This window comes from Mercenaria mercenaria, chromosome 5 (assembly GCF_021730395.1).
Source record: "Mercenaria mercenaria strain notata chromosome 5, MADL_Memer_1, whole genome shotgun sequence".
NCBI lineage: Eukaryota > Metazoa > Mollusca > Bivalvia > Venerida > Veneridae > Mercenaria > Mercenaria mercenaria.
Window position 1 is genome coordinate 38,321,075 of NC_069365.1, and position 144,179 is coordinate 38,465,253.

At 34.2% G+C, this 144,179-nt stretch overlaps 1 protein-coding gene across 1 annotated transcript; it reads left to right on the top strand.

Annotated features, from left to right (window-relative positions):
* Positions 1 to 131,533: 131,533 nt before the first annotated feature.
* LOC123558310 (toll-like receptor 2) lies at positions 131,534 to 132,781 on the top strand. Its single transcript, XM_045350189.2, has one exon. The coding sequence runs from the start codon at positions 131,534 to 131,536 to the stop codon at positions 132,779 to 132,781; it is 1,248 nt and encodes a 415-aa protein (XP_045206124.2).
* The last annotated feature ends 11,398 nt before the right edge of the window (positions 132,782 to 144,179 follow it).

The following is a 144,179-nucleotide window of genomic DNA, read 5'->3' on the forward strand; positions in this document are numbered from 1 at the left end:
CTCATCTACGGTAATTTACTTCAAAAGAATAAACTATTTCACTCCAGGAGGGCAATGACAGCAGAGACTTTTATCCATTTCATGAATATAAACATTTAAGCAAACAAAAGTCTCAAGCAGATAACTATAGCCGTTAAAAGATGAAATACGATCGATCCAATAAAGTCATTTGGTTTATTTGAGATTAGCGAAAAGCATACTTCTGCATTAATAACCGTCGAGATATGACTGTTATATTAATGAAAGCGACATAAAACACCAAAACAACCATACCAAAGCATGTTTCCTATTTCCTCTGAAACAAACTATTAAGTTTTATCGCTTAAAGAAAAGAGTTATTACTCCAGTGTTATTGAATGAAAGTAGTAATTACTCGAGTGTTACTCGGTGAAAAAAGTAATTTCTCTAGTGTTACTCATTAAAGAGCAACTACTACTGTAACAATGTTACAATGAAACTATAAAATCTATACTTTTCAATCCCGAAGAAAAACGAAAATATAAATATCAATGAAATTCAAGTAACACGTTCGTTTTAATATCTTATTTAGAGTATAAAATATATTATACATTAAACTGTTATTCAAATAAACATTTGTTTTATTTGGTTTTTATTTTGTTATTTTTTTTCATCTTCTAAATGCGTGTAAAACGCATACAATGTCACGATTTAATTAAACTGTCAGTAATGTATACACGTTTGCATTATATTTGTAAAATTGTCACTCTTTTGTAATCTCTGGCGGGTTATAACCATCCAGAAGTTCTTCAAAGAGGAACTTTCTTTTGTTTGTGGCATATCTTCACGCTTCTTCTCTGTCAAAATCATTCGATTGCATAACGCAATATACAGTCTTCTCGACCGCTTGAAACAGGGGACTGTCTTTGAGTGAACTAAACCATAGAATATTGTCGGTAAAGACCTCAGTGAGCGACTTTCGATAAACGCCTTTCATTGATGTGCACGTCCCAGCTTCGAGCTTCTTCTTCTTCTGAAATGTGTTCTCGATTCATTAAAGCCAGAATACCTTTTTCATATTTAGGTTGGTCCTGTTCGAACACTTCATCAACAAGTCGATCCGTCGCTTTCCGATGTCTCTGACATATTGCTATTTTCATCCATATTTTCAGTACCAAAGTTCTCTTTATGATGTTTAGCCTGTTTATGTCTCATCATATTATATTTTCTATCGAACATTTTATCACACATGTCACAGTAGAACATTATTATCTGCAGTTTTACAAATTTTTAGGCAATATTTCATCCAAATATGTCGTCAAATTCGACTGAGTTTCTTGTTGATTTATTCTCCTTGTTTGCGGGCGGTTTTGTTTCCTAGTTTTTTAAAATGCCCTCTACTGATATGCTTTTTCGTTCTTCTGTGGATCTTTTTCTTGGAAAGACATTTAACCTTTTTCTCTTAAGTGTCGCCTGTGGTTATGACTGGTTTCGAAGGTTCCTGCTTATTTATACATGTACGTTCCAACTCCGATTTTGCTCTCTCCACCACTTACAAAATGTAGTGTCAGCAACACCGGATCTTGTAAGAATGGTTTCTTATAAATTTCCTTTCGCTTTCTTTTAAATTCTTTATATAGACATCAAATTCTAGCAACACGTTTTCTTTTACTCGAAGATATATCGGTATATCAAAACATGCATTCCAACGGTTTCCTTTGCCCGGTGTAATGCGCCGTAAAAGTAGTGTTTTCTCGCCATTTACAATTCTTTCGTCACAGATATTAGTATGTATGAACACAGTTTCATTTGCACGATATAAAGTATCGTCTTGGAAGCAAATGCTTGAAATTCTAATAACGCAGTGGAATAATTTCCATCCAATATGAGTGGTGTTTTAAGATGTATTTTAAATCGGTATGGTTTATTGTCAGGAAAATAGTCTTTACTTTCGTTGCTTTGTAGATACATGATCATGTTTCGTTAACGTTCTCGCCCGATATCCGGGAGTTGAATGATAAGAGAAAGCCGTCCCACGGTACAAAGTACTCTGTTTTTCCACCATTCTTCCGCTTTTCAAAATTTTGTCAATTAACCACAGAGTTTTGTCTTTAATTATGCACTGTAAAATAAGACGACTAACATAGCTAGGTTATTTAAATCTTCGGACTCGACATGCAGGCGATAATCCAAACAGAAGAACTATAAACAAAGAGTAGGTTTGGGTGCACTTTTTCAAATCTACTTGTATTAGGTTTTAAATAAAAAGATTAAATAAAATTGTCAATATTTTTCTAGGTAAACACATTCTGCGGCCTTGGTTTCCCCGAACAAAATTCAGTTGCTTCTTTGGTGGCGGATGCATCGCGTAAATTTCTTTGAACGAAAGTGTTCACTTTCTGATTGTTCTTTCCACTACCTTGGTCATCAGTTTTCTTGATCCGTGCATGGACTTTGTCCATAGAAATACTGGTATCCAGTATTCTCCATTACCACAAAAATGTTGTTACGGTCACTAACTATCTAAATCAGCTGTTTAAGGTTAATTAACTCAGGTCGTACCGATAAATAATGCTTGAAGATGACCATTTACTGTTTAGTACATTTGAAAGATAACACAATAGACAGACAAAATTTTGGTTCTAGCGGGAGACATGTATTGATCATATTGTGCTTCAATAAAAATTTCAAGTGGCTATGATATTACCGGCAAAATAAACACAACGCAACTTTGTTAAGACACGAAACAGACCTAAAACATATTCTGCTTGCTGTAACTTTTCCATAACTTTGAATATCGGACGTTTTAATACTTCGCCTCTACCATTTGCACTCTATTAAAACGAGATGACTGCCTCTTCTGAAACCTGAAACGGTGTTCAAATTGAAGCAAGCATGCATGTTATTGTAAAAAGTTCTTCGCTTTGGCGTCAATTTCGACTACATAAAACGTGTCTAGCTCAAAGAAAACAAAGTAGTCTGAAAATTTTAAGGTATTGCATAATCGATTAACTAATACTCAGTTGATATACTAGTACAACGGTGTCAAAGTTGTTAATTAAAGTATCTATTTGAGTTGAAGACAAAGGTTCTTACGCGCTATAAAATGAGTGCATTTTAGTCTAGTGGGGCAATATGTGTATCTTTCATTTTTGTTATATTACACATGCAAGATGTTTCTAGAGTTGATGTTGCAGGAACTGAATGGGACATGTCACATAACTTCTATTGATGTTGCTAAGAAAATTAATGAAACAAGAGGCCATGATGATCCTACATCGCTCACCTGGGTTTAGGTGATTGCTTGAACAGTTTAATGTTTCTACTGAGTAAATGTAAAAATCATTTGAACAAACTTCATAAAGATCCATGCCAGGATACTACTGACCAAGGTTGGTGTAATTCTAACCAGAGTATTCGAGATAAGTATTGAAATCTGCATGACAAATTATACATGTGGCTCAAATTTATATGCTAAAGCTTAAAAACAAAAATGTAGGTAACTCACGGTAAAGATAATTCAAAATAATTACTGAACTCCGTATGAAAAATTATACAGGTGCTCCAAATCTCTTTGCTGTAGCTTCAAAAACAAGAAAGTAGATCAATAGGTCAGGGTTAAGAATATTAAAGATGAGTATCGTATTGAAATATACACGTGGTCCAAATTTCTACGCAGTAACAAGAAAGTAGATCAGTAGGTCATAAGCAAGACTATTCAAGATGAGTTTTGATATTAGTATCAAAAAGTACACACGTGGTCCCAATAACTTTGCTGTAACTTCAAAAACAAAAAAGTAGGTCATATTAAGGTCAGGGTTAAGACTATTAAAGAGTGTTATTAAAAGTTACACACGTGGTCCAAATTTCATGTTGTACCTTCAATAAGACCAACAATCTGATAAAATTTCATGAATATCTAGTGTAAAATGCTGGCCCTATCACTACTTACACAAGGTTTTACTTTGATTTTAGATAGTTGCCTAGTTTTTTACGCTAATAGACCAATAATCGAACTTGACGTAAACTTCATCGGGGCAATTATATTGATTAATTTTCATGAATATCGAATGAAAAATGCAGTCCCGTCCTGCGAGGAACATTGTGTTTCAATTACCCTTAAATATTCCCTTACAGTATGCTTTGTTGTCCAACTTCTCAATCAAAATGAATTTGAATTATTTTAAATTTTTACAAATGACCGATTATGATTGACATTTTGTCGTAAAGGTAGCGCTTTTCACCTTGATTGTTTTTTATTGTTGTTCACCATTAATTTTAAGTGAAGTTAATTTAGTACATAAATACATAGGCTACATTCTTTTTTCGATTTTTTTTAATATTCGCGTAGACAAAAAATGAAAGTTTGTGACAAAAATGCATTTATGAATAATTTATTATTGATAAAAGTTTCTTCATTCTTGAATGTAAAATCAAGCATTATAACCTGAAAAGATTGCGCTCGAGCTCCTTGGTGTCACTGTGTTGATTGTAACTGATTAAATATCAACCTGATTATGATTAAAATCATTGTTACAAAAATGTTAGTTTGTTGCTAGGCAAGTTTGATTTTTCTTTCGACAATATTTTTGGTAAAAATATAACTTACACAGCCCACAGAATATTTTTACTGAGCCTGTAAATGTCTTAATCCGTTTAAGAGAAGAATTGGTCTGGTCTGCGAAATACGCTTGAAGTCGATTCTCATGTTTTTGAAGATCGAAAAGGAATAATATTGGCAGGCTTTAATTCTTTTTCTATGCTATTTGCTTTGCAACAACCATTCTCAGAGGTTGCTTTATGAAGCACAGCAAAAATAAGAACGGTTTACATTTTAATAATAAAGGAATGAGAGTTACAGAAAATAATATAATATTGATATCGAAAGTTGAACCGAACAAGCTACTTACGCCAGTGAGGTATAAACACACTTACTATTATGTCGGCACTCAGCTATGTTTCCTTTTATTTGAACAGGTCGGTTAAAAGCTATTTAAGAAAATGCTTCCTTTGCTTTGAATCCGCCATGCTTTTTGGCACCTCTGACTAGCAAAACTGGCACGTCATACATGCACCCTGTTGACGGTAGCATGCATTCCCACTACCGTCCATATGAACAGGCTCAATCAAACCGAGCCTGCAACACTTTCATTTTGTCGTGTTGAGCGACCTGTGATGCTTTTAGAAACTTGAGCTGTCTTGTGCGATTATACAGAACAGTGTATTGCAAATTTCAAGAGCGCTGTGACACATCCATCTTGTTTAATACAACAATCTGAATATAAAAGACTGTGATTGTGTTTAGTTCCAAATTGAAAACTTTGTTAAAGATTCAAAGTATTTGAAATAATGCAAGGAGTTTTCTGAAGGTAACGACCGACTGGATAGTCTGCTCCTTGTTGTAAATATGAAAAGGTGTGGTTCGTACCCGTTAGCTGTTGTCACAGGTACTGATGTACTGATCAGAGTGGAAAAGAGATTTTCTGTGAATAATGAAGTCTGTGAGTACAATTTACCAGAACATAATCTGGTATCAAAGAGAGAGTGACAACAGTTCATGCAAATCATGTTGTGGCATTTAAGGTTATGTGATTACTCAGGAAATTCTGCAGTTATCACAGTGTGCCAGACAGAAATATCAAAACATTTTTGGATGAACAAAAGATTGAGAGAGCTAAGAAGAGATATGAAACAGGAGATGTAGATGAATTAAAAATAATTGAATATAGAATGATTCGGCAAATTAGAAAGATTAAAAATGCGGAAATCTGTAATGAAGGTACTGTAGTAAATGTTCCATTGAAAGTTGAGGAAAGATCTTCTTCATGGTGAACTTATTTTTGAGTAGCCAAGACTTAAACGATAAAGTGAAAAATGTTTTATAAGTGGTCAAGATAAAGCAAAAAGGACTGAGAATTTTATAAACTGAATATCTTGTGTACAATCTCGTATTTTAGAAGGTTATTGTTGATAGTCACATTCCAAACAAAAAATATTTCAGTAAATCATACACCTGAATTGTTGACAATTCTTTTCTATACATGCAAAGAATTTTTAGCTTTGGTTTTTTTAATCATCCGTTGGATTTGGTGCTTGCTTAATAATTTTGTATTCTGACGGTTTCTTTGGAATAGAGGCTCCAAAAGCTCAGATCACCTTTCTTAGTTCCAGTTTTTAGCAATATCCCACCTCCTAAAATGACTTTACTCCTCATCTTCCTGTTGCGACCGATCAAAACAAACACTGGCAGGACGAATGTAAAAAAATGTTTTTAGATTAATTATTTCGCTTAACACGGTGTGTGTTTTAAGTTCTACGATAAGTTGAACATAGAATATGTCTATATGGTGGTACAGCAAATGAAACAGACAAATATTGTGCACAAAATGATAACAAAATGTTTATTGATTACACTCATTACGTGGAAATTCACTCGACCAAGTCACGAAATTGGTGTATAACATGTCAAAATGATTTACAATCCAATAATCCATGTTGTTTTCTGAAATGAGCATGCATAGTGTATAGATATATGTAAATAAGATGCTGCAAAGGTGTTGCGTTTTTAAAATAAATTCCTTTTTATCTAGACGGTAAGAAGATTCACTGTATGCTGTTTAATGTACGCCGACTTGCCAATTTTGACATTTGACCTGAACTCTCACTTGCGACTGACTCTGTATTCCATTTTGCGTCTTAAGTATGAGATATATGTCCTTTATGGGCGTAAATGAAACAAAAACACATACTGAAGTGATCAGTCCTCATGTATATACTGCCATTTCATGTCGAACACCTCGCGCGCTATGCATGTACTAATACAATGGGATGGAGGTCTGTGACACGCTATCCTACGTAACAAATTGGAGGCTTTAGGAATGATTTTATTTAAATTTACCAGTCTTATATTGTTTATTAATCCACAAAACAGTGGGATTCATATTTAGATCAATCTTCAAACAAGAAAACATGAACTTTAGACGCCGACAGTGTGCAATTCCTGGACAAAATCAGTGATCAATCGAGTGTTCTGCTATAATTTTACCTATAATCGGTCTAACACCTTATGTAAAGAAAACAATCATGTTCAGGTTCCAGTAAAATATAGATTATATTTGATGTATAAAAAGCACAATTACCACTTAAGAATAGTTTCTTTTTCAACTTTTAGCGGTCAGCTTATTGTTTGTTTTGAACGATCGCAACAGTAAAAAGGGAGTACTTTCGTCTGTCATAATGTTTTATAAATAAAATTAAATTATGGATTCGATTCTACATTTCTTATATAATGTTCAGGTTCCAATAAAATATAGATTATAAATTTAAATATATAAAAAGCACAATTATCACTTAAGAATAATTTTTTTCCAACTTTTAGCGGTCAGCTTATTGTTTTGATCGGTCGCAACAGTAAAAGGGCAGTACAGTCGTCTGTCATAATGTTTTATAACAAATTAAATTATGGATTCTACATTCATTTTATTATGGTCAGGTTCCAATAAAAAAACAAATTATATATAAATATATAAAAAGCACAATTATCACTTAACAATTATAGTTATTTTTTTCAACTTTTAGCGGTCAGCTGCTTATTGTTTTGATCGGTCGCAACAGTAAGAGGGGAGTCGTCTGTCATAACGTTTTATAACAAATTTAAATTATGAATTCTACATTTATTATATTGCGGATGCCATATTCAGTACTTGACACATGTATTTATTTCCTAATTTGAACTGCCTCGGTAGCCTAGTGGTAGAGCGTCCGCGTCGAGTGCGGGAGGTCGTGGGTTCGATCTCCGGCCGCGTCATACCAAAGACGTAAAAAAATGGTACTTAGTCTAGCAGCTTTCGTCGCTTGACGCTCAGCATTAAGGGGATAGTGCTAGGACTGGTCAGCCCGGTGTCAGTATAATGTGACTGGGTGGGGTATCATGCCACGTGTCTAGGGCGTGATATTACAGTGAGGCAGCACTATAAAGTTGGGCATTGTGCTCACTGCTACAAAAAGACACCGTCGTTTATATGACTGAAAAATTGTTGAAAAAAAACGTTAAACCCGAACACACACACACACACACACATTTCCTAATTTGCTGAAACTGAACTTTATTTTGTGTTTGACACAATCGTTTGAATTCTGGTCAGGTCTGAGAAGTCTCCATATTTCTGAGTGTTGACTTTCCATAATTCATTTGCTTACACTTTTGACATTGACATGTCAAAACCAAATATATATCCCCATCGCATAATAAGGCATTTCGTTATACGCATGTTTTTCCTACCAAATATGATATAATCAAATTATGTTGAGATCAGCCGCTTAAAAATCAATCGTCCTTGAGTTGCATTCTACTTCGTCTAAAGTTGCAACTGTTATAATTTGTCAAGCATGAATATAAAAATCATTTGTCGAACGTAACCATAAGGGAATATATTTGCCTCTCTTCTTAACATAATGTGGTGATATCGTCTATTATAATTATTTCTATAAGATATGCATTGTAAAGGTAATATACAAATTAATATACATACTGTAATACTTACCTTTATGAGAATTTATATTTTAAGAATAATGTCAGGTTATCCACTTGTCCAGAAACGAAACTCGCATAATGTACGACAGTTTGTTCGATTTCAGTTAAATTTTTGACCAGAAGTTATTTAAGGCCTAAAAGGTTTGTTTCCGGTATCCCGACCAACCCTAAAACTTTGATCTGACCTAAAACTATTTTGTGGCTTTAGAGAATTTGTTTTTTATTTTTTAACAGAAAGTTGCAAAAACTGCACTTTTTATGCTTTAAACATGGTCAGTGATTTTAGAAGTCAACCCAATGATGCTCTAAAGGCATAACCCCCTTATTTGTCCTTCAAGAACTTTTAGAATTAACAAGGGCAAATTTATTGTAATTTCAATTAAAGTTTAAAATATAAATATTAGTACACTTAAAATCGAATTAACTTAAAAATAACAAATGTGCGGTACATATTAAATGCAAATAATTGCAGCAACAAGGAAATTATCATTTATCATGCTGGACATGACTGATTCTGCCTTAGCGGCTAGTGTAGATTATAATCAGCCTGTACATCCGTGCAGTCGGATCAAGAGCTGAACTGTTTGCCATTCAGTCAGTATTGGTACTGTCAAAATCGAAAGATGGATAATTTCATTACAGAAATTTAGCAGGATAAGGGTAAACCATATATATCTAATATATATGTTCTAAAACACTTTGAACACTTTGGGAAAAAAAACTGTACATCATAATATATATCGTTTGCTGTAAAAGTTGATATGTATATACTGCAGTGAAGTAGCAATAAAAGATAAATGGAACATGCAAACCGCCTACAGGATATGGTGATTTAACATCAGTACGTATTAATGACATTATTTCCGTAATATCTCAATAAGTATCAAATTGCTGTTGTGATACTTGATAAGAAAGGAGTATAGGTTTATAAAGTGTTGAAGATTTTATACGGCGATGACTGTCAATATGTGTGTAAGGTATGCTACTGGAATTGATTTAGTATGTAAAAATATATTGTGCTGTTACCATAACTCATTTTCCAAAATGGGGGTTTCAATATATTTTTTAGTTCGCACATTTTCATAATACGTGAAATGAAATTTTGGCGGAAAAGATTTTTCTATAGAGTATACTTGATTGCGCTTCGGATTGTCTTCTTTTTTGCAGATGCTTTGAATATTGCGCAACCGTAATCGGGTATAAATAAGGACATCATAAATAATTCGATTCGCTCACGACACATGGGATTACTGTTATATATCATTATTATAACAAGACTTACTCAAATGCATACTGCTACTTTTTTGATCAATTGAAAAGTCATTCCTACATTTCATTTACTTGATATAGAGTACGCCCTATGTAAAAATGATCAAATTGGTTGAAATTTAGAAAAAAAAAATAAAAAAATATATAAATATTTCTGCTTCTTCCTGATCTGAAAGAGGAAGCGTCAACATTGAATAAGAACATATGTGAAATCAATATTGATCTAAAATGTCAAATAACAAAGATCGCCACGTACAATCGATGACAAATTCTTTCAAAAACTACCTCCTAAAAAGATTTTTTGTACCTGTAGATTTAATAATCATACTCAAAATAATCTGTAAATATATAAGCGCTTTTGTTCGGGCAGACGGGTATTGTATGTATCAATTAAAGCAATTATCAAGCATTTAGAGTAAATACAGACGATCAATTAATATAGACTCAGGTATAATTTATATTTATAAACATGTAATTTAAATGAATTATTAAAAGTTTCTAGCTTCCAACTCACCTTTTCGTAGGGAGCGGTCTACCCATTACCCATCCATAGAAACTGCCTCCCTTGCACAGCGAAGATTTAACCATATGTTACATAGCCATAGATCGTAGTGTAGATCTCAGCAAATCTTATTGATTTTTGTTGTTCCTTACAACCTTCTACTTGTCCGCATGAAGTCTTACGTTCATATAATTATTATATTAAAATATCAGCCCTGACTAACCAAAGTTTATATTTTCGAAACACATGTATACATAAACAACAAAAATGGCGGATGACAGTTTCTCCAAAAACGGAAGTAAACTTGAGCCTTGATAAAAAGTATTTGTTCAGTTATTGACATGCAGAAGGCACAACAAGGTGTCTAAGTTTTGACAAGGGGCTATTCCAGGAATGATTTTTGTTATATATCAGACCCCCACGGAACGCATAGCCATAGTCTATTATACTCTATTTAATATAAGCCCTGGGAGAGAAAAGACCAAGGTCCCTGCCCGAACTGGAACACCTGTCCCAATGATACGTAGACGGAGACTCTAACCACGTCACTTTATTGTTAACCCAACAGCAAGGCTGTTGGAAATGGCCTATAACCCTACTATCACTACACTTCTCCCCCTTTACTTTTCTGCACTTACCAGGTCTCCAGAATAACACTCCATGCACACCGCATAAATCCGTCAAACATTTCCGACACCATTCAAGTAAACCCTCGGAGAGAAAATACCAAGGTCCCTTCTGGGGCTGGAACCCTGGACCTCGTGATCAGAAAACGGACACGCTAACCACATCGCTAAAGAGTTAATACAACAGCAAGGCTGTTGGAGGTGGCCTATAAACCTACAATCACTGCATATTTTGGTCAAATTCAAAGGGTGGGGATATCTGTTGTCCAGGGAGAAGGGTCTGCCCTAGGTGAATTCTTGAAACAGTTTGTCCGAGGGTTCTTTTCTGGCAAAAAAGCCCTTAAATCGTGTATAAAGTTTTCTTTTAAAATAAAACACTTGGTTAAAAAATGTCTTAAAACAATTTTTAACCTGGTAATAGAAAATATGATGAACAGAAGCATCATTAGGGAATAGGAAGTTGTTGTATGAACTATGACTGAGTGGGTGGATGAGTGAAAGACATTTTGCTGGTTATATTTTAGATTATATAGCTGCGTGACTGAATTAAGCAGTCTGCTTTAATGCTTACCGACAAATCTAAAAACCAAAAAATTGTCATGAAAACTAGAAGTATGGGAATCTCTTACATTCATATAAAAAGATATAAAATTAAGAGGCAGCTGCAATACTCATAAAAATTTTAGATTAATAGGATCTTTTAAAAAAACAAACAAAATGATAAAAATGTATGAAAGCAGGTTTGGCAGAATTTTTTACATAGTTTATCACTGAAAATTATTTCATTTTCTCATCATCAGACAATACATTATATTATATATATTATATATATAGTGCTTACCCTGGGACTGCTGGTCCTTGATTTATAAATGTTACGAATTGCTCCAAAATTTTTTAGCGGGGGTTAACCAAATTTTTGCCCACACCCTAGCCTACAGAAACCGGATCATATCCTTCCTATAAGGTTTCCTGGCGTTTGTGTAATAAGTCAATTTTTTTTATGAACCTCAACGTTAACCATTTTTTTTTTTATTTTTTTTGACCCAAAGATGCAGTATTTAAACGTTTACAAAAAAAATTTTAAAACTGAAACTCAACAGATAAATCAAAAATTTTTGACAAAAAAAATTGCATTTTAAAAATGAATTTTCACCTGTACTGTTAGTGAATATCTTAAAATTATGACTAACTTTTAAAAAGGTACAAGAAATTTCTTTAACTAATATTTAGACGAAATACAGAAAAAAGAAGCCCCATAATACTTGTCTTCGTAGAAAGGCCATGACCTTGATAAAGAATTTATTTTCAGTCAGACCTTTTTGGGTTTGAAGTGCGGTCATTTTTTTTTAAGCGACCGATATTTTTAAATCATTAAATATATTTGCTTATTTTTTCAATGTATTGTGCCCCCCAAATTTTTGTGGTCAGTTTTCAAAAATTTTTACAAAAAAATTTTTTTAATCTCTGTCTGCTGGGAAAAGTGACATTACATGCTGTAACACAAAGTTAATTTAGAAAAAAAACGTTTTTTAGTATTTGTTTTGTTTTTAAATTTACCTAGGAAAATAACTGCATTCTTTTAGATTAAATCCTTTTGTTTTTTTTTGTTTTTTCCCTATCAACAGTCTAAAAAGAAATTTAAACAAACAGGAATCAACTATTCACAAAAAACAGTAAAAAAAATATGTAACACATACCTAAGAATTGGAACTTTTTTAAATTATTACAGGTAAAATGCGCAATACATAAATGTTTGTTTATTGGGATTAAATTTTCAAATTTAAAAGAATTTTGTTAACGGAAAGTTATATATCAGAAGGTCAATTTTTACTGTAATGTTTAATAATGTTGGGGATTTAAGGGGTTTTCCAAAATATTGCAAATCTATATGATTTTAAAAGACTCCTAGTTTGCTTGGAAATTGAAAATTTCCCAAAATTGTTTCCAATATGGACATCTGTGTCAGGTAGCTAATTGGTTAGACCCCCCCAAACTGAAAGTAAATTTATGGGGAGGTTTTTCAGGTTCAAACCCTGCAGCACGGCCCACATTTATAAATCCATTTTTGTCAAAAGAGATTGAAAAAATATTCAAAAAATTAGTGCTCCTTCAATTTATATTTTAAAGGGAGCAGAGTTTAAAAAGTGTTTCAAGTCCCTTTAAGAGCTAAAAGGAGCAATTTTTATCGGGGGAGGCTTATTACACATGAAAAGCCAGTGATAACAAAAGACCCCTTCATTTTTTGCCCAAAAATCTTTATTCGGTTTTTTTTATTATTATTTTGATATTTTGCCCCTATTAATTTTTAATTCTTTAATAGTAAAGTGTCGTCAAAACAGCTTTTGTGATAAATTCTTTTTAATAATTTTAAAAGGAAATTTTGTTTTTTAAAAACTGAAAAATTTAAAAAATCTTGAAAGGGTAAAACTCATAATGAAAAGTTTAGAAAACCCGTAAACGGAGATGGTGGGTTGGGGTTTTTTTTAATGAAAACAAACACATCAAACTGTTGCCAATCAATGACAAAAGAAAGAGCAATTGAAAAAAAAATCCCTCTTCAAGACAAAATATACCTATTACATTCTGGGGTTACATTCATGTTTAAAGATTTTAAGTTTATTTATCCACCTCAATTTTCTCCTGAAGGGAAAATAATTTCCCCGAATAAGTTGCTGGTCATGCATCTGCAGCATTTGGCAGGTTTTCAAAAACAATAACTTTTTCTGTCTGGTTTTTAGGTTACCTAAATGATCTAATCATGTTAGACTAATAAACCCAGCCTAACAAAGATAAATTAAAATTTCTCTTTTTAAACAAATGTGAAACCTTTAATATATCCTTTAAATACTGTTCAGCGAATGGTTAATCCAGCATGTAAAAAAAAATTCAATAACTTTAGTAGATTTCGATGATTTTCTACATCTCCTCTTTTTCAATCACTGTTTCAAAAAAGAAATAAAATGAACGGAAACATTGCGCTTAGCAAGTTTAAATTTTAAATTTTCAATAAAAATTTGGTTATTTCATGGGGGGCTGCCCTTTTAAAGTCATTTGAGAATGTAGTCCTATGGCCCCTTTCTATGTCAAAATCTATTGCGGATAAAGGGCCCAGGGATCAATTGCATCACAAAGTCCTGTATTTTTAAAATTTTGGTTTCAGTAAATAACCAGAAAAGAAAATTCGCAGCGGAATCTGGGGTCGGTGGTCTCTTTTGAGCTAATCTTTGTTTTATTACTATTGACCAAAATTTTGATAACAATGTATACCATGGTATGCAGATAACAACTTTTTAATGTAATGATTGAATAAAAACCCGTTTAAGTATTCCATAGTCAGAACAGACAAGGAGTTTTTTCATACATTTCATATTTCCCATTTTTCAAGCTGCTTTGTGAAAACTGATCTGTTTATAGACAAAATTAAATCAATAAATCGTAGCGTGGAAAACCGCTTCTCGCAAGTTGAGACAGTCCCTGAATCATGATCTACGGTCGAATTACCCTACCAGTCGCTCTTCCTGGTTACAATACTGGGAATTTTCATTCTTTCTTTGGATTTTATTTAAATTAGTCGGGAATGTGTTTTTTCTAAAGTTTTGTTAATTTAAACCCTATACACAAAAAATATACATATTTATGGATAGCTTATAAAGAGAACTTATTAGAAATGATTACTGGCGACCTGTTCGTGTTAATCGTCATTGTTCGTGCTGTCTATCCAACGTATGTAAAGGTTTTTGTACAAGCCCAAAGTGAAGTTCGAGTAACCGAAAGGGTTTGTAAACATGGAGATATACCTACGAAAATACCACATGAAATAAGGGAAATATTTATTGAACAGTTTAATTTCAAGCAATACAAGAAAAGTCAACTTGAAAATGTGACAAACGTAATCAAACGTGATGTCCAAGCAGACCAAGGATACTTTGTTCCTTCGGAGTGTTTCAGCCAGTTTACAATTTAAAGTTCTTGGGTTAATGAAAAGAAATACAAGAATACCCCAGATACTTCCTTTGGGCTTCAAAAAATTATTGACGTTAAATTTTCGACTAATCCTATGTTTTTCTATTCTGAAAACGTGCCGCTTTAAAACAGTACAAAAAATATTGCCGAAGTTGTTTTTATTAAGTGTACAAAGAAAACGGGGCTACACCACCCAAAAATCTGATTATGAATTCTTCAAACAGTTGAATGGTAGAAAGCTAAAAACTTAGACATTTCAGACCTTAATATAGGTAGATTTTAAATTATATTAGGCCTGGGTATCTCTTTAGTTTGTTTATGTCAAAATCATAATTGGGAAAAGGCATTTTCCCGGTTACTGCACCGTATGAAAAGTCTTTGAATGATATAGTGGCATTTCATACCTTTTTGGGTCAAAATTTTTTCCAAACCTTTCGTCCATTTTACACCTTTTGCGAGTTTTTCAAATTCTACACCTACGTGAAAATATTCTGGCGAACAATGTAATTACGGAGCACAATTTAGATATCACTAACTATTCTCTTGATATATCTCTATGCCAATTTCATTGGAAAAAATTTTCGCTTGTGGGAAATAAATTAAGATGGATCAATATGTCCGTTAAGTTACATGAAACCACAAAGAAGAGTATCACTGAAATTAACTTTTCTTATAACGGAATGGATCACATCTCTCCATCCGTTTTGTTACCGTCAGAAAACATCCAAATTCTCGACCTGTCAAATAACAAACTTTATATTATGCAAGAAAAATACACTAAGGATTTTGAAAAATTGTTTCGTGCTCAAACAAAACTTCACTACCTGAACCTCTCTTATAACAGTTTAAGTCACATACCGCGTGAAACTTTCTTAAACAACAAAATGTTGAAAGTTTTAGATATTTCGTACAATAATATAAAAAGTTTAAATTTCTCAATGAGCCAGCTAGTAAGCATAGAAAAAGTTATTGCTAGTCATAACATGATACACACAATTGATCATCATATCAGAATGGAATTAGAGCTGGTATTGCGAAGTTCTCCCAACTACGGTGTCGACGGTAATGACTCATTCCATTTGTATCTTGAGGGAAATCAGTTTCAATGCACGTGCGACGAAACAGGTATGACATTTATTGAATGGCTTCATTCTGTTGAAGTTATAGATGAAAATGAAACATTAACACGCAGTCTAGAGAGGAACCTCGTGGACGTAAGAGGCACAGGTCTAACAGAAACCAAACATATCTGCAGAATGGAAATTATTAAGAAAATCGCTTGGATTTCCACGCCAATTGTATTCACAACAGTAATGCTAAGTATTATCTTTGCTGTTTCTATTCAGAGACATCGTAAAAGAAAGTTAAGGATACGTACAGTTATTAACCAAATCGAGACGAGCACTTTTTCCCTACCGCACCTAGTTTTCTTGTCGCACTGCAGTGAAGATAGCGACCTAGTAATGAACAGAATTTTTCCAGAACTATGTAAACATTTGTCTAAAATGACTCGTTCAAACAAGCCGTTGGTGTACTTAGGTGACAAACATTTCAGGCCTGGATATCCTCTTCGTGATGAAGTTATGCGTTGCATAGAAGAATCGTCGGTTTTTCTGGCAGTTATTTCTAGGAATTTCTGCAGGAGAATTTGGTGTAACTTGGAAATTGGAGAAGCATACGATCAGAAGAAGCCTATAATAATGTTAATGGTTGAGCATGTTGAAAAGGAATTGATGGATGATTTTCTACAGAAAATATTTAACCGATACGCTCATGCCTCTTGGAAACCAGATGACAAAGGCGGCCATATTGAACCAGAGTGGAAAATTTTCTGCAAGTCAATCATACAATTAGCAGGAAAGTCGACTGCGACTGCACATCCTGTTGATACGCCAGAGGAGATTATAGTCTAATAAAATACCCTTCTAACATTCTGAAATAGAGATATTTTGCCTGTCATTCAGTTCATTTCGTGTCTACAAACTTTTATCGCTTTGACAAAAGGATATAAATGTGTAGGTTATAAATTTTAAGAAGAAGCTAGAAACAAATGGGAACTTGATATGTTGGCTGTTTGAGGGCAGTTTAAAAAGTGCTGGTCGTGTACTTGATGGCATGATATCAAAAATCCATAAACCTGAAACATTGTGGATATAATACTTTTCAGAAACTCAATCTCTCACGTGTGACATTGAACTGTTTTCAATTTAGAGATTTATCCGATGCAAATCAACCGAAACCATTCATAATCGTGCGATGCGTAACTTTCTTGGGGAAAACACTGACGATGGCTAATAATGGAACGGTATTGAAATTAATTAGTTCAACCTGACAAAAAAAGATTATGCAAGCGTGCATTCATGGCAGATAAGAGGAAAGACAACGCAAATAACTGGTGTTCAGAAATAAAACTTGTATACACCAGTTTCAGTTTAACGTCCAATTACGATTATCACTCGATGGTCAATATTACTTTAGCGCATGATAAAAAAAACCTCCTCCATAACTTTTCCTCCATTTGAGTACAAAGCAGAGAGAATTTTTCGATATAAGAACATATAGAACTAATAAGACTGAATTAACGAAATATCTACATTAGCACAGTTCAGCTGTGAAATTCTTCTGCTAAGAGTAGAGACTGGCCGATATGTTGAAAAAACATAAATAAAAGACTGTATGCATTATGTATTTTTGGTTATATTATGTCCGTTATATAATGCTACTATAAATGTTTTGTTTATCTATATTCTAACAAGAGTAGAATACATTGACCATGATGACATAACAAATAAGGGTATTTGATAAATAAGTTCCCCTAAAAAGCGCAAATATTGTTGTAAGAGCCTTCATGTTAATGGAAAGTGTACAATATAAGTAGATCTTCAGATACATTGTTTGTTGTTTTGTTTATTTGCATATATGCAAATTTTAATTATTTCTTTTTTGTTGCTGTTGCTTTCTTTTTGTTTTGTTTGTTGTTTTTTTCTTGTGTGTGTTTTCCTTTTTGCTTTTTTTTTTTTTTTTCTATTTGATTTTTGCTTTATTTTTTTTTTTTCATTTATTTTTTTTTTTTTTTTTTGCTTTTTTTTATTCTTTTTGGTTTGTTTTGTTTTGTTTTTTAGCAAAATAAGGTTTATCCTGTAATCTTTGTACAACGCATATATTTTGTACATTTTGGTTAGATCTTTACCTATTCTTGTTTAGTTTATGTTGCCTTGTTTTTATGTATATTAAGATGTTTTAAATGAAGACTATATTGAGCTGACACCTAAGATATTCAAACTTATTTTATAGATTTTTTTAAGATGAAACGATAGCTATAAGTGCACCAATATACTTAATATAATCATGGTATTTCTCCTTACAATGTATAATAGATATAGCTGATATTTGAAAATGATGACTTTCTGAAAATATCTGCAGCAAAATGCATAACTCTTAACTGAGAGGTTTTCATTGATTTTGGAATTTCCCCAATAATAGTCTATATCAAAAAGCTCCGATGCTATAGAAATTCAGTTGAGTATAGTGTAAGTTTAGTCTAAAAACTAGCCAAGAAACTAAAACAAATGAAAGGAAATCTGAATGAAAGAGATGACATGCTCATTATAATCAAGTTGAATTACCAAACATATACCAAAAATTGACCTGAAAAGAAGTTTATAACGTAAACAACCCCCTACAACATTTTACCATCAATATTTTCCACTCATGAATGCGCTCAATTCAGGTGATAATCGTCGATAAAGTTGATAATGAGAGACCCTAGTAAAATATTTCTTTTCAAGTTTTGCAAACAATTTAAGATGTAAATTGATCTGAATATATTATTATATAAAATAGTTACCCATTTACATTGTTCACAGCATTAAATCTGTTTAAGGTAGTGCACCTCTTAAACAAGTAGTCAACATTTTCTCGTGTTTTCTTTCTCTTTCTCCTTTGCGGAAAGTAATACTCGTGTTCAGCTATAGTTACGTATTGCTTAAAATACATAATAATATAGAAATGTAATTACATTTGATGACTTTTTGTGTTTACAATAAACTGCTCCCGAACAGTCAGAGAAATGTCTCAACATGAGAAAAAAACATAAAAGACACTTTTAAAATGATAAATTGAAATGATGAATATAACAACATTCTATTTAAAGTCTGTTAAAAATTAACGTAGACTTTTGCTGTCAAACCCTGCCTTTTGTGTATACTGCAATTTGAGATATATGATAATAATTCGCAGTTAAATTAGTTATACATTTTTGTAACAATTATTACCGTACTTTGGGATATTTTCGTATCGGCAATTTTTCGCCCTTTTAACCCAAAATGTAGTGTTTTTATTTTGGCGTGTGTATTTTTCGCCATCTTACATAGGTAGCGAAAATTTGCCCAAAAAAATTCATCTCGAGTATCCAAGTTACTTTTCTGCGATTATCCAACAACACAAACTGCGTACATGTGACTTTATGATATCTGGTATATATACATACTGAAATTTAGTACAAATTGTATTAAAACATAAAAGCAATAAAATTCGGTAAAATGTTTTGTTGAAAATATTTGAGAATAGACATGTTTGTTTTCACACTGTGACAACCATGTACAGTAAGTGTATCGTAATTCTAACCGCCCATTAATTATCAACTACACGTATTCAATAGATTTAATAAAAACTGATAAAGGTGAGAAAAACTCGGGTTTCTTGTTTTAGTAACAATACAGGTAAAACAAAAGCAATTATCCTTTTATACCCGATGTCAGGTATTTGCAATCGATAGTCCATGTAGATAAGCAGGTATTGTAGTGTTAACGTTTATATGGTGTCAAATTTTGGACATAGGTATATTTTTGAGCGTTATATTTTCGCCACTTCATATGGGTGGCGAAATATTAACCATGACGAAAATATCCCAAAGTACGGTATATCATACGAAGCGAGTCGAGCGTTTCAATTACAATAGTAGGCAAAACCGACGCGGTTGCTTTTTCCTGTGTCATATTTTCAATTCGATTGCCAATGTTTGAACTGATAGTTCTCTTATATAATTATGTCTCCCACCACACAGTGGTGTGGGAGACAGACTGTTTTACCCTAGTATGTGTGTCTGTCAGTCTGTGTGTCTGTCACAAAGCTTGTCCGCACTCTAAGTCAAACATTTCTCATCCGATCTTCACCAAACTTGAAATAAATGTGTTTGACCATAAGACCTCAGCCAAGTTCGATAACTAGCCAAGTCGGCCAAGGCACTTTTGAATTATGGCCCTTGAATTACTGATTGGATCCAATTATCAAGACCATCTGATTAAATCCATTCATCAACAACATCCAGAAACTAATCATTATTCATAGAGGCAGTTGTGGGAGATATGCGCTTTTCTAAAAAGCATTGCTAGTTTATCTGAAAATTAGCCAAAATGCAGTACCATAATGTGTTTTATATTCCGTCCCTTTATCTATTATTATTATTCTTATTATTATTATTACTATCAAGTGAGGAAATCTGTATTCTGTTTGTTTTTGCTTGTTTTTCTATGCGAAAACTGCAACTTTGTGAACTTTACACATTTTTAAATGGAGCATTAAAACGTGATTAAAATGCTTGGTAACGTTTTCGTGTTAAGTTTTAATTTTGTGTACGTCTGTTCAATTCTGTATGTATGGATTGTGTACAAGCACTTGTCACTGTTCAAATCACACAATGCTTTGTAAACATGGAGAACTCCCGACATATATTGCGTCCAATATACGAGAAATATTTCTTGAACGATTTTCATTTTAATCAATTCAGTAGAAGTAATTTCAAAAATGTGTCAACTATACTATAATAGAAAAAGTGGAAACTCCACAGGGCGTTCAACACGACAAAAACGAAACTGTTGCAGGCTCGGTTTGATTGAGCCTGTACATGGACGATAGTGGAAATGCACGCCACCGTCCACGCCCTCTAGCCCCGGGTTGAGCAGAACTCAACATTTACACATGCTAAAAGTACAAAAAGAAATTTAGAGACATCCGCAGATGTATTCATACGGCGGTACACATGGAACCTTCAATGAGACACGTGTTGTGGTGTGTAATTCCATGAAAAGCGGCGTATGGTCCGCAGATAAAATAATGGGTTTGCCCCAAACGAGAAAACAATGGACAAAACTAAACAAACCGGAATTTAGAAGGGGGATCTGAGGTTATGGAGCCTGCATATCACAGGAACTGTCAAAAGACAAAATTAAGAAGCAGGCACCATAACCAAGGGGTGATTATACAATACCCAAGGCTATGAAAGCGGAGTATTGAAACACCCAGGCCGAAACGGTCATGCTGAGAAACTAAAGAGTACCAATAACACGACATAAAAGTCGTTCTGAACGATCTGAGAAGATCGAAATATAACAGCCCTGATTGAATGTACGGGGAGACATTTTACGGCCGCCACACGGCACAAACAACGCTGCTGTGATAATAAGATAGAAAAAGTGGAAACTCCACAGGTCTTTCAACACGACAAAAACGAAAATGTTGCAGGCTCGGTTTGATTGAGCCTGTACATGGACGATAGTGGAAATTCACGCTACCGTCCACGCCCTTTAGCCCCGGGTTGAGCAGAACTCAACATTTAGTCATTTACACATGCTAAAAGTACAAAAAAGAAATTTAGAGACATCCGCAGATGTATTCATACGGCGGTACACATGGAACTTTCAATGATACACGTGTTGTGGTGTGTAATTTCATGAAAAGCGGCATATGGTCCCCAGATAAAATAATGGGTTGGCCCCAAACGAGAAAACAATGGACAGAACTAAACAAACCGTAATTTAGAAGGGGATCTGCGGTTATGGTGCCTGCATATCACAGGAACTGTCAAAAGACAAAATTAAAAAGCAGGCACCATATCCAAGGGGTAAAACTTGATATTCAAGCAGATTATTGGGTAAAATACTGCAAATAACTTCGGACAATTTACAATTTTATGGTATATCGGGATACAGGGAAAAGAAATTTCCTTTATTAGTGCAAATGCATTTCTGGGACTGATCCAAATATTGGCGCTAAATTTGTCTTCCAACTTGAGGCAGAAAATGGATCTCGTCTAAAAAGCTTTAAATTCAGAAAATAGAGGAGCAAGTATAAATGTATTGCCGAGCTTGTTGTCAATAAGTGTAGCTAAAATAAAAACGACATTTTCAGATCCAGTGAATCCTGATGACTACTTCGAATTCTTCAAATCAGTTACTACTGGCAGAAAGCTTAAACACTTAGATATATCTGATATGAATATTTACATAATCGATTATAACGATGTTTTGCCAATGTGTAACTCTGTCGAGAATTTGGATGTCAGAAAGTAGATTGTTGGAAGTCTTGTATATTACGAGTATACTGAGCCATGTAAAAGCTTAAGGACGATTGATAGTTAGGTTATACCAGCGCTGCGGATTTTTAAATTTTCTTTCCAAGTGTATCGTGTCACATGTGATTCTTCGCTGAATATATTTTGATGGACAATATTAACACAGAGCATGATATAGAGACTAATGACTACACGTTGGACTATATATCTCCGTCGGTTTTCCTTCCATCTGAAAACATCCGCATTCTCGATTTGTCAAATAATAAACTAAATGTAATCCAAGAAAATACACGCAGGATTTTGAAACATTATTTTGGTTTCAAACAAAATTAAGCCATTTGAATCTCTCTCATAACAGATTAGGCGGAATACCGAGAAATACATTCTAACAAAACACATTGCTACAAGTTTAAGACATTTCACACAATAGAGTAAAACATTAAGATTTCTTAATGGAACAGTTACGTAACATAGAACAGCTTATTGTCAGCCACAATAAGATTCAACTCATTGGACATGATGTCAGAATGAAGTTGCAAATGTTTTTTGCTGAGAACAACCTTGCATGATAATGCTGCCGATAATGGCGCATTCTATGTATATCTGAAGGCAAATGGTTTTCAACGCACGTGCGACAAAATAAATATGCAATTTATTGAATGGTCTCATTCTACTAAGGTTATAGATAAAAACGAAATATTATCATGTTCGTTAGAAGAAGACCTTGTAGAGTCAGATGAACCGGTCTAGCAGACACTAAACATTTTTGTAGAATGCAAACAATCAAGAGGATTCTTTTGATTTCTATGCTCATAGTGTTAATAACAGTTATACTGGGTATTATTTTCATTGTATTTACTCAGAGACATCATGAAAGGAAATTAATGATACGTGAAGTAATTTCTCAGATTGAGATGGGAACCTTTCCCTACAATATGTAGTTTTCTACGCTTTAAAATATAAACTATAAACTTGATGTATGGGATGATTTAGTTCGTAAATGCAATAGATATAACATAGATAGATTCATTAAAACCATGCTTTTAACTGAAGCATGTTAGGTATACTGCATAGGTAAAAAGAGCAGAACTATGGAACATTTATAATGGATACATAAATATGGAACGCCGCACCTGTCTTATTTCGGGACACTTCGTGTTATCATGTCAGAACGTGATGTTAACGTGTCAAAACAGTGTCTTATAATGTTAAAAAAGTTCTGTTATTATGTGATATCGTGGTGCTAATTTGCTGAAACAGTGTTTTATTTATCAACTAGCCATGCTATATTGTCAATGCGTGGTGTTAATTTGTCGAAACAGCGTCTAAGAGTAATTACTCCGGTGTTACACGGCAAAAAGAGTAATTTCTCAAGTGTTACTCAAAAAAAAGAAGAACTACTACAATGTTACACTGAAACTATAAAATTCATACATTTCAATCCCCAATCCCCAAGAAAATCAAAAATATCAATGAAATACAAATAAAACGTTCGTTTTCTTATTTTATTCAGAGTATGTAATATGTTATACATTATACTGTTATTCAAATAAACATTTATTTTTCATATTTAAAAAGCTTGTAAAACGCATAAAACGTCACGATTTAATTAAACTGTCAGTAATGTATACATGTTTGCATTATATTTGTAAAATTGTCACTCTTTTGTAATCTCTGGCGGGTTATAACCATCCAGAAGTTCTTCAAAGAGGAATTTTCTTTTGTTTATGGCATATTTCCACGCTTCTTCTCTGTCAAAATCCTCCGATTGCATAACGCGATCTAAAGTCTTTTCGACCGCTTGAAATAGTAGACGGGACTGTCTTTGAGTGAACTAAACCATAGAATATTGTCTGTAAAAACCTTAGTGAGCGATATTCGATAAACACTTGTCATTGATTTGTACGTCCCTGTCTCGAGCTTCTCCTTCTGAAATTTGTTCTATATTCATTAAAGCCAGAATATCTTCTTCATATTTAGGTTGAAACTGTCCGAACACTTCATCCACAAGTCGATCCACAAGATCATCGCTTTCCGATGTCTCTGACATATTGCTATTTTCATTTATATTTTCAGTACCAAAGTTCTCTTTATGATGTTAAGCCTGTTTATGTCTCATCATATTTTCCTTTCTATTGAACTTTTTATCACACATGTAACAGGAGAACATTTTTATTTGTAGTTTTACAAATATTTAGGCGACATTTCATCCAAATATGTCCTCAAATTCGATAAATTTCTTGGTGATTTTTTCGTCTTGTTTGCGAGCGGTTTGGTTTCCTACATTTTTAAAATACCCTCTTCTGGTGTATGCTTTTTCGTTCTGTGAATCTTCTTCTTGGCAAGACGTTCAACCTTTCTCTCTTGAGTGTTGCCTGTGGTTATGACTGGTTTCGAAGAATGCTGCTTAAATATACATGTACGTTCTAACTCCGACTTTGCTCTCTTTATCACTGTTTGAATTGGCGATAAGAGCTTGATATTAGTTTCTTCCTCTTCGAAACCTACCCAATGTTTTCGTCTAAAATAAATCTTCAACTTTTTAGGATTTCGGATGTATAGTTTGGATTTGGAATTCATGATTCCCTATCAAAATGTAATGTCATTAAAACAGGATCTTGTAAGAATGATTTCTAACAAATTTTCTTTCGCTCTCTTTCAGATTCTTTATATAGACATCAAATTCTAGCAACACTTTTCTTTTTACTTGATATCGGTGTATCAAAACATGCATCCCAACGGCTTCCTTTGACCGGTGTAACGCGCCGTAAAAGTAGTGTTTTCTCGCCCTTTACAATACTTTCGTCACAGATATTAGTATGTATGAACACAGTTTCATTAGCACGATATAAAGTTTTCGTCTTGGAAGCAAATGTTTAAAATTCTAATAACGTAGCGGAATAATTTCTATCCAATATGAGAGATGTATTTAAAATCGGCATGGTTTATTGTCAGCAAAATAGTCATTCCTTTCGTTGCTTTGTAGATACATGATCATGTTTCTTTAACGTCCTCGCTCGATATCCGTGAGTTGAATGATAAGAGAAAGCCGTCCCACGATACCAATTACTTTGTTTTTCCACCTGTCTTCCGCTTTTTCAAAATTTTGTTAATAAACCATAGAGTTTTGTCTTTATTTAATTATGCACTGTAAAATAAGACGACTAACATAGCTAGGTTATTTAAATCTTTGGACCCGACATGCAGGCGATAATCCAAAAAGAAGAGTTATAAACAAAGAGTACGTTTAGGTGTACTTTTTAAATCTACTTGTAGTAAGTTTTAAATAAAAATATTAAATAAAATTGTCAATATTTTGTTTTGGTTAACGCATTGTGCGGCCTTAGCTTCCCCTGAACAAAATTCAGTTGCTTCTTTCTTAGTAGGCGGATTAATCGCGTAAATTTCTTCATGAGAAAGAGTTCACTATCTGATTTTTCTTTCCACTACTTTGGTTATCAGTTTTCTTATTGCTTAAGTGATCCATTCCTGGACTTTAGAAATACTGGCATCCAGTACTCTCCATTACCGCAAAATCATTGTTTTTAAATCAGCTGTTTAAGGTTGATTAACTTAGGTCGCTTAGGTTACTGCCTCTTCTGAAACCTGAAACGGTGTTCAAATCGAAGCAATTATGTTATACTAAAAACTTCTTTGCTTTAGGTGTCAATTTCGCCTACATAAAACGTGTCTAGCTTAAAGAAAACAAAGTAATTTAGAAATGTTAAGATATCTCATATTCGATATACAACTGTGTCCAAGTTGTTAATTAAACTATCCATTTGAGTTGAAAATAAAAGGTCTTACGCGCTAAAAACGAACCCGTTTTACTGCCCTATACAATTCTTTACACTTGTGCTCCTTAACAATCGAATAAGAGCGCCATCAATGATCTACTTTACAAAACGAACCACGGGGAAATAGTTGAGCGCGCCTACTCAAACTAGGTCAATGACGTTTGGCACAACAAATAATCGCGCGAACTATGCCTAATTTACATACAAAATCGCGGGAAAAAAGATGATCTTCATAGGGTGACCTAGTAGAATGACCTTTCCTGTGACCCAAAGATGAGACTGAGCCTCTTTTAATAAGCTTAGTGTGCTTCTACTTCTACTTATTCTATTCTATATGAATCTCTATTAATTTATCATTGCACAAATTGTCCACACTATCAAAACGACTGTTAAAGATAGTTCTAATACTTTTAATTGATCTGAGTTTCGCATTTTTTCCTTGAAAATTGTCAGAATTTCAGGCAGGAAACACTTGATTTTACACAATACCGAATAAGCCAAAGTATTGCTGTAATATATAAAAACGTACATTGTACGTCCGCTCAGTCAAACTTGGTTATTACAAGTTACATGTTAAATGATATTTTTGTCAAAAATGTGAAAGGTCAAACTTTAAACTAGTTTATGTTTAAATTTCGTTGTGGATGTCTTTTTATCATTTTGGTAGAAAAATGGGAGAGCAGGTTATATTTTGTGAAGTGAAGCTCAATTTTAGTATGATTAATTATTCCAGGTCATAGCAATGTGATTTTGATGTGATTTTACAGTAAGCAAATGTGACAAGAGGAATCTCCCTCCGGAGAAAAATGGCGCTACTTCTCATTTTATATCAGCTTCATCATAACTTTTTAAAATGAGGTAAGAATTTGTTCTCTGAAATGCGTCTAGCTATGTTTGGTAGCTCTTTAAAATGTCAGTTTTATATAGAATATATAGGGAAAACTATGTAACGGTTGGTGACATTTAGTGAGTATCTTACCATTTGATCTGTGATAAAACCTGCTTTAAAAGTCATTTACTTTTAGGATTCAGGTAACGAGACACAAAATTGTACACATATGTGTTGATAAAGATAATACAACCAACCAAACACATATTACACACCCCATGCCTTGTTAATTCTTATCCGAAATTATTTGCAGTTAATAAATGACACTCGTCTTCGCCAATTTATTAATCAATTTTCCAGCATGCGAATCTCTATTTATCATTGCACAAATAGTCCACACTATCGAAATGTCCATTAAAATAAATAATCCTTTTAGTTTCGCATATTTTCTCATTATTTTCCTTTATACAGAAAATATTTGTTTGTACACAATATTGAATAAGTGTAAGTTTCGTTGTAATCTATAAAGACGTACATCGACATCGTACGTCCGCTCAGTCATAATTTAGTTTTACATGAACATGTAAGATGATTTTTTTGTCATAAATGTGAAAAAAAATGTAATTTATAACTCTGATGTAAAACAAATAAAATGCTGTCATTTAAAATTGGAACGGAAATAACATCTCCGTATTGGCCCATGCAATTGATCTAATACATGGTGTAATATTATAAAGTTGAATAATAATGTGGGTGGACGGATAGCTCAGTGGTTTGCACACTGGCCTTCCAATCCTGAGGTCAGGGGTTCGATCCCCGGCAGCTACTCGGGAATTTAGAATTTTCAGAAACGCTTTTCAGTGTTTCCAATCCAGCTAAAGGTGTACTGGTCAGGAACCCAGGCAATCCTTGCGTGTATCAGTGCTATATACCGGGCACGTTAAAAACCAGGCTGTCTATTCGCAACGAGCTAGGCTAAGTTAGCCGACAAACCTGTATCTGATTTCTGATCTCTCTGGGGGGGCTTTGTCTCACTATGTCCCTCTGGTCAGATTGCTTTGTGTCTGTACTAGTAGAGGATGAATTATGCGCCCTGTGTGGCTGTATTTGAAATATGTAAAGCGCCTTTGAACGACAAACTGATCATGAAAAGGGCGCTATATAAATCTTATTTAATAATAATAATAATAATAATAATGTAAAGTTGAATAATAATTTCCTTTATCATTTGTTGACCGCGGGTCTCTCAATTTGATGTTTGTAACACATTGATCAAATACGTTCCTACATGTACTTTAATCGAGACTAAGAGGCGTAATAAATGCTACAATTATTATTTTTTTGTTTAATATAAGTATATTTTGAAAAAAATGTACAATATAAATCTTTTGTCTTATAAGCAAACGAAATCAAAGAATATCCTTATTACAGAAAATGTGAATCAAACAGTAATTGAATTATGTACAGCTGCAATATTACATTTAGCTTTATTTGTCTGTTCAACTTCAACATAAATAATATCTTATAGCAACAATGATTCAATGGGACGTTTAGGGAGGTACTATACCATAACATTTACATTAGAGCATATCCAACCGGAAGTGGAATGCGATTATTTACGACAACATGTAACTGCTTTCTAAGTTCCCAAAGGATCTTTTTACAGATTTTATTTACAATCAAAATAGCAATCTTTAAGTGCCGTGTGGCGGATTTAAAATTCTCCCCGTACTTGGATTCAGTGTTGTTATATTTTCTGGTCCTTTTGGGATCATTCGATAGATGTGTTATAGAGTTCTGCTTAAGCCGGTGCTAGGAGGCGTGAGAGGTGTTGCACATTTTATTACCTCTCATGAATAGACTCAATCAAGGGATCTTTTTACAGACTCAATTATTCATATTGATTGTTCTTGATAACTACATAAAATTGCCTGTGATTCGATGCTAAATGTTCAATAATACCGAATTTATAAATAAATTCAGAAACGCCACAAAATAATGCTGCGTTAAAATGCCGTCATAAACACCATGACTGCATGTGTCAGTAAATGCGCAAAATGAATAGCTTTTATTATGAAAATATGCGATTAGGACATTTTTTGTTTGAGCTAACTGAGAAGCCAGTTTTGTGAAAGTATTTTTCACAACTCTTTTATTTTGATTAATGGCTTTTATGTAGTTGTGTTTCGATTGTCGCCGATGGCCAAAGTTTGAAAGTAGGCGTTACTGATTCTGACCACAGAGAATCGATTCTAGCAATCAAGACTTTTCAAATACGTTTCGCAATTTTGAGAGTATATCATCTTTGGGTTAGTTTTTCAAAATGTCTCCTCTTTAAAATGGAGAACGCTGTAAGATCAGTTCATTAACGCAACAATAATAAATTTTAAGAATATAAGCCATTGCAAGGTTAATTATTGTTCCTTCTCAAGGGACGGAACACTTATGGTGAACATGTCACACTTGACTCAGCATGTAAAGGATCTAAGGGTATCGTCAAATAAGGAATCCAATTTCCCGTTTGGCGCCGCCATCTTGGACTCATGCATATTCATTACAAAAAACCTCTAGGCAAATATGTGTTTAAACATAATCAATCTTTATTTCAGTTTTTAATGCAATACAACTATGTAAAATAACAGAAGAACAGGACACAATAATAAAGTTAAAATCATGCAACTCGTTAATTGAATACAGCATGGTAAAGAATCGAGATTATGCAAATAAAGACTCCAGCCAAAAATGTCTTACATAATGAATATGTCCCTGGTCACGTTTTTTAGCTTCTAACGTTTCAGATTTGCAATTGCTTTCTTTGGCGTACATTTTTACTCTTCCTAATTTGTTTTTCGAATCGTAAATGCATGTATGAAATTTCTTTGTGTTAAATGTGCAGGTGCTCGCCGGTGTAGTCGCGTGATGAAAATATCCAGTAGTGAAATACAGACTGCAAGACAAATGCTTCCAAATACTGCACTTGCACCATGAAAACACAAGCCCATTTCAAGTTTATATTAGAAAAGAAATGCATATAGAAGTACTATTATCAATAACACAGACATATACGTATAACAGTAAAACAGATATAAGGTGAAAAGTGTAAAATATCTTTTTTTCTTCTTCTTTCAATATGAATTTCTTTCAGAGGGCCATGTTCTTCAAACCCGTACATAAATTTTATTTGAAAGGACAGAAACAAACAAGCATAAGATTTTAGTAGCTAAAACATTTAATTATACGAGGTATACGGAATTACTAGAGTTTATTAAATTTGAATCTACCCTGGTTACAAGGTATCTTTCATCTTTAACATTCAAAAGCATTAACTGTTAAAACGGCTGCTTACCAAAAAGATAAAAATACTGACTGAATGGCGAACAGTGCAGACCATGATCAGAATGCACAGATGTGCAGGCTGATCTTGGTCTCCACTGGTCGCAAAGGCAGAATCACTTGCCGCCAGCAGGCTAAGGGTTAATGTTACTGTTCCGGACTTTTTTCTTTTTTTATTTATTTATTTTATTTTGGAGGGTGGGGAATGGGGCTAGTTGGATTCCAGAAAACACGTTTTAATCCTTCAATCCGGCAACACTGTTTTTGTTTTTTAGTATTTACGTAATAATTTGTTATTCTACATAACACTTGTTATTGTTACAAATTGAAAACTTAATATTTAATTCATTTTTATTTAATATTTTAGCTTAAATATAATTTAACACAGAGGCACAAATAATGTATATTTTACTTATAACATATTTACCGCATGACTACTTTGTTTTTGATAGGGTTTAAATCACTTGCCCCTCATCGATGTGGGTTCGAGCCTCACTCGGGGCATTGATTTTCTTCATGTGAGGAACATCCAAGTGGCTTACGGAAGGTCGGTGTTCTACCAGGTGCCCTCGTGATAAATAATGCCACGGAGGGGCACCTAGGGGTTTCTCACATCAAGTGGAAATCCCATATGACCTTAAACTGTGTCGTGCGACGTTAAACCAACAAAAAAAAAAAAAAAAAAAAAAAAAATGTCGACAGTATCAACCTTAAAAGTCCATGAGCGCAGGTAAGTTGCCATATTCTAATCTGGGGCCACTATCTCAAAAACTTATTCGTATCGTAAGTTAAGGTATGATTTACGATAAACCTAAGGTAAGACTAAGGTAGCGTTATTCAGCTGTCTCCAAACACCTCTTAAAAGTAACTCCCTCGTATAGGGTCCGTAACTTAAGGTATTGTTAGTTAGTTACGATATCGTTAGTCGTTGATAATTCATTTAGTGACATCATTTTCGACCAACTGCACGTGTATCTGATAGCCCACAAGCTGTATGTTGCTAAACATCATAGGAAATATATCCACATTAAGTGAATTTTATCCCTCGCGAACGGTATAATGCCTACTAAAAAGTATTTACATTATATCAGACTTTATTCTGTAATAAAATAAAAATAATTGTCTAATATATATTCAGCGATGACTTCTAAAATATTAGAGTTACGCTCAACTTAAACTCTAAACTTTTGGTCACATATACCAAGTTTTGTAAGGAATGTACGGGATTATTTTAGACTAGGGTATTTAAAGAACAATTTAATACATAACTGTATTCAAAGAACCTTTCTACATCATCTTAACTGTATCGACTTTGCCTTAAAATACCCAACATCTGCACAGGAGTGTTGTGAAAACAATCTACTGCCGATAAGGCAAAGAACACTGTCGAAGTTTGCAATAAAGAATGTCGAACTTTCGATGAGAAGTAGAGTTTCACGCCTTTTTCTGTGATAAAATTAGACAGTTAACTGCATTAGTATCCCTTGGTTCCCTACATATCTTAAGCTGTTCTCCACAAATGGTTGGCAAAACCCCCTCATAAGTCAGAGGTGAAGAATGAAAGACCTTAGATATATTGTCTTTAGCCAATAATCACGGAGAACAAGAACGCTTCGCCATGTGTGTTCTGTGTATTATGCTAGCTGAGCGATGATCTGCGTGTAGCGTTCAATTTTAAAAATAAATTTATCACATGTTTGACGTCGCGGGAATGTAATAAAACCATTCCATAAAAATAATATTACACCCGTCGTGTAAGTATAGGAGACGTTGGTCAAATTGACTTGTTTATAATAGTTAAAGAAAGTAGAAATTTTAATGTTTCGACAGGAAGAGCTAATATGTGATAAAAAGAATATTCTATTTGTGACTTTCCACATTACTTTTATTTGACTCGTTGAATAAAATTGATGAAATGTTTATCATTTTATTCAACACGTTTAATAAATTCAATATGAAAAGACACTCATGTAATATCCTCTATATATCTTTAATCTATATAGACGTGTCAGCCCGTTTTTATTCTTGTTACTTTCTCAGGAGGCGACTCTTACTGTGAAATATTTACTGTCAAAAATCGGACAAAAGTGGTTCTTTGTAAGTATACATATAGAGTCTTGCACAATGCAATTCCTTTAATTATTTGTCAGTTCAGAAAACAGTGACGGAAACATAATTCAGTCATACCAGTTATTACAGTTCACGGGCTATATGTCTTAGATTCCAGGAATTCTATGATAGGAAATTTCAACTACATGACATTTATTGTATATCTGTGATAAAAACGCAACTGTTTCGTACTGTTTTAAAGCTTTATAATGTTTGCGTTTTTTTCCAACATCATTTGATGGATAGAAACCGCCAGTGAATATATACAGCAGTAACTGTGGTAAAAGCCAAGTTTTCATCAATTCATATGAAATACTTTTTGAACTAGGCGCGTCACAAGGTTAGAGTGTGCATTTTCGAATCTCAGATTGGTCATAACTCTGGAAATAGGGGGCGGGGACAAACGAGAAAATAGGGGGCGCGCAATTTCATATCATGAAAAAGACTCGTGCAAGGTTCCATCAATTTATATGAAACACTTTTTGAGCGAGGTGCGTCACAAGGTAATAATGTGCATTTTTGACAATTTTCAGGGCCATAACTCTGGAAATATGGGGCAGAACCAGACAAAAAATTAGAGGTGCGCAAGTTCATATCATGATAAAGACTCATGCAAGATTTCATCTATTCATATCAGATACTTTTTGAGCTAGGCGCGTCACAAAATTCCGACGGACAGACCCACGGACGGACGGACCGACCGACGACAGGACGCACAATACCAAATCCATATTATTATTATTATTATTATACCAGATTTATATAGCGCCCTTTTCATGATCAATTTCACGTTCAAAGGCGCTTTACATAGTTCAAATGCAGCCACCACACAGGGCGCATAATTCATCCTCTACTAGTAGACACAGAGCGATCTGACCAGAGGGACAGAGTGAGACAAAGCCCCAACGACAGAGAGATCAGAAATCAGATACAGGCGTGTCGGCCTAACTTAGCCTAGCTCGTTGCGAATAGACATCCTGGTTCTTTCACGTGCCCAGTGTATAGCACTGATACACGCAAGGATTGCCTGGGTTCCTGACCAGTACACCTCTAATTGGGTGGGAAACACTGAAAAGCGTTTCTGAAAATTCCCGAGTAGCTGCCGGGGATCGAACCCCCGACCTCAGGATTGGAAGGCCAGTGTGCAAACCACTGAGCTGTCCGTCCACCTCTGTTGTGGGGCACAAAACCTGTGCGTTTTCATCTATAAAAGCAGATTAAAAGCATTAAATTTATCTATCTATACGAAAGAAATTCATGTTCGTTGACACGACCGGATGAAAAGACAACTTCAATAAATATATTTCCGCTGTTTCAGCGTGGTACAATAAGAAACAAACAGATTCATCTTCAGATAGGTCGAAAAATGTAAGTTTTTATACGTTACGAGAACGCTAAGGGTTGGAGCTTTCAGCCACAACTTACGAAGACATTTACGAAGTGTCGTAAATAACGAGGCTTTCGAGATACATGTAGAGGAAATATCTGCTACGAATACCTTACGAACACTTTACGAACATCTTAGGACTTAAGGTACTTTCGAGATAGTGACCCCTGACTAAGAAGTTAGTTTGTGAATAACAACCTACGCTCGTGCTTTGCAAGCGCCGTACAAACAATACATGTATACAGAATCAAAATTGTTTTTGTCTTCCCTGCAATTGCAAAAAGGTACATTGGCAACTAAATTTGATGAACCCCGTTACCCCGGGCGTTATTTTTCATGGATTAGCCTGGATAGATCTTTCATAAGTCATTTGAATCGCTTCTCCATATGTAGAAATAATTAACCCTAAGCAAGGTTTCGAACAGAGATAAGGAGCAAACGATTCAAACTCAGTAACCTACACGGCTATGGTGGCCCATTTGTTAGTTTTTTGGCGAAAACCAGGTAAGAACAGGTACGAAACCAAAAACAACAGGATAGATTAACTTACCATCGTCGTGTAATTGGAAAAAAAATGTTGAAAACGTCTTAAAGCTTTGTCAACAGAGACAAACAAGTAATCAAACAAGTATATAATTAGGCTCCGTCTTTATTGAGAAAACTTCAGAAAGTACATATTTTTACTAGTTTAATTTGCTTGTAAATATAAATAATAACATTGGGCTAAGAGATTGAGTAAAAAAAAAACATAATATGTTTATAGAAGCGAAGCTCTTTTCTGTGGTGGAAATAGCAAACTTAAGTCGCGGAAAAAGAAATAGCAAATTTCATCTCAACTTCAAAAATGTCGATTAAAATATTTAGATATTATTCTGCGACTTAAGTTTGCTATTTTGCAGGCTTTGACATGGGTTTTAAACACTGCAATGGACATCTGTACTTCTGAAGGCATATCTTAATTAGACGATACAAAATTTTATCCCAAAATATGAGCCTTGGATGATTTAATGTAAACGTATCGGTCCGTAAAAAAACCTGAATAATTCATAATTTTACAGTCGACTGACTGCAAGATTGATTCACGTTTACACATTTTGAACATCATTCAGTTATACGGTGAAGTTCAGTAAACAAAACCAGAGCTGTGTAAACTTGCAAATTGTAAATGAAACACAGAGGTGAAGGACGAATGACGCACTGTCTTCAGTCGAACAAGAGTACTTTCAATTCACAGTTTTGTGCTCTACCTAATGAACTAACCAGGCAGGATTGCTGTATGACTGGGGCCTTATTTGCTCTGAATAACGGGTATTTTTTAATTTTATACGAATTTTAGGAGACGACCACTTGAAAATACGAAACATTGTGTGAACGATTAGTTAATTTTAGAATTTTATTCTTGTTGTATTAATCCAACTGAGCTAATAACTCTACCTGAAGATACTCAGCAGGTGTGATAGTAAATATCCTTTGTGAGCAATTTTATTGAAAATTTAATGGACAGCAGGAAGATTAAAGTTAAACATAAAATGACATCATTAGAACTGAGTGAACGAGATAAACGTTTAGACTAGATGGCTTTGATATGATATGAACTGACTGGCGTATAAGGTTCCGATTGGATGTTGACACCAAATAGGAAGTGAATACTTCATGTTGCGTGAACAAGTTCAAAATGTAAATCCATGTTGTTGATGAAATATGGTATAATCAGTCATATTAGGACGTGGCAGTTATATTGGTATAGTTTAATTGCTTGCTATATTGCGAAACTGTCTAGACTGAAGAGGTCCGGCACACGACTGGACTGATGACATTTTTGTGTCCCAGAGCCCAGAGCCATAGTCATCAAAAATCTATACTACTCCCTGGACAAGGGTGTTTACTATGTTTGCAAGAACTTTCCTTATATGGCCAGGAAAAATTAGTTCGTCTATTTTCCAATTCAAACTTTGCATTCAGTTAGTTAACTTCATCAACTTTTAAAATTGCATCAATAAGTTTTCATATCTTTATCTGTTTTTCGACAATCTGTCATCGTTTCGAACATTTCATAGTGTGAGTCCTTACTCTGTCAACATCGCGTAACAACGTATCAAGCTATATACAGTCAATTAAATGATCATTCTGGGTCTTCCGCTGACAAGCAACCATTGCAATATCAATTTTAACTAAAAACAGTAAAACCAACAACAAAAGTTCAATTCTGTAAATCAAAGGTTGCCTCCGCCACTCTATTATTTTCATTCGATCAAATGCACATTCAAGTAACTGACATTACAAATCACGTGTGTCTTGAAAAAAAAACACAAAATGTTCGAAGCAAAATGATAGACGTTTTGGTTTTTAGAGGCAAAACAGTTTGAAAAAAGGATTATCGCCGGTGTTTACACTGTGCGTAGAGAACTTTGGCGGTTAGTTTGAAGTGTTTCGTAAAATTCATATTACAATAGTTGCTTTGTCCGCGCAAGGTCAAGAATGTTGATTTTTCTGACTGCTTACATATTGGTGCCTTGTTACGCGATGTTGTCAGAGTATGAATTCGCAAGGTGTACAGTGTACAAAAACACCAGCACGCTATTTGCTAACAACACCACCTGTTTTAGTCCAGAGTAACTCAGTCACGCCAATTATAATACAATTTTTACTGTTTATACCTTTTCTGTCTGCTTAGTAAGTCTAGTGTAAAGAAGAGAAATAAAATCCTATGAATTGTAATTATGTGTCTTTATCATATTAAATACAACAAAGAGTTTTTCGACTTAAATTAGGGGTAAGATGGACTTGAATATTGCACAGAACAAAGAAACCATTAATATATTTAAAAAAATAATAAACACCCAAGTTATAAAAGAACATATTTGGTTATTTTTAACATTTTAGCTGTTTTCATCTCATCAAACCAGAAACTGTAAAATCATTTAATTTCGTGGGCATGAAATTTAGTGGTTTTGGTCAAAACGGCAATTCCATAGGGTTATGAATTGGTGGATTTCAACTTTCGAACATAAAATGAATGGGGATTTTACTTGTTTGTTAGGATTAAATTTTGGGAATATACTCAACCACGAAATCGACGAAAATTAGTCCCCCACGAATGATTTCACAGTAGTTTTAAAGACAGTTTGTCCCTGGTGATCTTAACTAAAACTTGCATGTACATGTATCTAGTACTTTTGATAACGTGATTACATTTGTCCTAATAGACACTTGGGGTAGGGAGAAAGATCTTTTCTTACTTTTGTTCATAAAAAAATTTAATTTCATTTGTATGTCTTTATCACACACTGTTCCTTAGCAAATTAAAACACGGTTGTGATGTAATCCTTTGTTAGTTTTGTCCATTATATAGGTTGTTATACCGATACCGTTCTATACACACGATTATTTTACTATACCTGTCCATTATTAACCTGTAACTGCCCATTCTTAAAATAATGGTTGAAGGGGAACATCTGACTTTAATCCAAATCGCCCCACAAATCATCAGTCAAATGAAATGAAATAATGTGCCAAAAGTAATTACAGAATGTTAGTTTAAATCTTTAATCGTTAGAAAGTAATAATAAAGTCGTCTTTGTATATGCCTAAATCGCAATAGAAAAGTATCGTAGATATACACCTGGTATGGTATTTTCAGTCGAAAATAGATGAAAATAGGCCACGTAATGTAAAAACAAGAGCTGTCGGAGGACAGCAACGCTCTACTATTCAAAAGCCTTGTCAACTGAATGAATATTAAAGTCGAAAAGGGGGCATCATTTTGTAAACTTGCAAAAAGGGTTATGGAAACCTATACAATACATATCAGTTCATGACAATAGACAATTGTGCAAGTTTCAATCCATTCCCGTTAGTGGGTACTGAGATACAAGCTTACATATAAAAAATTAACCAACAACTGCTTAGTCGAAAGAATGGCATACTTTTGTAAAAATGCAAAGTAGAGTTATGGAACCTGAGCACTGCATGTCAGATCATCCCAGTGAACAAGTGTGTGACGTTTCAATCCATTTGCATTAGTAGGTACTGAAATACCAGCTTACATATAAGTCGAAAAAGGAGCATAATTTTATACAAAAGCAAAATAGAGTTATGAAACCTGTGCAGTGTAACTCAATTTATCACAATAAATAAGTTTGTGAAGTTTCAATCCATTCCCACAAGTGGTTATACACATAAAAACTTAACCAAATCGGGACGCGGACGCGGACGGATAAAAAAAAAATACGGAAAACCACAAGTTGCCCAACACGACATAAAAGAAAATGTTGCAGGCTCGGTTTGATTGAGCCTGTTCATGGACGTTGTGGCAGTGCAACCTTCCACGCCCTCTAGCCCCGGTTTGAGAAGAACTCAACATTTAAACAACATAAGTACCGGAATGTAATTTAGAGACATTCGCAGATGTATTCATACGGCGGTGCACATGGAACCTTCAATGATTATTAAAAACTATTATTGAAAATGAGTGTATGTAAAACACGAGCTGCACGAGAAAAAGGAAATATAAATTTGTGTAAATATAAATAATTGTATTGGAAGGTTTTTAACTGATCAAATTTAAGTATATATACTTTGATACTGAACTATATACAAACTAATTCCATATAAATATACACGGCTACCCTAAGCACCCTTTCTATAATGAAATAATCGATATGAATAATCAGCCTAAGGTCAACAATCGCGGTCAGGTTTCAACTACTATATATGCGTTTAAAAGCTTTATATTACACATTGAAAATTTCAAATGGAAATCCGATATTAAGATTACATTGCTATTAAGACACCTTTTATAAAGAACCTTAAGTTGTGATGTTAATGGATTCTACTGCATTCTGATTATTTAGATCTCGCATTGATCGTATGAGTATCTTTTTTTCAAAACAGGGAGTGTCAACCTCCATTTCATTAGTACAAAACTGAATATTTTCTACGATATATGGAAAGAATGCATATTACATGTATTTAGTAACAAATCGAACAAAATGACAACTTCTACAAACATGCATGACTGAAACAATTCAATTTAACTGTTTGGAGGAAATTATTTCTCATTATGAAGATTATCTCTTTTATATTTTATCCAAATTGTGTTTACTTATGCAGCATATCGAGGCGATAACTAATATTTGTCGCATCTCCGCGTCTTCACATCTTGGACTAAAGACACGAGAACACAAAACGTTTATTGCAAAACAACGCAAATTTATAGGCTAATACACGAATTATCATATTGCCAAGATTTTGTGCTGGTGAGGGTTTAAACGTCATATCGCCGCCCGTTATACACTCCGTGTATAAAACGACACGAATACATGAGAAATGGGTAGTTTGCAAACCTTTCGTGCCGCTAGCACGCGAGGGCACAAAGGCATGACAACTCAAGTTATTCGAGCGTGACTGGTAAATGCATCTTATTATTGCCAATCGTACCATACATGATAGAGACATTTATCAAACAAAATGAGATAACTTCCTTATTCATTACAAAACATATGTATTCATTGTAAACATGCATAAGGTACTTCCGCAAATTGAAATTAGAAATTCATGTGAAAAATCAGAATCCTCGAAACAGCTTTCGAAATGCAAGGACACAAAAATATATGATAAAAGTTGGAAAGATATATCTGTAGGTATACTTGCGAGCATGAAAGCTACGCTGAACCCTATCTCCACAGTGCTTTGGAAGAAAATGAGTGAACATTTTTGGTTCAAACTTAGGTTTGCTATAAAATATTTACTTTCAAATCAAAGAAATGCCAAAATAGTGCACACGAGCGTTACTTTTTCAAGAAAATGTCGTTTAACATTCTAATGCACAAAACACGTGCACATCTTTTCTAAAATATTTCGCCGCCATGTTTATTTCAAGGAATTAAATATATGATTGTTCTTTTACCTCCTTACTTATATATGCCTCCTTATTCATGGTTAGAGATATCCATTTAGTATAGTTTTGCACTGTCCGATCTCCTTAATCTGTTACCGATCCTTTACATTTAAAGAATAAACGCAATGTGTAATGATAGTTTTTCGCTTTACACACCTCTCTTGGACAAGGAAGCCGTTTCACTAATCTACAATTGTATACAAATTGTATTACCTCCTAACATATTTGGCTGTACATTTTTTCTGCGATTTATTCTCACTGTGTGTTTAAAAGCATGCTGCATGAATTCTCATATTACATAAAAAATCGATAGATCAAAATTGGTTAGTTTACGACGCATGAAACATCTACTAAGGAATCACTATACACATCGAACTTGTCCCGGACCAGTATGCGAAAATACTGTGACCCAATGTTTCAAGATTGTCTAAAAATATTTGCATATATCATGATAAAGCAAATATTTCGATTGTTTTTATAATTTATAAATATACAATCACGTATGTGCGAGAAAGTTACGTTAAGTAATTTCGGTAGTTACCGCAGAAAGTGCCGAAAATTCCATTACCACCAAATTTTCCTGAACAAGGAGTTTTTACAACGCAAAATCATGGCCCCGGGTTTATGACTAAAGATGTTTTTTTTAGGTTTTTAAAAGATCATATGAAGGTCAATGTCACCTATATATATGTTTGTGGGTTTTTCCGCAAGGTTTGATGAGTGCGAATATGAACTAGATTGGGTCATTAACACTTATATCAAAGATGTAAACTTGTGGCGGGATAAGGTAAAGAAAGGGATGAATAGGGACAAAAGGTAAGTATAAAAGGGGACACATAAAAGAGGACTTGAAGGAAAATAACACCATTAGCATACAATGCCATATACAAAACGAAATGGACAAAAAAAACAAGTTCACAATAAGGGTACTGCCTTCGTCAGTAACCCATTGAAGGAAACTTGGTGTTTAAACACGACCTCACATTTACCATATCATCAATTAATTAGACAAGACAGAAAAAAATAAAAAAACAACGTCGTGTTTTGTCGTATGTCCACACTGTGTAAAGAAGAACAGATAAATAGGGTCAATCCGAAGTATTACTACGATAAAATATTTACCAAAAATCATTTAGGACAATTATAAGAATTTAAAGAAGATCAAGATTTACGTAAAACATACTTTTACTTGCAAGAGGACGATCATTAGAAAATCAGGGGTACTAGTGAAGGAACGCTGGCAGCGATGAAGCAGGTTTGATTATATATTCACCTTTACTACAGGGACCAGACTCATATTTCACGTTTTTCAGCATTCGTAACAAAACACGCTTAATTCTTTTCGAATCGAGTCTATCAAACAAATTTTGAAGGATCTAGAGTAAATTATTCTGTTTGCAGATAGTATTTTAACTTCATAAATGAGCTTCCGGTTGTGCTTGACTGGAAATTCTAATGATAGAATGTGAATGAAAGCAAAAATTAAACTGTAAACATCAGAAATAAAACAAACTATTTGTAATTCCGATTTGAGTTTAAAATTAGGCGTAAAGACATTCTGCCTTTAAGCACTTGAATCACCCCATTATATCTGTAGAAATCTTCCATATCGCTACTCAGCTTTGAAAAAAATCGAAATTTAAAAACTGATGAAAATGAATAAAAATTGTCAATTAAAACTTAGGAACAAATGAACATTATTCATCTCTACAACTATTTACTGTAACAGTTTCTACCCACTTTCATGCATAAAAACAACGAAAACCGATGATTCTTCGCAGCGCATGACTTCATCACGAAGAGGAAATCCAGGTCTGAAATGTTTGTCACCTAAACAAACTAAGTCGTTGTTCGAATGAGTCATTTCTGACAAGTGTTCACACAGTTCTGGGTATATCTTGTTTATTACTAGATCGGTATCTTCATTGCAGTGTGACAAGAAAGCAAGATGTGGTAATTGGAAAGTTCCAGCCTTAATTTGAGCAATCACTTCACGTATCATTAGTTTTCTTTTGCGGCGTCTCTTGATATAAACAACAGAAATAATTCCTACTATTACTACAATACAGACGACTGGCGTAGTCATTGCAGCTATTTTCATGATTGTTTGCAGTTTGTAGAAATGTTTGGTTTCTGCTAGTCCTGTGTCTTTAATATTTACGAGGTCTTCCTGTAGAATGTATGTTAGAGTTTCACGTGCATCAATTATTTCAGTGGAATGAAGCAATTTTAAAAACTTCATATTACTTTTTCGCAGGTGCATTGAAACCGATTTCCCTCTAGATAAACGTAAAATGTGTCATTTCCATTGACATTATTATTATAAGTTCGATGCAAAATTATCTCCAAATCCATTCAGAAATTGTACTGCATTGTGTGTATTCTATTATGAATGACAATAATGTTTTCAATGGACACTAACTGGTTTAGTAAGAAATTCAAAGCTTTTATATAATTGTATGAAATGTCTAAAACTTTTAACAAAATGTTTTCTGAGAATGTTTGCATCGGGATTCTACTTAAACCATTATGTGAGAGATTCACGTAACGTAATTCTGTTTGAGCCCAAAATAATCTTTCAAAATCCGGCGTGTATTTTTCTTGCATTACGCTTAGTTTGTTATTTGAAAAATCGAGAATGCGAATGTTTTCTGACGGTAACAAAACTGAAGGAGATATATATTCCAATCCATTATATGACATATTCCATTCTAAAATACTCCTTTTTGTTGTTTCATGTAAATGAACGATCATATTCAGCCATTTAATTTTATTTCCCGCTAAACTTTTTGAAGTTGAAATGTGCATGTAGACATGTCAAGAGAATATTCATTGATTTCTAAATCATGTTCTGTAATTACATTATTTGCCAAAACAGTTTCCATATATGTATAAAATTTGAAAGTTTCACAAAAGAAATTAAAGGTTTGAAAGGTTTGAAATGTAAACTTGATTCTCAATACTGGTATGATAATGTCACTGATATCAAGCGTTCGTAGGCTTTGACATGGCTTGGCATCGAAAAAATTTGCAGCACTTCCAATTATAGACTTTCGGATATCCAAAACTTTTAAATATTTACACATTGGCTCAAATTCACTGTAATCGGTCCTTAATATATTAAGATCGGATATATCTAGATATTCCAGCTTTCTACCGCTTGCAATTGATTTGAAAAAGTAGCCATTAAGATCCGTTGGAATTATATAGGAGGTTTTAACCTTAGCTATACTTAGTGACAACAAACTTGGTAACAGTTCGGTATTCCGTCCTCTATTTTCTGAATTTAAGGCTTTGCTGATCTGATAAATGTGCAGCTTAGGGTTAGATGACAAATTTAGCGTCAATAAGTTGTTCAATCCAAGAAAGGCGTCTGAACTTACCAATCTAATATCTTTTCCATGTAAGCCGAGATAAGTTAAATTTGTAAATTGATCGAAGCTCTTTGACAGAATAATTATCCCGCGATCTGCTTGAATATCGAGCTTTTGTATATTTTGCACGTTTTGTAATTGCATTTTATGAAAGTTATTCAGATCAAGCCGTTCGATGTATAGTTCTCTTATTTCAGATGATATATATGTAGGTATATCTCCATGTTTACAAATCATTTTGTAGCTGAAACATTCACATGTGTTTGTACATAAACCGTGCACGCACATTTGAATAGACATACAAATAACAAATTAAACACGAAACCGTAGTCTGTCATTCTGGTAAAACATTTGTATTCCATTTGTTAAATTCATACATGTATATCAAAATACTGTTGAAAAATGGCACTGAACCGAAAATAAAAACAAATATTTAATGATTTTCATAATACCGTTATGCCTAACTATTTAAAAAAAACAAATGACTCATGTTATGCAATGACGATTTTAAAATCACTGAGGGTAGAATGTAAGCAAAGCGGAACATACTTCAGTAAATTCTATTAATTTGACGCACCTACAATCGCAAAATCAATAGATATGACTGTTTCAAAGATGGAGAAGATATAAACCAGTTAAACCGAAAGCAAATGCAGTCTTGCATAAATAGGGATTTCTTCCCGTTTTACATGTATTGAGGATGTGAAACTGACAAATATTATTGAATCATCTGTTCTGCGGCGCCCTATAATGGTTTTTTTTCTGGACGTTTTCATCAATATAAATATTACCAAAAACACAAGATATCCATGTATTGACTTAAAGAATAGTGATTGGAGTGTCTTTAAATAATAGAAGCAGCGCTAAATTTATCATTTAAAAGGCCAGTTCTATTTTAAATATCAAAAAGACCACGCCATGGCGAAACAAGTAAAATGCGGTTAATTGATTAAAAACTGTTTATATCAAGTATTGCCAGATGACAGCTTTTGACATTAATATTAACATACATATGGATTGCCAGGCTATTAGTCTATTATACATGTATTTATATTAGGTACATACATCCATGTTACATTCATTTTACACTATATACAAAACCACTTATTACATATAGCTAATTATTCGTATCATGATTCTCTCTTTTTCATAGCTAAATATACAAATTTTGAAAGTTTCATGAGTGTAGTCTTTTTGTTGTAGACAATAATGCATTAAGTTTATGTGCATTTGGCCATGATTGGTAAAATCTATTTATATATGTATGTCTAAGTTCAGATTAAAATGGACATATAAGTACAAAGTGATACTCAGATTCTACTTGATTAAGATTGCACTTTCGACAGATTCTATTATCTCTTGGAATATTTCTATATCTACCTTCTTCTATTTCTAATTTATGCGAAGAACATCTTAGACTACTTAAAGCTATTCTATGATTATCATTTTCAACACAGTCAAGATAGATCTCATGCATAAAATTAACTTTAAAACGTTTATAAGAATCAAGTTTTGTTGAACTTTCTTACTCAGAACACCACCTTTGCAAATATTGATCATATAGCCTTTGTACAATAGCATTTAAGTGTGTATTTGTAACATTATAGTTATTCCACAGGTAACCATAACCAAGTTCATTTAACATTTTTTAACATTTATAGACCATTTATTCAATAATGAGTTATTACCATTTTGCAACATCTTCAATTTGTATTGTATAGTATCAGTATTCTGACATACTTTGAACCAATATTTAACAATTCTAATTTTTCTTATAACACTAATGGGGAATACACCAAATTCTCCATAAACTGCAACATTGCATGTTTGCTTTTTAACAGATAAAAGCTGTTTCAAAAACTTCAAATATACCCTTTCAATATCAGGAGCTTTATGGAAGCCCCATATTTCTGATCCATAACATAATATTGGCAAAATCATAGAATTAAAAAGTTTCAACTTATCTGTTACAGTAATAGATTTACACCAAGATAAGTAAATTTTTTACTGAAAAGTAACAATATGACAGTATCGAATGTAGAAAATGGGATTGGTATTTCGAAATACAAAATAAAAGTTTTACCTAATAATTCATTTCGTTAATTATGCTGTTACAATATGAGATCAATAGAATTGTACGTTTGTAACCTTTATATTGATACTATGAACAGGAATGTATATAGATGTTGTATAGACCTACATAGTTACAAGCACGGTACACAACGTTTCTTAATATACTACCATTACGTTGACGTAATCTGTGTTTCATAACCTAATTAGCGGCCAGTCCTATACAAAATCGTTTCGGTAGTTCAGTTTTGGATGGTTTCTCACAGATTAATAAAAGGAAGTTTTAACCCTGCTGGAGGCAAGTTATTTTGCCTTAGCGTGCTGTCTCATCTTGGACTGCATCGCTAGTACATTTTCACTGAACACCTCTTTCATTAATAAATAGTATTGCCCAAATTGAATGATAGACGAGTACATTTTAGTTTAGCAGGATAAAGACATTAATATTTGATTGTACCATTATTTGCTTGAAGTGTAATCCGCTAATTTCCCACATTATAAACGTTTATTCACTAACTAGAGGTTTTCAGCATGTTATATTTTCAAACTGTATTCAAAAGAGCAAATATACAAAAGTTTAGTTTAAAGAAGTTGTAATCATAGTCCTTTTTAAGAGGTACATGCAATACACTGGCATACAGCAGAGCCATTGTCTTCAATGACGAGTTGTGTCTGTCAGCAGCGAGTATGTACAGCAGAGCCTATGTCTTCAATGACGGGTTGTGCCTGTCAGCAGCGAGGAGCAAAGGGGACCTCAGAAATGGCAAAAAGGCTACGTTAAAGTCGATAAGATCTCTGACTTTGATTGAACTATGCGATGACTAATTTTAATGCTCGGCATTCAAGTCGGTTTTAGTACTTTCGCGTAGTTAATCATTTCTTGTACATTGAAACCACTTATGACACCCTTTGGAATCGGGCATGTGCTACAGGACCACGTGTTACGGAGGATATTTTCCAGCACCCAAACATATTTTAGCAATGTACGGTCTATGGATTCTTATGTGGCCAATAATGTGTTATTTATCTCTCTATGAAGCTAAAAATGTGTACCAAATTTTTGTACGTTTTACTTTCATAATGTTACATGTATTAATGTAAAATGGAGCCTATAAAGATTTAAGGTATATGAGGTATGCTCTGGTAGTGTATCTTGCATCTTTTGATAACTGCCCAACGTTTGGAACCACAGGGATTGGTGTTTCTGAATTTGGATCATCTGTCAAGCTTTGAATTTACCAATTAATCTTGTAAATGTCATATATGACCTCCATTATGACCATAAACACAAAATAGCCACTTTAAAGTAACAATTATTTACCCTTATTCCGAATTGATACTAAGTTAAAATACGTCTCCGCATTACAAAACTAATTTCATCATGATCCCTACCATGTTCAAACACAATGTATGTGACTTAAATCTGTATTTCGAACAAACAAAATGTTATTCAACAAACAAACATACGACAGTATGATGCTATCATTTTAACGGTTAATTATTTGAACCTTGAAATAATACCTTTAGCCTGCTGGTGGCAAGTGATTCTGCCTTTGCGACCAGTGCAGACCAAGATCAGCCTGCATATCATGGTCTTCTCTGTTAGCTATTCAGTCAGTAAATTGCCAGTAAACACTCCTTCGACTGATGTATGGTATTGCCCAAATTGAATGATAGACTGGTCCATTTTAGAAATTTAGCAGGCTAAAGGTTAAACAGAATGAGTTTCCCGTGTGAACATGTCAATTAACAGTACATATTTAACATACCTCATAACTAAATGAAATATCTCTGGTATTTCCATTAAATAAAGTCAAACAAGACATCTAGAATACATAATAGTAATGACATCTTTTAAAACAATGGTCGAGTGGGCTGTTTGAGTATTTGTTAATTTCACTATTTTTTTCTATGAAAGAAAACTTTGGTTTGTCCCTTATGTCATTTTTATCGTAGTCTGCCTGACTATGATCCTATCACAACTTGCGTGCACACACCATATCCACTATTGCGTTGCTACAGTTCTTTTTAGCCGAAAGCGGAAGGTTTTCCGTGTTTCAGTTTATTGATTATATTCTGCTTAACCACAAGGTTATAATAATCTTCTAGTTTTTACCGTATTCTAATCGTAATTTTGAAGTTTCTTTATTTAGCCGAAAGCAGAAGTTACGTCCGCATTTATTTTTATCACAATCTTTCTGAAAACAAGGCCATGATAGCTTGCATGCATGTTCAAGTCTTTCTTTTGTAGCCGAAGGCAGAATCAGTTCCCTTAAGATTATTTTATCACAGTCTGTCTGACTATGTGGGTTTCATAACGTGCACACACCATATCCGCTACAAGGTTGTTATAGTTCATTTTTGCAGCCGAAGACGGAAGTTGTGTCTGTATTTCAGTTTCGTTTTAGTTAGGTGTGTTTACCGCTACTCGATATAAATCGAATACCGGTAAATCACACACGTGCGTTTACTAATTAATAAACGCTGGTAATATTTTAAAGTAAATTACACATAAGAGCACGAACCTCTTAACGATAAAACGTAAATGCTAAAAAATTGTTATTTCTACAAAAGTGGTGCAATGTTAAAGTAGTTATTAACTTTTGTAATAATATATCAAAGGTTGATATGGTATTGAGACCAGTCAAAATGTGTGTTTTTGATAAACTTAAATAAACAAAATATTCAACTTTTCGACTATGTTAAATGAGCCCAGCTATACATATTTGACAAACAATGATTGTCTATATTCTATAATGTCTACTCTATTGAAACCCAAACGGTGTTTGATGTATTGTCCATGATCATACAAGAATCGAGGATTTTATTAGGTCTCTGTCTTCATGATTTAGTGTTTAGTCGGTTCGTATGTACATAAACTTACTTTATTAGTCCCACATAATGAGATGTTAGGACGTCCTAAAACTTAATATACTGATTCGCATTTGAAATTCATCTACTGGCTCAGTCGAAACATGAAAATAATACACTTGTCTCTCAGTGGCTTTCGTTCTGTAGATGTATTGCCAGTGCACCTTAATTGATGTTAACTGATGTATTTGACGACAAAAACTCTCATGACGTTACACTCACTCTATATATGACGCCTATATTAGGTATATATAATCATACAAACGAAGAATGCACCGACAGTACAAAAAAAACAACGTTTTTAGGTTCAAAATTAGTTAAGAGCACGGTGCCATATCATTCATAATTATATGTAAATAGGCACTAGAATCAAACACTATTGATATTGCAATAGTTTAGACATTAAAGAATAATGACATACAGTTCTTAAAATAAAAACATTGTTCTCTCTACCAAGGGCGTAAATCTAACAGATCGTTTTATGGAAGGCAAAAACTTAATTTTGGTTTTCTTTTGCTTTCGTCAATTGTTTATATTTTCTATTTTTATTGTAATGATACTCTGTGCAATGTCATATAAATTCAAGTAAACGGTCATTTCGAAATGAATTTGAGAAAACGTTATTCAATAAAATATCCTTGTTTCTCCGTTTACCACAGCTAAGGCCGCGTCTTATGTGGCCAGTTACTTTCCCAAGTATCCCTCCATTCAGTACCAAAAGTAACCTGTTTTTCGTAAAAACCTGAAATAACCCTATTTAAATAAAAATTGGAGAACGGCGGATTTTCTACCACGTCACCTCTTCCTCATATAATATTTGACTAGCTTTAGAATAAAGTAATTAACCTATAGCCTGCTGGCAGCAAGTGAATCTGTCTTTGCCACCAGTGCAGACCAAGATCAGTGCAGTCTGATCATGGTCTGCACTGTTCGCTATTCAGTCAGTAAACTTTCAGTGAACATCCCTTTGATAAACAAGTTGTTCTGCCCAAACTGAATGATAAACCAGTCTATTTTAGAAACTTAGCAGGGTGAAGGATAAGATGAAAGTATTGAACTTTTCGACTGACGAAGTATTTTTCAACATGGTTGGTAACATTGGCAAACGCTTAAAAGAATTTCTGCATGTAGAACTAAAATTATGACGGATATATGCAATGACAAAGGCAGATTTTATAAGCCGTCTTCCTGACTACAATTACACCAGAAATCGGTGCTTTCAAAAAAGCGGGGCCTCCTTGGCCGAGTGGTTAAGGTCACTGACTTCAAATCACTTGCCCCTCACCGATGTGGGTTCGAGCCTCACTCGGGGCGTTGAATTCTTTATGTGAGGAAGCCATCCAGCTGGCATTCGGAAGGTCGGTGGTTCTGCCCAGGTGCCCGCTCGTGATGAAATAATACACGGAGGGGCACCTGGGGTCTTCCTCCACCATCAAAGCTGGAAAGTCGTCATATGACGTATGAGTGTGTCGGTGCGACGTTAAACCCAACAAAATAAATAAATAAATTCAAATAAGCGGTATGGCGAATTCGTCATTCTATGCAAAGTTCTTTGCCATTTTAACTGAATCGCATATCTATATTCTGACGATTTGAAGTCTAGGACATCCTTTCCACTGAATAGCTTAAAGCTGTATTGTATGAGCTTATACTTTTTAAACTCATCACTCGATTTTATAAACAACTCAGTGCTGTTACGAACATATAAACGCTGACATTTCCTGTACACGTGGGAAAGTTACAGGATTTATATATATATTTCCCTGTCTTTTTATAATTCACATTATTCCCATTGTTTATGTTGTATATGGACAGAGCGTCAAATTCAAGAACGGTTTTTCCTAGGTAACAAATGTTTAACCTGCCTGTATAATACAGACAAATTTAAGTGCATATCGATAAATCTGTTTGAACTTTTATGTGCTGCAATGATAATCGATTATTGTTCCATGACGGGTAGCATAAAACTCCATGCGATGAAAAGTTGGTGCATATATCTGAGCTCCGTAAAATGATAAATAACAAGGTAGTGGCCACATAAGAGCACGCTGGCTTTATATAGATAAAATATTTCAGAGAGCTAGCAAACATCGTCCACCATCGTAAAGGGAACACAGTACAGTTTGTTGCTCAGTTCCGACGCACTTTTTATATCAAAGCGTGTAAATTAAAAGAGAACGATTTACACTACAAATATTACAATACATATTAACTTGGTATAAAGTCCTTTACTGAAAACAATTATAATTTTCAGAATCAATACCGTTTACTTTCCGTATATGTTATCCGGTTCCGATGTACATTCGTCGGTTCGGGCGTATTTTTCAAACCCATGTAAATATTGCATTAGAGGTACCTAAAAGGAATTTTACCAAGTATTAAAGGTAGTTACACGCTCAAGACTTTCAAAACAAGATAATAACACCTGTAAAATTATGACTGAGATGAAAATAGAGGATTTTGTGGTAAAGGGATATCATCATTTCCAGATGAAACCACCACTGAACACTTTGTTGAAGGTAGATCTGGAATACATTAATGTGCATGGTGAAAATGCTGCTCTAGTATGGATTCCACCTATTGAAGAATTCCCTCTTTCAAACATGCATGGACAAGTTACTGACCCTCAACGCTTTTTGTAGCTAAGTGACATTGTTGGACTTCCTATTGGTCATGTTCCAGGAGGCTTGGCAGCTGCGTTTCGGGAGGTTATAGAGTCCGGTGGTTCTGTCAGTCCCATAGCCAAAGGAGAGCCATGTCAGAGCTTCCCGACATGGCCTGCTGTGCATGACATTAGAGGAGGTGCTGTTATCTCATGTTATTAAATCTGAAAACCCGAAACCTATGTACTTAGTGGAGAAGGCTTTATTTGCCATGCCTGAGAAAGATGCCATGTCTTTAATTGTTTGATTGTATAATAAAAGACAATATATTGTTACATGGTATTTTTTACTTTATTCAAATTATTGACAGTACTGTATATTTTGTAAACAGTAGTTGTGTCAAAGCGAAGTTTATCATATATAATCAATAGCCCCGGGGTTACATGCAGAGTTATCTGCACATTGTTATCCAAAACGAGGCACAGACTGCTGGGTGGACATATGATACATTGTAATAATCGTTCTTTCTTATAAAATATCTGCAAAATTGAATTTTATGCTTGGTTTCATTTTTTAAAGACTTCTTCACATATTTCCTGCCGATTGGTTCCATAATGAAATGAATGAAAACTTCATTTCTATACATATTAATTATATTATCAGTGAAAGTAAAAGCTTAAAACTCGCACTAAAGTGCTAATACAAACAATGAGAAGATGTGTTTGATAAAATGATTAAAAAGACAGTCAGCACTCTATAATGTAATTTGGTATTATATACATAATAATTCAATTAATTCTCTTTTTTGTGCTCGAATATGATAAAGATCTTGACAGCATGTGGGACGGTCCTTCTTGATTGACATCAGGTTGGTTTTCTGATTACTGTGACCAATTTGCAAGTATTTATTTAAAGCAGGGAAATGTCTCCAGATGTATGCCTCTTTTAAAAGTATTTTCATTTGTAAGTAGTTATAATAACTGAATAGTAAAAGTCAATAAGGTGATTAAGCGAGTCTTGGCGATGCAATTGTAGAAGAAAATTCACGCAGTGTATAAAACTGCCAAAATGCGATAAAAGCAATGTTTAGATGCATCTGCATTTAGAAAATTGTAACATACTAATAAAATATCAAATTATTAACTTTAAGATTTCGAATAAAAAAAAACTCAAGGCAAGCCTAAAACTATTTGATTGACGGGAAACACATTTACATTGTTGTTAATTAAATCATACCGCTTTTCAAATAGATACAAGATAACATCAAATGGAACTGGTAAAGTTCTTTTGATCTGTTATATTTTAGGGTGTCATTTAAAGTTTCCGTATGGTGCTATATATAGTCAAATAACTGCTTGCATTTAAATTGTCAACAACCTAGAATATATTACAATTATGCGAAGTAAAACTTTCTTTCTTTTACATTTTCGCACGATAGACTAACGATATTTTACTTTCAACTGTATATAAGGGAATAGTCTTGTCGGCTAAAGTGAGGGGATCAGTTGAGAATAAACCCACTGTCATATTTTTTCCTTGCTGAATAAAATGGACATGTCGGTTGAAAAGCTACTAATTTAACTAAATGCTAGTTATAATCCGATATCTTTGCATTTATTGAAAAGTGATATTTCAACTTGATTTTATTTTAATTCAAATTCCAGTCACTGAGTTAAGTTAAATGTCAGAAACCCGAAACCTGGTTCCAAAAATCGAGGATAACTAGAACAATAGAAATTTACTGCGATATCTGGTATATACAAAACTGAGCACAATTAATTAAAAATAATAATAAGGAAACGAAAAATACGGTGGTATGTTTAGGACATGCAATTATTTTTTTAGGATTAAATTATCTTGAGCGATCAACATCTTATCTCGTGCGCACGACATCTTATCTTGAGCGATCAACATCTTATATCGAGCGATCAACATATTATCTTGAGCGATCAACATCTTATCTCGAGCGATCAACATATTATCTTGAGCGATCAACATCTTATTTCGTGCGCACGACATCTTATCTCGAGCGATTAACATCTTATCTCGAGCGATCAACATATTATCTTGAGCGATCAACATCTTATCTCGAGCGATCAACATATTATCTTGAGCGATCAACATCTTATTCGTCGAGCATCTTACTGACGATCAACATCTTATCTCGAGCGATCAACATTTATCTTGAGCGACAAAACATCTTATCTTGAGCGATCAACATCTTACCCACTGCGTCAACGACATCTTATCTTGAGCGATCAAACATATTATCTTGAGCGATCAACATCTTATTTCGTGCGCACGACATCTTATCTTGAGCGATCAACATCTTATCTCGAGCGATCAACATATTATCTCGAGCGATCAACTTCTTATCTCGAGCGATCAACATATTATCTTGAGCGATCAACATCTTATCTTGAGTCAAGAAGTTGGAAGTGTGAAGGGCAAAAGTTAGAAGTCAGAAGTGGGAAGTACGGAAATCAATTGTCCCTCCAGGGCTTCCATACTTCGCCCATATATTAAACGATTTTCATTGTTTTCCCTTAATTCATACATGCAACTTTTCTGCGCGAATTTATCAGTCGAACTGAAATTTGTTGCTGTTCTAACATGCAGTATGCATCATTGGTTATGTTCATTTGATTTTGAAGATAGGATGACCAATTATATGCATTGCTTTCCCAATTGATGTGATAAACTTGTACATGTACTTGTGGGAAGTTTAAATAACAGCGGAATAGGCGGGACCCTAATAACAACTTGTCCGTATGTTTTACTGATGACCTAAATGCACACACAAAGGGCCTTAATATATATAAATAAGATGTCGTGCGCTCGAGATAAGATGTTGATCGCACAAGATAAGATGTTGATCGCTCAAGATAATATGTTGATCGCTCAAGATAATATGTTGATCGCTCAAGATAAGATGTTGATCGCTCAAGATAATATGTTGATCGCTCAAGATAATATGTTGATCGCTCGATATAAGATGTTGATCGCTCAAGATAATATATTGATCGCTCAAGATAATATGTTGATCGCTCAAGATAAGATGTTGATCGCTCGAGATAATATGTCGATCGCTCAAAATAAAATGTTGATCGCTCGAGATAATATGTTGATCGCTCAAGATAATATGTTGATCGCTCGAGATAAGATGGTGATCACTCGAGATAAGATGTCGTGCGCACGAAATAAGATGTTGATCGCTCGAGATAAGATGTTGATCGCTCAAGATAATATGTTGATCGCTCGAGATAAGATGTTGATCGCTCAAGATAATATGTTGATCGCTCAAGATAAGATGTTGATCGCTCAAGATAATATGTTGATCGCTCAAGATAAGATGTTGATCGCTCAAGATAATATGTTGATCGCTCAAGATGATATGTTGATCGCTCGAGATAAGATGTCGTGCCCACGTGATAAGATGTTGATCGCTCGAGATAATATGTTGATCGCTCAAGATAAGATGTTGATCGCTCGAGATAAGATGTTGATCGCTCAAGATAATATGTTGATCGCTCGAGATAAGATGTTGATCGCTCAAGATAAGATGTTGTGCGCACGAGATAATATGTTGATCGCTCGAGATAATATGTCGTGCGCACGAGATAAGATGTTGATCGCTCAAGATAATATGTTGATCGCTCAAGATATGATGTTGATCGCTCGAGATAAGATGTTGATCGCTCAAGATAATATGATGATCGCTCGAGATAAGATGTTGATCGCTCAAGATAAAATGTTGTGCGCACGAGATAATATGTTGATCGCTCGAGATAAGATGTCGTGCGCACGTGATAAGATGTTGATCGCTCAAGATAAGATGTCGTGCGCACGAGATAATTTAATCTTAAAAAAAAATAACATATGTCCTAAACATACCACCGTAGAAAAAAGATTTGTACAAAATATCTAATAACTATTACTAATAGATACAAATTTTTTGCAACTGAAAAGGCCGTAACGGACTGAAAACATTTCAGCGCCTTTTCCTCGTAAAATCTTATTAGTATTTTAATTAGTCTTAAGGTACATTCTATAGCCAAAATATCGACATTTTAGTGCTTTTCTTTACTACCATTTTGCGAGTTTTTACAGAAGAATTACACAATATGATGAATGAAACGCCTATTGAAATTGATAAAGCTCTATTTTGAAGTATATATCTTGAAAAATAAATGCCAACTTTTACCTGAAAATCTGGACAGAAGACAGAAAAAATATTTTAGGAGGTCATGTTTTTTCAAAATCGACAGCTACTACACGCAAGCAGTATTCTGTTTAAAATTGTGACCAAAACCTACCTAGATGAAAGATCTACTTCCTGCGAGCAATCATTTTTTAAATAAATTTGATGAAAAGGCCTGTTAGAGTCGATCATTTCAGATAATTTTTATTTTCTCTTTTTTTCATACATACATCATCATTTCACTATTGATTTGAAATAAACATGTGTATTTATGATAAAAATCCATAATATCATTACAAGGCCAGTACACATAAGTCAGATGTGTCAATTTTATTTTTAGAAACGGTTGTGTTCACAAAGTAATTGACAGAATAAAATGTAAATTTCAGCATATTTTTTCACACAAAAATGTGTTTGTGCGTATAAATGTGATCAGGCTGAGCACATGGCCTTATGGATTACATAATTTTTGACGCCTAACGTAAAAACAGTTCAAGGCGGGATTCACAAACATTCAATTTATGCTTAAATGTACATGCGATACATTATGCATATGAATATAGTTCACGATAGTATCGCATATGGAAGTAACTGGAATGAATTTGACTATTTCATTCGGATGTTTACATGACTGTGCTGTCAAAAGGCCTCCCGTGTGGTTACATATTTTGACAGGTCGAGTTGCTCTTGTAGGAACGACGATAAGGTAAGTTTATAAATTAATTATTTTGCAACGAATACAAAACAAGGTTGATAATCAGTCGTCTGTATTTCAAGACCTGATTTCTGATCTCTCTGTCGTGGGGGCTTTGTCTCACTCTGTCCCTCTGGTCAGATCGCTCTGTGTCTGTACTAGTAGAGGATGAATTATGCGCCCTATGTGGCTGCATTTGAACTATGTAAAGCGCCTTGGGCGCTATATAAATCTGGTAAAATTTAATGTACAACGCCAGTGAATATACTATGTGTAAAATTAGGCGTTTAATCAAATAAAGCAGTTTCAGTTTTTTCAGTTTCAGACCTGGAAACGATTTGCCCAGTCATTTAAACCAGTGGAGAACATAGCATACCGGTGTATATATATGCATGCAGCCTACTGTCACCAGAGTTTCTAAAGATAAATCGTTAGATGCAGAATTAACACATTGGCCCATTGTTTTATACTCATAGATAGTAAATCGATCAGAATTGGTCATTGTCATAGAAAATAAAATGTTATGCACTTGTTGCATTCAAATTGACATAATCTGAAACTTAGATTGCCAGAAACCCTTTGCATAAATTAATACATGCATGATTGGACGTTAGGCTGAATCATACGGTTAGCTTTGACGTCTTGTGTTTGTTTCAGATGAATACCTGCACCATGGAAATATTGTAGATCTAATTTGTAAACTGTCGTGGAACCTGTGTTTGGCTCGCACATTTCCTATTTAACAGGAATGCATGATGGAGACCAACTGTACAGAAAGGTAAAATGTCAATATGAAATTCATAGAGTCTACAATATTCTTGTATGAAAAAGATACGATGTCTGTATTAAGTAAGCAAACGGAAGGATACCTCTGCATAGCTAAAATGCCAAGGGTCTGAATGAAGCATGGTGATGACTTAAATATTAACAGATTGATACAAGTTGACTGACAATAACATAGATTACACCAGATTAATAAGTAGAAGAATAATTATGTTTCATGGCATGCATGAATAGTTCAACTACATCAACTGTGCTGTAGGCCTAATTAAAGAAGTGAAGCTAGATGTACATGAGTAGTTTCAAAATACATAAATTCTCACTAGTCTAGATTCAATATAATGTTAATTTCTAATATGCATGCATGAATTGTACAACTACATTAAAGTTTGTACATCAACTGTGCTGTGGGCCATATTAAAGAAGTGAAGCTACATGAGTAGTTTCAAAATACATAAATTCACACTTGTCATGACTCCATATAATGTTAATTTCTAATAATTATTTTTTATATGGCATGCATGAATTGTACAACTACATTAAAGTTTGTACATCAACAGTGCTGTAGGCCTAATTAAAGAAGTGAAGCTACATGAGTAGTTTCAAAATACATAAATTCACATTGGTCAAGATTCCATATAATGTTAATTTCATTATACTCTTAGTTTTGTTATACTGTACTTATTTTAGATGAAGATGTAAATTGATCCAAATAAACAATGGGACAATGACTGTTATACAAGAGGAAGACTGCACTTTTATACAGGTAGTTGTCAGTGTTTTGAAAATAAATGACATTTACTAAAGCATTGAACTAACTATAATAATTGATTTTAGATTTATGTATTTCTCAAAATTGTTTTAATATAAAGTGTCAGCAATTGAATTTTAAAGAGAAAGCACATTTAATTATGAAAGTAAAATTTATATATATATAAATGTGCATGTTGGTCTTTTATTGCAGTTGAAGTATGATATGGTGAATAAATACCCTCAATGCAGCTAGGAGATTGGCTAGACATGACAGTAGATCAAAAAGTACAGGATAGTGCTGCATTTATAAATTCTTTCATTATATCATAATTACTCAGTTCATATGAAATTGGTAAAACAACTTCAGCAATAAGTGGACAGGCTATTCAAATTAATATTCGATCCTTCAGTTACCTTGTGTATTAAACTCTATCTGCTAAATTCAATCAGATTCAAAGATAATGGTAAACTTCATGGCCAGCAGCAGACTTACAATACTAATAGTGAATTTTACATCTGAAAATTTCTAAATTATGCTCTTTTTGGACTTTGAAATAAATACAAATACTAACAATATGTATTATTCATGTTACTCCCCATTGTTTAAAAAACCCTTGTAATATGTATAATATTTACCATAAAAATGTCAGGGCCTTTATCATTATCAGGGTGATAAACCCCCTCTTTGCTAATAACAGTTATATTTGAATTAATGAATCCTCTCTTCAACAGTTTTCAAATGTCACACTGAATGTAAGTTATAATAAATTGTATCAACATGAAGTAGGCATGCACAAATTGCAGATTCAATTTCAGTTTGTATTAATCTTTCTTGAGTTATATCCTTTATCTCAAAATATCACAAATACACTTGTACATTGTGTAGGCCTACTCACAGTTTCAAACAGTTCAAAAGAAATAGTTATATTATCAGCAGGAAGTGATCATGTGCATAGTGGTAGTTGAAAATGAAGGTGTATGAAGACATAATTATAGACAAATATATATCATCTGTTCAAATTCATAGGTTTTAGTCTTCATTACTTGTATAGGGTACCGTTTTACCACTTCTTAATAAAGTCATGACATTTCCTTAATAATATATGTCAGACTGATATTGTTATAATTCTAATATATAACATTTTAGATTTTGTATTCTAAAATTTGTAGTTGTTATGAACAAATGAAACATGTAGGATTTATACTAAGTGTAAAAATCACTTTTTTTCTCATTTCAGAAGCTCATCTAAAGGGCCCCAAGTGTTTTAAGCATTGGTCAACAAAACAAAAGAAAAACAACTGAACTATCTGATGGATCATACAGAATGTACAATCAGATTTCCAAAATCAGAGAAATAGAAGTATCAAGTGTAAGGGAGATAGGAAAATATGCATCATGCATGAAGAACCTGCCTTAGATTAATTTGCAAAATACATTGAAATCTCACAATTGCTAATGCAAGTTAATAATGGTGTACTCTTCTGGAAACTATGTGACCAGACAATACTGCAACAACATTGTTTCTTTTATTGTTTCAATTTTCTGAGCATAATTCTACATAATAATTATACATAAAAATTGTAACATGGTTACATGATACAATACATAACGTGTAATCGTATTTCTAGACACAAATTGGGAGAATCAGAGAAGAAATATCAAGAAGTAGGGAAAAAGAAATATCTGTTATGCATGAAGAACCTGCTTCATATTAATTTACAAAATACTTTGAAGCCTCAAAACTGTTAATGACATTTTACATATGGAAGATTAGGAACGCGCATTTTGATAAATCATCTACTGGCACAATATTTTTTTTCAATTCACTGAGCATACTTCTACATAAACAATGTAACTTAATTCTTAAGTCTTTCATACTTTTTTTTATAGAAAACGTTTCATGATGTTTCAATGTAAATATGCTATTGCTTTTTTTTGTGGTATGGAAAGTGAGATTCAAACAATGTTTTTTGCATTGTCAGTATTTTTTCCATGATTGTGTGGATTTTCAAATTACCTTTCAGGGTTATTAAATGTTATATTTCGATGTGACACATGCAAGATTCAAATGATAGTCAAGGTCACAATTAAGTAGTCAAAAACTAAACTTTTTCTATCATTAACTTTTTAGCTCACCTGAGCACGAAGTACTCAAAGGTGAGCTTTTGTGACCCCACTGTGTCCGTCGTCCGTCTGTCGTCAACAATTTGACTGTTAACACTCTAGAGGTCACCATTTTGGCCCAATCTTAATGAAACTTGGTCAGAATGTTACTCTCAATTAAATTTTGGACGAGTTTTATATTGGGTCATCTAGGGTAAAAAACTAGGTCACCAGCTGAGGTCAAATCAAAGGAAAAGCTTGTTAACAATCTAGAGGCCATATTTATGACTATATCTTCATGCAACTTTGTTAGAATGTTAATCGTGATGGTCTTTAGGTTAATTTTGAATCTGGGTTAGGTGAGGTCAAAAACTAGGTCACCGGTTCAAATCAAAGGAAAAGCTTGTTTACGCTCTAAAGGCCACATTTATGACTTATCTTCATGAAACTTGGTCAGAATGTTAACCTTGGTAATGTTTAAGTCAAGATTAAATTTAGGTCAAGTGAGTCAGAAACTAGGTCTCCAGGTCAAATCAATGGTAAGCTTGTTACACTCTTAGAGGCCACATTTATAATTATACCTTAATGAGACTTGGTGAGAATGTTAACCTTGACGATCTTTAACTCAAAGTCAAATCTGGGTCAGGTGGGGTCAAAAACTAGGTCACCAGGTCAAATCAAAAGAAAAGCTTGTTAACACTCTGGAAGCCACATTTATGACTGTATCTTCATGAAACTTGGTCAGAATGTTAACCTTAATTATCTTTGGGTCAAGTTTAAATTTAGGTCAAGTAGACAGAAACTAGGTCACCAGGTCAAATCAAGGGTAAGCTTGTTACACTCTAGAGGCCACATTTATGACTATACCTTAATGAAACTTATTCAGATTGTTAACCGGTACGATTATTAGGTCAAGGTCAAATCTTTGTCAGTGGGGTCAAAAACAAGTTACCAGGTCAAATAAAAGGAAAAACTAGTTAACACTCTAGAGGCCACATTTATGATCATACTCTAATGAAACTTGGTCAGAATGTTAATCATGATTATCTTTAGGTTAAAGTCAAATCTGAGTCAGATGGGGTCAAAAACTAGGTCACCAGTCAAATCAAAGTATAAGCTTGTTAACATCCTAGAGACCACTGTATCTTCATGAAACTTGGTCAGAATGTTAATCTTGATGAACTTTGGGTCAAGTTTGAATCTGGGTCATGTGGAATGTGACCTCCTGACCTACTTTATTTTTTTAAGATACAGCCTTGAAATTTGGAAGACATGTTCATTTTTGCACACTGATCTTAAAACTGACTTCAGTGACCATGAATGTGACCGACTGACCTACTTTCTTCAGTTTAGTGATACAGGGCCTTTAGGGTCCGCTTGTTTTGAATGTGTTGCAGCTCACATAACTTGGCGCAAATATTAATCATAACAAGATGACATGTATGTAAAATTCATGACTCGGACTTCTAGCTCTAGGTTAGTGATATATATAGAAGCTCCCTTTTAAACTAGGTTAAAATGAAACCAGCTTACTACGTTATGAAAACTTTTAAAGCATACTTATTCCAGGATATATAACAAGTCAAATGGTTTATCGCGGCCAGAAATTTGTACAAACCGGACAGAAGTTGCGAAAAAATTGTCATTTGTGCAAGAAAGAAGCGTTTACCGTAATGTCCAGTACTGGACAGGTATAGTGACCATGCACGGACACAGCCAATTTTCTCAGAGGGGGGCCGATCCCCTTGCCCCCATCCCCCCCCCCCCCCCTGGACATTTTTAAATTTAGCAGTTCATTTTTTGCATTCTGGGACAGTTTTATGGACTAACCTGTTAAATTTGGGAAAATGATAAAATCAAGCTTTCTTGAAGGTAAAATTCTTAGTTTCTTTTAGATAAATAATATGAATTATGTCGGGGTCGTATGTAGCAGCAGCCGCATATACTTTACATGCAGTCCTAATGTTGCCTTTTTCGAAAAACATTTTCTTTCCTTCTTGTCTTCTTTCCTTTTTTTAAAGATTTTCCAGAGGGGGTCCGGACCCCCGGTACCCCCACTCTGGATCCGCGCATGGTGACATATCATGCTTTCTGTTTATGCAGGTAAACTAGTGTTTGGTTAAATTTCAACAGAGCACAATTGTCTGAACAGTGTACAAACTCATTACTGTTTTTTCGGGCAAGGGTGGAAAAAAAGTGGTAAACAATGAAAGCAGTAACAGTTTTATTAAAAAAAAAAAACAATGAGACAAACATTTCCAACATCTTTGGACGGTTCAAAAATCCCATGTTAAACATACGATAAAGCCCGAAACGCGTGAAAATGTTCCGAATGTAAATCGGGTGAAATAGACGCTCGTATAGTTAGATTATGCGTCTAGATTGATTAAACTGGGCGAGTCTACTTACTTATTACTTGAGGATGAAAAAAACGTGTTTTTTAAATGTTGCTCTTAAACAAGGGTGGCGGTTGAACTACTAAAAGTACAACAACAGTTAATTCACAACAAATCGTACGGTATGTTTTTATAATCAGTAGAAGCTAGTCGTATTTACGCTTATGAGACCTGTTTCACCCATAAAGTAAAGAATTCACAGGTCCATCATGAAATATTTTCCCCAGCGTGCAAATACTTGTCCTATTCAATATGATCGCGGCCTCATCGGCCGCGATCAATAAACTCCTTTTATGTCTCCGGTGTCAAAGAACTTAACCCATGCAGTTGCCATCAAATTCATATAAAACTCTGTTTACATCATCAAAATGAATGCATCGGGACTTCTATGCCTAATTATTTTTCTGGAGTTGTTGCCCTTTTGGACCTCGAAATAATTCCATCACATTGTAAACTTAGGGGCCTCCGTGACCGAGTGGTTAAGGTCTCTGACTTCAAATCACTTGCCCCTCATCAGTGTGGGTCGAGCCTCACTCGGGGCGTTGAATTCTTCATGTGAGGAAGCCATCCAGCTGGCTTACGGAAGGTCGGTGGTTCTACCCAGGTGCCCGCTCGTGATGAAATAATGCACGGAGGGGCACCTGGGGTCTTCCTCCACCATTAAAGCTGGAAAGTTGCCATATGACCTATCATGTGTCGGTGCGACGTTAAATCCAACATAAAAAAGAATTGAAACTTGGTATAAATCAACGGCATGAGTGGATATGTACATGTTGTCCTGACTTTTATGTTCGATTATTTTGTCTGAAAATGTGGCCCTTCTTTGACGGCTAATGACAACTACATTGTAGTTTCCTACATTTCTGTTCATTTCAATTAAAACTTGTTAAGCATCATTGACATTATGTAGACATGTGCATTTGTTTTGTGTTCAGTTGTTTTAGTTATGTCATTTTTACTTAATAACATTATTGAGCCGTCGGTATACTACATGATTGAATGAAACATTTTCTGTCAACACCATTCTAGTTCCTTTTTTGCAACCTCCATGAAGGAATATTGTCAAACTGTATAGACAAGGGGAAGTAACACTGTTTTGGAGTTCGGTTCCTTTTGTTGCACAACTTTCTAATCATAATTGTGAATGGATAATATATATACTTTTATATGTGTGGACATGCATGTATTTGTTATGCTGCAATATAAAACTGTTGTCATAAATTACTTAACTTGTTGTCCCTTTCATTCTTTTTATCATTAAAAGCACAGGCATTAACAGAAGATGCTATATACTAACACTTTGTTTGTGAATATGTTCTACCTAATTATAAAAAAAGGTAATCTTGTTTCCAAGACCTTGTGTAAAAAAGAAATCCTACATCCGTGTGTCTGTCATCAGTCTTGTACAGAAATGCAAGGCTGTCCGCTTAGCTCAGTAGGGAGAGCGTTGGTCTACGGATCGCGAGGCATATGTTCTCTGTGACGGTTCGATTAATTCATGTGGGAGGTTGACAGTCACTTGCGGAGAACAGGATTGTACTGGTACAGAATCTAGGAACACTGGTTAGGTTAACTGCTCGCCGTTACATGACTGAAATACTGTTGAAAAAACGCCATTAAACTCAAAACAAACAAACAGAAATGCAAAGTATTACAAGTTCACAAAGAGGAATACAGCTAGGCAGTATGCAAAAAGTACTTTCAGTTTCAGTTGTCGGTAGTTTATAAATGCTGCGATTTCGTGACTTCTCGACAGTACTTGTTTATGAAGAGGAACAGCTAAACAATTATTGATATTGATTGATTATTGATATTGGTTCCCCAAACTTATTCTGTCAGTCATATGTTTTTTAAAAATTTCTGAAATAAACCCAAAGGCCTTGAAAAATCGTCCACAGTAATGCATATGTTTTAACAGCGGAGTGTCCTATAATCATCAAAGTTGCACCCAGCTATTTTGGCAATAATATTTTCTCAAAATTTAGACCAGAGGTCAACATTACATATCTATATTTCAAACTTTTTGGGAGAACACCCTGAAACCTACTCCCGATCGGAGCTATGCGTCTCACTGATGTCACCTTTATTCTAAACTAGAGCCTAACCCCACCAAATAAAGATATTTCTGGATCTGGACCTGCCCTTAGGCATGACTATTTTAGGCCTTTTAGGTCGCTGTCTAGAGTCCGAATTGCTTCGCCTAACCTCAAGTGTCGGAAACGCTTTTTGCAATGTAGAATATATTTCCTGTGAAGAAGCTATCCAACAGACTCGTGGAAATCGTAAGGTGCACTAAACTGTACACAAAATGTTCAGATAGGCACTCCTTCATATAACTCGGACTAGGGATCTAGCAAAGTTTTACAACATTTTAGCTTATTAACGAAGTCAGCGGAGATCATAAAGTCAATCTGTTGTCAGGCTTAAGATGCAGGCGTACTAAAACCCCTAAATGAAGACCGTTATTGACATAATAACATTTATTTGATATAATAGAGCTCCATCAGGTTTGAATAGTTTAAATGGCTGCGATATGTATTTCTGCGTACAGACTGAAGGTTTAAATGACTAGTCTGGTAGTCGAATTATTCAAAAGACCTAATGGTCTTGAAAGTTTGGAACGATAACGCTTTTATTAAATTAAACAGACCGTTTGAAAAAAAGTAAGATAGGTCAATGAAGCAGATGATTTAGATTTCATTTGAGGTTGTAGAATATTTTGACCAAAAAAAATATAAAAAAAATGTTAACTATTCTTGAAATGTTTTTGACTGTACTATTTGAGTAGTGTTATTGGATCTTTCACACCTGTCGAGAATGATTATCGGGATAAAGAACTCTCCCTTAAGGTAAATGTCGTGAAAAACTATCCTTTATTATATTTGGCGGGAATCGAACACGATTTCTCCGTGCAATTTTCATATTTCATGTTGCTATAAGCAACTAAAAAGTAGTCCGTCATGTCAACAAAGGACGATGAAAACAATCGTTTGAAGCATTCTAAAGTGTATTTTTAAACGTAAATCGTCAGCCTTTTGAAAACAATTAGGGTAATTTAAAGGGTGGCAGGAACTAGATACATGTCTTGTCTGTCTGTACATACATTTTTAACGGACTCCGCATGTATTTTGAAGCAGCCCTTGATTTTGAAAATAACACGACCACTTTTGTTATCAAATGCGTTATCGTACGACTTATGAAAGAGTCGTAGTCGTAGTTTGACTCTCTGGTCGTATACTTTGTTCCAAGACAAATCCATTGGTATATACTTTTTATAACTTTTGTTCAGTAACAAACCCGCAAATCTAAATTATTTAGACCCACTCTTTTTCCGATAGAATGAACCTTAAGAAAAGAGGGATTAAAGTTTTGAATATCAACTACCTATTTTGAAAAATAGCAGTGATTTGAATGTCAGAGCACTGTGTCGCACTTATGTAATTTAGATCTACCAATTTTGACCAAATTAAAAATTAACATTAAAGATTTCTTTTTTATTGACATTTAAGGAACTCAAGAACAATGACTGTTCTATAGGAATCATTATCACTTAGTTCTCACCCGGCAGTCTGCGCCTCGTTTTGAAAATGCTTGATTTGGCGAGAAATCCCGAGAATGCTAAATTCGCCGAATGGGAAACTGGTCTATTTAGAAAAGCAAAACCTGGCCACAATGCTATCTAAAGTAGAAGCTATCTCACAGTAGAGCGGCAAAATAAAGTATGATAATACTAGATAAATAACAAACAATTTATCAACATTTCCTATGCTGTCTTAGGTTGTAATAATTCCGAACAACATTGACTATCTGCAATGTTGTATTTAATTCAGTGGATACCTTAAGTTACACATATGTGACAATAAAAGTCAACTTGGCTTAATATAAAGCATTTTTATCATATTTTATCATATTCATGATCATCTGGAATACATACCACATGTAGCCAACAGTCACACAGATCACACTGCACCCATCCTAGTTCATCTTCAGACAGCAGTTTACAAACAAAACAGTTATCAGATTTTTTATATTTAAAGACAAGACATTTCTTAGCGTTTCTTGCCCTCTTAAGAGTTATTACTTTGTAACTAGATGATTTATTACCACCAGTTTTGTTAATATTTCTTTTATTCACTGGTTTTTCCTTTTTTTTAAAAGTTTCTTTTCCTTTAATGTTTGCTTAACTTTTTCCTAAATATACTTAGTCTTGGCTAGCTTTTCTTTTTTTGCAAATTTTCTTACAGACTCTATCTTTTTTAATGCTGCACTCCTAATACTTTATGACTGGTAAAGAATCTGACATTGATTTTTTTTCGTATCACATCCTTGCTGCAAGAGATAATGCTTGTGTCAGTTTATTTTCATTAATTTTTGACCTATCAACTGGATGTATACCAGTAGATCTAAAACTGCTAGACACTGTAAGTGGCTTGTAAAACAGCATAAATGCTTCATGAAGTTTACCAACAAAATTTTCTTTACATATGCTTTTACCTGGGTTTTCTTTGATATATATCCTGACAATTTTCTACCATACTTTCTTCAGATGCCCAAACACTCCATTATCTAGTGGCTGAAGAAAATGGGTCGCATGAGGTATTAACCTATAAAGTTATTACTATTATTATATTATTATACCAGATTTATATAGCGCCCTTTTCATGATCAATTTCACGTTCAAAGGCGCTTTACATAGTTCAAATGCAGCCACACAGGGCGCATAATTCATCCTCTACTAGTACAGACACAGAGCGCCCTGACCAGAGGGACAGAGTGAGACAAAGCTCCCACGACAGAGAGATCAGAAATCAGATACAGGCTTGTCCGGCTAACTTAGCCTAGCTCGTTGCGAATAGACAGCATGGTTCTTTAACGTGCCCAGTGTATAGCACTGATACACGCAAGGATTGTCTGGGTTCCTGACCAGTACACCTCTAGTTGGGTGGGAAACACTGAAAAAACGTTTCTGAAAATTCCCGAGTAGCTGCTGGGGATCGAACCCCCGACATCAGGATTGGAAGGCCAGTGTGCAAACCACTGAGCTATCTGTCCACCAGTTCAATTTCTTTCTCTTTTGCAAAAGTGAAAATGTTCAAGTCAGTGTGGCCACTCACACTGTTAACTAGTAATATCACTGATCTTTCCTGACTGGCATACTGGTAAAAAAAAAATCAAAAATATTAGAAACGTCTTTCCATTCATCCAACTTTTTTCTCTACTCTACTACAGTACCTTTTCTACTACCAATTAATGGGTCATATGCATTTGGTTTTGAGTAGGGATATACTAGGAATAGAGGAATAACTTCTCCTTCAGCATTAGCGCAAAACATTCTCGTTAGGCGTTTCTTTGTCTGTCTACACAAGTGAGGAAGATTATCAGGATACTCTTTTTAGTCGGACCTATAACAACAGAAGTCTTACTACTCATTGAAAACCCCGACTCGTCAGCATTATAAATGCGGCTTGTCAATGAGATGAAGGTCTGATAAAACTTATAGTAACAGGCAAACCATTTATCTAGCTGTTCTGATGTCACCTTAGCTCTGGAATTTTCAAGAGAAGACTCTTGTCTCTTCTCAACCAAATGAAAATCTTGCAATGAAACTATAATACCAAGTGTACCTAGGTCTGTCATTAATAAATCAGTTTGTTTCTCTTTTCTTTCTTTATCACACCTTGAACAAAATCTAACGAATCTGCTGGTCCAAGCTCCATTCCCCTTTCTGACATTTATAACAACCATTTTGCCATTTCACACTCTTCAGCACATGGAAATACAGGGCTTGGGCCATTGCTAAATTTTTACTTCACCATACACTCTTCTTTTAAGATAGCTTTCACTAAAACTAATTTTTCTTGGCTGTTTTACGAACATAACCACCATTTCCTACCTCAGTAATAGCGTCCCTTATTCTAGTATTTTTCCCAGGTGATTTTCTGTACCCCCTCTTACATTTCAAAGTCACTTTCTTTGCCTTACTCTGTGCTGGGCTGACAAGAGTTCTACAGGCCAATGTCTTACTTTTACTTTTTAATGGGGTCCTGTTGAGCTTACAAGAGCACACCACCTTCTTCATCTTCATCATGTGAATATCTAAAACAAACAAAATCAGAATTTGTAATCTCTTGAAACATGCAGCCCACATTTCGATTCAGGTTTTAAATTTTAGAAAAGTAATATTACAGTCAGATAGACAGACAGACAGACACGCTGGGAAACAGACATTAAGTTATTAAAATTACATTTAAAAGGCAATTTAATGTCACAATTTTTTCTTCTTCCATGATTACATAAAATCAGCTGTTTACATATTTCCCAACTAGATGCCTCTTCTGGATGTTAATTCAATAGCACAAGCTTCGGAACTAGTAAAATGGGATACAAAATAAATTACACAGGTAAAATATTTTTTGTACTTTTTTCCAATTCAGTCTAATATGTAACATATACCTCTGACATGTAAATCCAACCAGAAAAAAACCAATAAATTGAATTTGTTTTTAAAAATAAATGCCCGCCACATGTCAACGAGACTGTCAAACGCGCCAATCTGACACTTTCAATTTACATACACTCAACACATTGTAAACATGATTTTGTTTACCTTTTTAAGTACAATGGCAACGTGTTGTATGATAAATATTGGCTCTGACTTATGTTTTCTTTTGTGCACAATGGTTTAAAAAAGTTCTTTCAACTTTAACCTTGGAACTTTTACATTCTTAAGACTTTGAAAGTATGATAATTTATTTCAAACTGCAGATTAAAAATATCTATTCCAACAAAAGCGATAAAAACAGCACGCAATTATGATCTAAAAAGAACTGAATACAAGTTACGAATTTTGAGATAAACGTTGCTGTGCAGATACTCAACCATTCTCAGAGGTTGCTTTATGAAGCAAAGCAAAAGTAAGAACGGTTCACATTTTAATAATACAGGAACGAGAGTTACAGAAAGTAATATAATATTGATATCGAAAGTTGAACCAAAAAAGTTACTTATGCAATGAAGACAACGCCAGTGCGATATAAACAGACTTACTATTTTTCCGGCACTCATCTATGTTTCCTTTTATTAGAACAGGTCGGTGAAAAGCTATTTAAGAAAATGCTACCTTTACTGGGGAATCCGCCATGTTTTTGGCACCCCAGATTATCAAAAAAGTCTCGTGGTACATGCGCCCTTTGGATGGTAGCATGCATTCCCACTACCGATCATATGAACAGGCTTAATCACACCGAACCAGCAACGCTTTCATTTTGTCATGTTGAGCGATCTGTGGTGTTTTTAGAAACTTGAGCTCTCTTGTGCGATTATACAGAACAGTGCATTTCAAAATTCAAGAGCGTTCTGACACATCCATCTTGTTTTATACAACAATCTGGATATAAAAGACTGTGACTGTGTTCAGCTCCAATTTGAAAACTGTGTTAAAGATTCAAAGTATTTGAATTAATGCAAGGAGTTTTCTGAAGATAACGACCGATGGTACTCGTTTGCTGTTGTCACAGGGACTGATCAGAGTGGAACGGAGATTTTCTGTGAATAATGAAGTCTGTGAGTACATTTTATCAGAACATAATTTGGTATCAGAGAGATAGATAACAGATCATACAAATCATGTTGTGGCCTTAAAGGTGTTGTGATCACTCGGGAACTTCTGCAGTCATCGCAGTGTGCCAGACAAAAATATCAAAATCATTTGGATGAACAAAACATTGAGAGAGCTGAGAAGAAGAAAGAAGACGATGTAGATAAACTAAAATATTATTAAATATAGTCTCTGAATGACTCGGCAAAATTAGAAAGATAGAAAACGGAGCGGAAAAGGTACTGTAGTAAATGTTCCATCAAAAGATGAGAAAAGATCTGTTTCATGGTGAACTTATTTTTGAGTCGCCTAGCCTTAAAAGATAAAGTGAAAAGTGTTTTATAAGTGATGAAGATAATGCAAAAATGACTGAATAAATTACTATACAGGTTTATTCCTCATGTAAGAATTTTATTAATTGGATCTCTTGTGTACAATGACTTCAGACTCGCATTTTAGAAGGATTTATTATTATTTAACTGTTGTTGAAAGAATGGCCACATTCCTGAGTAAAATTATTTCATTAAATTTGATTTGTTGACTATTTTTTGTATGCATGCAAAGAGTTATTACCTTTTGGTATTGTTTAATCATCCTTTGGATATTGTGCTTGCTTTATAATTTTGTATTTTGGAAGTTTCTGTGAAATACATGCTCCATAAACTCAAATCATCTTTCTTTATTCCAGTTTGTTTAGCAATATCCAGTATATTCCCGTTTAAAGCAAACCCACTTTTAAATTGGAACCATACGCCGCTTTTCATGGATTTGCACAATGTTTATCATTGAAGGTTCCATGTACTCGGCCGTATAAATACATCTTATGGTGTCTATATATTTGGTACTTGTAATATGAGTAAATGGTGAGATCTGCTCTCTGCTAAATCCGGGGCTAGAGGACGTAGACAGTAGTTTGCCTTCACACTACCGTCCATGAACAGACTCAATCCAGCCGAGGCTGCAACATTTTCATTTATGTGGTGATGAGGGATATGTGGTTTTACATTTTGTATTTTGTGCTTGTGTTTCAGTTTGTTTCAGAATATTTTCAGAATAAAAAGGTATTTCTTCCTTTCATGCCTAATGTGTAGCTGTTCGATTAAATATTAATATAATCGGCTTAAAATTATATTTTAAGATATACAAAATGTAAAATATATTATAGATTAAAAACAAGGATAAATATCCATCATCACATACACACACGCGTGAGCGCACACACACATCACTTACAAAGCAAACACGCGGACAAAACGAACAAATACAAATAAAGGAACACAGTGGGGCACCGCTTTGGAAAGCTATGTCTACCTTAGCCACTTATCGGTAATGGTTAACAAAAGTCCAAGAAAAGTTGTGGAAAATGTTTGCATTTCATTGCTGAAAAAAAAAATGCTGGAACCCTGAAGCTGACAGTCTCTCTCTCTCTGGTTATTGGTGACTTATTACCGAAAATATAACACAATTCCATTACGTACGAAATGGTTAAATTTTAAGGTCACTAAAGCAAAAAAGAAAAAAGTTTTAGGTATCTGGAAATTAACGCTATAGTTCTTAAGAAAGCTTTGAAAATTAATGACAGACTATATGTTATGGAAACTCATGAGAATTAGTTGTTTTTACTAATTTTTACATTAAAAATTTAAGTGTTTGTAACGCTTTACTCGAGGTTAACTGCCTTAATTATAAATATCTGTATTTAACGATCGTTAAATACATTATTGGTAAAGACAGCGGGAAAATTTTTATAGCCGCGGTGGCCCGGATTCGATTCCCGACTCGGGCATCTTTTTTCTCGATTTGGCATTTTTAAGATAGTTTAGAAACAAAATCTCATATTCTTATGTTCATAATATGACAAAACTTCAATTTTAATGAAAGATAAATTTAGCCGAATCTGGAGGTCAGTGTCTTTAAGACATGAAAAATTTAATAGACTGCGCTACGAAATTATTACATGCCATTAGATATACACATTGTTTGGAACCGTGGATTCGTTCTTCATGGGAAAAGAGAAGAGTATGTATGTTCATGAGAAATATTTTGCATCTCACCGATAATTTGCCTAATTACCTGCTGCAATAACAGTTATTTTCTGTAGATATGTTACTAATTAGCTATATTGCGGCTTTATCATTTCTTCCAGAATATCAAATTATATTCTTTGTAACATTAGTTAAGTTTCCGTGTGAACCGTGTAAATATATTTTAGTTTATTTGGCATCAGTTTGTCTGTCATAATGTTTTATAACCATTTTATAATGGATTCTACATTTATTATATTGCGGATGCCAGATTCAGTACTTGACACATGTATTCATTTCCTAGTTTGCTGAAAACTACTTCAGTGTTTGACACAATCGTTTGAACTCTGGTCAGGCCTGAGAAATCTCCATATTTCTGTTGACTTTCCGTAATAAATTTGCTTACACTTTTGCCATTGACATGTCAAAGGCAACTTATATCGTAATATTTCTAGTTTAAAATAATCTAAGGAATTGGCCCTTTTAGAAACATAAATGGTATTAAGTGCAATGTGACACTAGTAGCAATTCTTACTAGATGACCACGGGCAACATGTCGAGCCCACCAGCTGCCAAGATCTGACATGACCTTTGACCTCCAACTGTGACCTTGACCTTTAAGATAGGAACCTGCGGTTTGCGCATGACACTCCGTCTCACTGAGGTTAACATTCATGCCCAATATAAACAAGATTGCTCCATGTATGTTAAAGTTATGGTCCGGACAAACAAATCCGGACGGACGCACGCACACACATGCACCGAACAGCCATTTGGACGACTTGTCTTTGCTACCGCAAGCGGGCTCGACAATAAAATCTATAAATGGATACATTAGAAGCATAAAAGCAACCAAGCAAAATAACAGCAGAACCGGTTTTACTATTCAACCATATTGTTTACTTATTTCTAGTCACACCGTGACGCAAAAGGCGGGAGCTAAAAATAGTACCAGTAAAACCTGTGCGGTTCATGCGGAAGTATACCAACGCTCGGCGTACGACATATTAATCTGCAGGTTGTAATTTTGAACTATTTATGCATTAAAGTGAAGTATAAGACATATCTAACACAAGACGTAGGTTGTATTGATTAACTGATTTTTTAAGTACATAAACATGTACGTAAATTACCCCTCTCTCTATTCTGCACATATCAATCGAATAAAAACATTTTATAAAACAATTATCTTATGGAATTCATTTGAAGATAATTTATCACAATTCTGTGAGTCTAACTTCAAGAAATCAATAACTTATGATATTTGATGATTTATTTCCATTATTTTTGGAAATCTTTTCAAAAGTGTCATTAGTCCACATAGTATATCAATTACTTGAACAGTATAAGCTACAGAAAAGTGCAGTTCAATTAGTCCGTATAAAATGCCATGATAAGGGTTTATAGTTTATTTAAGTATAATAAAGAAATAAAATAATTAAAAAGAAAAATGCATTTTTCTCCATAATTCCGCCTGCAAGCTACTTTTTAAATACCTGTTGTACCAGAAAATCTGTTTTAATGAGAGTAGAATACAAAACTGAACGGCTTTGAGCCTTGCATCGTCTGCTTTATTGTGACCACGTGACCATACCGGAAATGAACCGCACTTGGATAAAAATACGCTTGATGTAAACAAACGAAAAGGGACTCACAAGAGCTGATATTTTAAATATATATTAAGAATTTCCCAGAGAAACGTGATAATTGTTTCCTCGTGTCATCGACAAAACTTGACCGATATTGTAGCATAAAACTGGTCTATTTACACTTTTATCACAAACGTTGCCTTAGCACAAATGTAATTAGGGCGCGCCAACAAAGCTCCGATCGTCGTTTGGCGATATTTATCTAAACATGGGGAACCTTTGTGAGTACATATGGATGATTGCTTCTGTTCAGTTTTTTTTCAAAATGTTTCATTGCAATCAACAACAGATCATACACTTAAACACAATAAACCAGACTTTGTGATCAATACTGTTAGTTCAGAATTTGACCGACCTTGAAGAATTACTCATTTGAGTTTAACATACGTGTTCAATGAATAAAATCTGTAAAAAGATCCTTTGGAAGCAAAGAATACAACCAATATGAATAATAGCAGACTCGGTTGAGTCTGTTCATGAGAGGTAATGAAATATGCAACACCTCTCACGCCCCTTAGCACCTGCTTAAGCGGAACTCTATTACACAACGTATATATGCATGTTTCTTAGAATTTAGACACGTATCGGGAATACATACTCCATTCAACATGTTTTAAACTCGTTCATTAATCATAATTGTTTCGATTAAACAAAATATTGTAATTTGGAGAAATCTAGATTGAATGTATTTGAAAGTATTTAATAACCAGAATAGGTTAGACGTTTCCTGGTATCTTTCGTTTTGCATATAACTGTCATTTCTTAGTACCTGCGCATCATTTTATACAGTTTTCATCCTGTCAAGAGGTCAGTTGGTTTATAGTAGCTTCTCTGAAATACTAATTAAACCAAGTAGACATGGAGACTCCGATACCAAAACTAAGGAGACTGCAAATCTAAGGTAAATTAATAACATCGTTTTGAATGGCAATAAACAACACACATGTTAATACTGCTGGTTAATAATTAATAACACCGTTTTGAATGGCAATAAACAACACACATGTTAATACTGCTGGTTAATAGAAAATGAATAGATAAAACAATTATCAAACGTAACCATGCTTCTCTTCTTAACAGACATTTGCGAATTAAGACGAAGTGGACTGTGGACACCAAGGACGGTCGATACTAGTATTTCAAGGTGGCCATTTTAACGTGATTTAGTTATATTTTGTGCGTTAGGAAATATATGCCTATAATGATAAGGTCTGGCATATTATGCCACCATTTTGCGTTGGATTATGTCAGTGAAAATTTGTGATACATATATCGCAGAAGTATTTGACCTACCGTCATTACACTTAAATGAAATGTTCTTCAACATTAGAAGTTATGCATCTGAGACAAAGTGGTCAAGGTGGGTTAGTGTGATCGCCCTGTGTCCGTCGTCCTTCGTCTTCGTCCAACGTAAACAATTTCGATTTGAACACTTCAGAAATAACAATTCTAGCCCAATTGTATTGCAATTCTGTCATAAAGTTTCATGAAGACAAACATTCCAACCAAATTTTATTTAGATCAAATAAAAAATATTGCCTCTATAGTGTTAAGAATGTTTTTCTATGATTTAACATAGTGACCTATTTGACCTATTTATTGAACAAAGATCACCAAGTTTTAAACTTAAACCAGATGTTTAAAAAAACTTTCTGACCATTTTTATGTAGATCAGGTAGAAAATAGGCCTTATCTTTTACTGTGATTTGTGATGGGGACCTTTTTATATCCCAGATAACCCTATTTTAAATTTGCTCTACCATTCATAAAGAGAAATGTTCTGACTAAGTTTCCCTTTAATCTAGGGTGTTAATGATGGTTTTCTATTATTTAACTAACTAACCTACCTTTTAACGCCAAATTACCAAGTTTTAAACTTAACCTAGAGTTTGTTAAGACAAACATTATGACTATGTTTCATACATATCAATTAAACAATTTAGTTTCTAGCGTGTTAACAAGGTTTCTTTCTATTATTTGACTTAGTGGTTTAGCTTTTTGACCAAGTTTCATTAATAACCTGTATTTGATAAAGACGAACATTCTGACCCGGTTTCTTTTGATTTAGTAGAAAATATTGCCTCATTAGTGTTAACAATGTTTTTTATGATACAACCTCGTGACCCAAATCTTAATTCCACATAATACTAACCAGATCTAGATTTTATAAAGTCAAACATTCTAACAACGTTTCATAAAGATCGATTGGCCTCCTGTGTGTTAACAAATGTTTTTCAATTACTTCAACTAAAGACATTAAGATTTGATCTTAGATAATCAAGTTTCAAACTTGATGTAGATTTTAGATAGGCAAACATTCTGACCAGGTCTTAGACAAAATGGAATCCAGAGTGTTAATAAGGTTTTTCTATGAGTTTATCCAATGTTTGAGTCAAGACGCCCCAGGTTCAAACTCTGTCAAGATTTTGTTAACTTCTTAACACAAACATTCTGACTAAGTTTCATTATAATTCAGCTAAAATTGTAATCTCTAGAGTGTTAACAGTGATATTGTGAAAGACGGAAGATGACGGACGATGGGCACAGTCCTACTAGAATAGCTCACCTTGAGCACTTTGTGCTTAGCTGTGCTAAATACTAGGGTGCACAACTCCAAATGTTGAATAAAATTCTAATACAATTTCATGACGGTCGTTCAAAACTTTTGGAGACACGTGTAATGTATTTTTTTTCTGACGGACGGACGAACAGACAAAACCAAATATATATCCCCATCGCATAATAAGGCAGACCGTTATACGCATGTTTTTCCTACCGCACATGATATATTCAAATTATGTTGAGATCCCCCCTTAAAAAAATCAATCGTCCTTGGTCTTTACATTCCACTTCGTCTTAAGTTGCAACTGTCTAATATAATGTGTCGAGCATGAATAGGAAAACCATTTATCAAACGTAACCATGCGTTATATTTGCCTTATGTGGCGATATCGTTTATTATATTTTTTTCTATAATATATGCATTTTAAAGGTAAGATACAAATTAATATAATACATACTCAACTTACCTTTGTGAGAATAATACATACTCAACTTACCTTTGTGCAGTCTGATCAAGATCTGCACTGTTCGCCATTCAGTCAGAATTATGTTTTTAGGTTATGCACTGGTCCAAAAACGAAACTCGCAGAATGTACAACAGTTTGTTCGATTTCAGTTCAATTTTTGACCAGAAGTTATTTAAGGCCTAAAAAGTTGTTTGCGGTATCCCGACCAACCCTAAAACTTTGGCCTGACCAAAAACTATTTTATGGACTTAGAGAATTTGTTTTCAACTCTTTTTAACAAAAAGTTGAAAAAACTGCACATTTTATGCTTTAAACATGGTCAGTGATGTTAGAAATCAACTTACTGATGCTCTAAAAGTATAACCTCTTATTTGTATTGTATTCATTTTTGACACAAAAATAAATAATTTTCGAAAAGTCCCACTTAATAACACCCCCCCCCCCCCACCACTCCACGGCCCGCTAAAAAATATATATATTTACCGACCTACCTACCCTATTTTTTTAGCATGTTACCGGAAACAAAACAAAATTGTTAGTCCTAAAAGGACAGCTTCAATGTTGAAGACGTCCGTTGCAGTCAATGCGCAATGCATGATCTCCCCAAGTACAAAGTAACACAGTTTTCTTTTAAAAATAGTTTTAAAATTAACAAGAGCATATTTATTGTAATTTCGCTTAAACTATAAAAAAAAAAAGAAATATTAATACACAAATGGACTAAAAGGGAGACAAATAACTTAAAAATATGTATTGACAACTTTATATAACTTTTTTAATGAACTACTTGAAAGAATTCACAAATCCTGATTAGAAGCAAGGTCCGATAGTCAATGTCCTCTTCAGGAGAATTTGGACCTCTTGTTTCATTTCTGGCCTTTGTTGAAATATCCCAAATGTATAAAGTGAAAAATGTTTTACTAGAAATGATATAGAAATCAAAAGAAACAGTCATTTTTTTTCAAGACTTTTACTTTAAAAGGGGGACAAACATTTTTTTTTTAAAAAAAGGGAAAAAAATACACTTTTCCCCAATACTTTTTTCTTTTTCGGGGTAGTAGGTCTTTTTTTTCCTTTAAATAAAAAAACCCGGGAATTTTGTATGAGCTTTCCAGAAAAATTTTTTTCATTTCATAAAATACTGAAAAAGAAAACTGAGCTTTTGGGACTTTTCCAGCTTTGAATGAAAATTCCCAAAATTTCAAGGTTTACAACTTGCAAAATTGAGGCCTCTGACTGCATCCTTCCTTTGTAAATCAGAAAATGGGGATGGTCCAGATATCAGTGGGGAAAATAAAAATTATTTCTTTTCGAGAGTGAAATAGAAATTTTTTTAAAATTTTAGGCAGTTAGACTTTTTAAACAACACTTATATAAGGGGACGTTTTTCGGTGTTTTATCAAAAAATGAGCGGGGGACCGCTTTAAAATTTTTTTAAAGTATAAAATTTAAAATTTGAACTTAAATGCATGTCTTTAACTTGCGATTACGTTACCCCCTTCGAAAACCCCCTTAAAATGAGACGCATCATGGGATTTGGACTTACAGTTTGGGAAAAAGGGTTCCCGTTTGCCTATGGGGTCTTGTAAAGAAATCTGGTTTTGTTATTGGCTTTGGATTTTGAGTAAATGAAAAAAAGGAGTTGCCGGGATCTGCATAAAATTAAAAATGTTATTCTTTATTTTTGTGCAGTGAATGAATTGGGTATTCATTTATTCAGGGGTCCCGTTTACTGGTTATGCTTATGGTACTTTCATTTTTGGGCTTCGGAAATTTTCAGGTTCAAATTTTAACATGAGTATTTTTTTTTTAAATTTGTAATTTAAGACAGTTTTGGCTGGGTTTTTTGCCAAAAAACCAAATTTCTCCCAATTTTAAAACTTTGGTTACTGTTTTTTTTGGGTACTAAAAAACATTCATCGGTTGTATTTGCATCTATAATTTTTGGAGAAACCCAAATTTGGTTCCCTAAAAACTTAACTAGATCCGGCAAAATTTCCAAAGGGGTTGTAAAGTTATTTTAGTCTCAGATTGCCACACAGTGCCTAGCTTAAACAGGGTTGTCAGGGGATTTATTATTTTGTGGAGACATCACCCACCAAGCCCCAGCAATATTGGCATATGGTGACTACCATGGTGGGGTTATAAATTTTAACTAAACTTCAGGGGATGACTTCAAAGCAAAAACTGGGGCTGCAACGTATATGGTGCCTAGCAGGGAAAAATGGCCTTTCTATCAAATTGACGTCATTCCCAAAGCTTGTATGGTAGAACGCAGCACTCGCCAGAAAGGTGGTTTGACAGCAGGAAACATATAGAAAAAATATTTTTAAAAAGCTTTTAGCTTGCAATTCTTTGGCAGGGAATTTTTTGCTAAAATTTTGTAAGCCTACAAATCTAAAAAGGGCTTACTTCAATGCTTGCCGGTATCCCCATTTGGACGACTTTATTATTGAGTAATGTGCGAGAATTAACGTAGAAGCCAAAAAATTTCTACTCCCACCTCCCATGACGGAGTAGGGTTGAGTAGCCGCCTTGCAGCACACTGACTTGGAAAATATTTTCCTATATGAAAGTTTTTGTATAGGAAAAAAAGTTTTGATTTTTTATATAAACGAATTTGGGGGTTAACAAATTTAAAAATTTTTAAAGATGAATTTGCAAGTTTTCTTTACAGTAAAATTTGGTGTAATTTTCGTTTATTTTGAAAAAAAAATAGTATTGGTACATGCAAATTGTGTTTTGCGGGGCACCCCGAAAAAATTAAAGCCAAAAAACTAGTCTTTTGTTTTCTAAAATTTTTAAATTTCAAAAGGGTTTTTTTTTACAGTTTTCAATTTTCTACGACAAAAATTCATCTGTTTCAATATAAAAAATTCGCATGCGGCATACCCGGGGTGCGTGGGTTTTGCTCTTTTTTGTGAGGTGAATTTTTGTTTTAAATATCCCAATCTGGCCAAAGGGGTTTAAACCCAATGTACACACAGGGGCAATGCAGAAAAACAAATCCTAAATGTCTTCCCGAATAAACGTTTTTTTTAATTTTCCCGGTGGGAACCAAAGACTGACTATAAAATTTAAACATACAATTATTCCTTTATTCAAATTTGGGCGCTTGTGAGATCTGATCGGTTTATCGAAAATTTTAAATCAAGTGTTTGGGGCTGAAAACCGTTTCTTTGAAATTTTGAGACAGCCCTAAAATTTTTTTTAACACGGTACATTACCCTCCCGGGGGCGTTTTTCCCGGTTTAAAATATCGAAAAATTTTCACCGGAGATTTTTCTTATTCTTCAAGTTTATATTTATTAAACAAAACTTTCTTAAATTATGTAATTATTTTTAGTTATTGAAAATTTAAAATAGATAACAAAAAAAACTTTTTTGGATAGCAAATTAAAAGAACTTTTTTTAAAAATTTTTTACTGGCGACGTGTTCGTTTTTGGGGTTTTCTTTTCAGGGGCCGGGTTTTATCCAAACTTTTGGTTCATGGTTTATGTACAACCCAAATTGTGAATGTTCGGTTACCGTAGGGTTTGGGTAAACAGGGAAAGAAAATCCCACAAAATTCCCAAATAAATAAAGGGAAAATTACATTAAACATTTTTAATTTTTCGAGCAATACAATAAAAGTCAATTTGAAAATGTGACTAACTAATCAAATTTGATGTCCAAGCAGCCAAGGAGACTTTTTCCTTCTGGGGATTTTCAGCCTTTTTTAAAAAATTTTTAACGTATTTTGGGCTTACAGGGAAAAAGAGATTCCCAGAAATCCTCCGATGTTTCCCTTTGGATTGAAAACGTATTGAGGGAAATTTGTCGAGAATCCAAAGCTGTCTATATCTAAAATCATCGCTTTTTAAAAATTCAGAAAGCAAGGAAAAGTACAAAGGTTGCCAAATTGTTTGGAAAAAAAGTGTAGCAAAAGTGAAAACACCCTTTATATCTCCAGCGGATCTTAATGGTGTTTTCCCTTTCCAATCAGTTGCAAATGGTAGAAAGCTTAAATCCCTAGACATATCAGCCCTTTAAAATTTAAAATTTAATTGATTCCCTTTTTTTAGGCCACTGTGAACCGTTGATTTATTGAGGGCAAAAAAGTAGTAATTGGAAATGAAAAATTGGGTTTGGGGTTACTGGACCACCCTTAAAAGTCTTAGGACGCTTGTATTAGTGGCATTATCTTTCAGGGTTGAGTTCCAAAATTATTTTCCAGACCCTTGTCCCTTTTGGGCCAACTTCTGCGATTTTCAAATACTACCCCAAATTTGAAAATTTTTTTGGCGAAAAATGTTTTCACGGAGCTTAATTTAGAGATCAATAATTATTCCTGGAATGCTCCATCCAAAATTTCTTTTTAAAAACTATTTCGCTACGGGGAAATAATTTAAAATTTGGATAAATATGTCCTTTAAACCCTTACATAAAAACCACAAGAAAGAGTATGCTAAAATTAATTTTTTCTTATAACGAAATGGAATACATTCCCCCTCTTTTTTTTTGCCTTTCAAAAAAACATTCAAATTGGGACCGTAAAATAAAAAACTTAAAAAATTTTGCAAAAAAACTTTTCACAGAGGATTTAAAAAATTTTTTTGGGTCAAACCAAAACTTCACAACCTGAATCTCTCTTACAACTTTTTAAGCCCAAATCCGCGTAAATTTTTAAAAATTTAACCCACAAATTTGAAAGTTTTAGACATTTGCACAATAAAATAAGATATTTGTTTTTCTCAATGACCCATTAGTAACCCTTAAAAAAAGGGTTTTTTGCTATTTAAAAACAAGATACACAAAAATTTGATACTTTATCCGAATAAAAATTAGAGCTGTTTTTGCATCGAATTTCCCAGTTTCGCTGTCAGGGTAAGGAAGCATTCTATTTGAAACTTGAGGGGAAAACCATTTCAATGCACGTGCAACGAAAGAGGGTGTGACAAATTTTTTTAAAATGGCCCTTCCGTTGAAATTATAGATAAAAAGAAACATTAACAAGGGAGTCTAGAGAAGAACCCCGTTTACATTAGAGGCACAGGTCCCCGAAAAAATCAAAAATTTTTTTTTTGCAGAATGGAAAAAATTAAAAAATTTTCTTGGATTTTTCCCCGCCAATTGTTTCAAAAACAGTAATGCTAGGGATTATTTTTGCTGTTTTTTTTAAGAAAACATCGTAAAAGAAAAATTTAAAGGAAAAGTAAGTTTTTAACCAAAAACGAGACGGGCACATTTTCCTTACCGGGGACCTATTTTCTTGTCGCCCTGCAATGAAGGGCAGCCCTAGTAATGAAAAAAATAATCCAGAACTCTGTAAACACTTAAACAAAAAAGGGCTCGTTCGACAAGCCCTTGGTGGGTTTTGGTGACAAGCATTTTAGGGTGGATATCCACTTTTGATGAAGTTAGGGGCTGCATTGAAGAATCCTCGGGTTTTTTTTGCAATTAAATTTTTAGAATTTCTGCAAAGAATTGGTTTTAATTTGGGGAAAAAAGGGGAAGCTACGATCAGAAGGGGGAAACCTATTATAATTTTTAGGTTTAGTATGTTGAAAAAGAAATTTATGGGGAAAAATTTTTTCAGAAAAAATTTAACCCATACGTCATGTACTTGGAAACCAGAGGCCCGGCGGATTTTGAAACCCAAATGGAACCTTTTCTGCAAACAATTTTTACAATTTTTTAGGAAAAATCGACTGCGACTGACTTCTTGTTTTTTAAAAGCCAGCGGGGGGAAAATTTTGTGTGATGAAAAGCCCTTCTAAAAATTCTGTTATTTGGGGGAAAAACATTTTGCCTAACGTTCTTTTTTTTTGTTCTACTAACTTTCCCTCCTTTGATAAAAGGGAAATAAAAATTTTTAGGGCATAATTTTTTAAAGAAAACTAGGGAAAAAAAATGGAAAAATTTAATTTTTTGGGTGTTGAGAATGTTTTTAAAAAATGGGGGTTGAGTACTTCATGGAATGATATCAAAAAACATAACCCCCAAACAGTGTGGGAAATAATATTTTTTAGAAACTCAATTTCGCACGTGTGCAACTGTTTTCCCGACTACGGGTTAATTTACCGTTCATAATCGTGCGATGCGTTTCTTCCTAGGGGTGCTAGATTTAACCAACTCCCTTTTATTTATTTTCGGAATGGGACTACCAGGCAGGTTTCTGACGGGGGGTAAAAATGGGAAAGGTAAAATTTAACTTTTCAAAAAACGATGTGCAAGCTTTTATTCATGGCAATTTTTAGGACCCGAAACGCAAAATTTCGGGTGTTTTAAAAATTTAAAATTTTATAAACCAGTCCCATTTTGAGTTTTTTCCCCGATTTGGAAAATTTTGACTTTAAAAATTAAAAAAATATAAAAAAACGGGGGGGGGGGGGGGGGGACTTTTACCCCCATTTGGGGGAAAAAAAGAGAATTTTTTCAAATAAAAAGCATATAGAACTATTTAAAACTGAACTTTAAATGTGAAAAATTTCCGTTTTAAAAAACGTAAAAAGGGAAAAAAAAATATCTTTTAAATTCCCCACCCAAATTTAGCTGTGGAAAAACTTCCCACTAAGGAAATAGAGAAATGTTTTGTTTTGGAAAAAAAAAATAAATAAAAGACTAAGTGTATCATGTAACGTGGTTTTAAATTATGTCCGTTAATACTGCTAAATATAAAATTTTAAAGAAATTTTTTATCTGTAGAATTTCCCTTGACCCTGATTTACAAATTAAATTATTTTTATAAATACGTCCCCCCCAAAAAGCGCAAAGTAGTTGCAAGAGCTGCCATTTTTAATGAAAAAATGATTTCTGTTACCTTGGGTTTTTTTGTTTTTTTTTTGTTTCGTTTTTTTTTTGTTTGATTTTTTTTGTTGTATTTGACAAACAGGTTTTTCCTGAATTTTAGTAAAAACGGGATTTGTTTTTAAAACATTTCGGTAAAAACCCTTTTCCTAATTTTTGTTTTTGTTGCTTTGTTTTTGTAAATTAAGAAGAGGTTTTTAATGACTACCATATAGAGATGGTACCCAAAATATTCATCTTTACAGATGTTTTGAAGGTGAAATGATAGCTAAGTGCATCAATTTATTAAATATATTTATGGTTTTCCTCCTTTCAATCTAAAAATAGAAATAGTTGATATTTGAAAAAATGACTTTCTGAAAATATCTGAAGCAAAATGAATAACTCTTGAATTGAGAGTTTTTTAAATTTATTTTGGGAAATTTCCCAAATTTAAAAACTATAAAAAAATCTCCCATACATATAAATTCCAAAAGAGAAAAGTGTAAATTTAGTCTACTTTCAACAATTTGGAAGAGCCTGTACTGAATATTTTTTTGTTTTTTAGTAAATTCTAAATCCAAGACTAGCCAAGAGTTTAAAATTAATGAAAAAAAGTCTGAACGAAAGAGAATGACATGACAGCTTACCAAAACCATACCAAAATTTGACCTGAAAGAAGTTATTAAAAATTTTTTTTAAAGGTTTAAAAAACCCCCACAAAATTTTACCAACAATATTTTCCACTCAAGAATGCACTTTAATTCAGGTGATAATCGTTGATATTTTTTGTAAAGGGGGACCCCTACGAAAAAATTTTTTTTTCAAGTTGTTAAAAGGTTTTTTTTTGTTTAATTGACCCGAAAAAAAATTAATTTTTTTTTGGTTTTTTTTTAAATTTTAACAGGGATTTTAAAAAAACCCCTTATAGTTTGTTTAAAATGTGAATTTTTAAAACAAATTTAAACAAAAATTTTTTTCTTTTTTTTTAAATTTTTATTTTTTTTTTTTTTGGTTGTTTTTGGGGTTTTGTTTTATTTTGTTGTTTTTTTTTTTTTTTTTTTTTTTGTTTTGGGGGGGGGGGGGGTTTCAAAGGTTTTTCGTTTTCAGCTATGGTTTTAAAATTTAACCCCAAAAAGCAATGTTTTAAAAAACAAAAAGAAAATTTGGGGGGCTTTTTTGGAAAAAACTTCTTAAAAAAGTAATTTTCATTTTGAATTTTTTTTTTAAAAAGGGAATTTTTTGGTGTAACACCTTTTGAAGCAAAGGGGACTCTGAAAAAGGGGGGAAAAAAAAAGTTCTCCAAAATGAAAAAAAGGAAAAAAGTTTAAAATTTTTAATTTGAAATGGGGAAATTTTTAAATATAACAACATCCCACTTAGGAGGATGGTTTAAAAATAACGTTTCTTTTGCTGCCAAAAGCCTCTTTGGGGCATGCTGCAATGTGAAATTTTGATAGTAATTCCAATCTTTTTGTAAATTAAATTATACATTTTTTTTTAACAAATTTTTAAAAAAACATTAAAACGCTCGTTTTAATTACTAAGGGCGCCCCAAACCCGGGGGGTTTGCTTTTTCCTCTGTCATGATTTGAATTCGACTGCTTATGTTCGAATGTTTGAACTAAGTGGGTATTGCTGGTGGAAACGTCAAGTCGTTATCGGCCCGCATAGATAATCAGATATTTGCTTATTTATGTAGAGATTTTCGCAAACACCAACTCAAAACGTTATAGTCAATCTAACACGCCTTGGATACAGACAAGCTGCTCATGGTGCGCTCCCTGTCTGAGATTCTTGTCGTAAGTGTTCGTACTTTTCTCAGTATTCGAACCAATTTAAATATTGTTTATTAAAATTAATAAAAGAAATATACAAATTTAAGTTGATACAAACTTAATGAAAGCATTCCGATGAAGTCGCAACGTCGTTAATGTCGTTGAAATACTATCACCGTTCGCCGGGATAGTGTGTTGTTTGAGGAGGCGTAACTCCTGATTGTATGATCAAATTTGCAGTGATGTTAGTAGAAAGATTGGGAATCATGACTTCAATGATCATGCAGTCCATTCAATACATTTGTAATAGTGTTCCGCTTAAACCGGTGCTAGGGGGCGTGAAGGGTGTTGCACTTTCCATTACCTCTAATGAACAGACTCAATCAAACCGAGTCTGCTATTATTTTGCTTGGTTGCATTCTATGCTTCCAAAGGATCTTCTTACAGATCTTATTCGTACATTAAAGTATATAGAAGCTAGAGACTAAGTCTACGCTATTTTTTAACAGCCCTCGTATGTGATACCAATTTAACTTTTTTTGTAATTTCTCATTGTTGGATATACATTTTACATTTTAAGATATTAAATTTTGTCTAAACCATGTTATCATCATTGAGTCAAAATAATAATTTTAGCTAAAAAGCCAGGACTTAAATATCCGAGGGAACGTCTCTTAATGTCTTAAAATTTCTTGAGAAGAATTTATGACTGTTTTATTTTTTATTTTGATGCACTTCTAAACTTTTTAGCAGGGCCTCAACACAGCTTATAAAGTAATTGTCAGTGTATGCCATGAGAAAAGTGTGCATGTTGTATATCGAATACAACGAATTTTAAACAAATGTAGGTTATATTTTGTCTGCTTGATCAGTAGTTGGGAAAAGGACCTATTTAGTTTATGTTGGCTTCAGTTTATTGGTCAAGTGACAGTTGTTCCCCTTAGATTTTCTTTGGTAGGTACCATTTCTATACTATATTTATGCTTTGTATACAATAAGTATCATAATAAACTGAACATTGTTTAATGTGCATACGCAAGGACAATACAATGTAAATATTCACCCTACCAGTGCGTCCTACAGTACATCCTTAAAACCTTTCATTTGAAAGTAACAAAAATATATTGTAATACTGTTCACGAAATTTACAGAGCAGTACTCAGGAAATGCTTAAATATGATTTTAATAATATACTTAATGTTTTTTGCTTCCGAGAAATCTACCCTTACCTATTATCTTACGTGTAAATTATTTGTAAAGACAAGCAAAAGATTACAACAAATCCCGCTTTCTTTAACCGATGTTATTACATTAGTTAAGTTAGTTTTTTATGAATTGCAAAGTCACTTTACAAGTACTTTTAAAGTACTTCGTTCATTTTGTATTCTTCTAGTGTGTGTATCCATGAAAATAATTGTTATCATTTATGTAAGATGACTTATAGGCCCATTGGGCATGCTGTTTAAATTTTGTAATATTTTAAATGTATCCATGTCATACTAATGTCACTATGATTAAAGCTTATCTTATATCATAGTTTCTCTTTAATTCTTACATTTCTTAAAAGGGACAGAATTTTTTAGTGTCAAATACCCATATTTCGGACGCTTTCTGCCGATTTGTTAAATATAGCACGTCTTCTTATCACAGTATGAAGAGACAGGGTACATATCAAATGATAACTAAAATTTCTGTTTACAAAAAGAATTCACCAAAAAGAAGGTCAAAGAACCCCAAGAACTCAATTGTTTTTAAAGGTAACAGCGGGTTAATTCGGACAAAAGTTAATTTCGGACAGGGGTTGGATAATTCGGACACCAGCATTTTTTTAAAGTAAACCTTCCTGTATACTTAAAATGGAAAAGGGGTTTATTTTATTGTTAAAAAGATAGTTAAACCATACATGTTTTTATTCCAAAATTACCTAGAATCACAATATTTGATTAAATATATTCACATTATATCGTATTTATTAATAGTCTATCATAACATGTACTACCTCAAATGAATTAAAGCATTGAGGAGGGAGTCCCATTTCTCGGTAACACACAAAGATCGTGAGTATCATTTGAATATTGAATCAATACGCATTATACAAGTATCAAATTAATCTTCTGTGTATGTGAATGTACAAGTATATTATAGTTCATAAATGTATAGTACAAACACTGACTGATCAAAGTTTTATTTTACACAGTTTATCCTATTTCTCCTTTTGCTTTTTCAAATTCATTTTATCTTGTCTTATGTCATCAGGTGTTAATCATCTCTGCGATGTCAACGATTTTTATTTGTAACTTTACGTACCTGGGCTATTTTACAAGGGACTGAATAAAGAATAAATCTTCTATATCCTTGTTCCAGTTAGCTACCCCTAAGTTCTTTTCAGCAAACGTGTTTCTCTGTTCAATAAAATTACAGTTAGGAATTGGCAAACTGCTCACAGGTTGAGATTTGTTAACAGCTTTCTTTCTCAGACGGAGTAGACATTAATATGACACCGGGTTCCACTTCTAAAACAGGAGTTTCGGGTAGGGATGGAACGGGTTTAACTATATGGATGACTGATGACTCAAGAAAATGACTTTGGGTAGGCATTGGTGGCGAAGTTTGGCACAGTAATGAATTACCAGGTAAAGATAGATGAGCAGACAAATTGCTAATGTCAATCTCACCTTCGACAATGAAATCTCCTCTAGCAGTAAGGTCTAAAACTGTTGCAGAATCCGTCTGTAATGGCGTTTGAATACAATATGTGTACACTACTTGAGGTGATATCTACTGTTTTGGTGGAAATGTTTATGTTAACTTCCGAGTTTTCTGAAGCGCAAGAGCATCTGACCTTGCGATCTGGACGTTCCTTGTCAATTAATAGGGACATCTGTGGGGGAACTAAGAGCAAACGCCTCCTCAGGTATGGCCTGGCTGTTGATTGGATAAATTCCACATGCAGAAACTTCAGACTTACCTTAAATGTATTAAAGCACCATACGCATTATACAAGTATAAAATTTATCTACGGCTACATGGACGCGCTGTTTTATTCAGTAACGTACGTGACTAAATAAGATGTTGCATGTGCAGTTACCATTTATGCATTGAAGCCTACCATCAAAATCTTATTCTAAACAAGTGACTGTCAGAAATCAAAATTAAATTAAACAACAACTGGTGTGGTCAGCCATATTTTTTTCTCACACACCTATTTTAAGGCATCTTACATGATACTTGTTACGAAGCAGTGAACTGGCTTAAATATTTATGCATTCTGTTATTAATGTGCTAAACCATGAGTGTCCTGGATGCTGTAATAAAACTTGAAACAACTAGTAAATAATAAATGTTTAAGCCAAATAATAAATAAATCTGAAAACAATGAAACAATCATGTGTGTTTAAGTAAACACAGTTTGGTTGGGGTTTTTTTTTTGTTCTTGTTGTACTCCCCGAACAAAAAAGTTGTAAGTGGGGGTATACTGGTTTCAGGTTTTCTGTCTGTCTGTCTGCCTATCCGTCTGTTTGTCTGTCGGTAGACACAATCTTGTGCGCACCATCTCTGCTCATCCCCTTGACACAATTTAATGAAACTTCACACAAGTGATCAGTAACAACAGTAGTTGTGCATGGTGCTTGTTAGGTTCTTTCAGAAAAAAACTGCAGAGATACGGGACTTTGTTTTTTGTTACTGTACTATATACATAGACACAATCTTGTGCGCACCATCTCTCCTCATCCCCTTGACACAATGTAATGAAACTTCACACAAGTGATCAGTAACAACAGTAGTTGTGCATGGGGCATGTTAGGTTCTTTCAGAAAAATAAATTGCAGAGTTACGGGGCTTTGTTTTTTGTTACTATACTATATACATAGACACAATCTTTTGCGCACCATCTCTCCTCATCCCCTTGACACAATTTAATGAAACATCGCACAAGTGATCAGTAACAACAGTAGTTGTGCATGGGGTATGTTAGGTTCTTTAAAAAAATGCAGAGTTATGGGACTTTGTTTTTTGTTAACATACTATGTACATACAGTCTACATATGCAATCTTGTGCGCGCCTAATCTTCCGAACCCTTGCACACAATTTAATGAAACTTCACACAAGTGATCAGTACCAACCCTAGTTGTGCACGGTGCATGTTCGTTCTTTAAGATAAATATTCTGCAGAGTTATGGGACTTTGTTTCTTGTTAACATACTGTGTACATACAGTCTGCATATGCAATCTTGTGCGTGCCTAATCTTCCGAACCCTTGCACACAATTTAATGAAACTTCACACAAGTGATCAGTACCAACCCTAGTTGTGCATGTTGTATGTTACGTTCTTTTAGATAAATATTCTGCATAGTTATGGGACTTTGTTTTCTGTTACTATACTGTATACATACAGTCTATATACATACAGTCCACATAATTATGCAATCTTGTGTGCATCAAATTGCAATGTACTGTGTCAGTGCATGCGGGGGGTACATTCATCACCTTTAGTGATAGCTCTAGTTGTTTTTGTTGTTGTTTTTTATGTTAAATGTATAAATGACAAAATCTATGACTTTGTCTGGCAAGATCAAAGCAAAATAAATCAAAGGCCTGAAAGCACTGATAGCTAGTGCTTATTGAGAGATATTTCAACCGATACACCTGAATAATCAACATTTCATTGTGCATAAACCGGTCATGATTTGAACAATGTTGGTAGAGGTCCACTGGACAATGCTACATGCCAGATATCTAAGCTTCTTTTCTATACAACTCCTTGTAAAACTAAGTTTGCCCCAGTCTGGGGCCAATTTCAACCCTAAACATAAACCATAACCATAACCCTGGAGCGGAGTGATTCCGAATATTTTATATGTGAATATAAAGTTCATAATTATTCTAGAATCCGTTGCTACTTGGTTTTGTTGTTTAGAATAGTAGTCCGTTCACACAATCCCAAGATTAAAAGATATAAATATGGGACTATGTTTTTACACGTCCAGAATATTTGTGTGAAGCGGTCACATATAAATAGAAGAAAAACTCAAACGACGCGAGTTTGAAAGTTGGTAGTTGATTTAGAGCTACAGCCAATTCTAAAGCACTGGCTAAAAAGACATTTTAACTAAAAGCTTTACAGAAGGTGGATTTGGCATGGTTGATTTAAATTCTTTTATTTCAGCTTTTCAAAATCATTTGGATAAGACGTATATTAAAACTAAATGGAAACTGGCTGGATATTATAAACAAGTTCTTCAGCATAAAATAAGTTGCTAAACTGTGGCAGTCATTATGCACAAAATATAGTAAAGATTATTTCCAATAAATTTTGGAGAGACACTCTAAACGCATTTATGAAACTTTGCCATTGCCAAGATGTTGACAGTAAAAACATATTATTATTATTATTATTATACCAGATTTATATAGCGCCCTTTTCATGTTAAACATGTTCAAAGGCGCTTTACATATACTGCAGCCACACAGGGCGCGAAATCGTCCTCTACTAGTATAGATACAGAGCGATCTGACCAGAGAGACAGAGTGAGATAAAGCCCCCAGAACAGACAGAGAGAACTTTTCAGATACAGACGTGTCCGGCTATAGACAGTCTGGTTCTTTTAACGTGCCCGGTGTATAGCACCGATACATCTTTGAGTTCAATCATAAATATAGTTCGAATGCAAGGGGTTAAAGTAGTTAAACTTGCTATATCAAAATACTTAAAAAAAAAAGAATGATATGTTTGAGCAGCAAGTTATTCGACCATTTCTTCCACCAAATTTTAGTAATATCTTTAGATATTCGAAAGGGTATAACATATTAAATTCAAATATACATGAACCTTCATGTAAATTGAAATGGGAGTAAAGTTAAAGTTGAGATTAAAATCAAAGAAGTAGAATGGGAAAACATATTTCCTCTTCCTTTTAAAATTACCGAAGGCATGTCTATACAATGGTTTCAATACAGAAAAGTTTTTGAACTCTTAGGAACTAATGACTTTCTATTCAAAATAAATTATAAGGATAATCCAAATTGTACTTTTTGCAAAAATTACAGAGAAACAGTAGAACATCTGTTATGGGACTGTCCAGTTGTTTCTAATTTCATGACAAATCTTTTTAAAATCAGTATGTAAATTTGTCACCCAAAAAATATTCTTGGGATAATAGAATCGAATGAAAAAGACCTTAACTTCCTTTTCCTTATAAATATATATATATATATATACTTCTGTAAAATGAATGATAAGAAATTGTCAAGCAATTTATTCACTATCAGATCATCTTTTTCAGACAAACAGCCTTGAACTTCATACTATTTTGAAATGAACTGGGATAAAATGAAAAATATATTGAAAAAAAATTATCTGAATAATTTGTATCATAGTGAATGTGGTAAAATAATATAGAATTCTAGATGACTAACATGAAACAAACATTTTATCATTGTTCTATAAAGTGAGCACATAGCATTGAAACGAAAGAACTTTTATTATATAAAAATTTTAGGTTTATCTGGAATAAGATCAACTTTGTATGAGTGAGATTGTGAGAGAGAGTTAGATGATATTTTGTCAAAAATGTGAAAAATATTGCAATGTATAACTTCGATGTAAAACAAAATGGCGTCATTTAAAAATCTAACGGAAGTGACTTCTCCGTATTGGTCCTCTCTTTTGAATCAATCAAAATGCATGAATTCCGTATTGGCCCTGTTTTCTCTTATTGGCCCTGCTTTCCTCATATTGGCACAGTTATGTTTTGTATTAGCTCTATCTCTTTCATATGATGTACGCAACTGATCTAATACCGTGTCTAATATTATAATGTTATTAATCAAGCAATTTCATATTGGCCTTGTAATTTGTCCAAGGGTTGTCGAGGGCCAGTACGACTGCCCGAGGACAAATAACTTGGCCAATATGAAATCGCTTGACTAATGATAACTCTGTGAGTTACCATATGGCGGCTATGCACGTTCAGGTGAAAAATCTTGACAAGTTGTTTAGACTTATTTTAGAAATCATGATCATTTTAGCCAGTAAAACAGAATTGGTATGTAGGTACTTGAGAATAATTTTGAGAGATATTTCTGATGCGACATAATCAAGAGTAACTAGAACTTACCTTATTTTTAGGATGCAAGCAACGAGACACAAAATTGTACACATATGTGTTGATCAAAATAATACAACCAACCAAGCACATATTATACACCTTATGCCTCGTTTAATTCTTATCCAAAATTGTTTGAAGTTTACAACTGACATTCGTCTTCGCCAATTTATTTATCCACTTTCCAGCATGTGAATCGCTATTTATCATTGCACAAATAGTCCACACTATCGAAATGTCCATTAAAAATAAGTCTTATCCTTTTAATTAATCTGAGTTTCGCTTATTATTTCATTAGTTTCCTTCATACAGAAAATATTTGTTTGTACACAATACCGAATAAGTGTAAGTATCGTTGTAATCTATCAAGACGTATATCGACACCGTACGTCTACGTACTTTTGTTTTACATGATTTATTTGTCAAAAATGAGAAAACATTGTAATCTATAACTCTGATGTAAAACAAAATGGCGTCATTTAAAAATCTAACGGAAATGACTTCTCCGTATTGGCCCTCGATCTAATACAGTGTGTAATATTGTAAAGTTGAACAATAATGTAAAGTTGAATAATAATTTTTTTATCACTTGTTGACCGCGGGGTCTCTCAATTTGATATGTGAAACACATTGATAACATACGTTCCTACTTAAACCGAGACTAAGAGGCGTAATAAATGCTGAAATTATTTTTTGTTTAATATAATGATATTTTGAGGAAAACAATGTACAATCTAAATCTTTTGTCTTATAAACAAACGAAATCAAAGAATATCCTTGTAACAGAAAATGTGAATCAAACAGTAATTAAATTATATACAGTTGCAATATTATATTTAGCTTTATTTGTCTGTTCAACTTAAACATAATAATATCTTATAGCCATAATGCTTCCATGGGACGTTTAGGGAGGTAGTATACCATAACATTTGCATGTGAGCATGTCCAATCGGAAGTGGAATGCGATTATTTACGACAACATGTACCTGCATTCTTTTTACAGATTTTATTATCAATCACAACAGCAATATTTGCCGTGTGGCGGCTGTAAAAATTCTCCCCGTACTTGGATTCAGTGTTGTTATATTTTCTGGTCCTTTGGAATCATTCAATAGATGTGTAATAGAGTTCCGCTTAAGCCGGTGCCAGGGGCGTGAGGGGTGTTGCACATTTTATTACCTCTCATGAACAGACTCAGTCAAATGCTATCATTCTTTTTTGGTTGCATTCTATGCTTCCAATGGATCTTTTTACAGATTTAATTACATTGAAACATCGCTCGCTCGAGAATCGAGGACTCGAACACCCGGGCTCACTCGAGCAATTCATGTGGTCCCGGCCGATTTCCTTCTATTTTCTATTTGAAATTACCATGGCTGGGTCGAGCATCGATAACTCGATCGCTCGAGCATGACACCTGGTCCCTGTGTATTAATTTATTCTTCGTTTCTTCTGGCAAACTCGAGAAGAGGTGTCCAATGTTTTCACACCTTCGGCGGTCAGAATGTATCGCTTAATTAAACATTTTCATACACCGTGAGAATTGCGTGGTTTACTCCCCAACTATCTTAGATGTTTGTTTGTCGGTATATTTCATCTTATCAAGAGATTAATTATTGAAAAGTTTTATTGATCAAATTTCGATCAATTACTGATTACTTAAAACATCTTTTTTTCGGGATCGAGAAGATAGTTATGAGATCTGTCTATTTTAATCAGCAGTTGTTTGCATGCAAACGAAGGAAATAATAAAGCCTTTTCATAAAATTGAGACGATATTTCTGAAATGACTTGTTGATAAATAAAAATAAAAAAGTCTTAGTTATTTCTTCACATGTGCCATTTGCAAATTACATAAAGAAACGTCTATCATAGATAACGTTTTAATACTTATTTTAATGTCACAAGTATGTTATTATTACGCATCACCATTTACTCTGCAAATGGTCCCGATGACAATTGGTAAAGCAAACTTCAGTTTTCTTCTATGTTGGTCAATGTTTGGGTCGCTCGAAACCATGGAGCGAGCGGTGTTTTACTGTATTCATATTCATTCTTCTTGATAACTATATAAACTTGCCTGCGATGATTCGATGCTAAATGTTCAATAATACCGAAATTATAAATAAACTCAGAAACGCCGCAAAATACTGCTGCATTAAAATGCCGTCATAAACACCATGACTGCACGTGTCATGAATGGCTTTTATCATGAAAATACGCGATTAGGACATTTTTTGTTTGAGCCAACTGAAAAGCCAGTTTTGTGAAAGCGTTTTTCACGAGTCTTTCATTTTGATTAATGGCTTTTATGTAGTGGTGTTTCGATTGTCGCCGATGGCCAAAGTTTGAAAGTCGGCGTTATTGATTCTGACCACAGAGAATCGATTCTAGTCGCCTTTTTGTTGAAAAATTAAAATCCAGCAATCAAGACTTTTTCAAATACCTTTCGCTATTTAGCGTACATACACACATGGTTTTATATGGAATAATATCGTTTCTGTCTTCGTTTTTGCAACTATACCTGAACTGATAGCCAATTTCAAAGTTATGTTTACGTAAATTTTACCATTATAACGTTTGGTGATGTTGTATAAAAAATGTAGTTCATGTTTTTTATAAATGACTTAACAACTAAAACTTAAAAATTCATAACCAGGAAATCCTGTATACCTCGTATTTTGACTTATAGTCACAAAACTATTGTTATATTTCTCATCACTTCTGATTAACCATTACCCTGCTCAATTTCTATAATAAACATGTCCATCTTTCAATTTGGACAATACCATTAACTGTTAAAAGGGGTGCTTACCAAAAAATAGTGACTGAATGGCGAACAGTGCAGACCATGATCAGACTGCACGGATGTGCAGGCTGATCTTGGTCTCCACTGGTCACAAAGGCAGAATTACATGCCGCCAGCAGGCTAAGGGTTAATGTTACTGTTCAGACTATTTTTGGGGGTGGGGGAGGGGGGGGGGGGAATGGAGGTAGTGGGGTTCCAGAAAACAGGTTTTAATTCTTTAATCCGACAACATTTTTTTAGTTTTTTAGTATTTGAGCTCAAATATAATTTAACTCCGAGGCACAAATAATGTATATTGTACTTATAACATTATTTACCACATGACTCCTTTGTTTTTGATAGGGTTTATTAACGACAGTATCAACCTTAAAAGTTCACATGCGCAGGTAAGTAGCCAAATAATAATCTGACTACTACGGTTGCAAGTGGCGTAAAAACAATACATGTATACAGAATCAAAATTGTTTTTGTCTTCCCTGCAATTGCCGTAATAATTACGCGGAAATATTCTTTTTCAAAAGACCCATGAAAAAGCGGGAAAAGGGCATATTTACAAAGGTACATTGACAACTAAATGTAGTGTTGGAAACTTTTTGTTGTTCCAGCTATTGCTACATTTAAAGTTCGTTTTGTTATGTAAGCTCAACGGTTAAATTCTTCAGACCCCAAGAGCGCTGTATATTCGCCTTATTGATTTGGCAGATAACAGTATGTCATCGTCCATAAGGACCACACTTTTGTTAGATATAACATTACCCCGGGCACCATTTCGTCACAAGCGAGCATGGATAGAACCTTCCGTAAGTCAGTGGAATCGCTTCGTCACAAGAAGGAATAATCAACCCTTAGCAAGGTTTCGAACATACAGAGATCGCGATTCAAAGTCGGCGACCTTACCTACATGGCTACGGTGGCCCCATTATTAATTTTTGGGAGAGACCTGGTCAATACAGGTACGAAACCCACCAAAAACATGTTTGATTAACTTATCATCGTTGTGTAATTGAAATAATGTTGAAAACGTCTTAAAACTTAGTCAACAGTGACAAGCAAGCAATCAAACAAGAAACCAAACAAATATATAGTTAGGTTCCGGTATTTTTTTTGGGGGGGGGGAGGGTTTGTTGTTTTTTTTTCTTTTTTTAGAAAATTCCAGAAAGTACATATTTTTACTAGTTTAATTTGCTTGTAAATTTAACTATTAAAAATTGGGCTAAAAGATTTAGTGAATTAAAGCATAATATGTTTATAAAAGCGCGGTGGAAACAATTTGATGTAAAACAGAAAAAAGTAACAACAACAGTTTATCTCAAGCTTTAAAAATATAAATTAAGATATTTAGATATTAGTCTGCAAATTTGCTATTTTACGAGCTTTGACATGGATTTTAAGTACTTTGATACTGCAATGTTCATTTGAACTTCATTTGAACTTCTAAGGGCATGTCTCGTAATCAGACGACATGAAATCTTATCCCAAAATATGTGCCGTGCAAGTATCGGTCTGAAAAAAAAATGTTTCTTTCAAGACGAGAGATTTTATCTGCATATACACATGTATCCTTATGAATTGCAAATGTAGAAAACATAAAAAAATACCATGTTGTGCACAGCCGGAGTATGAAAGCTCGATCCGGATAATATAACGAGCACGATTTGGATAGGTACAAATACTACACTTTTTTCCTTTGAGAAAAAAGCTTATGTTGTATGGAATGGTGTGAGGGCGCTGTACCATACTGTCGCGCGTGGTATCATAGCAGACACTACCATGCCCCTAACCGATTTCCCCAATGTCGCAAATATATATCTGTATTATACAAGTAAACGTAACTCAAATTTTTAATTATGCAATTGTTTAGATTTCGAGAAATGAAATCACGCTTCAAATTAAGTAATTAAGTAATTTTCGTTTCTAATTATCATATGTTATAGCTTTACCCCGAGGAGAATATAAAGACAGATAAAAATGTATATCCAGTTAACGAAACATACAATAAATTCGACTTTCCCAAGTAATTGATAAAAAAAGAGATTAAGCAAAATATGGTCGCATGGGGAATATGTCTAACCTGATGAATTCATAATTTTACAGTCGATTGACCGTTAGATTGATTCACGTTTACACATTTTGAACATCATTCAGTTTTACTATGAAGTTCAGTAAACAAAACCAGAGTTGTGTTCTACTCATGTAAGCTTGCAAATTGTAAATGAAACACAGAAGTGAAGGACGAATGACGCACTGTCTTCTGTCGAACAAGAGTACTTTCAATTCACAGTCTTGTGCTTTACCTAATGAACTAACCTGACAGGCTTGCTGTATGATGGGGCCTACTTTGCTCAACATAGTTTTAATTGTATACGAATTTTAGGAAACGACCATTTAAAATACGAAACATTGTGAAACGATTAGCAAATTTTAGAAATTCTGTTGTATTAATCGAACTGAGCAAATAACTCTACCTGAAGATACGCAGCAGGTGTGATAGCAAATACCCTTTGTGAGCATAACACAAAAATCATGTTCATGGTTACTTTCCTCATTATTTTTGGTGTACAGTGAGCATAAGTCACATGCATAGTTTTAATAATTTTCCGTATTGTATTTCAAAAGAACTTCTAAATCTCTCGTTCGCATCCTGTCATTTGTTACAGCCATCAATCAAGATAGGCACATTCTTTAAGCACTACGTTCAATGTCCGCTGATCAAATATATTTTAGGGTTTTGAACTACCTGTTTGTATGTATTTGATGTAACTATATCAAGGTCGAATTCACTCAGATTTCTAAAATAACTCAAAATTCTGCTAGCAGTTTTTCACAAAGGGGATCAGCAAACGCAATATTTTTGTTGAAAACTTCAATACTGAAACCATACGAAAACAGTATTGCTTTTATCGCATGATATTAAATTTGCAACGACAAAATAAAGTACAAATGTAATTGAGGGAACGTAGCGAATGATGCGAATGGTGGAAATATTTAGTTTTCTGTTTAGCAACAAACGCATAAATGAGCCGCACCATGAGAAAACCAACATAGTGCGTTATCCGCGCAGTCTGGTCAGGATCCATGCTGTTCGCTTTCAAAGCCTATTGCAATTCGAGAAACCGTTAGCGAACAGCATGGATCCTGACCAGACTGCGCGGATTCGCAGGCTGGTCTGGATCCATCGGCGCAGTCTGGTCAGGATCCATGCTGGTCGCAAATGCACTATGTTGGTTTTCTCACGGCGCGGCTCAAATCATATGCAACAAAATGGGCTTTATACTGACGATGTATAGTTGTATTTTACACTACGCGTCTTACGACCTCATAGTGTGCTGCATTGCATCTTTTTTTATACACCATTTAAAGTTTCAATTATGAAATGGTGGTTTTAATCAAATGAGAAATTAATTCAAGTTTCAATTTTATTGAAACGTCAATGGATCACGGGAAGATTAAACATAAAATGATATCTAAATGCAATGCATTAAAATGACAATTTAGTGAACGGGATGAACGTTTAGACTAGATGGCTTTGATATGATATGAACTGACTGGCGTATAAGGATCCAACTGGGTGTTGACACCAAATAGGAAGAGAATACTTCTTGTTGCATGAACAATTTCAAAATGTAAATCCATGTTGTTGATGAAATGTGGTATAATCAGACATATTAGTGCGTGGCTGTAATATTATGTCGCATATTTTTATTGCTGGCTGTATTGAGAAACGGTCTAGACCAAAGGGGTCCGACACATGAGTGGACTGAATTTAATGACTTTTTTGTGTCCTAGAGCCATAATTATCAAAACTCATACTAATATGACTACTCCCAAGACAAGGGATTTTACCCCTCATATACTATGTTTACAACTACTTTCTTTACAGGTCAGGAAAAAAAATATGTTATTCTATTTTCCCATTCAAACTTTGCCTTCAGTTAGTTAAATTCATCAACTTTTAAAATTGCATCAACATATTTTCATATCTTTATCAGTTTTTTGACAATCCGACATCGTATCTAACATTACATAGTGCAAATACTTAGTCTGATAACACCGCGTAACAACGTATCAAGCTATATACAGTGAGTTAAATGATCATTCTGGGCCTTCCGCTGACAAAGCAACCATTGCAATATAAATGTTAACTAAAATCAATAAAACTAACCACAAAAGTTCAATCCTTATAAATCCAAGGTTTCTTCTGCCACTCCATTATTTTCATTCGATCAAATTTACATTCAAGTAGCTGACATTATAAATCACGCGAGTTTGGAAAAAAACGAGATACAATTAGGTCGCCGATTTGTCAGGTAAAAGTCAATTAGCCAATATTTATGTGTCAACACGTTACGTTCGAAGCAAAATGGTAGCTGTTTTGGTTTTCAAAAGCAAAACATTTATTACACTGTGCGTATAGAACATTGGCGGTTAGTTTGTAGCTTTTAATTAAAATTCATATGACAATAATTGCTTTGTCCGCGCAAGGTCAAGAATGTTGATTTTACTGACTGCTTACAGATTGATTCGTTGTTACGCGATGTTGTCAGAGTATGGATTCGCACTGTATACTGTGTACAAAAACACCAGCACGCTATTTGCTAGCGAGACCACCTGTTTTGGTCCACAGTAACTCAATAACGCCACTAATAAGACACCTGTTTACTTAGTTTACAAGTCTAGGGTAAAGAAGAGAAATAAAATCCTATGTATTGAAATTTTGTGTCATTATTGTGTTAAATGCAGCAAATAGTTTTTCGACTAAAATTTGGGGTTATATTGCACAGAACAAAGAAACCATTATTATACAAATGTGTTTAAAATGGTACACAACCAAGTTGTAAAAGAACATATTGGTTTACTTTAACATTTTTAGCTGTTTTGATTTCATCAAACCAGATACTGTAAAATCATTTAATTTCGTGGGCATGAAATTCTGTTGTTTTGGTCAAAACGGCAATATGAATTTGGATTCATGGATTTCAACTTTTGAACATAAAATGAATGAGAATCTTACTTGTTCGTTAGGATTAAATTTCGTGGATATAGTCAACCACGAAATCCACGAAAATTTGTCCCCCACGAATATTCACTCACTAATGATTTCACAGTAGTTTTAAAGGTAGTTTGTCCCTAGTGGTCTAAACTAAAACTTACATGTACATGTATCTAGTACTTTTAATAATGTGATTACATTTTTCCTAACAGGAAGATCTTTTCTTACTTTCGTTGTTAAAAAAATTAAAATTCAGATCCCGCACTGCTCGTATGAGTATCTTTTTCAAAACAGGTTTCAACCACCATTTCATTAGTAAGAAACTGAATATTTTCTACGATATATGAAAAGAATACATTTTATTTAGTAACAAATCGAACAGAATGATAACAATCTACAAGCATGACTGAAACATTTTAATTTAACTCTTTAGAGGAAATTATTTCTCATTATGCTGAAGATTATCTCTCTTATATTTTATCCAACTTATGTTTACTGATGCAGCATATCGAGGCGATAACTATTATTTGTCGCATCTCCGCGTCTTCACATCTTGGACCAAGACACGAGAACACAAAACATTTATTGCAAAACAATGAAAATTTATGGGCTAATACATGAATTATCATATTGCCGAAATTTTGTGCTGGTGAGGTTTTAAACGTCATTTCGCCGCCCGTTATACACTCCGTGTTTAAAACGACACGAATACATGAGAAATGGGTAGTTTGCCATCCTTTCGTGCCGCTAGCACGCGAGGGAACAAAAGCATGACAACTCAAGTTATTCGAGCGTGACTGGTAAATGCGTCTTATTATTGCCAATCGTACCATACATGATAGAGATATTTATCTAACAAAATGAGATAACTTTCTTATTCATTACAAAACATATGTATTCATTGTAAACATGCTAAAAGTAGCTATATTTGTCAATAATTAAAAACTCATCAATCTAATATTCATTATGGCGTACTGCCAAGAAGTAAAACAAAAAGACAATTCAAGGCGATCAGAGGTGTTGCATTCAAGTATCTCTAAACAAGGAACTGTGTTTTTACAACGCAAAATCACGCCTCCGGGTTTATCACCAAAGATGTTTTTTTAAGGTTGTAAATTTAAAGATCATATGAAGGTCAATGTAACCTATATATAGGCTTGTAGGCTTTTCCGCAAGGTAATATGAACTAGATTGGATCATTTATGTGGGATGTAGGACCAAACATGTTGTTAGTAAAGGACTTTTAAGGGGACGCATACTTTGAAATTAGAAAAAAGTGGGTGGGGTATTATAAAATTTACCTGCAAAAAAGTACAAGGTTTTGGTAAATGAAATGAATACTGTTTCAACTGTTATAAGTACACAAAGGATTGCTCACTAAAATAAAAATGAGAAAAACTGAAACAAGAAAGTTATTGTTGAATTACATAAGACTTCTTGTGTACATTCAAAGTCAACAATTAAGACTTTTTGGTGCGAAAATAATAGTGCTTCACTTTGTCCAAACATTTATCAATGTCCTACAGATTCTAATTTAAAGAAAGAATGTGAAATAAGTTCACTGTCTTGCTTTTCATTTCGCATATGTGAGCTAAAACACATTATTTAGTTTGTTTACAAAGTAGTGCATAAGAAAAGATACGGTGGTCAAGGAATGCCACATTACAAAAGTAAAAGAGTATATTCCCTTAATACATTAAACATTTATCGTTACAGAAGTCTAGTGGCTTACAATAAAGGCCTAGAAATGTTGCCATTATTAATTTTTAACTTGGTATTCATGAACTACAATGCACTTAAATATCAAAACACATTCAACAAACTTTTGAATTGTATTGTCTTAAAAATCCCAAAAATAAGGTATGAAATTTGGTTGAGAGGTCCAATCAATGTGTATATGTGCAAAAGCAACATTCTAATCTTGTTCACAAAAGTTACTAATAAACAGCAGGAATGTCAATGATCAAAACTGGACGAATATACAGTTATCCTCACTTTAATGTCATTTATAATTTGTCCTTGAATTCTCCACCATACTTTTCTTAATTCTGTTTGCACGAGTTGCACGAGAATGCTGTCATTCACGTAAAAAAAGGGGGTCAAATAAGTTGTAAATGCAATATCATCTAAACGTAATTAATGGATTATGCAGTTAAAGATAAACTTTATCTCATAACGTAACGAACATGTATAATGTTTAACAACAACTTACTTACACTGATTAAGTAGCAGTCGGTTTATAAGTGACTTTATGATTCATTTTGTGTTTTGTTATTGTTGTCAAAAAGTATAACGGAAGTGCCTCACAACTGAAGCGGAAACCAGTTTGGGATGCGCAAAGTAGTCCACTGTAAAGTAATATTATTTGACAAATGTCCACAGAAATTAATAATTTTCTAATATTAAGACGAATATCGGGAATGGGAAATTAAATTATTTGATAAAAAATTTGTAATCATCGACATGTTTTTTAAAAATCGTACACGGCGGACACCTAATTTTGTCTCCGTTGTTTATTAGAGTTACCTTTCGTCCGGCGCAGTAATACATTTGCAGTGACGCCGAGAAGTCGTGGGAAAATTAAAAAACCATGTAAACAAACTAAAATTTAACCACCTTTTCAAGATGAATTTCAAGTGATCGACATTATGCATTTAACCCGCCTGACCGTGTAGACTTAGATATCTTTTCTAAGGTATTCATTGTGTAAGTCATGTTTTTGCCTTTGAAAAGCTAACCCCACTCTGATTTTTTTTGTTTACATTTTTTATCAATGACAAATATGGCGTCCATCCCGAGATGAACAGACGTGGCGTTAATTTTTACTTGTAAGCAAACCTGGTGTGTTAGAAAGAAATCTCATCCCTTCAACATTATTTGGAACACTGTCATTGAAAAAAACCTGTTTTTTCCTTATACAAAAGCTTAATATTTTGTGTTGAATGTACTTTCACAAAGACCTCTGTTTCCTATTACTTCTAGTACCACATCCTTATCCACAAAATACTGAATATTAAACAGGTGTCCATCAGTATTATATCAGTTAGGAATATGTTTTTTATTTTCCCACCATCGATTTCTTGAATATGCACCCCTTCCGCATTGCTATATGAACTGTGAATGTAGCAATATGCGTCCCCTTAAGTTCGAAGGTAAAGGTCATATGAGAGGCAAAGTCATTTATATATAAACAGTGTGTCGGTCGTGCCGCAAGGTTTGTTGAGAGTGAGTGTGAACTAATCAGTTTATTACTTTGAGTTTTAGGCAATCTGGTTCGGACGGACGAATCTCTATATATAGGTCAGTTTGTGGGTCTTGCCACAAGATTTGTTGAGTGTGTGTATGGACTAAATTAGGTCATTTATATGTGTTGCTAGACCAAAATTATTTAAATTAATTATAAAGGTTTTAAGGTGAAGGGCAAATGAGTGTCAATGTCATCTAATTATAGGTTAGTTTGTAGTTTTTGCCACAAGATTTGTTTTATGCGAGTATGAACTAAATCGGGTCATTAATGTTTGCTATAAGCAACCTGGACAGTTTATTCGCTACATGCCCGGGGGAATAAAAAGAGATATGAAAATTTGGTAACATTATCGTTCTATGGAAACTAGTATAAAAATCCATGGGAAAGTCACGTTCAAAGGACGCAGCCTCCCAAACCCGCAACTCACTACACACGGTTGTGAACATGACCAACACATACATTCAAAGCAAACACATGAGGACAGAATGAAGAAATAAACGAACACAGTGAGACACACCCTTGGCAAGACACACTGGGGAGCTTAACCCGGTTTATGGTACACCTAACCTCACTCTTACCCCCACCACGTTCCACAGTCACTAGAAAGTGCAATAAAAATTATCACCTCTAGGTATATCCCTATCACACGCAATTGCAACAGAAGGCAATTATGTTATGTAAAACACAAAAATCAACTCTTAAAATTAAAAACAAAGTCCTTAAGAACCAAACACGCATGTACCCAATGCCTTGGCAGAAGACAGGGGAATAAGGCAAACACCATGAAGGGCTATATAAAACAGGCCAGAAGACAGATATCAGTGTAGCTCAGTCACGGTGGGATTTAAGAACTACCTATCATAAAGTCATCCACCTGTTCTGACACTATCAAAGAGAAGATGAAAGCGTAGCGTCCAACTTTAATAGGGTTGTAAACTAAACTTACGATTTGTCTCCAAACAGTTGGGTCATGATCTCCTTAAACAAAACGTTTTCTGTGTACCAAATAAAATTGTACAATTAGAAAATTGTCATCATCAAAATAATTTAAAAACAACATCTCCAATAAACAGATCTGGTTATACCTTCTCTCAGAAGTGTCTTTAATTTAATTTTTAATTTTTAAATCAAACCTGTATTACGATAATAAAATTTAGCAAAGAATTTACGTAATTAAGAATAACTGTAGTTCTGCTGAAGAAGCTTATTTATAAAATACAACATTTTAATCCTCTTACTTGATAACGTTATTTGAATTTTTCTGGAAACTATTAGACTTAAGGAATAGACTCCCTGAAAACACACAGCACAGCAAACACACAGCCAGAGCCACACATCGCCAAGTAGTCTAACCACTAACATTAAATGCAATATAAAGATATCACAGACCGCTGCTTCTAATATCCATTAACAATTATATCAAATATGTAAAATAAGATAAATAGGGACAAAGGGTAAGTATAAAAGGGGACATTAAAAGGGGGAAACATAAGAAAGGACTTGAAGGAAAACCATTAACATACAATGCCATATACAAAACGAAATGGACAAAAAACAAGTTGATAATAAGGATACTGCCTTTGTCGGTAACCTATATAAGGGCGAGTTGGTGTTTAAACAAGACCTCACATTTACCATATAATCAATTAATTAGACAAGACAGTGAAAATTAAAACAAAACGTCGAGTTTTGTCGTATGTCCACACTGTGTAAAGTAGAACAGATAAATAGGGTCAATCCGAGGTATCACTACGATAAAATATTGACCAAAATGATTTAAGAGAATGATAAGAATTTTAAGAATAAAGATTTATGTAAAATTTACTTTTACCTGCAAGAGGACGATCATTTGAAAATCAGGGGCTCTAGTGAAGGAATGCTGGCAGCGATGAAACAAGTTTGATTATATATTTACCTAGAATACAGCGTCCAGACTCATATTTCACGTTTTTCAGCATTCGTTACAAAACACGCTTAATTCTTCTCGAAGGAAACGTATCCTTAAATCTGGAATAAATTATTCTGTTTGCAGATAGTACTATAACTTCTAAAATGAGGTTCCGGTTGTGCTCGACTGGAAATTCTAATGGTAGAATGTGAATGAAAGAGAAAATTAATCTGTAAATATCAGAAATAAAACAATTTGTATTTCCGATGTGGGTTCAAAATAACGCGCAAACACATTTTGCCTTTAAGCACTTGAATCACCCATTCTATCTGTAGATATCTTCTACATCGCTACTCAGCTTTGAAAACAACCGAAATTTAAAAATTGATGAAAATGAACAAAATATGTCAATAAAAACTTGAGAATAAACGAACATTATTCATCTACAACAATCTACTGTGACAATTTCTGCCCAATTTCATTCATGAAAACAAGGACAATCAGAAATTATATAAATGTTATAAACATATATAATTGTATTTTTAACTGTTAAATCGTCATTATTTATGGGAAACATATTTTCGTTGATTCCGCGGTTGTATCAATTCTCGAAACTAGATTCATATGAACGAAACGTTCCATTCGTTTTATGTGCAAATTACGAACCTGTAACCTGACGATATATTCGTGCTGCACCGAAATCACGAACTGATATGCCAACGACAGTAAATGATTCATGGACCAAATAAGTATTTTTCAGTTGATTATCTCTATCGGCATCTCAACTGGGTTTGCAGTTTCAATTGACTTTCCCGCTAATTGAATGACTGACTTGCAGAATAATTTCCACTCTGGTTCCATATGGCCGCCGTTGTCATCTGGTTTCCAAGTGGCATGAGTATATCTGTCAAATATTTTCTGTAGAAAATCGTCCATCAATTCCTTTTCAACATACTCAACCATTAGCATTATTATAGGCTTCTTCTGGTCGTATGCTTCTCCTATTTCTAAATTACACCAAAGTCTCCTGCAGAAATTCCTCGAAATAATAGCAACAAAAACCGATGATTCTTTTACGCAGCGCATAACTTCATCACAAAGAGGAAATCCAGGTCTGAAATGTTTGTCACCTAAACAAACTAAGTCGTTGTTCGAATGAGTCATTTCTGACAAGTGTTCACACAGTTCTGGGTATATCTTGTTTATTACTAGATCGGTATCTTCATTGCAGTGTGACAAGAAAGCAAGATGTGGTAACTGGAAAGTTCCAGCCTTAATTTGAGCAATCACTTCACGTATCATTAGTTTTCTTTTGCGACGTCTCTTGATATAAACAACAGAAATAATTCCTGCTATTACTGCTACACAGACTATTGGCGTAGTAATTGCAGCTTTTTTCATGATTGTTTGCAGTTTGCAGAAATGTTTGGTTTCTGCTAGACCTGTGTCCCTAATATCTACGAGGTCTTCCTGTAGAATGCATGTTAGAGCTTCACGTGCATCAATTATTTCAGTAGAATGAAGCCATTCTAAAAACTTCATATTTACTTTGTCGCATGTGCATTGAAACTGATTTCCCTCCAGATACATGTGAAATGTGTCATTTCTATTGGCATTATTATTATAAGTGCGATGCAAAAGCATCTCCAAATCCATTCGAAAATTGAAATCAATTGTGTGTATCCTATTATGACTGACAATAATTTTTTCTATGCTGACTAGTTGATTTAGTAAGAAATCCAAAGCTTCTATATAATTGTATGAAATGTCTAAAACTTTTAACAAAATGTTTTCTGAGAATGTTTGCCTCGGGATTCTACTTAAACCATTACGTGAGAGATTCACGTAACGTAATTCTGTTTGAGCCCAAAATAATCTTTCAAAATCCGGCGTGTATTTTTCTTGCATTACGCTTAGTTTTGTTATTTGAAAAATCGAGAATGCGAATGTTTTCTGACGGTAACAGAACTGAAGGAGATATATATTCTAATCCATTATATGACATATTCCATTCTAAAATACTCCTTTTTGTTGTTTCATGTAAATGAACGGTCATATTCATCCATTTAATTTTATTTCCCGCTAATGAGATCTTTTGAAGCTGAAATGGGCATTTAGACATGTCAAGAGATATTCATTGATTTCTAAATCATGTTCTGTAATTACATATTTGCCAAAACAGTTTCCATATATTATAAAATTTGAAAGTTTACAAAAAAATTAAAGGTTTGAAAGGTTTGAAATGTAAACTTGATTCTCAATACTGGTATGAAATGTCACTGATATCAAGCGTTCGTAGGCTTTAAACATGGCTTGGCATCGAAAAAATTGCAGCACTCCAATTATAGACTTTGGGATATCCAAAACTTTTTAAATATTTACAAAATTGGTTTCAAATTTCCCACTGTAATCGGTCCTTAAATATATTAAGATCGGTATATCTAGATATTCCAGCTTTCTACCCGTTTCCCAATTGATTTGAAAAAGTAGCCATTAAGATCCGTTGGAATTTAATAGGAGGTTTAAACCTAGCAAATACTTAGGACAACAACTTGGTACCACTTCGGTTTTCCGTACTCTGTTTTCTGAATTTAAGGCTTTGCTGATCTGATAAATGTGCAGCTTAGGGTTAGATGACAAATTTAGCGTCAGTAAGTTGTTCAATCCAAGAAAGGCGTCTGAACTTACCAATCTAATATTTTTCCATGTAAGCCAAATAAAGTTAAATTTGTAATTGAATCGAAGCTCTTTGACAGAATAATTATCCCGCGATCTGCTTAAATTATCGAGCTTTTGATATTTTGCACGTTTTGTAATTGCATTTTAATAAAAGTTATTCGGGACAAGCCGTTCGATGTATAGTTCTCTTATTTCAGATGATATATATGTAGGTATATCTCCATGTTTACAAATCATTTTGTAGCTGAAACATTCACACGTGCTTGTACATAAACCGTCCACGCACATTTGAATAGACATACAAATAACAACTAAATTAAACACGAGACCGTAGTCTGTCATTCTGGTAAAACATTTGTATTCCATTTGTTACACTCATATATGTATATCAAAATACTTTTGAAAAATGGCACTGAACCTATAACAAAAATAAATATTTAATGATTTTCATGATACCGCTATGCCTAACTACTAGTATTTAAAAAAACAAATGACTCATGTTATGCTATGACGATTTTTAAATCACTGAGGGTAGAATGTAAGCAAAGCGGAACATACTTCAGTAAATTCTATTAATTTGACGCACCTACAATCGCAAAATCAATAGATATGACTGTTTCAAAGATGGAGAAGATATAAACCAGTTTAACCTTAAGCAAGTGCAATCTTGCATAAATGGGGATTTCTTCCCGTTTTACAATTTATTGAGGATGTGAAACTGACGAATATTATTAAATCATATATCCTGCGGCACCCAATGACGTTGTGCTAAACATAAATATTACCATAAATACTAGATATCCATCTATGGACTTAAAACTGGTGATTGGAGTGTCTTTGAATAATAGAAGCAGCGCTAAATTTTTCATTTAAAAGGACAATTCTATTTAAAATATCAAAAAGGCCACTCAGTGGCGAAACAAGTAAACTGCGGTTAATTGATTAAAAAGACTGTTTATGTCAAGTATTGACAGATGACAGTTTTTGACAGATGCTTCCATATAAAAATACATTTAAACTGTTCAATATAGCGATTCAGTATTTGAAGAAAAAAATAAACATATCTTTCTACAGACCACTATTATTCATTTTTATGCTTTTACATAATAAGGGAAACATTCATGTTTTAGAAATCGCAGTATGAGTCAACGATATAGGCTTTATTTACTACAAGAACATTGCAAATGAGGTTAGGTTTAATGTAAATTACTGAAAAGTAACAACACGACAGCATCGAGTGTAGAGTGGGATTGGTATTTCAAAATACAAAATAAAAGTTTTTACCTAAAAAATCATCTCGTTAATAATGCTGTTATAATATAAGATCAAAAGAATTGTACGTTTTAACCTTTATAATGATACTATGAACAGGAATGTATATATATGTTGTATAGACTGTCACAGTTACAAGCACGGTACACAACGTTTCTTAATACACTACCATTACGTTGACGTCATATATGTTTCATAACCTAATTAGCGGCCAGTCCTACATAAAATCGTTTCGGTAGTTCAGTTAGTTTTGGATGGTTCTCACATGCAGTCTCATCTTGGTCTGCACTGTTCGCTAGTAAATTTTCACTGATCACCCCTTTGTTTAATAAATAGTACTGCCCAAATTGAACGATAGACGAGTTCATTGTAGAAATTTAGCAGGCTTAACGTTAAGATAATAAAATACTGTTTAAAATGGCATAAGATTTCCACCACACCCCCACCTCCATCCCGAAAAAAGAAAACAAAAAAAAAAACATTGCACTGTACAGTGAAGTGCATGTAATTTTGACATACTGCCTAAAAACATAAACAGGTTAACATTTATTTTATATGTACGGTGGCACAGAGGTGACATCCGCAACACTTTATTTATATTGTGGCCACAACTTAGTAAATTGTGGCCACAACTTAGTAAATCGTGGCCACAATTTAGGAACTTGTGACCACAACTTAGTAAATCGTGGCCACAATTTAGTAACTTAACTACACATCATGGTCTGCACTGTTCGCTGTTCAGTCAGTAAATGTTCAGTTAACACCCCTTCAATTAGTAAATGGTATTGCCCAAATTGAATAATGGACCAGTTAATTTTGGAAAAGCAGGCTAAGCGTTAAACAAGATGAGTTTCCCGTTTGATCATGTCAGTTGTCAGTACATACTGAATATACTTCATAATTAAATATATTATCTCTGATATTTTCATTAAATAAAGCCAAATAAGACATCTAGAATATATAATAGTAAGAACGCCTTTTGAAGCAATGGCCGAGTGGGCTGTTTGAGTATTGTTACTATTATTTCTATGATAGAAAACTTTGGTAGGTCCCTTATTTCATTTTTATCGTAGTCTGCCTGGCTATGATCCTATCACTTGAGTGCACACACCATATCCACTATCGCGTTGCTATAGTTCATTTTAGCCGAACACAGAAGGTTATCTGTGTTTCAGTTTATTGAACATACTCTGTTTTACCATAAGGTTACAATTACCATATCACAATCGTAATTTTGTAGTTTCTTTATGCAGCCGAAGTCAGATGTTACGTCCGCATTTATTTTTATCACAATCTGTCTGAAAGCAAGGCTATGATAACTTGCATGTTCAAGTTTTTCTTTTGAAGCCGAAGGAGGAATCTATTCCCTTAAGATTGTTTTATCACAGTCTGTCTGACCATGTGAGTTTCATAACGTGCACACACGATATCCGCTAAAGGATTGTTTAATATAGTTCTTTTTCGTAGCCGAAGACGGAAGTTGTGTCTGTATTTCTGTTCCATTTTAGTTAATGTGCGTGAAATTAGCCAGAGCAGCCAGAGTAGCCAGAGTTCAGCCAGAGTTTAGCCAGAGTAGCCAGAGTAGCCAGAGTTTAGCCAGAGTTCAGCCAGAGTTTAGCCAGAGTAGCCAGAGAAGTCAGAACTCTGGTTACTCTGGCCAGCCAGAGTAGCCAGAGTTCAACCAGAGAAGTTATAACTCAGGTTACTCTGACTGGCCAGAGTAGCCAGAGTTCAGCCAGAGAAGTCATAACTTTGGGTACTCTGGCTGACCAGAGTAGCCAGAGTTCAACCAGAGAAGTCATAGCTCTGGTTACTCTGGCTGGCCAGAGTAGTCAGAGTTCAGCCAGAGTAGCCAGAGTTCAGCAAGAGTAGTCAGAACCTGGTTAGTTACTCTGGCTGGCCAGAGTTTTCCAGAGTTCAGCAAGAGTAGCCAGAGTTCATTCAGTATCCAAACTCTGGTTACTCCGGCTGGCCATAATAGCCAGAATTCAACCAGGGTAGGCAAGTTTCTAGATTTTAACATGTTCTGGCTAAATCTGGTCAGCCAAAGTAGCCACAGTAGCCCGAGTCACCAGGATACATTTCTCTGGTTAATCAGAGTAGCCAGAGTTCAGCCAAGTAGCTAGAGTTTCTAGGATTTTAACATGTTCTGGCTATTCTGGTCACCAGGGAAGCCAGAGAAAACCAGGAACCATGTTTTGCAAATATTTTCAGTCTTAGCTAAGTTTTAAATTTTAAACTTAATATGTCATTTCTATCTTAATAGCATATTTATTTCAGGGACATGTGTTTTTTTACTTTCAATTTGATGCAATTTTTTTTAAACAGAAGGAATATGGGACAATACACGGGGATAAAATATGCCCCTGAATAAAATCCAAATGGGTCAATGCAAACAAAAGACCATGACAGCCAGGTCGCACTGCACTTAATCACAGTCAAGTGTGGTATGGCAACAGCCGTATAAGTACTGAAATCAGGATGGATCGATGTCGCTTCGGGGCGTATCTACTCTTCGGGGAGCAGGCTACTTTGTAAAATTACAACTTATATAAAAAGAAAACATACCTAAACATTATTTACAATGTATCTAAACAAACAGCCTTTGCATGTACCCGTTTATTTTATGTTTTTTTTTTTTTGTTGTTTTTTTTTTTGAAAGCGTCATTTTCTGATTCGTGTTACTCTTAACTTTGCTCGAAAACCATGCCGTCTACTGTTTCTTTGTTGTTATTGTTATTTTATTTGATTTTTTTAGGCTTGTTTTAAAGATTTTCAATCTACCAGAAATAAATAGACCTGTTTCGCTTTAATCTTGTGAATTTCAGCCTTCATATACCACACACACAAAAACGCAACAGGTCTAACTTTTTATTTACATTATAATTATATACAACAGTTAGTGCAATCTAATCATGTATAATATGATTTTTATGAAAAAGGGTCATACATTTTAAAAATAGCTCTAGTTTACATGTTTGTCTGTATTTTCTCTGGCTGTTCTGGCCAGCCAGAGTAATCACAACCCGTGCGCATTTTAGTTATGCCTGGTTACTCTGGCCAGACAGTGTAGCCAGACCATGTAAAAATTAAGAAACAGGCTGTCCTGGTCAGCCACAGTAACCAGAGTTCTGATTACTCTGGCAACAGGTTTTACTGTATTTTCCATGGCTATTTCTGATTAGCAGGGTAGCTAGTACCAATGGCCATCTCGGAAATTCTGGCTGTTCTGGCTAGCCAGAGTAGCCAAAGCAAATGAATTCATGGTCACTCTGACGATTCTGGCTGACCAGAGTAGCTAAAACATATTAAAATCCTAGAACGTCTGACTACTCTGGCTGCTGTCTGAAAAATAAGACAATTTTTTTTAAGTCCGTTTTATGAATCAATTGATACATATAACACACTAAAAAATCAAACCTGAGAGAACCAAAAGGGTCATTTCGCAATAGGTATTAAAAGTATTTTCCTGGCTATTCGGGCTAGCCTGGGTAGCTAGAACCAATGGAAATCTCGGAAATTCTGGCTGTTCTGGCTAGCCAAATACCAAAGCAACTGACATCCTGGTTACCCGGGTACTCTGGTCAGCCAGGAGAAACCGGTTTGGCTACTCTGGCGAACTCTGGCTACTCTGGCTAACTCTGGCTGAACTTGGCCATCATAATACCCCGATTTCTCGGCAACTCCTGGCTACTCTAAATAACCACTTGAAAATAGTTATTAACTGAAATTCAGTTTTAAACATTGCTATTTAAAGAAAGACATAGATCGCGCCATGAAAACCAAAAAAAGTGGGTTTGAACCAGATGGATCCGACCAGCCTGCGCGTCGAATCCTAGTGCGTTTAACAGATTCTCCAAGTCCAATACGCTTAAAAGCGAACACTGGATCTTGACCAATGGCGCGGATGCGCAGCCTGTCTGGATCCTGCTGGTCGCAAACCACTTGTTGTTTCTCCCGGCACGGCTCAATTATAAATTTCTAATCAAATTCAACTAAGACTGAAAACCTTTGTGAACATGGACCTGGTTTCTTCGGCTACTCTGGACTGGGCCAAAGTTGCCCCAAAAACTGTTAAAACCACAACTCGGCTACTCTTGCCAGCCAAAAGGGTAAACCCGAGCAAAAAAAATCCTGAGTGACTGGGCTACTCGGATACTCGGGCCGACCAATAGTCCGAACATGTCCCAAAACCTGAACCCTCTTGACTATATGGCTGAACTTTGCCGAACTTGGCTACTCGGTTGAACTGTGGCTACCCCGGCCATTCAGAGTAACAGATTCTGGTACTCAAATAGCCACTGAAATTAATAACTTGAAATCAGTTTAGCATGCTATTTAGATAGAAAAACATATTAAGTTTCATAATCAAATTCCCGCTAAGACGGAAAATGTTTGTGAACTGGGTTACTCTGGCAAATCTTAAAATCCTAGAAACTCGGCTACCTGGCGGCCCTGACTAACCAAGCAAATAAACCAGGCGACCGGGCTAAACTGGACACAAAGGCTGACCAGAGTAGCCCCGAACATTTAACACCTAGAAATCCGACTTCTTGCTGAACCTGGCTACTCTGGGAACGCTGGCTCCCCTGGCCAGCCCCAAATAACCCCAGAGTTATGACTTCTCTGGTGAACCTGGCTACTCTGGCTAAACTTGGCTGGGAACCCTGACGAACTGGTACCTGGCTAAACCTGCCTTTTCCTGCTAAACCGCTGCCTCTGGCAATTCACGCACAGTTTAGGTTTACCGCTACCGATATCAACGAACACGGTAAACACACAAGTGCGTTTACTAATTAATAAACGCTGGTAATATACACTTAAGAGCACGAACCTCTTTAACCCATTAACCCTAAATGATAAATTTGTTTTTATACAAAATGATGCAATTTAAAGAGTTATCAACTTGTATAATAACCAAAGGTTTATATGGTATTGACCGGTCAAAATGTGTGTTTAGATACCCTTAAATAAACCAAAATATCCAACTTTTCGACTAGTTTAATGAGCCTAGCGATAAATATTACTAACAATGACTGTTATAACTATAATGTCTACTCTAGAACCCAAACGGGCTTGATGTATTGTCCATGATCCTACCTCTCTTCAAGATTAAGATGGTCGGTTCTTATATACAAACGACTTTAGCCCTTTGAACACCCCTCCGCATATGAGATATAAGGACGTCCGAAAACTTATATTGATTCGCATTTGAAATCATCTACTGGCTCAGTTTGAAATGGGGGAAAAAATACACCTGTCTCTCAGCGACTTTCTAGTGCACCTTGTCTATTGTGGGCAAGTTAATCGGCCCTTTGTGTGACTAAATGCAGACCAAGAAACACCTGCCATCCAAATTGTAAAGACAGTACAGCATTTAGAATTTAGCAGGGAAAGTTAAACTGATTTAGTTGAAAAGAGACAAATCTCAGACGTTAAAACTCTATCTTTTGACGCTACAATTAGGCAATATAATCAATATAAACGAAGAATTCCCAAAATTTTTCCCCAATAACTGTTTACAGGTATAAAATTAGCTAAAGGCAAGGCCCCCAATCATTAATTATATGTATAAGGCTCTAGAATCAAACACCCCTGCAATAATTTAGACATTAAAGGATAATGGTTCAAAATAAGTTCAAAATAAAAACTGTGTTCGCTCCACCAAGGGTGTAAATCTAACAGATCGTTTTATGTAAGGCAAAATCCTAATTTTGGATTTCTTTTGCTTTTGTCAATTGTTTAAACTTTAGATAATTATTGTAATAATACCCTATGCCATGTCATATAAATTCAAGTAAGCAGTCATTTCGAAACGAATTTGAGAAAATATTATTAAATAAAATATGCTTCTTTCTCTGTTTACCACAGCTAAGACTGCGTCTTATGTGATCATTTACTTTTCGCAAGTATAGCTCAGTACCAAAGGTAACCTGTTTTTTCGTAAATACAAATAAACCTGAAATTTCTATTCATGAAACGAGAGAACGGTGGATTTCGTCCCCCAACATCCTTATAAATTTTTTGATGAGGTTGGAATAAAGCAATTAACTTTGAACCCGTTGGTGCAGTAGTCTGTCTTCGGAACCATTGCAGACAAGATCCGTGCAGTCTACTCATGGTCTGCACTGTTCGCTATTCAGTCAGTAAACACCTTGTACTGCCCAAACTAAATAATAGACCAGTCCATTTTATACATTTAGCAGGTATTAGTAATGATCTTTTCGATTGATGAAGTATTTTTCAACATAGATGGTACCATTATATCAGTGCTTTCAAATAAGCGGTATGGAGAATTCTTTTTGCCTTTCTTTACAAAGTTTTTTGTCATTTAAGCTGATTTGCCTACGTATATTCTGACAATTTGAAGCCTTGACATTCTATCCATTGCATAGCTTAAAACTATATTGTTTGAGCTTATACTTTTAAAACTCATCATTCGATTTTAGAAACAACTCGGTGCTATTACGAACATATAAAACACTGACATTTTCTGTACACGCAGGAAAGTAACGGGATTTTTATATATATTCCCCTGCTTTTTATAATTCACATTATTCCAATTGTTTATGTTGTATATGTATCATTAAATATGGCCAGACATTGTTTTTGTGTTTACCACACCAAGAGCGTCAAATTTAATAAAAGTGTATACGAGTTAACAAATCTTTCATACAGACATATTTCAGTGTATAAGAACTTTTATGTGCTTGAATGATATTCGCTGAATTGTTCCATGACTGTTCAGTGTATCCTTTTTTACATTTAGTAATATTTTATCGGATGTCAGTAAACGTAACAATTGACCAAACTTGATTATAAATGATTTTGGTATTTCTAGCATTATTTTATAGTTTAGGGAATTTCATTATAGTTCAGAACTATAAAGTGGCGTCAACCCGAGTTAACGTTTAACAAGGTTTTCCCTGGAAAACAGGAAATATCTAACCCTAGCGTCGTGCTCGACAAAAGTATTTAAATTTCCCCGCTAAGGTAAGGTAAGAAATTATTCACACGTCCTCGGGAGGATAAATCCCGTCTTTCACAGACAGATTAATTAAGAATCCTTATAAATTTTTGAAGTCTTTTCTTTGGTTTGATTTAAAAATAAAAATACCAAGAAATTTCATTAATACGAGGTTTTCAATTGTACACGGGAAACTCGTCCAAATATTCAAATAAGTAAACGTTAAAAATGATAGCACAAACAGTAAAAGTTGGTTTGTTGGTTAAATCCATACTGTTAATTTTTAATATGGTAAGGGATAAAGATAAAATTAATTGTTTTTTATCGATGCGAAAATAACTATGGCAAGCCAATTGACAATAATTACGGAAACCCCCGTTCACGGTCGAAAAATGGATTAACGATCGATAAACAAATTTTCGAACGTAAAACCCAGGTTTTTCAAATACTAACCTATATTTTCGAATAAAAACATCAGATTTCCGGCGTAAACCATAGTTTACGCTCGGCCCCGTTTACGGTCGATAAATTTGGTTTTCTGAATGAACTATGAATTTCGGTCGTATCTAAAGTTTCGACCGAAACTTTGGGTTTACGAACGTGAACCTACGATTACGAGCGTGAACTAGGTTACGACGTACCTAGTTTTGCTCGAAAAAATAGGTTAGTTTTTGAAAAAACCTTTTTAAATCGAACGTTTAAACCTAAGTTCACGCTCGTAAACCCAATTTCACGTTCGTAAATAGGTTCCCGCTCGAAAATGTAGGTTCAGGTCCGTAACTATGGCTTACGGCGTAAAAAAGGTTTACGTTCCGTAAACATAGGTCGTTCCCTAAACCAAAGTTACGCCCGAAATTCAATGTTGATTCTTTAATCCTAATAATACGCCCTAAAACCAAGTTACGTTGAAAAACTAGGTTTCTCGATTGAACTATGAGGGTTTGGTCGTTTCCTATGTTTTCGATCGTATCCTATGTTTACGCCGTAAAACCCGGTTCCGCTCGTAAACCATAGTTTACGAAGTGAACTATTTACGACCGTAACTGGGGTTTACAATCATGAACCTATATTTTGGAGCGGAACTATGGTTCACGGCGTTATCCCTATGTTTTCGTCGAAAATAATAGGTTAGTATTCGAAAAAACCTAGTTTACGTTCGAAAAACCTGTTTATCGATCGTTAACCTAGTTTTTCGACCGTGAAAATTGGGTTCACGTAATTATTTTGGGCAACTGCTTGCCATATTGTTACAAATCGTAAACACAGTTTTACGAAGGTTAAAACTGTAGTCACGGCCGTAAACCCAGGTTCACGCTCGTAAATATAGGGTTTACGACCGTAAACATAGGTTTACGGCCGAAATTTATAGTTTATTTCATAATCCTAGTATATCAATCGTAAACCATGGTTTACGTTCGATAAACTAGGTTTCTCGATTGAAATATGATTTCGGTCGTTATCCTATGATTACGACCGTAAACTTGGGGTTTTCGAACGTGAACCTACGTTAGGAGCGTGAACTATGGTTTACGAGTATCCAAAGTTTTCGCTCGAAAAATAGGTTGTATTTGAAAAACCTGGTTTTAGGTTTCAAAAACCTGGTTTATCGAACGTAAACCTAAGTTCACGCTCGTAAAACCCAAGTTCACGTTTCGTAAACATAGGTTCACGCTCGAAAATATAGGTTCAGGTCCGTAAACTATGGTTCACGGTCGTAAACATAGGTTCACGTCCGTAAACATAGGTTCATGTTCGTAAACCCATGTTCACGCCCGAAATTCATTGTTGATTCTATAATCCTAATATATCGACCGTAAACCATGGTTTACGTTTGATAAACTAGGTTTCTCGATTGAACTATGAGTTTCGGTCGTTATCCTATGTTTACGATCGTTATCCTATGTTTACGCTCGTAATCCCCGTTCACGTTCGTAAACCATACGAACGTGAACCTATGTTTACGACCGTGAACTGGGGTTTACAATCGTGAACTTACATTTACGAGCGTGAACTATGGTTCACGGCGTTATCCTATGTTTTCGCTCGAAAATATAGGTTAGTATTCGAAAAACCTAGTTTATCGATCGTTAATCCTAGTTTTTCGACCGTGAACTATAGTTCACGTAATTATTGGACAATTGGCTTGCCATAATATACGCTACAAAAATACCTATCTTGATACGCTATATGTTTACACTTACAAAATTCTTAAAGTAAGCATAAAGCTCCTCTACGTCACAATTCTTTTTCTCGTGTAACAATTCGATGAAAATTTGGTGCACATTTCTGAGCTTCACAGAATGATAATTAACCAGGTAGTGGCCACATAAGAAGCGCGTTGTATTTATATAGCTAACATGAATCGTAAAGGGGACACAGTACGTAATATCATTTAATGAATTTTTAAATGCAGAAGTTCAGAAAAAAAGCAGCCGGATATTTGGATGATATGGAACCATGTTAAAGTTGCTAGCAGATACTACACTTCAAGCATACTACAATTTCAAGCATTGCTGTTGTGCAACACAGCTTATGCCTAGTTCGGAGTCATTACATGTGTTGACAAAAATGTATTTGTTAACAAAGCACAGCTGGCCATGTATGGATCGAACGTTAGTGGTACTGTTTAATCGTACTGTTTAGTGTTTCACATTGAACATTTCTGCTACCTCACCTTTCACAGCTTTCGATATTGTCTTATAATTCTGCTTTTTATTTGACTTTGGCAGTTCTGTGATATAAATCTATCCATCAAGGATAGATTGTTTCGTGTTGCAAATAAAGAAAGTGTGGTTCGTACTCGTTAGCTGTTGTCACAGGGACTGATCAGAGTGGAACGGATATTTTCTGTGAATAATGAAGTCTGTGAGTACAATTTATTAGAAATAATCTGGTATCAGAGAGTGACAACAGATCATACAAATCATGTTGCGGCCTTAAAAGTGTTGTGATCACTCAGGAACTTCTGCAATCATCACAGTGTGCAAGACAAAAATATCAAAATCATTTGGATGAACAAAAGATCGAGAGAGCTGAGAAGCGGAAGAGGAAGATGTAGATGAACTAAAATATAATTGAATATAGTCTCTGAATGACTCGACAAAATTAGAAAGATAGAAAAAAGAAGTGGTAAAGGTACTGTAGTAAATGTTCCATCAAAATGTTGGGAAAAGATTTGCTTCATGGTGAATTTATTTTTGAGTAGCCTGGCATTAAAGATTAGTTGAAAAATGTTTTTATAAAAGTCGTCAAGATAAAGCAAAAATGACTAAAGAAATTACAATACAGGGGTATTCCTCACCTAAGAATTTTATTAATTGAATCGCTTGTGTACAATAACTTTAGACTCGCATTTTAGAAGGATTAGTTTTTATTGTTTTCTAAACTGTTGTTGAAAGAGTGGTCATATTCCTGAGTAAATTTATTTCAGAAAATTGTAGACCTGATTTGTTGACTATTGCTTTGAAACATGCGACGTATTATTTGCTTTTGGTATTGTTTAATCATCCTTTGGTTATGATGCTTCGGTTTTTTTTTTTTTTTTTTTTTTTTTTTTTTTTTTTTTTTTTTTTTTTTTGTCTTTTGGCAGTTTCTGTGGAATACAGCCTCTATAAACTCAGATCACCTTTCCTAATTTCAGTTTATTCTCGTTTAAAGCAAAACCATTATTAAGTTGGGCCCATGCGCCACTTTTCATGGAATTGCACTCTGTTTGTCATTGAAGGTTCCATGTACGTGCACTACACTTCCGTATGAATACATCTAATGGTGTCTATATATTTGGTACTTATAATATGGGTAAATATTGAGATCTGCTCTCTGCTTAACCCGGGCCTAGATAGTAGTTTACCTTCCCACTACCGTCCATGAATAAACTCAATCAAGCCGAAGCTGCAACATTTCCATATATGTGGTGATGGGGGATATGTAGTTTTCCGTTTTGCACTTGTGTTTCAGTGTTATAATCGGCTAGAAATTATATATATAAGTAAAGATATACAAAATATGAAATATATTACACATAAAAAACAAGGATAAATATCAAACATCAAATACGCACACAAACACATCAAATACACACACATCACATACAAAGCAAGGACGCAGACAAAATGAACAAATGCAAATAATAGTACACAGTGGGGCACATCCGTGGAAGGCTATGTCTATCTTAGCCGCTTGTTTGTAATGTAGTGTTTGAAAAGTTTAACAAAAGTTCAAATCTTGGAAAATTTCTTGCATTTTATTGCTGAGAAAAATGTTGGAATCCTTAAGCTGACAGTTGTTTTGCAAGTTATGCTCTCTTTCTCTCTCTCACTCTCCCTCTCTCTCTCTCTCTCTCCCCCTCCCCCTCTCTCCCCCCCCTCTCTCTCTCTCTCTCTCTCTCTCTCTCTCTCTCTCTCTCTCTCTCTCTCTTTGTTTATTGGTGACTAATTACCGACAATGTAATAAATTTTCAGACAATAACGTTACGTACAGAATGGTTAAATTTAGGGTCATTGAAAAACAAAAAGAAGAGAAAAGTTTTAGGTCTCTGGAATCTGAAATTTAATGTTATATTTCTTAAGACAGCTTTGAAAATTGCTGACAGACTATATGTTATTGAAACTCATGAGAATTAGTTATTTTTTACCAAATTTACATTAAAAATAGAAACGTCTTTGTAACGCTATAGTCGAGATGAACTGCCTTAATCATAAATATCTATATCTAACGATCGTTAAATACACTATAAGTAAAGACAGCGAGATTATTTGGCCGCGGCGGCCCGGATTTGATTCCCTATTTTTATCGATTTGGCATTTTTAAGAAAAAATTAGAAACAAAATCTTATATTCTTTTGTTCATAATATGACAAAACTACAATTCTAATGTAAGATAAATTTAGCCGAATCCGGAGATCAGTGCCCTTAAGACATGATACATTTAATAGATTGCGCTACGAAAATAGTACGTGTCATTAGATTATACACATTTTCTGGAACTGTGTGGATTCGTGCATGGGAAAAGAGAAGGGTATGTATGCTCATAAGAAATATGAGGCATCTTTACGATTTGCCTAATCATCTGCTGCAATAAAATTTATTTTCTGTAGATATGCTACTCATTAGCTATAGTGCGTCTTTATCATTTCTCCCAGAATATCAAATTATATTCTTTGCAACATTAGTCAATTTCCATGTGAACCGTGTAAATATTATTTTAGTTTATTTGGCATCAGTTTGTCTGTCATAATGTTTTATAACCATTTTATAATGGATTCTACATTTATTGTATTGCGGATGCCAGATTCAGTACTTGACACATGTATTCATTTCCTAGTTTGCTGAAACTTAATTCAGTGTTTGATACAATCGTTTGAAATTGGTCAGGTCTGTGTTGACTTTCCGTAATACATTTGCTTACACTTTGACATTGACCTGTCAAAGGCAACATACATCCTAATATTTCCAATAACTTTAGGAATTGGCCCTTTTAGAAACATAATTCTAGCTAGATTTCAAAGGGCAATATGTCGATCCCGCCAGCTGTCAAGATATGACAAGACCTTTGACATCCAACTGTGACCTTGGCCGTTGAGATGGGAACATGAGATTTTCGCAGGACACCCTGTCTCACTGAGGTTAACGCTCAAGCCATATATAAACAAGATTGCTTAATGCATGTCAAAGTTATGACAGTCCGTTTCACTGAGGTCAACATTCATGCTAAGTATAAACAAGATTTTTTCATGCTTGTCAAAGTTATGGTTCCGATAATCAAATTCGGACGCACACACGCACCCACATACACCGAAAAGCCCTTTGGACGAATATGTTTTCGCTTCAGCAAGCAGGCTGGACGATAAAGTCTATATATGGATACACTGGAAGCATAAAAACAACCAATAAAAATAACAACAGACTCAGTTTTAGGAAATGAAACGAGCCCATTAGCTCCGGCTAATGCTAAATGCTATTAGAGAAATAGTATGACATGGACTAGCTAGTATAACATTGTATGATCTCAAGAGAAAAGAATAAACTGAAGCGTGTTACACAATACATCCTATTTAACATTGTTTATTATAAGAAGATTTTTGAAAGGCAAATGTGAGGCTTTAAACATAATAAGACATTATTATTAAAGCGTTTGTATTTTATGTGGCTCATAAATAGAAATGCAAGTACATAAAAAATTATGACAGATGCTTTTGACTGCTTGTTTTCCTCGTCTCACTGACAAAACTTAACCAATATTGTAGCATAAAACTGGTCTATTTAGACTTTTATCACACACTTTGCCTTAGCACAAACGTAATTAGGGCACAGGCATAACAAAGTGCCAACAAAGCTCTGATCGCCTTTTTGGTGGTATTTCTCTAAGCATAGGGGAACTTTTATGAGTACATATGGATCATTGCTTCCGCTCATTTCTTTTTTTTTAAAATGTTTCATTGCAATCAACAACAGATTATAAATAAACAAGACTATGTGCTCAATGCTGTTAGTTCAGAATTGGACCGACCCTGAAGAATTACTCGTGTTTAATGAAAACGTATATTTGCATGTTTCTTAGAATTTAAACAAGTACTAAAATACACACCTTATTAAACATGTTTTAAACTCGTTCATTAACTTTAATTTGTTTCGATTCAATAATAATTGCTGTTTAGAAAAGTCTAGATTTAATGTATTTGAAAGTATTTAATAACCAGAATAGGTTACACGTACCCTGGTATCTATCTTTCTTCCGTATAACTAAGGTTTCTAAGTACATGCTCATCATTTCATACAATTTCCATCCTGTCATCCTGTCAAGAGGTCAGTTGGTTGATAGCACCTTCTCTGAAATACTAATTAAACCAAGTAGATTCAACGTGAACACGGAGACCTCGACACCAAAACTAAAGTGACTGTAAATCTAAACAGTAGAATAATTATATCACTATAATAATTAAGGTAGCTCTGCACGTGTGGATCGAAATATTTTCTACAATGTAGAATTTGATTAAACTCTGATTTTTCAAAACTTCAGAATATACCTAGAAAATTCAGCAAATAAAAAAGATACGGTCGTGTGCTTGATTTTTTGCTAGACTGATTTGAAAATTATGGGCTTCATGCAATATTTCATAATGATAGTCTATGGGAAAATCATAACTTTCATAAAATTTTCGCGGATAGAAATTTTTCTACAATGTAGATATTGATAAAACTTCTCACAGTTGTGAATAAAAACATGGCCTATAATTTGATGAAATAAAATTTATAGGTCCGTGTGCTTATTTTTAGAATATTTGACCATGATTAAAGAGAACTGGACATTTCACGCTAATTTTAAGACATCATTTTGAATAAATTTACTCACAGGTTGCGATTAATTCATAAAATGATTTTTATTTCCGTACGCCGAATCCAGCCTTTATTCTACGTTTTCCGGATAAATGACGTTACGCCATCACTTCCGGTTTATCAAACGTGCAGAACTACCTTAATTAACAACATTGTTTAAAATGGCTATAAACAAAGCATATGTTAATACTACTGATAAATAGAAAATGAATGGATAAAATATTTTTCAAACGTAAACATGCAGGAACTTAGATCTGCGTCTCTACTTAACAGATATTTGCAAATTAAGACGGCCTGTGGACACCAAGGAACATCGATATTTTAAGGGATCATCTTAACGTGATTTGATTATATTTTGTGCGTTAGGAAAAATATGCAAAAATGATAAGGTCTGGCATATTATGCCACCATTTTGCGGCGGATTATGTCTGTCCGTCTGTCTCTCTGTGCGTCAGAGAAAATTTGTGATACACATATCGCACAAACATTCTGACTAAGTTTCATTATAACTGAGCTAAAAATTGTAGTCTCTAGAGCGTTAACAGTGATTCGCTTATTCTTTTTTGTTATTGTTTTTTGTTGTTGTCGTTGTTGTTTTCTTTTTTTTTTTTTTTTTTTTGTTCTGTTTTTAGACCATTTTTCCTAAATGGTCTCTTTCATGTTTTTTTTAATTCGCACATTTTCAGAAAACGCGAAATGATATTTTCGCAGAAGTCTTTTTTTCTATACAGTATACTTGATTGCGGTTCTGAGAGTCCTTTAATTGCACATGTTTTGAAAATTGCGCGGGTATATATAAGGTATTCAAATATAATTCGATTCGCTCACAATACAGGGAATTACTGTTATAAATCGATATTACAACAAGGTTTGCACACTTTTATCGCCTTGCTTGAAATTATATTTACATAATACCAATTACTCAAATGTATATTACTTCTTATTTCATCAATTGAAAAATTCATTCCTAAAAAAGGCTTCATTTCATTTACTTGATAAGAAAAATGATCAAATTGGTTTAAATTTGGAACAAATAAACAAAATGAAACACTGTCTGTGATCCTTCCCGATGTGAACGAGGAAGTGTTAACCTCGAACATAGATGAAATCAGCATTGACCTTAAAATTTCAACCACGTTCAATGGATGACAAACTTTTTCAATAAACAATCACAATAAAAGGAGCTTCTAAAAACATGTTTTGTATTTGCAGATTTAATCACACCCAACAAAACTCTAAATGTAAGCGCTTTTGTTCGGGCAGACGGCTATTATGTGTATCAATAAAAACAGTTATCTAGTATTTAGAGTAAATGCAGACGATCAAATATTATTGACTATAATGAAAATATTTATGTATTTATGATGTAATTTACATGAATCATTCAAAGATGAAATTATGACTTGAAACAATTATTCTAAGACTGTTAGAAAAATTTATAATGAATCCAGTTTTCATAATTTAAGTTAGAGTAACCTCCTTTGTTATGAATGACATCATACTGAATATGTCAAATTTATTATCGCCGTTTTTGAATTCGCTGATATTAAAAATCCGCGAATATAGTGAAAATAAAAACTCGGCGAATAACAGCCCCTATATAGTAATAGAAGCAAGTAAATGACAACTTGCTAGCCTCAACGTCAGCTTTTCGTTTGGAGCGGTCTACCGTTTTGCCATCCATAGATGTTGCCTCCCTTGCACAGCGAAGAATTAACCATTTGTTACTTAGCCATAAATCAAAGTGAAGATCTCGGCAAATCTGGATGATTTTTGCTGTTCCCTACAACCTCCTACTTGTCCACATGAAGTCTTACGTTTAAATGAAAGAAGACATACGTGTTTCGAATCAAAGCCACCACATATAGTCACTTTTAAAAAATGAAAATATGTGCTAATTAAGACTTTTCAGTCGACCATGACCCCAAATCGTACTTTTTCAAGCACATCTCACTAATCGTGCATACCATTCACTGCTGACATTGTAATTCCTGCACGTGTGTTTATTTTCAAGAAAGTGCAGTCCAGAGCCTTCTTAGGCAATAAACAACGCTAGAAGACGACAATCAAGCCGGTACTGGTCTTTCTCTAGAAGATCGATGTTGTAGGAGAACGCCTTTCTGCTTCTTTACAGGAAATGGGCAAGTATGGAGTTTATTTATTTGATGTTAATCTGAAATGCGGAAGTCACATATAGAGTGTACAACGCGTGCCTCTCCCACCGGCTGATCCACTGGTGGAGTTTCATGGCCTTTGTATATATGGGTTTTAAGTTATCGCGTGGAAACGAAACTGACAGACGGATAAACGGGTGATTGAACAGATCGACTGGCAGACAGACGGATACAGTAAAAACAATATGGTGTAACTAAAATACACATAGTTAACATACAGTCTTACTGCGCCAACGAGGCGACTCTTTTTTGTTATGGAAGATCATGTGATCGTATTGACCAAACGTCCTTTTCTGTCCAGAAAAACTGCTGTATTATAGATTAAAAGGTATTAAATGCCCCCGCTTCTATTTTCTATGTAACAATAACAGATGGTGGGCCGGTGGTCTAGTGGTAACACGATTGATTGCCAATCAAGAGGGGTTCGAATCCCGGGCCAGAAACTTAAAATTTCTAAGATGCTCTTGAGTGCCTCCCACTTGACTAAGCGGCCTGTACTGGTTCTTCCCAGGAAAGACGGCTTTGCGTGTAACGGTGCTATACACATGGCACGTTAAAAAGCCAGACTGTCTATTTGCAAAGAGGTAGGCTAAGTTAGCCGGACAGGCCTGTATCTTTCTCTGTTCTTCTCTGTTTGTTCTTGGGGCTTTATCTCATTCCGTCCCTCTGGTCAGATCGCTCTGTGTCTGTACTAGTAGAGGATGAATTTCGCGCCCTGTGTTGCTGCGTTTGCTATACTTCAAGCGCCTTTGAACGTGTTTATCATGAAAAGGGCGCTATATAAATCTGTTAAATTAGTTAGTTAGTTAGTTAGTTAGTTAGTTAGTTAGTTTAATTGATTGATTGATTGATTGATTGATTGATTGATTGATTGATTGATTGATTGATTGATTGATTGGCTGGTTGGTTGGTTGGTTGGCTGGCTGGCTGGCTGGCTGGCTGGCTGGCTGGCTTGAAGGTCTGTCGTTAGGAAATCACAAAATGCAAAAAAATAATGGGGTTGACCATAACGCAGAGAAAGTATGGTCACGTGATAGAGACATGAACTGCTTAATGGATCTTAATCAAACCTCGTCTGGGGCATCGTTATGAGATCCTCTCCTAAAGTTCAGACGGGGTACTTGGTCCGTTTAAGGGGCCACTAGAGCTGAAAAACTAGCAATACCTTATAACGACTTCTTCTCATGAATCGCTTAATGGATCTTCATCAAACTTGGTCTGTCGCGTCGTTTTACGGTTTAATGTCAAAAATGTCAATGTCTTTTTCAGGGGGATTTGGACCTCTTGTTTTATTTCTGCCCTTTGTTGAAATATCCCAATATGTATCAAGTGCAACTGAAATACTAGAAATGAAAAAGAAATCAAAAGAAACAGTCTACTTTTTTCAAGATTTTCATATTAAAGTGAGGTTCTTACATTTTTTATAAAAATTAATAGAACACACATTTCAAATACGGATCTAATTATATGTAGTGGGTCTTTTAGTTCCTTAAATAAATCAACAGGAACTTATGTATCTAGATGTGCAGTACGTTTTCTGAATTTCATGAAAAACTGACAAGAAAACTGAGCTATCTGGACATTTCGTCATTTGAAAGCTTTCAAAATCAAGGATTACAAGTAGAAAATTGAACCTACTGACTGCATCTTTCCTTCTATCAATCAGGAAATAGGATGGTTCAGATATCAGTCGGAAACTCCAAATAGTTTCTATCAAGAGTGAATTAGAAATTAATATTGTTTAGATGTTAGGCAGCTAGACGATTTAAAACATGTATATAAGAGACGCTTTATTACCGGTGTCTTATACAATAATGAGCATGGATCGCAATTATACTGTAAGTATCATGTGAACCTTGCCATGAGAAAACCAACATAGTGACTTTGCGACCAGCATGGATTCAGACCAGCCTGCGCATCCGCGCAATCTGGTCAGGGTCCATGCTGTTCGCTAAAGGCTTTGAAAGTGACCAGCATAGATCCTGACCAGACTGCGCGGATGCGCAGGCTGGTCTGGATCCATGCTGGTCGCAAACCCACTATGTTGGTTTTCTCATGGCACGGCTCATATGTAAATTAAACTTCACTTGTCGATATACTGTTACGCATGTAGAAAACCCATTAAATGAGACACATCATGGAGTATAGACTTACAGTTGTAGCAAATGCTTACCGGTCTTGCCTTTATGTCTTGTCAAGACATCTGGTATGTTATTGGCTCTTAGCATTGTGAGTAGAATGAAGTTAAGAGATGAGCGGGATCGGCATCAAGTCTAAAACATGATAGTCTCTCTGTTGTTCCAGTGAATGAATTGTACCTGTTCTACTGGTTATAGCTTATGGTACTTTCATCATTGGCTTCGGGATATCAGGTTCTATCTTATCATGGGTATTGTAATCTTTCTTTGTAATTTAAGACAGTTTTTAATTGGCTGGGACATTATGACAAACTGCCAATTTCTGCCAATTATACATGGCTTTACTGCATTTTCTTGGTAGCAGAAAACATTCATGGGTTGCATTTGCATACTATTTGTGGAATAACCAATCTGTTACTATAAGCTCTAACTAGATACAGACAACACTTCAAAGGTCTGTCAAGTATTTATAGTCTCAGATTGCCACACAGTACCTAGCTTGACAGAGTTGTCATGGAGTTATTATCTAATGGATGGTATCATCACCAAGTCCTGCTATATTTACCTATAGTGACTTCCATGATAAGGTTATCATGTACTCATCTTTCGGTGTATGAAGTTAAAGCTAAACTCGGCGTCAACGTCATATGGTGCCTAGCATGGCAAACTTGCCATCTATCGAACGACATCAGGCTAAGCTTGTGTGGTAGAATCGCAGCACTCTCCAGAAAAATGGTATTAAGAGCAGGCAACATATAGCAAAATGATATTTGAAAGCTTTTAGCATGGAATGTCTTTAGCACGGAAATTTGCTAGGGATATGATAAGCCTAGAATGCTAGGAAAGGCTTACTCTCAATGTGCGAAGATTTACAATTTATTACAAATTTTGCATACTTTATTGTTACGATGTCTTGGTAGCACAAAATAATACTCCAGTTTGAGTTGTCCTTCCCTTGTAAACAAAGCAAGCTTCATGTGATATTCAAGAAACGTCATAGGCCGATATCTAATTTGTAAATCATATTTATGAATGAAATATTATATACTTCGTAAACATTTGAAACCGGTCATCAGTTCTCTGTTGTTTTTGTTTGTTTGTATTTTTTTAGGGGTTGGTTATGAACATATTTTGCTGTAAAGAGAGTGTAGGAAGATAATTTATACAAAACCACATGTCACTTTACTTTCACGCGTACTCAAAAACTTAAGAAACAGTATAGATTGGGAAATACTAAAAAACAGTACTTCTGACTACAAGCAGAGCATGTAAGAACAAGACGTGGGTCGTTTTTTTTTTGCACATTATGTTGTGTTTTTTTAAAACAACCAGGAATATGCACACACTTACAGGCACAGAGATATGTATTTTTCCTTGGTGTGAAAAGTTACTGAAGTGTTGGATGCAGGGTTATTTCGTGCAATTTTCAGTTGGTATATAGTATAACTGAATAGTCAATTAAGTTTTTCGAGGTTGTCTGCATTGCTTAACTATCAAATACTACTTATATATATACAAACTGGATCCTATCCCATCCATCCATTGAAAGTCTAAAAATTGAATCAATTTTAAATTTTATTGAAATATTAAAGTCCAAAAAGTATTTAAAAGTTAAAACAAATGAAAAGCTGTCTATTTAAATTTTGTGCATCGATACAAGGTTGAAGGGACACTTATTCTTATTCTAATACAGTACATAAGATTATACAGAGTCATAAAGGGAGGTAATCAGAACTAATGAATTTAATGATACTTTCAGTTAAATTTGTATATTAATCAAATATAGGAGAAAACTTTTATCTAAGAAGAAAAGGAACGAACAATAAATAAATTGTTTTATGTTCATACAAAAGTGTGACAGCCACATTATAAACTAATGTGCATGTGTTATGAGCCTTTATTTCGAATACACTCCATAGTGTCTGACTAGAGCACGGCATGGCTATATCCCCATGTATTATGGTATTATAAAAATATCTGTATGTACTTTATAACTTGATGTCAAAGGAATTTTGTGTAATATAAGTATAAAACTTTTTTTTTGAACAAGGATCTTGTAATAATCGTATATGAAAATTATAGCTATTTTTCTCGAGTTAAATACAAGGTTTTTGTTTAGATGCAGTCGTGGTGCACAGTATTAAGATACTGTATTATGATAAATGAGCAAATTTTCTTATTTTCTGTCGGTATTATATTGTCTAACAAAGGGAGATAATATGAATTTATGAACTACATTTATGGAAAAAACTGAAAAAGAAAGAAATTGTTTGCTTAACCAATTGTAACAGCTGATTTAAGTTTAATCAGAACTTAACTCGTTGAGTTTTCACAACAATGTTCATAATAATACAATTTGGTTTCAAGAATTGAAGATTTTTTCTAGAAACATTATCGCCATGATTTCTACGGAATGGATATGCTTTTTAGATCGGTGCATATAGAGAACTGCTCTATAATGGAGTGAGGAACCACTGACGATATATTTCCCTCGTTTAAAAATCTTTTAGAAATCGAAAGTTACATCTACTTGAAAGAAAGATAGATAGAAGACACTATATTACGTAAAGTACTACACCGATTCTTATCATAGTCTCATTAAGATATAAATACATTGTAGAATTCAAATGAATTTATATGTATTCGTAAGTTAGATGAAATAATATCCTTGAAAGACATACATTTTATGAATGTACATGTTTTCAGAAAGTAATTGAACGTCTATACATTACTTTATTTTCACTGAAGATACTATTTTTCAGCAATAAATTGTACGGAGAGAGATGTCAGACCACCAGAAGACGGTAGCTGGTCTTGGTATCTTTCTACTTCCTCTTCCCATGACGGAATATGGTTGAGTAGCCGCCTTGCAGCACACTGACATGGAAAATATATCTATATATGTATGTTTTCTGTATAGGAATAAAATATTTGATATTTAATATGAATGTAGTTGAACTGGACAGGATTGAATTATAGAAATGATTTTGAAAGTTTGCCTTTACATTGTTATTTTGTGTAATTTTTGTTTAGTTTGTAAAAAGTAATATGAGATTACATTAAAGATTGTGTGTAGCGTGGCAGCCTTATAAATTAAAGCCAACAACTAGTCTATGTTTTCTACAGTTTTATTTCATAAGTTTTTCTAAACAGTTCTTCTACGACAAAACAAAAATTCGTCTAGTTTCAATCTAATAAATTCGATATGCGGCATATCTCGTGCGTCAGATGGCTCTCTTTTGTGAGCTGAATCTTTAGCTTTATATACTTATCTACCAAATTTGATAATATTGTAGTTTTTTCTTTTTAATATTCCGGTAGACCACGACTAACAAGGAAGTTTTACATGCATATATATTCCTATTATTCAAGCTTCTCTTGTGAAATATAATCTGTTTATCGACAAATTAGATCGAGTAATAGGGCTTAAAACCGTTTTTCGCAATTTGAGACTATCCCTGAATCATGATACCCGGTTGAATTACCTTACCGGTCGTTCTTCCTGGTTACAGTATTGCAAAATTTTCATTCTATTTTTGGAGTTTTATAAAACATAGTTTCTTGGATTATGTGTTTGTTCTAAAGTTATTGATATGATTAAATAGATATACACAAAAACAATATACATATTTATGGATAGCTAATTAAGAGAACTTGTTAAAATGATTACTGGCGACGTGTTCGTGTTAAGCGTCATTGTTCAGTGCATGTTTATCCAAACGTATGTTCATGGTTTATGTACAAGCCAATGTGAATGTTCGAGTTACCGTATGGTTTGTAAACATGGAGATATACCTACGAACATACCATATGAAATAAGAGAGTTATCAATTAAACAATTTAATTTCGAGCAATACAATAAAAGTCAGTTTGAAAATGTGAAAAACATAATCAAACTTGATGTCCAAGCAGACCAAGGAGACTTTGTTCCTTCGGAGAGTTTCAGCCAGTTTACAAATTTAACGTATCTTGGCATACATGGAGAAGAGATTGAAGAAATACACCCAGATGCTTTCCTTGGACTTGAAAACGTATTGACATTAAATTTGTCGAATAATCCTAGGCTGTTTATTTCTCAAATCAGTCGCGCATTAAATAATACGGACGTGTTGCCGAATTTGCTGTCATTAAGTGTAGCTAAAGTGAAAACAGCCTTTATATCTCCAGCGGATCTTGATGGTGAATTCTTCCAATCAGTTGCTAATGGTAGAAAGCTTAAATACCTAGACATATCAGACCTTAATATATTAATGATTGATTACAATTATATTAGGCCATTGTGTAACTCTATTGAGTTTGCTGATGTCAGAAAATCTGTAATTGGCAATGGAAATTTATTGGTTCTTGGACCAGCATGTAAAAGTCTGAAGACGCTTGATATCAGTGGCATTGTCATACCAGTGTTGAGATCCAAATTTACTCTTCAGACTTTTCTGCCATTTGACAACTTCTGCGTGTCTTTCCAGTACTATACCTACGTTGAAAATATTTTGGCAAACAATATAATCACGGAGCATAATTTAGAGATTAATAACTACTCTCTTGATATGTCTCCATGCCAATTTCATTTGAAAACAATTTCGCTAGCTGGAAATAAGATAAGATGGATGAATATGTCCGTTAGGTTACATGAAACAACAAGAAATAGTATCTCTGAAATAAACTTTTCTTATAACGAAATGGAATACATCTCTCCATTCGTTCTGTTACCGTCAGAAAACATCCAAATGCTCGACCTGTCAAATAACAAACTTCATATTATGCAAGAAAAACACACTAAGGATTTTGAAAAGTTGTTTCGTGCTCAAAGAAAACTTCACTACCTGAATCTCTCTTACAACAGTTTAAGTCAAATACCGCGTGAAACTTTCTTAAATAACATCATGTTGAAAGTTTTAGACATTTCGAACAATAATATAAAAAGTTTAGATTTCTCAATGAGCCAGCTAGTAAGCATTGAAAAAGTTATTGCTAGTCATAATATGATACACACAATTGATCATCATATCAGAATGGAATTAGAGCTGGTATTGCGAAGTACTCCCAACTACGGTGTCGACGGTAATGACTCATTCCATTTGTACCTTGAGGGAAATCAGTTTCAATGCACGTGCGACGAAACAGGTATGACATTTATTGAATGGCTTCATTCTGTTGAAATTATAGATGAAAAGGAAACATTAACATGCAGTCTAGAGAAAAACCTCGTGGACATTAGAGGCACAGGTCTATTAGAAACCAAACATTTCTGCAGAATGGAAACAATTAAGAGAATTGCTTTAATTTCCACGCCAATTGTATTCACAACAGTAATGCTAGGTATTATTTTTGCTGTTTTTATTAGGAGACATCGTAAAAGAAAATTAAGGATACGTACAGTTATTAACCAAATCGAGGCGGGTACATTTTCCTTACCGCATCTAGTTTTCTTGTCGCACTGCAATGAAGACAGCGACCTAGTAATGAACAAAATATATCCAGAACTATGTAAACATTTATCTAAAATGACTCGTTCAAACAAGCCGTTGGTGTGTTTAGGTGACAAGCATTTCAGGCCTGGATATCCTCTTCGTGATGAAGTTATGCGCTGCATAGAAGAATCCTCGGTTTTTCTGGCAATTATTTCTAGGAATTTCTGCAAGAGAATGTGGTGTAATTTGGAAATTGGAGAAGCATACGATCAGAAGAAGCCTATAATAATGCTTATGGTTGAGTATGTTGAAAAAGAATTGATGGAGAATTTTCTACAGAAAATATTTAACCGATACGCTCATGCTACTTGGAAACCAGATGACAAAGGCGGCCATATTGAACCAGAGTGGAAACTTTTCTGCAAGTCAATTATACAATTAGCAGGAAAGTCGACTGCGACTGCGCATCTTGTTGATACGCCAGCGGAGATTATCGTCGATAAAATGCCCTTCTAACATTATGTAATAGGGATATTATTTGCCTATCATTCATTTCTTTTCGTGTCTGCTAACTTCCGTCGTTTTGATAAAAGGTGTATAAATTTGCGGGCTATAAATTTTAAAGAAAACTAGAAACAAACGGAAACTTGCTTTGTTGGCTGTTTGAGAGCTGTTTAAAAAGTGCTGGCCGAGTACTAGTACTTGACGACATAATATCAAAAATCCATAACTTGAAACATTGTGGATGTAATACTTTTCAAAATCTCAGTCTCTCACGTATGACAACTGTTTCGGTTGTGCTATTGTGCTTCAATATGGGGATTTAACCAATACCAATCAGCCGAAACCGTTCAAAATCTCGCGATGCGTTACTTCCTGGGAATGCAAAGATTTATACCAACTCTGGAATCTATTTGCGAGACTGGATGGCTACCAAGCAGCTACTGACGATGGCTAATAATGGAAAGGTATTGAAATTAATTAGTTCAACTTGACAAAAAGAAACGATTATTCAAGCCTTATTCATGGCAGATTATAGGACATACAACGCAAATAACTTGTGTTCAGAAATAAAACTTAAAAATATCAACCAGATTACCAATTTAACGTTCCATTATGATTATCACTCGATAGTTAACATGACTTAAGCGCATTGTAAAGCAACTGTCAGTGAGTAGTGGACAAAACAGAAATTACGAACATATAGAACGATAAAGACTGAATTTAAATGTGTAATTAACGTTTTTCAATAATGAAACGAAATATCTATATTCGCACAATTCAGCTTCGGAACTCTTCCACTAAAAGTAGAGATTGATCAATATGTTGAAACAAAAAACAAAAATAAAAGACTGCGTGTATTATGTATATGTGGTCAAGTTATTTCCATTGTATTATGCTACTATAAATGTTTTATCGATCTCTAACATGTGTAAAATACATTGATCATGATGACAAATTAAAAGTTTGTTGTAAGAGCTTTCATGTTAATGAAAAGTGTTCTATGTAAGTAGATCTTCTGTTACCTTGTTTGTTTTTATGTGTCTTTTATTGTTGTTTTTTGTTTTTGTTGTTGTTATTGTTTAGTTTTGTTTTGTTTTGGTTTTTGTTGTTGTTGTTTTTTTGCACAAACAGGTTTATCCTGTAATATTAGTTAAAACGCATATGTTTTGATACATTTTGGTAAGGCTTTTATCTATTCTTGTTTATGTTGCTTTGTTTTTTGTGTTTGTATATTAAGAAGAGGTCTTAATTGACTACTATATAGAAATGGTACCTGAAATCAAATTCATCTTTACATATAATTTTGAAAGATGAAATGATAGATAAATGTACCAGTTTAATAAGTTAATAAGTATATTTATGGTTTTACTCCTTTCAGTGTAAAATAACTGTTGATATTTAAACAAATGATCTTCTGAAAATATCTTGAGCAAAATTGATAACTCTTGAACTGAGAGATTTTCATTGATTTTGGAATTTCCCCAATTATAGTTTACATAAAATATCTCCGATTCTATATAAATTCAATATGATATAGTCTAAGTTTAGTCTACTTTTAACAATTTGAATGAGCCTGTATTAAACATAATTTTGTCTTTTAGTCAATTCTAAATCAAAAACTAGTCAAGAGTCTAAAACTGAAAGGGAATGGCATGCTCTTTATTATAAGTTTAACAAACCCATACCAAATATTTACCTGAAATAAGTTATTAAAGATTTTATAATTTAAACAAACCCATACAACATTTTACAATCAATATTTAACACTCATGAATGCACTCATTTCAGGTGATAATCGTTGATATAATTGTAAATAAGAGACCCCTACCAAAATATTTCTTTTCAAGTTGTGTAAACAGTTTAAGTTGTAAATTCATATGAATATATTAAGTTACCCACTCACATTGCTCACAGTAATAAATGAAACATCTTATAGCTTGTTTAAGGTTGTGCAGCTGTTAAACAAATAGTTGTCCGGTTTTCTGGTGGGGGGGGGGGGGGGGGGTTCTCTTTTTTTTTAGCAAAGCCGCGTTTAAAAAACTACTTTTTTAGCAAAGCCGTGTTTAACACTACTTATACACTCGGGCGGCAATACGCCCTCGTGAAATTATTACGTCCGACGTATAACCGTCCATCGTGAATAAATAGTATTAAAACACTCTTTTGCTATAAATTATTTCTTAGTTAAAGAAACCACTGAGAGACTTTAAGACTCTTTGGTACATCTAAGTTGATTTAAAACTTAGAAAATATTATTTTCTAAAAAATTGTCATTTTGTAACTTTTTAATTAATATGCAAATTAGTTAATTAGTATAAAAATACTGCTATCTAAAGGCCAATGTTTTAGCTTCATTTTGATACTATTTTTATAGTTTTACCACTTAACCTGACTAAGATATAACTGAAAAATATTTATATGGTTTTCCTTTCCAAAAATGAACTGTTGCCATGGAAACAGTGAAATCATATATTGTTTAAAAAGTTTTTATCATGGGAACATTTTTTATTGTGAAAGAATTGGTCCTGCAAAACAATTTGGTACCTATAGAAAAAAGGAGGGGGTGCATGGTAGACCCTCTTGGCTCCCAACCTAAATAACTTTAGCTAAAAAGCCAAGGTAACGTCTCTTAATGTCGTTAAATTTCTTGAAAATAATGTATGCATTATTATGCCCTAGGATACTAGTATCTGGGGGCTAAACTGAATTCCAGTTCGTACGTCGGTCCGTCCGTCTGTCTGTCCGTCCGTAAAATGAATTTGTCAAGAATATTTCTAAGCAATTATTTCCCAGATTTCCATCAAACATTGTAATTATTATTAGTACCAAAACTAATTGTGCATGTGCGAAGTTTGTTCCATTTGTTTGATTTTTCACGAAGTATTGGCCCTTTTTTCTTATTTTCTTTATATTGTTATCAAATGTACACTCACAGAGACCAACTTGTCACAAATACACACATGTACATTTACGCCGAAAAAGTCTAATGACATCATTATCGGTGAACTCCGGATTATCGGCGTATTCGCTTTGTTACGTAACGGCAGTTTTTGTGGAAAGAAACAAGTATAATGTAATGTTGCCAACGTTTTGATCAGTCAAAACTGCCCAGATTTCTCTTGACGTATGAACTTACTAACTGGCATTACCAGTAAAGTGAAACTTACATATCTTATCTTATATATTTGCCCTTTCAGCAGCCGGTGAACGGCAAAAACAGTGATCTTTGTCAAAATATAATCAATTACTTTATCAGTTTTGAAAAGGATTTCAGTTGAAAGGAAATTACAGTTACAAACTAAATACCTTTCTGCAACACATTGAGTCATTAGTATTCACTGTCAATCAGTGTTATGATTAAGATCGACTGTCGTTCATTCATTCTTTCCAATGATTCATAGACAGAGTCCGTTGTTTACATTTTTAATCGTAACCGGTGCACTTGTAAAAACCACTTTATTTTGAAAAATCGAAGTACGCGAAGAGCTATGGTACGGTCTCTATATATTGTAGATGCGTTCAAAATTGTCAATAAAATCGTACTTGGTAAATATTCTGCCCAGCTCTGTATAGTAGTTCCTCACGAATTCGATAGTGGTGGCCTTCGTTGGCTGTATTTCGAGACCTCTGGATGGGTAGATTTTGACCTATGACTCTGTGACCAAGAGCAATGACGTTTTCTGTTACAATGTCAAGAACTTCAGATCTGAAACAGAGGTAGGAAATTTGTCAGTTGACGAAAAAATATCCAAATTAGGAACCAGTATTATTATTACTACCACATACATACTTATTATGATTGTTATTGTAATAATAATTATATTATAATAATAATAATTATCATAATTATTATTATCGTTAGACAAATCTAATAATGGCAGTTACCTGCGATAACCATATCCAACAGAAGCTATGAATTTTAGGTGATCGGCAAGTCTGGCCTTTTCATCTTGTGTGAATAGTGCACTAAGACCAGGGCGGACTGCTTCTTGATTCACACGCCCACTGACCTTGTGTCGCAGTGACGATTCTTGGATGCCATACTTCTTTGTCACCATTCTTATCGGCTCTCCTGTTTCCTATATCCTTTACTTCTGATAAGGCAATCAACATTGAAGTTTGGGAGTAAGCCCATTAGCTTACGTTAGGTTTCTAAAAAGATATACAATTAAAGACGCTCGCGGCAGTTTCGTCTTTTTTTCGCAATAATAGATTTTGATGAAATGTTCTGTGTTACAAGATCATGTTATAATGTATTGAAAAATTAAATGAAAATACTAGATCTGTTTCAGTTTAATTCACCTTCAGATATGATGCTATTTTGAACATTTTTCAATATTTCCATACTACTACTATGTAAAGAACAATAACTAGTATAAGTTTGAAATCTAAGCATTTTTATAACTGAAAACAATATTTCTAATGGAAAATTGATCAGAGAAATCAAAGAAATTGATTTTGTAAAAAGAACAATTATAGTTGTTCAGCAGACCAACGTTAATATTTTCATATTTTTTGTCAATCTTTAGTTGGTATCTCTGCTATTTTATCGAGTTCCACATTATAGAACTAAATCAAACTCTGCACATGTATTGTTTTATGTCGACCTAATCTAAATAAAAAAGAAACTTTCTAGGTCATCATATTAGTTTCGGCTTAAATTAAATTACAAAGATGTGGGTTGCGGCCGGAGGTTAAAACGAAATACGTAATCAATTTTTATTTCCAATAAGGTCATATATTCAGCCAAAATCTTTGACAGCATTCTGTTTTTTTCCAATAGCTTAAGGCAAATATCGGTGACAAGAGGAGCGAATGACCCTAGGTCGCTCACCTGAGGAACGTCTGGAATACACTCGCGTAAAGTGCGACTGAAGAAACTGTTTTTTATTTTGTGTAGTCATACACAAAAAGAAAAAGAAAAAAAGAAAAAAAAACAGTTTCTTCAGTCACACTTTCAGCGATTGTATTCCAGACGTTCCTCAGGTGAGCGACCTAGGTTTTTTTGTATTTTTAAAGGAAGAAACAGAGGAATCAATCCGGTTGCTGCCTCCATAATCTTTAACATATTGATCTTGAAAGCAATAGGGGTTACATACTCCATTTGACCAATCACCCTTCTAAGTTTGAAGGATGCAGATTACAGGCTTCTCAGCAAATGCTACGGAAACCCTTTTCAATGTTTAGACGTCAATGATTTGAACATGACACCTAAAGATATATCAAATTATCAAACGGCAGATTTCTTAATAAGAGAATTTTTATGCGTTTCTGAAGTCTTTTGATGTCATTGATGTAGATTTCCGCCATTCTCCGAACAAAGCCGATGGTAACGCATGTACGGTTCGGGGATTAGGAACAACCAAATTGGCACGGTGTTGGGGTAAATATCGACGTCCGAAAACACTACCGCGAACGCCTTTAAGAATAATCAACAAGAGAGCCATGATGGCCCTATATCGCTCACCTGTTATCATTGCACTTGAGGACAAGAAGGTCCTCAGAAAAAATATCTAAGTCCAAAGGACAGTAACAACAAAGAGAAGAAATTTAACCAAAAAGAAACAAAAATACAGATATGTTAAAATACACCTAAAAATTGGAGGTACCATCCATGTTGTACCACAGAAAAGTGGTCTCGGTTTTTCCCTACTGCCAATAATAAAAAAGTTACTAAAAATAAGCTATTTATAGTAACGTAAAAGGGAAGTAATTAAAAAAAATAAATATTGTAAGTGAACAAAAGAAGGATCTGCCAAATAAATCTGTTGACATAAATGAAATTTCAGATCAGTATCTTCATTAGTTACGGAGATATACCCATTTTAATTTGAAATAAAGGGAGGTAATTTGACATAAAATCAGTCCATAGTTATCTACCCTGATTGGCTTAGTCCAACTAATGACAATAATGAAATTTCAAATAAGTCCTATAAGTACTTACTGATATAAATCCATTTTGATTACAATCAGGGGAGGTAATCAGATATAAAATAACTCTGAACTTACGCTTGGGTCTGATTTGTCATGGAATCCAAGAATTATTGTTGTTGAAGTTATTTTGGAAGTTTGTATCAAATAAAACCATAAATGAAGTATCTATATGACTGCAAAAGCCAAAATAGCCAATTTTGGACATTTAAGAGGCCATAACTCTGGAACCCATGAAGAAATCTGGCCAGTTCAAGAAAGGAACCAAGATCTTTGGTGATACAAGTTGTGTGCAAGTTTGGTTAAAATCGAATCATAAATGAAACTGCTATTGTGCAGACAAGGTCAAAATAAATTTTGGTCCTTTCAGGGGCCATAACTCTGGAACCCATTAAGGAATCTGGCCGGTTCAACTAAGGAATCAAGATATTATGGTGACACAAGTTTTGTGCAAGTTTGATTAAATTCAAGTCATAAATGAAGCTGCTATTGTGCAGACAAGGTCAAAATAGCTAATTCTGGCCCTTTCAGGGGCCATAACTCTGGAACCCATAATGGAATCTCACCAGTTCAAGAAAGGAACCAAGATCTTATGGTGATACAAGTTGTGTGCAAGTTTGGTTAAAATCAAATCATAAATGAAGCTGCTATTGTGCAGACAAGGTCAAAATAGCTAATTCTGGCCCTTTCAGGGGCCATAACTCTGGAACCCATAATGGAATCTGGCCAATTTAAGACAGGAATCAAGATCTTATGGTGATACAACTTGTTTGCAAGTTCGGTAAAAATCAAATCATAAATAAAGCTGCTATTGTGCAGACAAGATCAAAATAGCTAATTTCGGCCCTTTCAGGGGCCATAGCTCTGGAACCCATAATGGGATCTGGCCAGTTCAAGAAAGGAACCGAGATCTTATGGTGATACAAGTTGTGTGCAAGTTTGGTTAAAATAAAATCATAAATGAAACCACTATCGTGCAGACAAGAAATTGTTGACGGACGCACCGACGCACGCACGGACGGACTGACGACGGACGACGGGTGATCACAAAAGCTCACCTTTTCACTATGTGACAGGTGAGCTAAAAATAATAAAAAATCCATGGCCATCTTTGAGTGAAAAGAGGGAATATTATTAAAGATAGTTTGTTACTTAACACATTATTAATGGAATGTTTCCTTGTAATTAGTTAGATGACGATAGCAAACATTTTTGAAGTGCTTAGTAATAAATAAATTGGAATATAATACACACATCTTCCACTATAGTGCATAAAACATGACGACGTACATGTCACATGGCAGTCATGAGACTATGACACCACGGGAGTGGGCAGCAGACGTACAACAAAATTACCATATATTTCTTTAACCTTTTATATAAATGTTTTCTTCAATTGCTCATTGAAGAACGGCGAAGGATTCGTGGCTACCATGGCCGCTGCTGACGACGAGGACCGCATTTTTTCAAGAAAGACATCATTGAACAATTGTTCTGTCATCTTTCATTAAACCATTTTTCTTGGTGCATCTGTTGTATTGAAAGGGTATTAGGACCTTTTGGTCTTCACTTTCAAGATAAACATAGGCGGTATTAATGCACGGAACTAGAGATATTCACCTTCTGATATTAATGATGCCAATTAGACAATTTTACATTCAGTATAAAAAATTATAAGAGTTCCAATATTAGGCGAGTAAGACTTTAATACATAAAGCTGTCTGGTATACGTATATAATGCAATTAAATTGCGATGATCTAGACCTCTTCCATTTGACAACAATAAATGTCGATAACGAGATAAATTAATAACGATTTATTTAATAAATAGTCGGGAAGTTTATAAAAAAATTGTTGTTACCGAGTTTGGAATTGACTTCAAGATTTGATAACTTTTTTAGAGTCGCATTGTTAATTGTTTCGGACAGTTGAAAACGGTCGTGCTTCAAGTATTACAAAGAGAACCACCATATATTAGATTTAATGAATAATGATAAATTAATTTCAAAATAGTTGTTTCATATCCAATTTTTCAATTTTTCCAATAAATGAGATTATAGGTTTCCTGACGCATTAAAATAAAGAATGATCAATTCGATTAATTTGTTATATCTTTTAAATTGTTTAAGATATCGATTTTTTCTTTGGCAGCAAAACTCCTTTTAATTTGTCTCTAATTAATGAGATATATCTTTAGAAATTGTATGTTTATGCTTTTGAATTACAACGTTTTTTTTTTCATTTAAGTCAATATTAGTTTCCTTGATATATTGCGCAATCTACGAAAAAAACACAATGAATAATATTCTTTCTTCTGTGATACTCGATTCAGCTGTGCAAAAGTATAAGAAAATATATTTCAAGTACTCGTTGTGCCATTGATACGATCACTATTACTTTTAAAATGGAGATAACGGGCCGGCTCTGAAATTTCCGGAGTTTCCCGAATGCGAAGGAAATATCTAAAATATACAACGTTTACAGAGACTTTGTGATCTTAAGAAAAATGTCTATGCACATGTCAATTTATGGTTTGTATCATCATCATTTATGAGTTATTTCAGATCTTTTTTTTCTTTTCGTAAATTGATTCAAACTTATCATCATATACTTTGATTCTGCAAATGCATGGTAAAATAAGGATAAGAGTGAACAAAAGTAAATGTATACTATTATTATTATTATACCTAACTTATATAGCACTATTTTCATACAAGTAAAAAATGGTACTAGTAGCTTCTTCGCTTGGCGCTCAACATTTAGAGGATAGTACTAGGACTGGTCAGCCCGGTGTCAGTATAATGTGACTGGGTGGGGTATCATGTCATGTGTCTACGGCGTGATATTCCAGTGAGGCAGCACTATAAAGTTGAGCATTGTGCTCTCTGCTACAAGTAGACACCGTCGTTCATATGACTGAAAAATTGTTGAGAAAGACGTTAAACCCGAACACACACACACACACACACTTTTCATACAAAATATGTACGTTCAAAAGTGCTTTACTAAAACATAAAGAACACATACATATACATGAAAATATATTGGTAAAAGATTAATATGAATAGTAAATAAAACAAGATCATCCATAAATTATGTTCAACGTTAATTACATTACGAGACCAATCCCTTTCTAAACACGAAACAAACCTTTCATGGTTTTTGGTTTAACGCCATTTTCAATAGTATTTCAGATTTTGTTATTTATTTATAACATACGCGAATGTGATTTGGTTTAACGCCATTTTCAACAGTATTTCAGATTTTGTTATTTATTTATAACATGTGTGAAAGAGATGCGTTTTCAAAGATTTTTTAAATGCGAACAGTGAGCTTGAATCTCTGGTGCTTGCTGGGAGGGCATTCCAAAGCTTAGGAGCTGCATGCTTGAAACTTCTGTCACCATACTTTACTGTTCGACTCCTCGGTACAACCAAAGACGCCGGGCCATTAATTTTGCCGACCTTAAAGAGAATTCCTATAGTTTTTTTCCTTTCATAGAATTTTATTTAATTCACATATATGATAGGAAATTTTGTGCTGAAAACAATGAACAAATAAAAACAATAGGTCACCAGGCTTGTTTTCGTGAAAAATTGTTTTGAACACACCCACTGTTGCTGAAACTGCCAGCGATTTTTCAACATTTTCATAATTTTCTGCTTTTTTATAAATACCAACCAAAATATACATCAAGACAGCACAATACGGCTTTTTCTTTTTACAGATTTTATTATATATTTATTTGATATCATAGTCATACTTGTAATACTCTATCCTTACAATAATGGGTACAAATGAATAAAAAATATTGTTTCATATTTACTTTCGTGAACTTTTTTCAACGAAAAATACCCATAGTGAAGAATATTTTTTTTAATTTTGAAAAAACTCTTTCATAGAATTTTTTCCTTTTTTTCTTTTGTATAGATAATTGTATTGTGAGCATAAAAATGGCTAAAAATGTATGGGTCACCAGGCTAAATTTTATGTTAAGACCGCTAGAATACAACACCTGTTCGGACGGAAATGGCTCGAACCCGGCCAAATTGATTACATGTATGTCTGCTAAAACTTAAAAAAAAGTTTTAAAAATCCTTAATTCTTTCTATAATTGAATACTAAATAATCTGAAAGGTGAATTGTCTTATCAGTACTAAGTCAATTATCATATATTATATGAACAACACTGTCTTTGTACTAAAATGCGATGTGAAAACACAACCACAAAAATAGCAAGATACCTGTCAGGCATGATACTTGTCAATACAACATAAACCAGTATCAACATTTGATTACTGATAAAACTTATCAAAAATGTTATTTCATTCAAGATTCCTCATATTTAAGATTGTCTGTAAACATGTTTCAACAAATTTTGACTTCAGTTCAGTTTCCCATAGAAAGTGTCGGCTGCGCAGAAAGATGCGCATAAAAAACTATAGGAATTCCCTTTAAGTCTCTACGAGGCTTGTACATGTCCAGCATATCGACAATGTACTTAGGAGATTCATTGTGCATGGCTTTGTATGTAAGTGTCAAGATTTTGAACTCAATGCGGTGCTGAACCGGAAGCCGATGCAACTCCTTCAAGACCGGCGTGATGTGTTCGTATCTTGGAGTCCTGGTTATGATGCGGGCCGCTGTGTTTTGTACTCATTGAAGTTTTTGCAGTGAGTCTTTGGAAATTCCACAAAGCAGCAAGTTACAGTTGTCTGCTTCGATGTAACCAGAGAGTTCACAAGAGACTTGGTAGCATCAGCTGTGATGTACTGCCTGATGTGGCCAATTTGCCGAAGTTGTGCGTAACTAGCTCTACAGAGAGTGTTAACAGCTGTGTCATGACCATGTTTGAATCCATTCTAGCACCGAGGTTCTTCACACAAATTGATGGTTTAATCTGAGAGGGTCCTACTTTCACGCAGATATCTTCGTGTATTTTTGTGTGATTTGTGTGAAACAAAATGACCTCAGTTTTGTCAGTATTGAGCTTCAGCATGTTCTGATGCATCCAAGAGACTATGTCGTTGAGATAGATTTCAATCCGAGATAGGGCTTCGTGTTGGTGGGAAATATTTTTTGGCTTAAACGATAAGTATAGTTGTGAGTCATCGGCATAAAAGTGATGATTCAGTCCATGGCTTCTGCAACATCTTATTGAAAAACAAGAAATGTCTTTAAAAAGACAAACGGCGAAGAGGTAATGAAAATTCAGAATTTAACAGAATGTACAGACAGAAAATATTTGGATATGCATATACGAACACATTATTAATTGCAAATATTGCAACTAAGCAGCAAATTTAAATGATCAAGAGGTATCCTTTCAGTGATAGAAGGTCAAAATGATTTGACGTCCTGGGCTGATTCTGAAATAATTTCGTGTTGGGTCAGAATCCCCCCCATAAGTAACCCACTAGCACAATATGTCGACCAGCGTACAATTAGTTGGACTGGAAAAGGCTAAAGCAGTTGACAT

What these genes read in the sequence shown, in the direction of transcription:
- LOC123558310 (XM_045350189.2), top strand. Translation starts at nt 131,534, where the DNA reads ATGGAATACATCTCTCCATTCGTTCTGTTACCGTCAGAAAACATCCAA.